Source organism: Vipera berus, assembly GCF_964194415.1.
Source record: "Vipera berus genome assembly, chromosome: 10".
NCBI lineage: Eukaryota > Metazoa > Chordata > Lepidosauria > Squamata > Viperidae > Vipera > Vipera berus.
In genome coordinates this window covers 1071857-1193752 of record NC_138213.1, presented here as the reverse complement: position 1 = coordinate 1193752, position 121896 = coordinate 1071857, and the positions used below count along the sequence as shown (strand labels likewise).

At 51.8% G+C, this 121896-nt stretch overlaps 6 protein-coding genes and 1 long non-coding RNA gene across 14 annotated transcripts; 3 read left to right on the top strand and 4 right to left on the bottom strand.

Moving 5' to 3' along the window:
• Positions 1-263: 263 nt before the first annotated feature.
• On the top strand, positions 264-5721 carry CDT1 (chromatin licensing and DNA replication factor 1). Its single transcript, XM_081335926.1, has 10 exons — positions 264-584; positions 1137-1286; positions 1604-1818; positions 1958-2152; positions 2473-2618; positions 2924-3009; positions 3114-3302; positions 3422-3553; positions 3986-4187; positions 5186-5721. The coding sequence occupies exons 1-10, from the start codon at positions 279-281 to the stop codon at positions 5347-5349; spliced, it is 1785 nt and encodes a 594-aa protein (XP_081192052.1). The 5' UTR covers positions 264-278; the 3' UTR covers positions 5350-5721.
• Positions 5722-5916: 195 nt separating this feature from the next.
• On the bottom strand, positions 5917-9596 carry APRT (adenine phosphoribosyltransferase). Its single transcript, XM_081336181.1, has 5 exons — positions 9454-9596; positions 8788-8891; positions 8148-8281; positions 7800-7878; positions 5917-6698 (listed from the first exon to the last, which is right to left on the bottom strand). Exons 1-5 carry the CDS (start codon positions 9540-9542, stop codon positions 6556-6558), a joined length of 549 nt encoding a protein of 182 aa, XP_081192307.1. The 5' UTR covers positions 9543-9596; the 3' UTR covers positions 5917-6555.
• Positions 9597-10125: 529 nt separating this feature from the next.
• GALNS (galactosamine (N-acetyl)-6-sulfatase) lies at positions 10126-36767 on the bottom strand. 4 transcript variants are annotated; one of them, XM_081336176.1, is made up of 14 exons: positions 36293-36699; positions 33049-33172; positions 31980-32054; positions 30593-30695; positions 28777-28920; positions 27729-27795; positions 27514-27641; positions 26464-26603; positions 26150-26253; positions 23725-23861; positions 21935-22037; positions 16452-16573; positions 13288-13405; positions 10126-10665 (listed from the first exon to the last, which is right to left on the bottom strand). In XM_081336176.1, exons 1-14 carry the CDS (start codon positions 36425-36427, stop codon positions 10579-10581), a joined length of 1587 nt encoding a protein of 528 aa, XP_081192302.1. In that variant the 5' UTR covers positions 36428-36699; the 3' UTR covers positions 10126-10578. The 4 variants fall into 4 exon arrangements, with proteins under 4 accessions (XP_081192302.1, XP_081192304.1, XP_081192305.1 ...); XM_081336178.1 differs by lacking the exon at positions 36293-36699 and adding an exon at positions 33703-33719; XM_081336179.1 differs by lacking the exon at positions 16452-16573 and having other exon boundaries at positions 36293-36767.
• Positions 36768-36776: 9 nt separating this feature from the next.
• TRAPPC2L (trafficking protein particle complex subunit 2L) lies at positions 36777-39164 on the top strand. Its single transcript, XM_081336182.1, has 5 exons — positions 36777-36930; positions 37048-37220; positions 37793-37880; positions 37967-38046; positions 39031-39164. Exons 1-5 carry the CDS (start codon positions 36898-36900, stop codon positions 39074-39076), a joined length of 420 nt encoding a protein of 139 aa, XP_081192308.1. The 5' UTR covers positions 36777-36897; the 3' UTR covers positions 39077-39164.
• A 566-nt stretch (positions 39165-39730) lies between these two features.
• Positions 39731-44443, bottom strand: PABPN1L (PABPN1 like, cytoplasmic). Its single transcript, XM_081335644.1, has 7 exons — positions 44310-44443; positions 43937-44042; positions 43646-43750; positions 43168-43270; positions 42816-42903; positions 41940-42085; positions 39731-41537 (listed from the first exon to the last, which is right to left on the bottom strand). Exons 1-7 carry the CDS (start codon positions 44376-44378, stop codon positions 41498-41500), a joined length of 657 nt encoding a protein of 218 aa, XP_081191770.1. The 5' UTR covers positions 44379-44443; the 3' UTR covers positions 39731-41497.
• Positions 44444-51885: 7442 nt separating this feature from the next.
• CBFA2T3 (CBFA2/RUNX1 partner transcriptional co-repressor 3) lies at positions 51886-88049 on the bottom strand. Of its 5 annotated transcripts, none has more exons than XM_081335800.1 (12): positions 87821-88049; positions 69597-69743; positions 65968-66045; positions 62425-62666; positions 61429-61518; positions 59374-59555; positions 58325-58575; positions 57489-57574; positions 55879-56074; positions 54651-54719; positions 53083-53273; positions 51886-52789 (listed from the first exon to the last, which is right to left on the bottom strand). In XM_081335800.1, the coding sequence occupies exons 2-12, from the start codon at positions 69715-69717 to the stop codon at positions 52460-52462; spliced, it is 1836 nt and encodes a 611-aa protein (XP_081191926.1). In that variant the 5' UTR covers positions 69718-69743; positions 87821-88049; the 3' UTR covers positions 51886-52459. The 5 variants fall into 5 exon arrangements, with proteins under 5 accessions (XP_081191926.1, XP_081191925.1, XP_081191923.1 ...); XM_081335799.1 differs by having other exon boundaries at positions 53083-53270; positions 87821-87944; XM_081335797.1 differs by lacking the exon at positions 87821-88049 and adding an exon at positions 73365-73377.
• A 12045-nt stretch (positions 88050-100094) lies between these two features.
• LOC308672651 lies at positions 100095-106815 on the top strand. The gene is made up of 4 exons (XR_014027464.1): positions 100095-101987; positions 103296-103965; positions 104072-104137; positions 106509-106815. It is a non-coding gene; the product is annotated as an uncharacterized lncRNA (long non-coding RNA).
• Positions 106816-121896: the final 15081 nt, after the last annotated feature.

Below are 121896 nucleotides of genomic sequence, written 5' to 3'. Positions count from 1 at the left end.
CCCCCGTTGCCCCGAGCCCGAATGTGAGCGGCGGTCCCCCGAGCTTTCCCCCTCCCCGCGGGGGCGCGGCCTAAGGCCGGCCGGGCGAGCGCGACCGTCCCCCGCGGCCTCCCCGAGAGGCGAGCAGCGCAGGGGGGGGTCTGGCGGGGGCGGGGCGGGGCGGCGAGGCGGCGGCGGCGCCTTTAAGAGCGCCGCGCGGGAAAAGGGGGGGCGGGGCTTAGCGGGCCCGGGAAAGGCTACATTGTAGCGCCGGGCGAGGGATCCGCGCGGGCGGCGAGATGGCGCAGCTCCGCCTGACCCGCTTCTTCCCGCTGAGCAAGGCCGGGCCGGGGGCAACGCGGGGCGCCAAGCGGCGGAAAGGGGGAGCCGGGGCGGCGGGGCAGCCGGGCGGCGACGGGGCCGGGCCTGAGCAGGAGCCGCGGTTGGCTCCGCCGGGGACCCCGCTCGGCTCCGGACCCCCGCCGGCCGGGCCGCGCAGCAGGAAGAGGCGCCGGTCGGAGCCCGAGCTGGAAGCGGAGCCGCGTCGCCGCCCGTCCGGAGGCGGCGCCAGGAAGAGGCTCCTGATGCCCGAGCGGGAGGGGGCGGTGAGTGCCCCCCGAGCCTCTTATTCCGGGGCTCCCTTGATCCGGATTAACGGCCTGCCGCCTTGCTGCGAATGCGGAACCGGCTGCCGGAATCCGAGCCGCGATCTGGGCGGGACGGTGCCCGGATGGGGCTGCCCCCGAGGTGCGCTGTGGACGCGGCCATTTTGAGCCCGGTCCGACGGGAGCGCGGGGGGGGGGTGTCGCCACATGTTGCTCCGCAGCTGCTTCAAACAAAGGCCTCTGCCCGGGCTAACGCTTGGTTGCGTGAACGGAAACAGCCCCCTCCCCATCTTGCCAATTTGCCCAACTTTTCCAGGCTGCCTGCTGCAAGCCCACGGAGAGAGCGGCATAATTTTTATTTATTAAATTTTTATGCCTCCCGTCTTCCCTACAAAGGGACTCTGGCGGCTGCCTCCACTTCTCTGCTTCGCCCCATCTCAGCTAATGGCATCGGCCAGATTTGCTTGACTGCCAGGACTCTGTGGCACATAGGGAGGGGCCGAACCCCGAGGGTTGACTGGTTGGGGGTCCAAATGTCTGCTTCTGTTTCAGGTCTCTGCTTGCCCCACCTGCCCTGCAGCTCTGGGGCCTCCCAGCCCCTCCGCCCTGGATAAGGAAGCAAAGGAGTTGGTGAATGAGATTCTCTCGCCTCGCTTGAAGTTGGGGGGAACCTCAGTGGCTGCAGCCAGTCCGGAGCAGAAGGTGAGTCTTAGATAGCAGGTCTGGCTGGGGAATTCTGGGAGTTGAAGTCCACAGTTCTTAAAGTTGCCAAAACTGGATACCGGCTTATAGGATAGAGCTGAGCTAAACGTCATCACTGCCAGTCCTGCTCACCATACCTTTCCCCATCTTTGTGTCCTGGCCAGCCTTCCTCCCCCCACCACCTAATGCAGCTTCACACCTCGCCTCCAGGCAGGGGGTTTGCAAGGGGGTGGGGGCACTGCTTCACTGCACAATCCCAGCCCAGCAAAAAGGGAGGAGGGGCAGCCACCTTGCTGAGATCTCCACCTTCTGGGCAGGATGCGTCCCCAAAGCAACTCCTGGAGCTGAGGGGCCGTCTGGGCAAGATCCATAGTCTGGCGCAGAAGATCAAGGGGGGAGCCGCCAACCTGGAATCTGTTGGCAACCTAAAGAGCCGACTGGAACGGGCCCGGTTGCTGGAATCCAAGATCCGCCAGGGGAAGCTCTCCGCGAAGGAGAAAAGAAAGGATCTAGAATCCACAGCCGAGACCAGGTGGGGAAATTGCTCTGTCCATCCTGAATCGGAGCTGGGGCTGGGTCACTGGCACGACTGGATCACCTGAGAGCAGGTCTGATTCAGTTGGCCAGATTGAGAAGCCCACCATGTGAAGCCTCTCTCCCCTCCTGACTAGTGAGAAGGTGCCGGCCTACCAGCGCTTCCACACCCTCGCGCAAGACGTGCCCCCTGGTCTACTCCTGCCGTACAAATACAAGGTGCTGGCTGAGATGTTCCGCAGCACGGACACCATCGTGGCGATGATATTCAACCGCTCGGAAGCGGTCACCTTTGCCAAGGTCAAGCAAGGCGTGCAGGACATGATGCGCAAGTGAGTTTCCTTTCAGGTGCTCGATTGGACGGACCTCGGCACCCGTGCAAGCATGGCTTTAGACCAAGGGTGTCCAACCTTGGCCATTCAAGAGTTGTGGACTTCAGCTCCCAGCAGGGCTGGCTGGGGAATTCTGGGAAGTAAAGTCCTCAAATCTTAAAGTGGTGACGGTTGGACACCCGTGCTTTGAACCCAAGACCGGAGCTTTCCGTGGGGCTTATGTGAGGACACAGCTTCCCATCCATGCAGGGCTCGCTCTGGGCTTGGTCGTGATCTTCCGAAAGCTGACATTGCCCACTCATCCGCTTCCTGTCTTGTAGGCGCTTTGAAGAACAGCACCTGGGACAGATAAAAACGGTGTACCCGGGTTCTTACGTTCTGCGCCAAGAGAGAAACATCCCTACCTTCGGTGGACCAGGCAAGCGAGGCACCTACCAGCTGACTGTCGAACCAGGGCTGGGAGCAGGTGGGTCTGGGCAGGAGGCCACCTGCATCATATGGAAGCCTCTGAAAACCAAGGGGACGTTGCCCTGCTTCACAAACCCAAGTGAAGCGTGTTGTGTGAACTCAGTCTTGCTATTTGTCTGCAGTGGTTTCTGGCCTTTTTCTTCCTGCAAGAAAGGCGGGGTTTTTTGCCCCAGCTCCTCTTAGCAAATGAGGACCTGCTGATGTCTGTCTGAATGCCACCACCTTCCTTGCTTTCCTAAAGCGTGCGGGACTGGGGCGGGGGCTAAGCGGAGGGATGGTCCTGATTCCTCCTCTTACTCCCAGGGGAGAAGCTGACTGCTTCTCGGCTGATGGAACGCCGGGGCATCTTCTGCAAGAACTTGACGGCCATGGTCAAGGAGCACCACAAGGCAAGCACTTCTGGGGGGCTGCTTGGCACCCCTTCCTCCCCTTCCTGCAGAGCAGGAATGTGGCATTCCCCGCATCTTGAGACTCGTGCTTGGCCTCCCGCTAGGCGTTCCTGGCTTCTCTGGACCCTCCGATGGTGATAGCGGAGGACGAGCTGACCCGCTGGCACCCTCGCTTCCGGGTAGACGAGGTGCCTGATGTTGTGCCCGCTGAGCTGCCCCAGCCTCCCCAGGTGGACAGGGTCACCACTGCGCAAGAAGTGCTGGCCAAGGCACAAGGCATGCTGACGCCTAAGGTACGGCCTGGGGGGGGGCAGGGGGGGGCGGCAATCTTGCCCCAGATTGATCTGCACACCACAAGCCTTTGCAAATAATTTGTAAAAAGAGCGCCTGCATTTTGGGCCTCCCCAAACAGATGGAAAAGGCGTTAACCAACCTGGCCCTAAGGACGGCAGACACCAGCCCCTCCACCCAGCAGCCTCCTTGCCCAGCTGTGCCCGGAACCCCCAACAGCCTGAAAGGCGTCTCACAGTCCTTAATAGAAAGGGTGAGTTTCCCCACTGGTCCAGCTGTGGCTGCTGCCGCGCAGGGCACTGCCAGCTTCCCAGGGTGCATCTTGACCTGTCCGAGGTCCGGCACCTTCAACTAAGCTTGTAACTTGTGCCTCTGGGGGTGAGAGGACAGGCCCTTTCTCAGCTCCCCCCAGCCCACCGGTAGAAGTTGTTGGCCGTGGCCACACCTATTCTATAGGACAGGTTTTCCCAACCATGGGCAACTTTTAAGACCGTGGTTGTCGGGGGGGGGAATTCTGGGAGTTGAAGTCCAGAGCTCTTCAAAGCTGCCAAGGTAGAGAAAACCCGCTACAGAAGAAAACCAAAGCTGGGTACCTCCAAGCAGGAGACTTGCCTGGAGCCAGATGCCCAAAGCTGGAATTGGAGCCGCTGTGCCAAAGCCTAAGGCTGCCCCCTCCCCCCCCCAGGTCAGGGCCAAGGAGGCTCAGAAGCTGCAGGCGCTGATGACCCGGAGCCCCCAGCAGGAGCAGCGGCTGGCGATGCTGACCCGTCTGCCCGAGATGGCACGCGTCCTGCGCAACGTCTTTGTGGCTGAAAAGAAGCAGGCTCTCTCCATGGAGGTGGCATGCCGGCGGATGATGGACAGCTACCCGGCTCCCATGCCCATGGGTAAGGCAGGCGGGTGGGCGGCCCTGGGGCGGGGGAAGGGAGGAGGCCACCTGCTGCCCTTTGGCACCTGGGCCTTTGTTGTTGTTAGTTGCGAAGTCGTGTCCGACCCATCGTGCCCCTATGGACAATGTTCCTCCAGGCCTTTCTGTCCTCTACCATCTTCTGGAGTCCATTTAAGCTCACGCCTACTGCTTCAGTGACTCCGTCCAGCCACCTCATTCTCTGTCGTCCCCTTCTTCTCTCGCCCTCAACCTTTCCCAGCATTAGGCTCTTCTCCAGTGAGTCCTTCCTTCTCATTAGGTGGCCAAAGTATTTGAGTTTTAGCTTCAGGATCTGGCCTTCTAAAGAGCAGTCAGGATTGATCTCCTCTAGGACTGACCGGTTTGATCGCCTTGCAGTCCAAGGGACTCGCAGGAGTCTTCTCCAGCACCACAGTTCAAAGGCCTCAATTCTTTGGCGCTCAGCCTTTTTTATGGTTCAACTTTCACTAGGCCTAATTACTCAGTAACCACAAAGCCCAGGTGACTCGGCAACCCCAACAGAAGAACCAGTTCAGGAGAGCCTGAGCTGTGAGGTCTGCCGAGCAACAAGTGCTCTCCCAAGTCTTAACAACCGGCCACGTCTTGACATCCACAAATCCCAGCCATGTCGGTCACAAGTCCTAAAAGTTGCCAACACTGGATATCCCTGTGATAAACCGTTCACAGTTTGAGCCGATCGGTCCATCTAGCGCAGCTCTGCATTGGCTTTAGTGCAGGGTGGTTTCCAAAGATTCGGCTGGAAGAAGCGAGCGCAGATTTGACGGGCAAAAGAGCTGCTGTCCTGTGAGCTGAGATTTCAGCCCTTCCCTGCTGCTTCTCCTGGAAGAGGGCCTAGAGCCCCCACCCTCCAGCAGTGGCTCCCCGGGGGTTTGGGAAGACCCCTGGGCACATGTGATGGCCCTCAAACCCGGCAGGCCTCTGAGGTTGACCCCCTTTCTCCTCTCCCCCCCCCCGCAGGAGAGATGGAAAAACACCTCCAGCTCTTCGCAGAGCTCCTGCCCGATTGGCTCCGCATCCTTCCCATTCGCCAAGAGAGCTACCTGAAGCTGGACAAGGCCATGGACCTCAGCGCTGTAGCCGAGAGGCTGACTGCAAGAAAGCGGGAAGAGGAGGCGCTCTGATTTTTTTTTTTGTTGGGGGGGAGGAAGACCCCCGAAAATGGACTTCCTGGGGGGAGCGCACCCTTTCTTCTTCTCTTTGTTCTGAACAGATTTTCTCTCCAACGGAAAACTCGCAAGCTTTTTGGCAGAGCCACAACAGGAGGGTGGGCATCACATGATTCAACGAGCCACTTTTTTAAGGCACAAAACATTCTTGTCTCGAGAAGTTTGGAAAAGATGTGGCTGCTTTTCCAGGAAGGGGGGGGGAAGGTTGGATCCCACCTCCTGTCCATGAGAGCAAAGAGGGACGATTTTTTTTCTTTTAAAGAAAGGCTTGTTCTGTCTTGAAATGCGATTTGTATATGAAACTTGGCATTAAACTCCTTACTTGAAGCTGGAGAAGCATTTCTCTACCCCCCTCCGCTCCCTGAGTGCCAGCAGAAGCCCAAGGCTGGCTCCAGAGCAGCCCCCCCCCCCAGCATCTCTAAATCACACACCTCCCCTTGAGCAGTTCTGCTTTAGCCCCAGAAGAGCAGACTTGTGAGCCCCATCAGGGCCAGGTACAAGAGCAGTGCCTTGAATAGCAAATAGTTTTACAGAAGTGTTTATTTGTTGCAGCAATTTCAAGGGTAGCGAGATAAGGAGCTTTCTAGTCACAACATAATTCTACCCTTGCAGGGGAGCAAGGAGGAAGACGCATGTCCTCACCTACCAAGTAATCCAAATTATGCGAACAGACATGTTTAGCCTCTACTCTAGCTGGCCTTATCCAAGTGCAATAGCCAGGAACATTCACAGGGCTGATGTGGGGTTCAGAGTGAAGTCAAGGTCAAATCGTTTTGTGGTTGGGTTGCTCAAGACCCAGCAAACGGGCTTTCTGGAGGCCGTGGATCGGTCCTATTTCCCTCTAGTTTCTGGAAGGGAACACACTAATGCACATGAGATGAACATGGGAATCCACATCATCATCCTCAGGAACAGATCCACACATGCCCCGGCTATAACCAGCGGGGCTCTGCTGCCAAAGATCTTTGGCTGCCCTTGTTCAGGTTTCAAATTGTATTTAAAATACTCAGTGTGCCATGTTAAGGAACTACACCCAGCACTTTCCGGATTGCTCAAGGTTTGGCCAACGTGCAAGGAAGTGGCAGGAACCCCACCCACCCCAGAAAGTTCAGGACTCGGAAATAGGACGGTGGAGCCAAGTTGCAGGGGGAACCAAATGCATCAGTGGTATTGCAACAGCGAGTAGAGGGGAAAGGGCTTCAGGGCCTCTACACCTTTGAGGAAGGACAGCTCAGTGAGTACCAGGCAGTCCAAGATGTCGGCCTGGAGCTTCGTCATCAGCTCGCAGGCGGCCCGCATGGTACCTGGGAGGGAGGGAGGGAAAGGAGCCATTAGGGGGACCAAGAGGACGGTGGAAAAATAATACGGTAAATTTAGGCCCTGCCTTTCCTTAGGAATCCAAGGTCTCCCTGTTCCCAGCTGAGTGCCTTTGCCACACCCCCCCCCTATGTGGCCGTATGGATTCGATGCCACCCTTCTCTACCAGTTGTGGGGGAGAGACTCGAAGGATCCTGCCCCACTTGTGGGCTTGCAATGGGGAACAGAAGGCTGGAAGTGTTAAACCTCTGATCCAGTACTTAAGCACTGGGAACAATACCTTGCTAAGAGCAACCTCTTCTTTTGCTATAAAAATGAACTTTAAAAAGGAGGCGGTAATTGCCATGCAAAACCACAGCCTGAATTCACCCCCCCACCCCCTCCTCCTGCACTCCTGGGAAATCCCCGTGTTTCCCCCTCCGGCCCGCCACAAGGCACAAAATGTTCTACAGCAGAAGTTGCCATTTGTCTTGAAACAGAATTCAAAAGTTGCAAGAGTTGTCCTGGTGTTGCAAGGAGCCCAGCTAACGTGCCAAAGACAGCTCACGTTTGGCACATAAGCGCATCGGTTTTTACAAAGGGGAGTTCTTATTAAGCGAGATGGTAAGACAGGATTTAAATAAAGGGAGGGTGGGTGGGAGAGAGGAGATGGGAGGAGGAGGCCACTCTTGAAGAAAACCCCACTGGACACCACCTGAGCTGCGTCAATAAAATAGAGTTAATTCTCAACTTGGGACCAGAATTTGTTGCCGAGCAAGGTGGGGATTAAGTGAATTGCACCCGATTTTATGATCTTTTTTGCCACAGTTATTGTGAATTGCACTGTGATCGTTGAGTGAATCCAGCTTCCCCCAATGACTTTGGTAATTCCTGAAATGAAGGGACTCTCGAAGTCGCCTGAAGGCCTGCGCCCAACCTTTCTCAACTTGCAGGCTGAAAGCCCTGGAGGCTGGGGGTGGTGGGAGATATGGTGCGCTTGTTTGTGGAATGCTGCCCAGCACTGAAAAAACCAAAGCCCCCCGCTCCCCAGCTTGGGATAAAAAAAGCCCACTGCTAACTCCTTCCCTGCTCGGACAGCCACCGCTTACCTCCTGTCGCAAGTAGATCGTCCACTATGATGACTTTCTGTCCTGGCTCCACCGCGTCCTTCTGGACTTCCAGTTCGGCCTGCAGGAAGGAGGAGAACGACTGGGCTTTCATCCTAATCCCACAGGTCGCCCTTGGCAGGCTGTGAGCAGGTGAGTCAAGCGTCACTAACAGAATAGCAGAGTTGGAAGGGACCTTGGAGGTCTTCTAGACCCAGCCCCCTGCTCAAGCCCATACCATTTCAGACATACGGTTGTCCAAACTCTTCTAAAAAACCTCGCGTTGGAACACCCACAACTTTGCTGCTTTTCATTCCCAGAAGCAACTTTGTCGGAGCAGCGCAAACTTACCTTGCCATATTCCAGTGCGTAGGACATGGATTCGGTGGGTCCCGGGAGCTTCCCTTTCTTGCGGATGAGCAGGAATCCAACCCCCAACCGCTGAGCCAAAACTGGCCCAAACAGGAAGCCGCGAGAATCGAGGCCTGGCAGAGCAGAGCAAAGAAGGGTGACCCCAGAGGGAAAGTCCATCAGGAGGTCTGGGGGGGAGGGGGTCTTTACAAGCAGCAGGTGAGGGAACACACCTGTGCCTGGGGGAAGATGGTCAAACAAGCTACTGCCTGCCTGTTCCATAGAAACTTGGCACAATGAGGAGAAAGCTAAGTTCAGACTTTCTTTGGAGCGGATGGGGAAGTTTTTGGGGAAAAGACTCACTTCTCTGTCCTTGGTGAGCTTCTCCAAGGAAGACGGAAACGGGACAATGCAGATCCGTAAAAAGAGCATTATGCCCCCAACGAAAGCTAAGACACTAACCTAAGTTTTTGAGAACTAGCCGTCATCAAATTGCAAGAAGAGGGGACCGTTTGTAGGCAGAGCCTCAGATGCTGGGCTCTTTCCAGAGGGGAGAAGGGGGCCTCAGTCTTTACCAAACATGTCCCACCCCAAAGCTCCACAACCGAGGGGGAGGCCTCTCTCTCTCTCTGTGACTCACCTGCAATGAAGTCGAACTCCTTGTGGGAGGCCCTAATATGGGATTCCAGCAGGTCGATGGCCGCTTTGAACGCCACGGGGTCCTTCAGCATGGGGCTGATGTCCCTGGGGAGGGGGAAGGAAAGGATGGGGAGGGGCGCCACAAGGCTGCACTTCTCTACCATTCAAGGTCTGGGTGGCAGGGGAGGGAAGGGCCTGCTTTACCTGGGGCTGCCCTGGGAGACTGGCCAGGAGCCTAGTTTGATTCTGCTTGGCTTCCAAGGTGATTCATCGTATCGGCGGGGGGAGGGGGGAGAAACTGCTCGGAGTCCCCCTTTCCGGGAATCCCTTCCTCCCCGGAGTTTGACCTTCCCGACAACGGGAAGCCACGTAGCCCCGCAAGGGCCAGCGGGGGCGCCAAGAGGCTTGACTCCCTAATCCCTCCCAAGAAGCGCACTCTTTCCTCGGGATTCCTCCTCCACCCGTCCTCGTTCCCGGCCCGGCCCGGCGCGTGGGAGAGCCCGGCGGACGGGGACGGGCCAGCTGAGCGAGCGCAGAGCCCGCAGCCGCCGCGCGGCAGTCCCGCTTTCGGAGTTGCAGGGCAGGCGCGATTGCCTCGCCCGGTTCCCCTCCGCTTGAGCCGGCCCGGGCAAAGGGCGTTCCAGGCGCTCCAGCCGCGGCCCCTTACCGGAAGATGATCCCGGGCGACGGAAAGTCCGGGAAATCCCGGATCCGTTCGCGGACCAGGCGCCGCTTCTGCTCGTCCTCGGAGCTCATGGCGAAAAGGGCTGAGCTTCCTCCGCGGGAGCAACGCGCATGCGCGGGGAGGAGCCGCAGCGCGGGAGCGGGGAGGGCCGGCCAGGGAAGAGGGGGAGGGGCTCTCCGCCGTGCCGGGAGCCCCCCCGGGCTGGGTCCAGGTGCCGAGGGGGGGCGCTCCCTCCCTCCCTCCCAGGCGGGCGCCGAACCGGCCGGCCAAAGGGTGGCGACGCGTCCCTCGCTGCCTCCCCGGGCATCGCCTCCCGGAGGCTCAGCCCCCGCCCAAGAGACGCTCGACCCGCCTCCGCTCGGCGTCCGGGCTTCAGAGGCAGCAGCTCTGCCCCGAAGGTTTTCTCCCTGGAGGAGGCTCTGCTTCTCGGTCAACTCCCGCAGGTCTTGGGTGAGAAGGGAAGCGCTTCCCAGCCTTTGGGAAAAGCCTTGGGAGGAGGAGGGAGCCTCTCCAGCCACGCCGCTCTGCCTCTCCTCCCAGCCCGGAGGGAGCCTTCGGGCTCTCAGTCGGAGTCGGAGTTTCAAAAGGCCTTCTAGCCTCCCTGGCTTTATTCTGGCAAAGAACTCCGGGAAAGACACAACCGAACCACTCAAATATATAAGCAGCCTTCATTTCTTACAAATGCTCAGCAGTATAAAACTTGGCCTCAACAGATACAAAACGAATTCGTTTAAAAAAATAAAAATCACAGTAGCAGAAGCTGCTTCGTGTAAGGATTTGGCGCTTCCCGAAAGGCGGGTGGTTCCAACCACGGAGTACCTGTCTCTTGAAAAGACTTTGCCTGGTCCGGAGATGCCCCCTCGGATCCAGGTGGACGAAAATCTCTCCTCTGCAGCCTCTGAAGGAGACCCTGCGGCTGGCAAGGTGTTTCCTTTCTGGAGAGGCTCCCTTCAGGGAGACCAAAGTCACCCCATTCAAGGACAGAAGACCCCTGTGCCAAAGCAACAACTCTTGCGGTGCTTTCTTCTGGACAAGCAGCAGCCCGAGGCACCTTCCCCGGGGTGGGTGGCAACAGTTGCTGAACAGCGGTTTGCCAAAGCCAGGCCCTCAGTGAGGCCAAAAGCATTTCTTTGGGTCGGGAGGGGGGGATTTCAAACACTTCCCCAGCTTCTCACAGCCCGGAGGAGCCCAGTTCTGGAAGAGAGAGACAGAGGGAGAGAGTTAGCCCTCATCACACATCACTGCAAAAAGCCAGGGCTCTTGGGCCTGCGTGAAGCCAGCCCCGGCTCTCTCGGCTTCCTCAGAAGTGGCACCGTTGCAAAGCCGGTGTGGGGCTTTTTCCTTTGACCGAGATGCAGTGGTTCCCCTTCTGCACTCTAAGGAACCCTCCCCCCCCCGGCTTCCGCTTCTGCATGGAAAATGCTCCAAGCATCTGTGCTGGCTGTGGCTGATGGATCATCCCATCTGATCAGAATAGCCACAGTGGGACTTGACACACGCCAACTGGAGAAGAGTGCCCGCTGCAGACCCCCCCAAGCTCCTCAGTGAGAGGCAGAACACCGACAGACCAAAACAAGGAGCCCTGCTAGCCATTCAGAATCCAAAAATAGACTGGACAGCTTGACCGGGATGGTATAAGGCAGGGGTAGGCAACCTTGGCTCTTTTATGATTCGTGGACTTCAACTCCCAGCTGGCTCAGGAATTCTGGGAGCTGAAGTCCACGAGTCATAAAAGAGCCAAGGTTGCCTACCCCTGGTATAAGGTCTCCAGCCTTGAGCAAGGGGTTGGACTAGACGACCTCTGAAATCCCTTCCAACCCTTTGATTCCAGGTTCTATTAGCAGGCGTCACTTGCATACGGGCCTTTTGGGCTTAAAGATACTGTTCTGTGCAACTTGTACAGCGTAGCGCTCGAGGCCCCTTGGCCGATGCTCCGCCATTATTTTGCACAGACATGTTTGTGGAGCTTCTCCCAGGAGCCCCGGAGAAGACGGCAGCCTCAGGAGGCCAGGGGTGAGGGCGGTCAGAACATTTGTGCTTTAATGAGCAGTTTGATGGATTAGTCTGGCAACTGATGGATTAGAAGGCATTTACATAGCGACACTGAAGGGGGGAACCAGCCTCGGCCCCTGCGGCTTGCCGGAATTGGCCCAAATTGTGCAGAGGAGAGGCAAAGTCAGGAAGGCGAGAAGGCTCTTCTGGCTTCCAAGGAGGGGGGGGAAGGGAGAGGGAGGATAACCAGCCCCCGGAGTGATGGGGGTGGGCTGTGTGTCCCTTTCTTGCCCGCTGCTGAAGGCTGCCCCACTCACTTCCATCTCCTGCACAGCACTTACAGCACCTCCCCAGCTCTCCTTTTCTGAAGCCCACCCACCCACCCACCCATGGACGAATCCGGCTGTCAGTTGCTAAAGGGTCGTCCTCCCTCCGTCCTGCTGGCCTTCCTTTCGTGGTTTCGCCCAGCCAGGGAGCGCAGGAAAGAGGGCCAAGCTCCTCCTGCAGCTCTGCACAGCTGACACCAGGGGGCAATGATGCCCGAGCAGGAGGCCCTGGAAAGCCTCTCCCTCTCCCTCTCCCTGGGGCTTTCAAAGCCCACTTTCCACCTCCAAAATGCTAGGGGCAGGGAGGGAAACGGTGGAGCAGAAGGCATTACCACGCCATTAGGCTCAGCCTCCTAAGAGTCGCTGGGGAGCCTCCTGGGCTGCAAAAGGTGTCTCCCGGTTGTCCTAAACCATCCGGTGGTTTGTGTGGTTTTGAACTCAGCAGGTTATGTAAAGCAAGCCATTGTGGGCTTGTAAGCCCAATGTAAACCCAGGGAATTGTGGTTTATTTATTAAGACATCAGTCCATAAACCTTGGCTTAGGGCTCTGGGTGAAGTAGAATTCCCTGGTTTCACTGCTGCAAAGGCCAGGTTTTTTTCCTTCTCCTAAATGGACGGTTTTACTGCAGGTTGCTTCCTCTCTGTCTTAGGATCTCACGCTAAGCAAAACCAATTAAAATAAAGTTGACAGGACTGAACGGTGACCTTTTGCAACTGACAGCTGCATTTTCTAAAGGGGTGGTGGTGCTTCAAAGAGGGAAGGTGCTGAAGGTGCAGTGCAGAAGGCCAGCTGGAGAAGGCTGCATCCAAGGATTTGCATTTCAGGTCAAAGTATAAATCCAGCCTGCAGCAAGTGCAGCTCCAGGCCAGCAGAGAGCTGTAGGGCTATTTCAACAGGGGCTTCTTCCGCCTGGAACACCCTCCACAGGAAACACACCTCGAAACCTGGATTCAAGCTACCGACAAGGCAGGAAACAGTCAGTCTCCTTAATGGGAGTTACTTTGCTCTCATGTGACTTCTGCTGAGTGACACTCCAACGCATCGTTTTACACTTCCCATTCGGTGAGGACAGGGCAGCACGATCCTCCCGCCACAGGAGAGGCCGAATGCCACCTGACCAAGGCTGCCCCCATCCAGGAAGCTTGTCTGGAGTGCCGGCCTGCTCCACCCGGCATCCAATTGGCTTTTCCGTGGGCCCACCTGGCCGGAGCAGACCGACAATGTCTTCGCAGGGGTTGGCATGCAAAGGGCAGCCCTTCCTTCATGCCAATTTTGCAAGGAAGACACTGGGCCTGGCAGTGGGAGACGGGAGTTTTGCCCTTGGGAAGCTCCTGACTCAATAGAAACACAGCCTTTCCCACACACACACACTAGACCTCCACCCAGCAGAGACGCCCGGTGGCTTCCTGTTTTCCAGCCTCAAAGCAGACCAGCCACTTCCACGAGGCAGGATAGGAGCCACGGAGCTGCGGGTTCCTGTGTGTTTCGAGGCCTTACCATCACCGCCTTGTCACAGACGTTCAGCTGAGGCTGCCCTGGCACCAGCGTGGCCTTGTGCTCCAGGACAATGGGAGAGACTCTTTCCAAGACAGACTGGTATTCGGCGCTGGAGAAGCTGAAATAGAAGCGCAGCCGTCACAGAACCCCGAAGGCAGGGAACCCCAATATACCTGGCCAGAAACACACCTTGCTGCGGTCCCAACTCTTTCCTAAGCCCTACGTTGGTTGAGGACAGACTGGCCAGTCATCCCAGCCCACTGAGGCTTTGTAGAATCCCAGATCTGGATTTTATTTTATTTTATTTATTTTTATTACATTTATATCCCGCCCTTCTCCGAAGACTCAGGGCGGCTTACAATGGATGGTCCATTTGAGGCCATCCAGTCTGAACCCGTTCGAGGCAAGAATCCAAAGGAAAGCAACCCCCACAGATGACTGTTTAGGATCATCCGGAACAGATCCACGGAAAGGGAACTTCCCTTCTCGCTGGGGGTCAGGGCATGTGGTGCAGGTTTAGAAGATCGCACTGTAAGAATCCAAAGTATTTCTCACCCATTGATTCCTGATCCTTTTCCGTTAAGGATTTCAGGGGCTGAAACGGAAGATTTCTGCCTCCAGAGCAGATCCCCTACCACTCCCTAACAGAAGAGTGGCTCCTGGGGCTGAACGGCGACCCCCACCTTTCCCCTGTAGGAGGAAGGTCCCCTGGCCTGAAGAAAACTCCCTGTGTGCTGAGTGCTCTGGGCTGAGGGCAAGAGGTTCGGTGGCTCAGGTTTTATCCTCTGCCTTAAGGAGCAGCTTCGCCCTCCTCCTGCCCCTTGTTTTCACCAGGATTATAAACATTGGCAGGTATTTGTTTAAGTGGATTAATGCTCCTTTTCACTCCGGTATTATTTCAAGCACATCTTAGGGCTTAGACTTAGCGATCTCATTCTGTCTATCATATTAAAAGTCCCTTAGGGAACAAACAACTGCAAATCGCATTCGGAGACAAAATGGAAACGATGGCCCACTCAGCCTTTTGCTTCCGGTCTGAGCTCACTGTGGTGCCCAGCTGTCAGGCTGTGGCCAGCCCACTTCCTGCTCCAAGATCAGCCGCAATCACAAGCCTGGGACGTGGCAGCACTTCCCACACACTCCTGTGGCTACCGTCCTCTTGAGCAATCCTCCAGCGCCCCGAAGGAAGTGTGTCGCTGCTTCCAATCCAGCTCCACGGCGGGGCTCAGCAAAGTGGAAGGAAGTTGCCCCGGCTGGTGATCTGATCTTGCTTTCTCAGCTAGGAAGTTAACTTTAAGGGATCCACTGCCCAGCAAAACAGGTCCTGGGCTATGAAGCAGCAGACCCGCTAGAATGGTATTTCACAATCTTGGCAACTTTCATAGGCCTGGCCTTCAATCCCCAGAATGCAATGAGTTCCCAGCAGGCTGGCTGGGGAATTCTGGGAGTTAGAGTCCAGACCTCTTAAAACCACCAAGGCTGAGAAACACCGCTGTACAGGGACAGGCAAAACTGCCCTAGATGGAGGCTGCTCACCCATCTTTGGCGGCCCAGAACGGCCTGCTTCACTCAAGGCAGAACCGAGCTGTGGTTCTTCTGCCAGCGGGCTCCCAACCTCCCCAAAGGGGAAGGCCGGCAGCACCCATCCATCCACTGGTGGCCGGCCCGTCCAGGTGCCCGCTCTGCTCCCAGGGAGATGTGCTTGGCAAGCGCCATCCAGTCTGAAAGGCCAGCAGCTCCACCCTTGGGAATCAGAGGCACCCTCGCCCGGCAGGCAAGACCAAACGACGACAAGGGAGCTGAGTTTGAATCCAGAATGTTGGTGGGAGCCACGGGGCTGTGCCTGCCCAGGTGTCTCGAATGTCTACACCAAGCGACAGGCCGCTTTACCCCCGGGATGCCCCAAATTTATATTCCATCTCTTCAAGCCTCCCCAAGAGCGGCTGGGAACTGCAGCGGAAGAATGAACGGGAAGAGCGAGCCAGTGCCGGGTGAGCAGCTGGTGTGGAGGAGGCTGCCTGCGAGATCCCCCACCCCCCCACTCGGGAGGAAGGCACAGAGTGGACAAAGTCCAGGGCCATTACACTAATTAACACTTTACCTCCGGGAGGGACCCCAGAGAGCCAATCAGGAATGGAAGGGAGGCCGGAGGTCCCAGGCACAGGTGTGATGTGTGTTTAGCTCATTTAGCGTAATTGTGCTCCCGCAATCTGCCCCCTCTCCTCCCGCTTGAAGCAGATCCGGAGGATGGAGCTCATTCCGTTGTTAACCCTGCTGTGGTCTGCAGCATCATCAGCTTGGAACTGAGAGGAACGGGGGTGGGGTGTTTGGGTCATTTGCAAAGGTGGGGCGGGGGTTTCCTTGGGGGTGGCTACCCGTTTATAGAATTGCTCCCCCTGGGAGGCTGAGGCTCCACCTGCAACACAGAAGCTTCTTTTCACGTCCCTTCATCCTTTGCCCCTTTGCATCGGAGGGCTGTTTGGCCTCTGGTCCAGGGTTACTCAACCTCAGCAACATTAAGCTGTGTGGATTTCAACTCGCAGCTGGCTGGGGAATTCTGGGAGTTGAAGTCCAGACATCTTAACGCTGCTGAGGATGATTAAACTTCACACCTCCGCTTGCATCTCTACAGAAGAAGCCTCCATCTCCTCAAGGGCAGTCTATGGGGAAAAAGAGCCAGGAGGCTGCTACTCCCAGTTGTAAAGCTTCCCCTTCCCTGTGGACAAAAATACTCTCGTTTTGCTGGCCTGCAGGCAACAGGGCCCTTGCTGGCACCTGCTCTAAGTCAAATTATCTTTGGGCAAGAAAGTGCTTGCCCCCCCCACCATTAACATAGGCACTCCTGACAGGCTGGCCGCCAAGGGGGATAATTAAGCTACTTACGTTAAGAAAGATACACAGAACATGCCCACTGCCCTAGAGCCCACCCCTGCAAAGGGAATTGACTGCACTGCAAGGAAGAAAACCTGGGATGTTTCTACCATGACTGGAGACAGCAAGGAGCCTAACACGGGCGCTTTCCACAACTGGAGTGGGGGAGAAAAGAGAGAATCACCAAAGGTCCACCTAGAGCGGAAGGGTCTTCCCTGCCCAGCAGGCCGAGGTAACCCCTTTTCCTTCACTGGACCGGAGGCTCCTCTCGCTCCGCTATCCTCCCCCCTCACCTGATCGGATACTTTTCTCCAGGGTCCTTTCCCAAGTGGAAGATCAGGGGGAGCTTCGAGTGCTCCTCTTGGTCACGGGTGGTGACTCCGGAAACATTCTGCCCTGGGCAGAAATCGATGCCCTAAAGCAGGAAAGGAGGAGGAAGTCAGTAGCGAAGGGCAAAGAGATGGAGCTGCAGAGGCCCAAATGATTTCTGTCTTCCTTCGTCAACATCTCTCCATCCAAGCAGAGGCCATATCTGGACCTTGGTGCATCAAGCTAAAACGCAAATGGTTCCTTTTGGGATCATCTGTCCCTCTCGGTTGCTTACTGCAGTAGACACTCCACACACCCATCCACCTGTCTATGGAGGCTCTCCGTCATCCAGGTCATGGTTGTCCCAAAGATGCTTTTCCAAAAGGCAACTGGACTTTCTTGGTTTCTTCCTTGAAAATGTTTCACTTCTCATCTAAGAAGCTTCTTCAGTTCTGTTTATTGAAGAAGCTTCTTGGGTGAGAAATGAAACATTTACAAGGAAAAAACCCAGAAAGTCCAGTTGCCTTTGGGAAAATCGCCTTTGGGACGCCCACCCAGAACGTTAGGAATTGCTCGGAAACCACCCTTTGGAGTCGTTCAGCAGCGCATAAGCACACAGGAGCGCAGGCTGGAACATCTCCAGGGCAGCCCAGACGTCCTAGGAACAGCACTGATTCGTGGCAACCTGCCTGGCTAAAAAAGACTTCATGACAGACGAAAACCTTCCCAGCCCTGACTATACCAGCTATCTCACCCTGAACAGTCTGCCCGGATCTACACAGGTGGCAAAAGGAGAACCAGCGTGGCAGAAAATAGGGCAAGTGGGTGAGGCCCAGTTCTCCCCTAGGTAGGTCCTTCCCACCCTGGGATTTATTTCTTAATTCTTCGTAGGAAAGTACTCGTGGATGGGAGTGCCACCCTCTGCCTCCAAGGCGATCTCCATCCTGGCACGCCTGGACTATATAATCTCGTTCGACTCTTGCAGGGCCAGGGAAGGAATGCATGTGCTTCTTGCAGGAACTTGTCCTCCTTGCCCATCTCTGATGGTCACAACAGCCCAGATCTCCCCCCCCCAAGGCCCTCTTTCCAGACTGCTGTGGCTTCCCAGAAGACCAAGGGTGCTATTAAGGGAGGGCGGAGGGGTGGCGCAGCTGCACTCCTGCTTGCACATAAAACAAGCATTCAGCCGATAGTTTCTCTGCAGACGTCGGAGGGGATGTGATTGGCCAACAATCTTCTAAAAATATCCCGTGTGTCTTTAATGGATAGGCTGGTCAGTGGAGCAGTTAATATTCTGCTTTTCAATAAAGTAAGAAAGGTTAGAAGCTCATGAAATCCCATTTACCTGCGCAGAGCTACAGATTCCATAGCAGGAAGGAAGGAAGGAAGGAAGGAAGGAAGGAAGGAAGGAAGGAAGGAAGGAAGGAAGGAAGGAAGGAAGGAAGGAAGGAAGGAAGGAAGGAAAGAAAGAAAGAAAGAAAGAAAGAAAGAAAGAAAGAAAGAAAGAAAGAAAGAAAGAAAGAAAGAAAGAAAGAAAGAAAGAAAAAAAAAGGCTGGGAGGGCTTTGATAAGCTGCAGCAGGCAACCCATGATGGATTTTAAATGGCTACGGAGGTGATCAACGTTTTCACCTTCGGTGCCCAGAGACCCAGCAAGCTTTGCTTTTCTGCCCAAATCTCTTCTTAGAGAGGAAAATAATACGATGACAACAGCAGCAGCTATTAAAAGCCAAAAACCTAATAAAAGCCAAAACCGGAACAATTGTAATTTGGATGCAAATCAAAAAGGCTATTTAATTAAGAGCATGCTAATTAGTATGGCGCTCCTATAGTGTAAATGTGGGGGTTTTGTAAGAATTTATTCTCTGGATATCTGCTGCCATGCTGTTCTGTTTACAGGGCGTGTTGCCTTCTCACGTTAACACAGGCTTGAAATTAGCCATTCAACTAATCACCAAGGGCGGGTTAAAATCTGCCTGCCAGTCATTAGATACAGATCTCCTCCCTCTGGGTTGCAACGTCACAGAGAGAACAGAGATTTCCAAGTAAGGACGTGCAGGGGAGCACTCTGGCCGTGCCACTGGTCCGCTCTCAAGGCCGGCCTTTGTTGAGCCAGCAGGCCACAATCTACTTCTCCCGAGAGCCTGCAGCTCTCCTCCTTCCTTGAGGAGAAACACCAGAGGACATTCTGCTCCCTCCACGTATCTTCGTACCTTTACACATCCTTACTTGAGGCCACTCACAAGTTTCTCCTCTGTACATCTTGTGCACCGCTTAGAACAGTATTTCTCCACCTTGGTGACTTGAAGATGTCTGGATTTCAACTTCCAGCTATGCTGGCTGAGGAGTCCAGACATCTCCAAGTCACCAAGGTTGAGACACACTGGCTTAGGTTGCTACAGCAATCTATTTCACATTGGCTACTGTGAAGCGGCAGAAGAAGCTGCTGGTCAAGGTTAGCAAATACCACAACTGTAAGGAACAACCGACCTTCGTCAAGGATCCACTGTGCCTGGTCTGCCTCTGGTGCTGAACCTCCACAGTGCCAATTCCACCCTCTAAAACATGCCAACCATCACGGTCAGCCTGCTCTGGGGTTGTTGTGCTCCTGCATCTGTTTCCCAGCCAACAGCCACAGATGCTCAAGGAATATAAACAAGAAGCTAAGCAGCAGGCAGGGGCCAGCTGGCTTTCCGCAAGTGCCCAGGTTGACATCCCCTGATCTGGCCACCCATCCCCCGGCTGCCCTCTCAATCCCCCTGTTGTGATGCCATCTGCTCAGCCAACCCTGCCTTCCTGAAAAAGGGAGCTAAAACATGCCTTTGGGATGCCAAACCTTTGCAAGGTGAACCGCTGCACTGCTGCATGAGGTTTAGGATAAGGTAGGATCGGAGGGGGGAGAGGGAGGAGGGGGGCCATCCTCTGCAAGAAGCAGAGGTTGGACACCAAAACGGTCCACTCCCCAAAACTCCCATCACATCTGGGCAAGGCTGCTTTGGACTTGAGAGACATGAATGGCAAAGAGTGGTGTCCTCATCTGCCCCACTCCAGGCCTGGGAAAGGGCAGCTGGCAAGCTCCCCTTATCCTGTAGTAGTGACCCCCCCGGACAGGCTGGGGGGGGGGGAGTCCTAACATCTCCAAGGCAACATGGCATCTGTACCAAAGACTCTACCTCCTTTCCAAACCTTTAAGCTCTCCAGCATCTCTAATTGATTCTCCAGTGCATCTGAGATGTTAATCTGTCTGCCCAGATTTAAAGAGTTATCTATTACTATGTTCAGAAAAAAATGTACCTCCAGAAGTGTAATTTTTCATACCTCAGTTATTTACACCCGTCTTCTAAGCTCTAAACTTCCCTTCTGCTCAACACAACCCATTAATCAAGGGATGACAACTTAAAACTGTGCAAACAAGAACCACTTGTAAATCACAACAGCCCTTTTACAGTTTCTGGATGGCAGCTAAGTAAGTATTCTTCCTCGGTCAGTTACAGCTGCAAAACAACTCTGCCAGCTTCTTCTTAGCCAGGTGGATTTCCTGCTGAGTTGGTTTGCATTTCTTCTTTTGGCATTTTGAGAAACACAGGTGCTTTTTGCAAGAATGGTGCCCTCTCCTGATAAGCTAAGATAAATAGAGTTGGGCAAATCTGGGACAAAGTTCCACATCCAGAGCAAAAGTCTAACCACAGTTGAAGAACCAGCTGCACCTGAGGAGATCCCTACTCCGATCACTTCACACAGCTGAGAGAACGACACCTTTGGGTCTCCAGTCTCTTTCGGGGAATGTCACCTGGTCTGGTCTACCAAAAGGAACACTCATTTCCTCCATTATCCCAGCCTTGAACTGAGGCACACCAGCCACTTCAGGACATGTGTTGGATCCCAAGACGCCTCTAGATAAATTCTGCATTATTCCCTTGGTTCCAGTAGAGCAAAACATCCAATTAAAAAGCTGATTCATATACCACTGAGGACGTCTCAGCCACTGGCTGGCTGTTACAATCCCTGTTCTCATGTTCAATATACGTGTTTAATATTCCCTTTTCATAAAGGAACCAACAACCTCAAGTGGCCGTTGTTTATGTATCTCCCAGCCTCACTATCAATAATATTGATAAGAAAACTGGAGACAACAAAAAGGAGATTAAATAGCAATTATTTGCCATTTAAGCAGGGGTTTGGACTAGAAGACCTCCAAGGTCCCTTCCAACTTTTATTGTTATTATTATTATACTTCAGGAGTGTTTCAAGCATCTGCAATCAAAAATGTAATGATATTCTGCATTCTATTTTTAAAAAACAGCTATTAGTGTTGCACCAGAAGAATAGGAGAAATTGTAGTCCTCGCACAATCTTCATGGTGGTTCTGTCCACTAATTAAGTGCTCCACTAGGATAGTTTGCCCACTATAGAAGAATGGGTGTTTAAAGTTTTGAATCTTGCAGAAATGTCTAAGATTTCTGCTTATTTGAAAGATCATTCACAGGAAAGATATATTTCAGTTTGGAGGAGATGGATAAATTATATTCAGAACAAATATGGGACTAAAAAGTTCAATTTAGCTTATGAGTAGATTTTAGTGGGATATTGTTATTGGTACTTTGTTTGTAGTTATGTTAAAGGGGAGTTAAAGCACATTATGAATTTGGTTAATTGTATATTATGCATAATTTTTATTTAGAATATGATTATTGTAACTATAATCCTGTATTTAGCTCTGGGAAGTGGGGGGGGAAGTGGGTGGGTTTGGGGTGGGAGGGATTTGGGGATATATTGTAAAATTCTGTTTTTGTAAAACTCTTTAATAATAAAAAAAAGTGCTCCACTTGTACCCACACCAACCGCAGACAACACAAGCAGCAGGAAAGCAATGGATTTTTAATCACCCTATGATGTACAGTATAATTGCTGACTTTTATCAACTAGCAGTTAAATACAGACTTAGAAAGGAATAAACATTCCATAATTGCCTGTCTGCCACCACTCACAGGGGGATAACCTTGGGACAGGTAGCTCCATTATAAAAGCTGTGCTCTTTCTCACAGACACACCAGGCAGACGTGCCTGCAGCAAGAGATCCAAGGCAAAGACAGGCCTGAGTTGCTTATCTTGACCAGAGGAACAAGGCACGTCCGAGTGCAACTGGGAAAGGCTCTCCTCCTCCTCCTCTCCCCAAGGGCTGTTACGGAGACCTTGTAGAACAGCAGCCGAAAGACTGGGGAGAGAAGCAGAAGCCGCCTCCAGGAAAAGATAAGCACATTGGGTGGGTTAGCCTGGTGTCTTTAAAAATTCTGGGAGATGTTTGAAAGCAGTCAGTCTAAATGTTTCTTTTTCATACAATATGGATCCTCGCAAAAAGCTTTTTAACACCTTTGTAACTCCCTTAAAACTATTCGAGGTAGATGTTTTGATGAGAGAAGCGTCACTTCTGAAAATAGGAAGGAAGGAAGGAAAGAATTTTCAATTACCTGGCTGAACTCCTCCCAGGAATTGCTCCAGGTCCAGTAATGGGCCTTATAAAGCCCAATCCGCACTGCCATCATCTCGTTGCCACGGTAATAAAATATGGGTCTGATGGAGAGAGGATGGGGAGGGACAAAGAGAGATGTACAGCCACATGAGAAATGTAACATGTCCAAACAAGTTGCTTCCTCCCCCCCCCCCCCCAGCTACAGAGATAAGGGAGACAAACTCTTCAGCAAAGCCTGGCTGGCGACTCCGCTATCAGCCGGCAGCAGGCGGCCTCCTAATAGCCCTTCTGCAAGGTTTTCAATTAGCATTTTTTAAAGCGTCCATCAAAGAGGAGAGCTTGCCTAGCAGAGCCAGAATGAAACCTCAGACCCATTGTCTTGCCAGTGATGGTTCATCCTTGAACTACCAGCTTATGTAACTTCACACGGAGGAGTCCGCTGACTTAAAATACTCAAGGGAGAAAGGCACCTGTCTGATGGAGATGCCAAAGATACAGGAGGCCAAATTGCCAGCTGATAGCCAGGAAAAGCCAAGCTTTGTCAATTTGCTTTGAACTTGAATAGAGCAACATACATACTGCTCAAAAAAATAAAGGGAACACAAGATAAGACATCCTACTATTAAACACAGTACATTGTGTTGTTTAAGTGTTCCCTTTATTTTTTTGAGCAGTGTATGTTTCCTTCAATTATTTTTCAAAAAAGAAAAGAAAGGAATGCACCACATTATTTGTACAAACTCAATGTTGTGGAATTGGGAGATGGGAAGTACGTCATTATTTCCTGGAATTATGTGACTTTTAATTGACCAAATTAATTAATCAGGCTGAGTGAACTTTAGACCAATCGTGCTGGTATCCTATATTGTATTGTGTCTGTAGCTTGACCTAAAACCTTAGCAACAGAACTTAGAAAAAGGCCACAGTCCCATAACCTAAGCAGAGCAATTGGGGTGAAGGACACTGAAGTAGAAGCATCATCTATTAAATCTGCATACTTTAATGCAAGGATGAACAAACGTGTGGTGCTCCTGTGTTGCTAAACTCCAACATCCGGTCATGGCTTATGACATGGAACGTGGAAAAAAGCCTCTCACTTCTGGCTCAACAGAGGGAAAACAAAACCTATTCTACTTGGTCCGTATACTGTATCTCTGTAGTAATTAGGGAGATCTATGGAACAGCAGAGTAACGCTAAGCTACATGGAATGACAAGGCAGTCACCAAGGTATGTTTTGCACTCCAGATACAACATCCGCAAAAGCTTCAGGAAGCAGGTGCTTCATCCTCACAGGAGTAACCCTTCTATAATAGGTAAAGGTAAAGGTTCCCCTGCACATGCATGCTAGTCGTTTCCAACTCTAGGGGCCGGTGCTCATCTCCATTTCAAAGCCGAAGAGCCAGCGCTTGTCCGAGGACGTCTCCGTGGTCATGTGGCCGGCATGACTAGATGCCAAAGGCGCACGGAACGCCGTTACCTTCCCACCATAGTGGTCCCGATTTTTCTACTTGCATTTTTTACGTGCTTTTGAACTGCTAGGTTGGCAGAAGCTGGGACGAGTAACAGGCGCTCACTCTGCTACGCGGCACTCGGGATTCGACCCGCCAAACTGCTGACCTTCTGATCGACAAGCTCAGCGTCCCAACCCACTGAGCCACCGCGTCCCTTCTATAATAAGAGGCTCCAAAAACAGCCAACTATTTCTGCTGCACCTCAGTAAGGCTGAGGGTGGGGAGTGGGGATCGGCAGAAAACTACAAGGGGTGTGTGTGTGTGCTCACAACTCACCTGTCAATTAGTTTGCCTTGCAGGAGGACAGGCAGGAGGTCGATGCCGTCGATCTGCCTGTCACTGGGAGGCTGCAGTCCTGCCAGGGAGAGGCAAGTGGTGAAGAGATCCATCACGTTGGCCAGCTGATAACTCACCTGCAAGCCGCAAGACGAGAGCGTGCGTGGAAACTTTTGCTTCAATGACACAAGGCTGAAAAATTTATCTCTGGACTTTCTACCCAGCCACAGGATTTGCAGAGACGTGTTTCAATCAGGGTCCTTATGCAGGAAAAGCGGGGTGCTCTGCTTCTTCTTCAAGGGGGTTGGCTTTGTTCTGCCCAAACTAAGTACCCAGATTCTTAAACATGCTTTTTCAAAAGGCAACTGGACTTTCTTTGTGTTGTTTTTTTGTTATGCTTTACTGAAACAAAATCCAGTTGCCTTTTGAAAAAGCACCTTTGGGATAACCAGGACTGGATGACGGAGAGTAGACATTTACCCAGATTCTTGATCTCCCAAGTGACTGAGAGAGATACTGAGGACCTTCAAAACAATTTGGGATGCTGTAGCCACAATCACCAGCAGGGTTCTCCAGAAGAGCACCATTTCCCACCTTGGCAACTTTAAGAGGTGTGGAATTCTGGGAGTTAAAAATCCACACTTCTTTAAGTTGCCATGGTTGAGAAATGTTGTTCTGGACTACTGAAGGATGTCGGAGACGCAGAAAAACCAGAATTTCAACCCGACATAAAAATTCCAGGGCTGAGATTCTGGGATGCAGCTACAGAGGAAACCCCGAGCAGCAGCAGCATTTTCCCACACCAGAGATGGGCGGTCAGATCCCTGTGAGTGGAAGGTTTGGGTAAAAGGATCTTTTTATTCCTGCCTTGCATAAAAAAGTCCAACAGCCCAGGATGGGTCTATGGTAATTCGCCCTGGCAGCTCGCCATGGCCAACTTGCCGTGGGACAAGAGCTACACCAATATCAAAGAAATGGTGGAACAGAATCATTTAAAAAAGGATGCAAATGGAGGGACAGAATGAAATGTGAATGACAAAAATTAAAATATTTTTTTTACTTATTTTAAATAATTAAATTGAATTGTCAAATTGTCCCACAGCGAGTTGGCTGAGGCAAGTTGTCCTGTTCCACCCAGGACTGCCGGCAACCACCTGGCTCTTCTTCTCCATTATTCCACCGAGCCTGGAGAGGATCAGCTCATTTTCAACAGCCCATTCTGTCACTAGTCTCCCACCCTGCTCCCTGCGTGAAGGACAGAAAACTTCTTAAAAGAAGCTAAATGCCAATGTTACAGCTACTTGGATTTATCTGCAGCACCATACTGGAGAGATAAAATCTGGGGTGGGGATGGAAACAGGAGGAGGCTGCTAGGGGCGGCGGGGGTGTGTGCCCTCTCCTATTTTCAGAGGGTGAATGGAGCACTTTCCTTCCTTTGCCATTCCCGTCACAAAATGGGGAAGAGAACATTTTGAAGCGTCGTGGGTCGGTAAAAAATAAATAAAGCCAGAGGAGCTAGATCAGATATTTTTCATATCAGCAAACAACAGCCCATATTATCATGCGCGAGAAGAGGGGGTCTTATATATGTTTTATAAACTCTCAGCACATACAGAGCGTCTTTAAGAAAATGAAATCCTTTTTGCCACGGGCCACATCGGGAGAAGAACTAGCCAACCCTGGCGTTATCAGCGCTTTCAAGCTCTAACTCTGAATCAAAGGCGACAATTAATAAAGTTGCCCCCACCAGGAATGGAAAGGAGGAAAGCTAAATATTTGAAACTGGGTGAACAAATGTCAGGGTGTTTTTAAATAAAATCCTTTTACATTTATCACAGCAAGCAGACCTGATATCCCTGTCTAATTCAATTTCAATTTGTGCCTTGTGGGAGATAGTGAAGAAAAGGTTGCAGTGCTGTCTTTGGCTTGATATGTTCTTTTCTCCTTCAGGGAGCAGAACTGGGGGGGCGGGGGGAGAAGACGGAAAGGGGGGGCTGGAGGAGGAGAAGGACTGAAAGGAGCACAAAAATGCAAACTCCTGCAGCTGCATCCTTCGAGAAAGCAGAGGCAGCAGGTGAACTCACCCAGAAAATCCTGTTTACAGGCAGTCCTTGAGGTACCATTCTAATGGAGCCTGCCAATTATGGTCCTAAGTGGCAATGGCCGTAAAATGGATCAGCCACGTGACTGACCTGATTTTACTACCCTTATTAGTAGGTAAACAAATCCAGTCTTCCCTATGGTGCAGGTCTGTCAAAAGCTGGAAATAAGTGACAGAACGTGAAAAGAATTCAAACCATCTGTTTTCTACAACCCATCAGGGAATGCCGTTATTATTCCTATAGATCTACAGGGTGCCATATAAAGCCAAAGTACTGTAAGTCCTACAGAGAAGATTTCCCCCTCCCCCGGCCCAGATTCCCACCTGTCCCACAGGTATGTGTCCTGGCCACCAGGCAATAGCAGGCGCTCTCATACCACCTTCAAACGTCGTTTCCTTGCCACATAGGAAAGGTCCATTGCTGCCTCCTGGAGAGAGAGAGAAAAAGATGCCAGAACAGAGACAGGTAGAATCTGAATTCAGGCTAACGGACTAATAAGTCATTCAAAAGGACACTGTCAACTTGACTCCCCCCCCCCCCGATATAAATATTTATTTCTAGATGCCTTTGGTAGAAAGCAAATCAGCTTCCAATATTCTGTCCCAACACTACCAAGGTCCAGTCCGAGCAAACTGACCTTGTTCTGGGGCTGAAATGAGGGCGGCCCCATTGTCAGACGTAAAAAACACAAGGGTGTTGTTGCTGATGCCCAGGTTTTGAAGGTGCCTAAGAATTTGCCCAATGCTGAAGTCAATTTCCCGCACAGCATCGCCATACCTAAGAGACAGGGAGAAGAAATTACAAAGCAATCGAGATGGAGATGAAGGTATCTGGGGATACTCCGTGTGTATGTGCGTGTGTGTACAGACATGCGTGTGTATGGTGCAAAGCATTTGCAAAGTCCCTTATATATATAAACAGTATCATTTATGAGTGAACATCCCACATATACTGCTCTCAGAGCAGCTAATAATACAAGAATACCACATTATAAAAACAACTATGTTTCAAAAAGGTCCAAATAAATAAAAAATTTAAAAGCCTTGCCTGTAATAATACTTCTTTTACAAAAGAAATGTTAATACAAATTGTTTCTAATCGTATTTGCATCTATAAAACTACACTTATATAGAATGCTCATTCTACCTAGCCAAGCAGGTAAAAGATGGGGGGGGGGAGTTTTCCCAGTAAAATAGCAGTGAAAAGAAGAGGGGTGAGACTAAGCAGAGGACACACCATCACAGTAAAAAGCAAGGAGCATAATAGTAAATTCTTGTGTTGTGTAAGGATTATTTCTCTGAAAGGAAGAAATAAGATTTTAGGGGGCCTCCAGAGCTGATTATTGCTGGCAGCCTTTGCATTTTTTTTTGCTTGGCTTCTCCTTGATTTTTTCCACTGTCTCTTTTTCCAGCTCGGAGCCGTGGTATATAGAATAATAACTACTGTTACTGCAGAAACTCCTTAGCTCAGAGCCCAAGAGGCACTATGCTGAAGTCAGAACTGGCTGGGGAATTCTGGAAGTTGAAGTCCACACATCCCTGTCCAGCCTCTGCAATTCTGTGGAACACAGAGAGTTTAAACCCTGCACGGGTACCTCCCCTAAGTCAGACTATAAAGACCGCTTGGGGATTCTCTCTTGGGACAACGTGGAAGGGAAAGGAGAATATGTTGCTCAAAACCAACTTACAATCCTCTTTGGCTTGTGCCTAGGAATTCCCTGGAGGCGTACACAGGAGCGTGGGTGGCATCGATGGCCCAATAGAGGAAAAATGGCTGATGGCTGGCTTTCTGGCTGCTTATGAAATCCAGGGCTTCCTGGAAGAGAGGAGCAACTTTCAATGGGATCGCCCAGGCTGCAGAAAGGACCTCTGGGTTTGAAACAGGTTCTCGGAACAAAATTACCTGTAAATACATTTGAGTTAGGTTTGCTTCTCCTGACTTACGATCAATTTTTACATCTTCGTAATACCTACAATAGAAAAGACAACCAGAAAAATATTTGTTGCATTTTTAGGAATGCAAAAATAAAGGAATATGGCTTTTCTCCCCGATACAAGCTGTTGCTGATATCAGCAACAATCAACCCAATAAGTCAAGCTATTTTGCACAATTTCTTGTTGTTCTTCATTCTGACTCATTTCCTCATCTCGCTACTTTAGAAGTCTCTGTGAAAATTGTGTGTACTCTTTTCCATACGCAATGTACATATGTTTTTGCCAGCTACCTTCCCTAGCGTGTTTGTGTGTGTGCTTTTTGATGCAGGTTTGAAAGGTGTGGACCCTGCTGCTTTACTCAGAAAAGCACTATCAGTTTATACGAGTCTTGGTTCAGATACTAATTCAGGAGCTGCAAGCTGGGAACTTCCCTGTTAAAATATGAACTGACTTTTTCTTACCTCTTAGCAGATAATAATGTGAAGGATAAACTGTATTTCATGTTTGAAGCTTTTAGTGTTTAACGTGAGCTACCAGGAATGAGTAGGATAGATGGGCTGTAAATGTATCAATAAAAAAAGTGAAATAAAGTCGGAGGGGCATGAAGTGGGAGGCTGGCCTTTCTTGAATTGCAATGATTAGAGTACAACCCTGTTCTGTTAATGGAGTCCACAAATAATTTACTACATGTAGTATTTTCTCAGTGAATGGGCTCAGATCTCTCAATGTACTTTCAAGGTGATGTTTTCATCATTTTCACTGCGAGTAGTTTTACTGTGGCAGAAATTCTGGGACGTGAGGACCTGCCCAGGTATGCGGTCTAGAAACCTGCAGCCTCACTCAGGGTCTCTTCAGGAAAGGAAAGCAACGCAACCACTACTCAAACTTGGCCAGAAGAAAAGCAAGAGAATACAGTCCAAAGCTGCCCACTCTAATGATGCCCAAACCCACTTGAGCGGAACTAGTGAAGGAACACAGAGAAGTGAGTGATATAAAAAAAAGAAAAGCAAGGCTACCTGCCGATCATGTCCATATCCCTATAAACGGGAATGTTGGGGATGGCTTTGTTATCGTACGGTCCAAAATGGCAATTGGGGGATCCAAACCAGCTGTCAAATCCATGCCGCAGGGGAAGGAACTGAGGTTGGTGGCCCAGGTGCCTAGAAAAGATGGATTAGCCAAAGAGGGGGGAATCTGCATCAGAGGGCAGCCAGCAGCTCCTACGCCCAATTTAAAAAAATAAATCACATTTCAGGGAACCGGAGGATGAAAATAACACCCACAGCCAAGTAGCCAGCACTGGAAGACTTCTTGGCTTTACCTCACGTCTTCAGTCTTTCCAGCTCATTCCGCCCACTTCTCAAAGCTTCTTTGCTTGGCTCCTTCCTCTCCGCCCTCACCGTCCTGCCCTGAGCCATGCTACCTATTCATTTTTAAAACTACTGTGCCATCTCTCAAAACCAGGATTTCCAGGGCAATTTATAACCCAAACCATTTTCTGTATTGCTCCTCACCATCTCAGGGAGCCGCTCAGCAGCCCCTCCGGTTCCTTGGTGGTCTTCAACGGGGCAGAGGATCAATTGCGAATAAGGGTGGGGGAAAAAATGAGCCGCTCACGGCACCACAAAGGGCTCGCCGGACCCGCACTTGCCTGCCAGGCTCAAAATTGCCCTCCAGCGAGGGAGGGGGGGAGGGATTGTTAAAGATAAAATGTATTGTAAAACTTTTCAATAAAAAAAAAAATTGCCCTCCAGCGGAGAAAAATGCAGGAAGAAGCATAGCCGGGTGCTTTTGCCTGGGCTTGCACAAGACCGTGTGACTCCCAGGAAACAGGCATTCACTACACCTCCTGCCCGTCACCTGAAAGGCCTATTTTCCTGGAGCCGGGTGGCCACTTCAGGGTCAAATGACTGCACAGCCCTCATCAGAGCTCTTGTTTCAGTCAAGTCTTCCTTTGAATTTGACTGGAGAGGAAAGCAAACTACCCAAGAGCTTGAGCAACTAAAACTGCCAGGAGAGCTGCAGATCTTTGGCCCTGGACTGAGCTGGCCTGGGCTGGTAATCAGCTGACTGGAAAGGATGCATTTATGGGAGCTTCCTCTTCCAGTTAAGGCGCCCTTGTGCTGCTTGAATGTGTTGCCCAACATGCCTGCAGCCTCTGTGGGGAGCGCCTGGATAGGAGGAACACTAACACTTCTCTCTCTCTCTCTCCTATTTTTCTGTGGATCAAAAAACACACTTTTTTGCAGCTGCTGCAAGCTTCTTTTTAACAACCGTGATTTATGTAGGCGAATCATTCCCAGCGGCCAGGCTGTTTCTGTTCTTAACACCTGCGCCAGCACTACCGAGGTGGCCCATCAATTTAAATGATCCAACTCTCTGCTCATTTAAAGATGCTTCCAGGATGCAGTGCAGGCAGATTGAGGTCAATAGTTGCTCACCAGCAATCCATTTACCCTCTGCCCATCTAGATTATGGCCCGACTCTTCAAAGGTGTGCTAACAACATCAATCCTTTTTCCTGTGGGAATGATACATCTAACTGGGATCAGAGAGAGGCACTTTCCCCTCTGGGAGGAAAGTGCCACATCTCCGTATTCCAAGGGGGGTCAAAACCAGAAGAATTGACAACCAGGTACAACCACTGCAGCATTGTCATTGGTGATGAAAAGAAATGCAAGATGCATGTGGATAGCTCAGAAATCAATCACAGCACGCGGTTATCCAGAGAGCCTGCCTAGATTTCTGAAGACTTTCAGACTGAAAAGAACTCTGATCAGTTCCCCTACAAAATAAAGCACAGAGATATAAAGTAGCCGGAAGAAAACTTTACCATTTGCCAACTATCTTATTGGCATAGCCTGCTTTCTTCAGCAATTCTGGAAGGAGCAGCTCAGAATCCAGGATGCCCCCAGTTACGTCCTGGGGCGTGTAGGCTGCATGAAGAGAAGAACACTTTAGATAAACAAGCCATGGGAATTGGTTTTGTGAGCTGGTGCTCTCTCTCCTGAACAAGTCTGAGGGTCGTTGAAGGATTAGAGGCATCTAAGCCAGGCTATGCCAAACATGCCAAGAATAGATTCCAAAAAACCGTCTCTTGGGTTCCATTCAAAGTATGCATAATTCTTTACATCTGGAAAAGCAAAAAGCCATACTTGGGTTTTTAAATACACAGGATATAAAAGGGAAGGGGTAAAACACTAACCCAGCAAATATAATTGTGTGTCATATACTGAGCAGCAAACCTGGCCCATCTTCCTTCACAAACAAGCAGAGAAGCAGGCTTTTGACAAGGCACAGAGAGCAGATCCCATTTCAGTCACCTACTTCTCTCCTGGCCCTAAATCCCCGATGCTAGTCTTTGGGTGAGGTGGGCTGGAGAAGACTTCTGTCTTCAAGAACTACTCAATGTCAATGCAAGCCCCTGAGGGTTAAACTGAGAGCCTTGTAACTCCCAGCATAGCCATTTAACAGAGGACTTTTCAATAACCCTAGATAGCACACCTCTATTACTTAAGCCATCGCCCAGAAAGGCAACACAGAGGCCCTTAGCCTATTTTAGATGCTGCACACATTCTTCCGTGACTCTCTTGCCCTTGTCGTTCTGTGAAAAGCCCTCCTCTTCCAGCAGAGAGAGAAACACCCACACTTGCCAGCATGCAGCATGCATCAATCTGGAGCTGTAAATGCATGCTTCAAAACATATGGTCTCCTCTAGCATCTGCCATTTTGGAACAAACAATTCTAATGCCAGCTAGATTGGCCTCCAATCAGCTCAAGCTGGCATCTCCCCATAAAAATCCTGGAGCAAAGTGCTCATTATGGGCAGCTTAGTGATGCCCTCCAGATGCCCTTGCTGAGTTTAGAGAAGAACATCTTTCTGTTAAAAGAGTAAATTTCAAACAGATTGTTGAACTACAATAACACGCAACTACTTTAGTTCCTCTTTTGTTGAATGTTCCTTAACCCATTCGGCAGCGGAAACAAGCACACTTAGCCCAAATTCTAGAATACAAGCTGCATTAAGACTGTTTGAAAACACTTTTTAAAAGACCTTGATGGAGATTCTCTCCTCGTGGTAGTTTAAACCATGCAAAATTCTGAGGTTGCCTCTTCCTCTCTCTTTGCAAGTTAGCCAAATGCACCCTGTGAGTCTCCCTTAACTTGGAACTGGGAAGCCAGATCCTGCCCTCAGCTTCTCTTGCAGGAAGAGGACCTACCATTTCTGGCATGGGCATTGGTGGTATAGAAGCCATTCCTTATAGGGAGACGGCCTGTCAGGAGAGCTGCCCTGGCTGAAGAGAGAAGAGAAACATGACAGCAGATCCATTAACCCTGACTTTATTTCATTGTACCCAATGGGATTTTTTGGCCACAAACCATAAATGCTGGTTTTCAGCAAAAAAATGTTGCAGATTGCAGTCTGCAAGGTGCTGCAAACTGCCATAAATGCAGGCCAGTTGCCAAGTGCCCAAAGTGCAATCATATGACTTGGGGGGAGGCAGCAGTCAGAACTTTGAAGGTGGATGATAAATAGCTTTGGGAAGCTCCGTCAGAACTTCGAACAGTTGCTAAACAGCATAAGTTGAGGACTATCCCTAATTGTCACAATTCCAATGTGTAGAACTTTATCCTAACAGCAGTTGGGGAGCCTGGATGAACTACTAGGCTATCAGATGAACTGAACTATTGTGGAGAACTGAACATTTTTTCAGGCACTTTGTAGATCCACTAACATAGGAGTCCCCAACTCCCAATCTGTGGACTGGTACTGGGCCACGGCATGCCAGCAACCGGTCCACACAAAGAAGCAAAGCCCCATCCATAGGATGCAGGCAGCACACAAAACTATGCACTCTCCGGTCCGTGGAAAAAGCTTTCTCCATAGAACCGGTCCCTGGTACCCAAAAGGTTGTGGACCTCTGGATTAACAGGAACATTTAATCTGTAACACAAAAGACCTGTGGCTGCACAGTAGTTTGGGTAATGCTACATCTTAGCACAGCACTAAATAATTAAACCATGGAGGGCATAGTTTCAATAAAGGAGAATATTTGTAGCTTAGGGTTGAATTGAAATGCTCTCTGAGCTGGTTGTTTTCTGGCAGATGTTACCTCACTTGGGCAATGAAACATCAGCCAGAAAACAACCAAGCTCAGAGAGCACCAAGGACCCCTCAGGGTGTAATTTTGCCTACCGTGAAGGAATGGTCCAGCTAAGGATTGGATCAAGCCCAGCTTTTTACCCACAGGCCTGTGACATTTCCCTGAGATTCTCAAGTCTACTTACATGGTGAACAGAGAGGATTGGCAGTGTAGAAGCTTGTGAAAAGCATGCCTTCTGCAGCCATCTGGTCTAAGTTAGGGGTTTCTTTGGATGGATTTCCAAACACACCTAAGTCTCCCCAACCCATCTGAAAAAACAGCAGCAGGCAAGAAAAAATGAAAGCTTTTAGAGCCAAAAAGTTAGCTTTTAACCTATATATATATATGTATATATATATATATATATATATATATATATATATATATATATATATATATATATATGTATATATATATATATATATATTAATCCCATTTATATCCCGCCCTTCTCCGAAGACTCAGGGTGGCTTACAATCTAAGAAGCACAAAGCAATGTGCTTAGCAGTAGCCTTCATTCTATGTATATGCCTGCTTATTAGGGCTTTCACACAAACCCCAAGCGGCATTATTACAAAGTCAGCTTATTGCCCCCAACAATCTGGGTCCTCATTTTACCTACCTGGGAAGGATGGAAGGCTGAGTCAACCTTGAGCCTGGTGGGACTCGAACCCGCACTAATTGCAGGCAGCTGGTGTTACTTAAGGAGGCATTAGCCCACTGCTCCACCAAGGCTCTTTTTCTCATTCAGGTAGTTAAAAGAATCGCTCGAGGATCCAGAATGGCAACATCCACTTACGAAGGGATCATTTCTTTCCACGGTGTTATGGAAAAGGGGAGAAAGCTTGCAACTTTGCAGAGTCCCATATTAACAAAGCCGCACACAGATTATCAACCAAGGGCGGATATTGGCTGTTTGCTCTGGGACAATAAGGAACCCAAGCAATCAAACTAAGAATGTGATAACTGACATCCTTCTGGGGGAACATTTATATCCGAAGTCTTTGGTCTCCATCCACAGTCCCCATGGGGCTCAGAACTGATCAAACTAGGATAATATTCCTGCTATTTTTTCTTATAGGAGAGGCTGCTTTTGAGCACAGTTTGGTTTTAAGCTAAAAGTGTGAAAGACTATTGACTTACTGGTGACCCTCACAACAACTCAAGGCAATTCTGCAAGCAAATTATCTACTCCATTTGGCGTAAGTCATTTTGTGGTCGTCGTGTGAATTTTCCATTCAGCTTTATAAAATTAAAGGAAAATCCAGGGAAATGGTGCCAGGCCTGACTTTTCTATACTGGCACCTGCAGCTCCACACTCTTAGCCAGACTTCATTTACAACTTTTTTTAATGACACATATATACTGAAAAATAATAAAGAGAGAAAAAAAGAGCTTTTTTGCTGTAGAGAAAAATAGGCAAAACAACAGGAACTTTCTTCTAAGGAATACACATGCTCATGTTCACACCAACGATTTCCAGCAACAAAAACAGAGCATTAAAAATAGCACACTAAATAAGGAGGCCCATTAGGAAATTCTTTGCTAATAGTTCAGTCAGCAGAAAATTGGAATAATTTCCTTAAAGTGCTTGATGAATCATAATCACAGAAACAGTTCAGGAGCCCAGAGTTGAATTCTAAAGCAGGTATACATTACTACTAGGCCTTTTCCTGAAATGGAGGGGCAGATTTCAGCATGTCTAGGCAAAGCCCATGACCCTTACTTACTGAGAGGACACAAGTCCTTCTTCAGACAGTCCAGGTGAGATGCTGAAAAAAGAGGTGCCCCAGTCTGTGAGGCCATTCCATCACCCTGTTCAAAACCAAAATACTACTTTCTGCTATGTATTCACGATGAACAGTAATTAATATTTATGTGTATTTATGTCTAAAGGGTCGCGGTGGCTCAGTGGGTTAGGACGCTGAGCTTGTCGATCAGAAGGTTGGCAGTTTGGCGGGTCGAATCCCGAGTGCCGCGTAACAGAGTGAGCGCCTGTTCTCGTCCCAGCTTCTGCCAACCTAGCAGTTCGAAAGCACGTAAAAAATGCAAGTAGAAAAATAGGGACCACTACGGTGGGAAGGTAACAGCATTCCATGCGCCTTTGGTGTCTAGTCATTCCAGCCACATGACCACGGAGATGTCCTCGGACAAGCACTGGCTCTTTGGCTTTGAAATGGAGATGAGCACCGGCCCCTAGAGTCGGAAACGACTAGCACGCATGTGCAGGGGAACCTTTACCTTATGTTTAAGGGTGTGGATATATTCATATATATGTACATAGCATGTCTATATGTGTTATGTACATGTACACTTTTGAGAGCAGGCAACAGAATTTCATTAATATGTGCCAGTGTGCCCACTGTAAAAAAATGACAATAAAGCTTATCTTATACTGCTCAGAATACAGGAAATGTGCAATAGGAGAAGGTCCCAATTCATAATATAACCATTTTTCTGCACAGAGTAACAACCTTTGGGATCCGGGTCTGCCAAAGTAGTGTAAGATTATAAGTAGTAGAGTCACTTTGGAATGAGATGGATGGCATACAAATTTAATAAACAAGGACTAGCCCTCAATATTTCTTCCAAAAATCTGGTAGTATCCATAGAGATTGACCGGTCCATAAAGATTTTCAAGCTAAATTTTTTAATTTTTTTAAATTTTAATCCCATTTATATCCCGCCCTTCTCTGAAGACTCAGGGCGGCTTACAATTTAAGCACAAACCAATGTGCTTAGCAATAGCCTTCATAAGCTACTTATCCCTGGCAGAAAGAGACAGGAAACTTCCAGAAACGTGGAGTGGAGGAATTTCAAGACTGCACATCAGACAAAAAAAGGCAAAAAGGCTCCCAGTGAAATTCAGGTCAGTTGGGGCCCTATAGCACAATTCACCACCCAGAGGTGGACAGGACCTGCTGCTTACGATTTCCAAGAGCTGCAAATTCAGTGGAACATAGTTGCTTTTTCCCCCTCCCCACAAAATGAGCTGCCAAGGGGCCCAGGGATGGTTTTCAGGCACTTCCCATGGATTTCCCATTTGTTCTAAGGGCTGAGAAGCCGGACTAAGGGTGGAAAGGCTCCTGCCAGGCTGGACTTTGAGATGGCAAATTTAAGCCCAGGAAGAAGGGCCGGAACTTGGATCTCTGAAAGTGACCTGGGGTTTTCTGAAAAGGAGACCACCAGGTGATCCCTAGGAAATCCGGTATAACTCTCCTGAGACTGTGCAGTGATAATAATAAAATAGCAAGAATAATAAAAGCCTTTCCGCCTGGGCGTTTATCTAGAGTCCAGCTGGACCGGGCGGGGGCTTTCCGTCTGCCCCCTCCAGCCAACTCCGCCCCTCCCCCCCAAAAGGCCCCCCGGAATGAGGCGCCCGCGCTCACGTCGTCCATCAGCAGCAGGACCAGGTTGGGCGCCGCCGGGGCCCAGGAGGGGTCGGCAGCCGCCGCCAGGCGCCACGCGAGGGCCAGGCCCCAAAGGGCCGGCATCCCCCGCCGCCGCCAGGGCTGCGTCTCCATGGCAACGCTCAGGTTGAGCGGCCCCGCCGAGGGACCGAAAAAGCCGAACGCAAAGGAGGCGAGCGGCCAGCAGAGGAGTCACTCCCTCTTCCGGCTCCTCATCGAAGGTGAGGGCTAAAACCGACCAGCGGGAGGAGGTCCTTCGCGCCTGAGGGGAAAGGCCCTTCCGTTCGGCACACTTCCTACTTTTATGCGCTGGGCCGCTGGCGGGCGCTTTAGAGCGGCCGTGGAATACAGAAATAAACCCTCGGCCCGCCCCAAGACCCGCACGGAGCCTTCGAAACGAAACCGGAAGTGTAAAACTACGAGGAAACGCTTCTTGCTCTTTCCCCTCGAGCAGGATTTAGGGGGAGGCGGCGACGAACGGGTCACGCGCTCCAAGCCCGGCGGCGCGGCGCGACGCGGCTGGTGGGTTGCCGGTCACATGGGCGGAAGTGAGGGCAGAGGAAGCTCGCCTGCCCGGAGCCGAGATGGCGGTGTGCGTTGCGGTGATCGCCAAGGAGGTGGGCGCGGGGGGGGGAGATCGGGGGGGGGAAGGACGTGGGATCCACGCGAGGGGCCCGGGGGTCGGCTCCCCATCCCCCCCTCTGACCGCCTCGCTCCCCGCCCTCCCTCCCCAGAACTACCCGCTCTACATCAAGAGCCTCCCCACCGAGAACGCGCTGAAGTTCCACTACACGGTGCACACCTCGCTGGACGTGGTGGACGAGAAGGTCTCGGCGCTGGGGAAGGCGCTGGTGGACCAGCGGGAGCTCTACCTCGGCCTCCTCTACCCCACCGAGGACTACAAGGTGTATCCTTGCCCGGGGGAGGGTGTGTGTGTGTGTGTGACCCTCCAGCGGGGAACATGGAAATGACACGCGCGTTTTTCAAACCGGGCAGCTATCGGGGCTGGGGCTGGGTGGGGCTTCAACTCTCAGAATTGATACGCCTGGCTGGGGAATTCTGGGAGCTGAAGTCCACCCATCTATTGCCAAGCTTGAAAGACAGGCTGGAAGACATTTGATAGGTTGTGCAAACAGGAGCCTCCTCTGGTCCTTGATCCTCCGTCTAGTTAGGATGGAGAGACTCTGGCGGTCTCAGCATACAAGATGGGAAGGCTTGGGTTGTCAGATCTGGGCTGCAAAAGGCCAAGGGAACCCCTGGACCACAGCCCAGAGTGAGGGTCTTCCCTGTCTTTTTTTCTGGTCTGTCTAGTAATGAGATTTTTGAGGACAGGATCCGCTAGGCCTGCTGATGTGTAGCTGAGTGGCAGATCCAACCTCAATCTGATCTCGGGCACCTCAGATAAATGACTAAGAGACACAGCGGTGGAAGATCAGCCTCCCGTTTCCAACAGTCTGTGTCCCTTAACCAGCCAAGCAGCTATGGCTACGTGACCAATTCCAAAGTCAAGTTTGTGATGGTGGTGGATTCTTCCAACACAGCACTCCGAGACAATGAAATCCGCAGTGTAAGTCTGAGGCACCTCCCAGAAGCCTGACTGGGGACATGTGAGCCCTTTTGTGATTAAATATAATGGAAGTGGTTTCTTTGCAGATGTTCAGGAAATTGCATAATTCTTATACAGATGTCATGTGTAACCCCTTTTACAATCCTGGAGACCAAATCCAATCCAGGTGAGTAAGAACTTGCCCTTCCTTAATTCTGCATGACCTGAAACCCAGATTCACATACTTTGTTTAACCAGATTCATCAAAGACCAAGTGCTCTGTGTTGACCTGACACTGGATGATTTTTAACCATGGCTACTTCATAGCTTCTGCTGTGGTGTAAATTCAACCTGTTTGATGACTTTATGGTTTGGTAGATGCAGAAATTGGGTTTATTTAGTTACCAGTTTAAACATGTTCTACAAAAGCAGTGTTTCTCAACCTCAGCAACTTGGAAGCAACTCCTAGAGTTCCCCAGCCAGCCAATTGAATAGGTAGCAGAGCAGAAGATTGGCTAGACATCCCTAAGGCAGCCGGAGGGTCCTGGGTGCCTGCAAAAGAATGCAGATGCTGACAGTAGGGGGAGCAGGGGAAGTGATAACTGCCTTTCACAAACCCAGGGATTCTTACGTTATACTAGCCCTAAGTTGCCTACTTTTGGCTTACTAAATTACCATGATGCCTGAAATGCAGCCCAATTGGTTTGTTATCCTAGAACTTACGGCATAGTGTGAGTGATACAATTCTGTGCTTGCTGTTTGCTAAATTGCAGAGACTGAATGGGGCAGAACAGGGGTATTAGGGAAATGTTTTGCGTACAGAGCTACTTGTTTTGATTAGTCTGCTTCCAAGCAGGTGTGTTTTGGATGTTCTGGGTCTATCAGCTGGGGCTGTCTGGCTTTGCATATGGACCAAAAGGGTTCTGGGCAGAGGAGTATGGAAAAAGCCAGGGACAGACGTCAGTGGGGAGGGTAAGGAAGCTGCTGGCTTCAGCAGGTGGGCTAGTGGGATGGCTGGTACTGGCAAAGCAGAACAATGACTAGTGGGCTCACGGAGCTGCACAAGGGGAGAACTGCCCTTCTTGTACTCCTGAATTAGCTCATCTATCAGTTTGGGCTGGGTGGGGTGATCTGGTTCCTGCTTTAAATCCTCCTCTCTCTGCATTTCAAGGGCCTTTGATAACACGGTGATGTCCATGATGGTTCAAGTTTGCTGAAAGTCCTGCCTCTTCTACCAGCTCCTTAGGCTGAAAAAACTTACACCCTGCACTGTTTGAGGTTCTTCTGTCCTTAAAATAAACTCCTTTACACAATCCGTCTGAAGTATTTGCAGAGCTACTCAAGGTGCATGATATCCAGAATAATAGAAGAGTTTTAAGGGACCTTGGAGGACTTGTAGTCCAACCCCCTGCTCAGTCCAGGAGAACCTGTACCAGTCCATATAAATGACTGTTTTAGAAGGGGTGGGGGGGCTTGGATCAAGAAATTCCCACCATAAGAGAAGCCTATCCTTAAACTTTGCATTAACTTTAACAAAGAAAAGGTCTTCTTTCTCCATTTGAGGGCCAGAATGGGATACTGTGTGCTTTCCCTTTAATGACTGTGGCCTCTGAATGCATTTATATCAGAATAACAGTTGAAAGGGACCTTGGAGGTCTTCTAGTCTAATCCCCTGCTCAGGCAGGAAACCTTATACTATTTCAGACAAATGTCCAATTTCTTCTTAAAAACCTCCAGTGCTGGAGCATCCACAACTTCTGGAGGCAGGTTGTTTCACTGATTAATTGATCTCACTGTCAGGAAATTCCTCCTTAAAATCCTTTTAAACGCCTTTCCACATGGTAAGTTTGGATGTCTGAATGCTATGCTAATTCTCCCTCCAGCTTGCTTTTTGCTAAGCCTTGCCTTTAATAACAGTAAAGCCACAGGGTAAATGGATGAAACAGCCATCCCCAACTTACACTGAGAAGTGAATATGCAAAGGCTGCTGTTTGCCCAGCTCAGCGATGAAGATGCCAGAGAGACATCTGCAGGCAGCCACTGTGGTTGTAAAGCTTAATTTTCACTAGCAGGATCATTTATTTTGTAAAAAAGATAAACGTCTTACAACATAGAACTTTAGCACAAACTACATATCTGTTCATCGATACATTCATTTTAATACAACCCTCCTTTTTCACTTTGCTTATTTCAACCTCTGCCAGTTTATTATTCATGTAGGGCCCAATCCCCAGGAAACTGCCCATCTGGGATGCCCAACCTTTTCTGCCCTGGCACCTCCCAGTCAGTTTCACAGGGCCTAACCAGGAGAACTTTTTCCCCCTTCCGTAAATGCTTTCAAGCAGATCAGTCCCATCTTTCCACTTGCAAAAATGAATACTTTTTTTTACATGGTAAAATTAGCTTCTGATGTCTCCAGCGCTCAAAGAGAGAACTTTGAGGCAGAATTTACAGCTCCAAGAACAAATATCTTTTTAAGACTTTTTTTTTGTCTGCTGGAAGAGGACTAAGTGGAAAGATCATTTCAATAAAACGTGAACTTCACTAGTCTATTTTGACAAAATTCACAAATTACTATGCTGGCTTTTCCTATAAACTCCACAATGGATTAAAGATAAAAGGTTTTGTTGGCACTGTCTCCTTTAAGGGCAATGAAAGCTGCATTGGCAGCAGTAATTGATGTACCTGGTTGTGCTGGGGTAAAAGGTATGCAAAACAAGATTGCAGCAGGTAAGCCCTATAGTAAAAATTCATTTATACTTATTTTGAAGAAACTTCTTAAATTAATTTAAATTAGTTTAAAATGAGGAGCAGGGCGTATCAGGATACAGTGACCTGCAATAAATTCCTGGAAACACAAGACACACTGCTTTCCTCCCAGCTGGCCTGCCTTTTGCAGAAAATCCTTTTTTCTAGTCTTTTTCAAGTTTTCACAGCCCTGTGTAGGGAGGAGCATTTAAAAATGCTCACCAAAACCCTCAGGATGATTGCAAAAAGGCAGGGCAGATGTGCTGTTCCATGCCGTATTGCTAGTCCCTTGTATACACACACACACACACACTTTCACAAATTGTAACAGGCTTCTTGTATGATTCTGTGCCTAATGGGATGCAGAGACCCCAAATTTGTAAAAGGAGAGAACTGGATGGTTTTGCATCCTCTCTCGCAAACCCAACCAACTTTACAAGAGGGTTTGAGAGGAGGAGGCAGAGGGGGCTGGATTCTTCATCAGGACACGCTGGTTAACTAGATTTTTGTTCAGGAGCAGCCCCCTCCCTTATTGACCTTCCCATAACGGGCCAAATTAAGGGCTTTAAGCATCCAGGCAAAAGAGAATGACAGCTTCTGCTTCCCTGAAATAATAGCATGTAGTTGCTGAAGAATGAAGAGGAATCCAGCACCCTCCCAAAGCCAGGCCAGCAAGATTTGGGTGCCCACTCCTGGTTTCTCCCCACCCCCACCCCCACGGCTTTGGTTTACCAGGAAGGAGGAGGATGGCTGCTCTGCAGACAAACGGGACAGTGGCTCCTCACAAATGGGCTGACAAGTAACAACAAATACAGATAGGCTTTGCTTTTCCTCCTCTCTCCCCTTCTGAATTCCTCCTGGCCTGTCGCTTGAGTTGTCTCCTTTGCCAGCTAGTAAGGTGTGTACCAAGCAGGTATCCTCCCACGGCCCCTGGAGAAGAAGTGGGTGGACAAAGCTCTAGTCATCACTTTTACCATCCTCCCTTTACTCCCCCTGCATCTTCGTCCCCACTTCAGAATGACAATTCAGGAGAAGATCTCCACCGTCTGCTGGCTGGTAGAGCTAATCACCCAGGGAGGTGGCACTCTTAACTCTCCCTGAGGATCGGAGGTGGCTTGACCACTGCCCCATATTGACAACAGAAGGGCAACTGTAAAACCAACAGGGTAGAGAAAAACAAGAGGAACAGAAGAAAAAATATTACCGATTTAAAACCTAGTGCTATGCTAGATGAAAAGCTTGGGCTTCCTTCAACACACAGTTAGCAGGATTCAGCCTCGTCCCCCTCCAGAAGGACAGTTTACCCGAGAGGGTGCCATCTTGCCCACTCACCTGACTATTCTGCCACGGGGCCTTGAACGTTGCCCCCCACAGAAGCTGGCATGGCGAGGTGGGGCTCCCCGCCCTCGAAAGTTCCCCCTGGAACCACCCCGGTCTGTGGAGCTGATGCCTGGAAAGTTGGTTCTTTTGGGCAGCACCTGGAGCCAAAACAACATGGATCCAAGGAACCAGAGATAAAAATGTGGAAATAAGAAGAGAGGCAGTGAAACACAGTTGCCCACCCCTCCTGTCCCCAGCTCATTGGAAGGGAAATTAAAAATTGGTCAGCATATCAGCATTACGTGCAAGCTGGCCTGCTCCTGATGTAACCATCAATGGCATGTCCAGAAGAATCTGGAGAATTGCAAGTGCTGAGTTGGTCAAATTTGCCCAAGACTCTCCTTTGGAGAAGGTTGGGTAGCAGATGGTGCAGCTGCATTGTGTTGTGGGAACAAGGGTATCCCTTTCAGACATAACAGTTTTTCTGCACAGGGCTCACAGCGTGAATCCTGCTGCCACTGTGTCTCGTCAATCTAAGCTTATGGATTAGTGTTACACTGCTTAAGGTTAGGCATCTTCTGAACTCAGCCAATTGAGTTATCAGTCTTAAGTTTATTTGCCCAGCTGGTCTTCCAAAATTTCCAGGAAGGGCATTAAGTATTTTAAACATATTCTGCAGAAATGTGTTTTAATGAGCCCAATCATGGGAAGAGAAACTACGATGGTGGCAGAAGTTCAATTCGGACGGCACTCAGCTTTTGAGAGAGAGCAACCAAGGTCTCCAGGGAATGTTCAGGCAGGAATTAGGGATCAGAGATATCCTTTATCCAGCAACAACTCCTGCTAATGGTAGGATCCTGCACTAGAACAGGCCCCCGCAGGGCTTACCTTGATAATACGGCCTCTGAACATCCCTTCGTCCAGTTCCATGGCTGCTTTGAGAGAACTTTGGTCAGCAAATTCTACGTAGGCATACCTGCAAGAAGAAAGGATGTTAAGTAAAAATAAATAAACAAAACCCTTATAATATTTTATCTTGTAAGCCGCCCAGAGTCGTTGGATATGAGATGGGTGGCAAATAAATTGGATGGACAGATGGGTGGATGGATGGATGGGTAGGTAGGTAGGTAGCCCGCCTGCCCTAGGGAAACAAAGGCCCTGGACTAACCTAGGTAGGCAGCCCCTTGCTTCCTAACCGATGCTCTCCCCATGCCTGTCCCTATAGCAATCGGTCACTTGCCCTTTTGGATGGCCTGAGAACTTGTCACAAAGGATAGTCACTCGGTTGATCTGTCCACAGCCGTTGAAGTAGGACTCCAGTTCTTCGGCAGTCCCTCCGTAATCTACCTGTGAAGATCATGCCCATGGACTCTGGTGTCCTTTGTTCAAGAGCCCTGGAGACTCAACACATCCAGGACTGTGGAATGATTTATAGACCCAAGGCAGTCAGGAGTAAATTCCCACAAATGCAGGATCTAAGATCTGCTTTCCATCATGGGGAGAAAGTAAAAGGTGAAAGATTTATAGGATCTGAAGCGAAAGCAGAGTACCAGAAGCCGCTACTTAACAAAGCTGGTAAACAGGCAGTCGACATGCTCTGCATTAGCGCTGTCGTCTCCTGGCTAATGTAACCACGCCAGACGCTAAATAAATAAATTATTGGGAGAAAGTCGGAAGGAAAAGGAGCACCTCTCAGATGTGAGCCCGCAATGCATTACAGATTCTGGCACATAAGATTTCACCCCTCTCTCTTACGTTTCCCACATAGATCGAGCGCTGGTCAGCCTCCACTTTCTTCTCGTTTATTCTCGATAGCAAGAGACCTGCACAAGAAAGACAACTCTAGAAGTCAGGGTGCCAGTCTTTGAATAAAGTGCCCAGCAATTTGGGAAGTTGTGCTGTTATTTCTTATAGTTTTATTTCTTAAAACCTCATATCAGAGCAGCCCCTACTTGAGGAAGGGCCCAGGGCAACCACCGTTGGGCAGCCCTGCTTGACACGAGCCGTACCTGGGTCCGAACTCACAAGGAGAGACTTGGCTTCATTCTGCAACTCCTGCAGCCATTCGTCATCCTTCTCCATTGCACGGACTTTGGCTTTGATGGCCTCCAGTTCCTTCACCCCAAGAGAAGCCAAAGCAGAGGTGGAACATGAGAAGCACCTCTCTTCCCCAAAGACAGAGTTGTCCCCAGAAATGGCCCTCCCCAGCCCTCCATTGGTGCTGGTTTTTCAAATTCCAGCAATTTCATCCTGGCAAGAAGTGTAGGCCTGCTCCCCCCCCCCCAATGTAGGCAGAGGAGCTCTAGAATTAGGGGAAGCCTTGAGGACCTTCCCATACAAAGGCTTCCTCTGAACTGACCCAAGTCTCAGAATAAGACTCACTGGGTCTTCTGCTTGCAGAACCTCTTGATTGGCTCCTTCCACAGGAGCCAAGGCCGAATCATCTTCCATGTTTTTCTGCCAAGTAGAAATTTCAGCTGCATCCCAGGAAGAATGGTCAGTGTCCGAAGCAGGAGGATCACACCACCAGGATCCAGAATCAAGGAAGGGATGGCTTGGGGAAAGTCACATCACCAAGGTTAGGTACTTTGACTGCCTAGGAGGCGTCATGGTGGATTCTTCTCCTTCCCTAGCCTTGACAGAGTAGCGTTCTTCCTCCCCATCCATGCTCCTTCCTTGGGCTTCTTCCCCCGCTCCCCCCACCTTCTCTAGGTCCCCCTCATCTCCTGTCCACTTGAGGGTCTGGCTTCAGTGACCAAGAACTGAAGGGAAGCATTTTGCCCCTTTTCTCAGACTGGGTTTAGTCCATATGAGGAGCAAGCCTTCCAAATACATGGGTTGTTTTTTTTTTGAGAAGGCTTAGTCAGATGCCACACTTCACAAAGTGTGTGGAATCTACAAGATCACAACAGCATCTATTATGCAGGGGCTAAATCAGAACTGCCTTTCAAGCTGGGCTTGCAGACGAGCCAAGAGACCGTGGGAGACTCTTTCCTTTCCATGTGACCACTCCTAACCTTGCCTCCAAAAATATCTTCATGGCTCCCTGCCTGCAAATTTCTGGGCAATGGTGTAAGACCCAACTTATAACATGAGAGGGCCAAGGAGAAAAGCTGGCCTTAAGGACTGTTTGTTTTTGAATGCATGACAACAATGGCTTTGTTGCTAGTTCAGATGTGGCTTTGGAAGTCTAATGGTGAGGGCCACACTTCATGTTCTCCAAGAAGGTCAGCTGGAGAGCCTTAGCATGATGCATTCCTGGAGGCATCCCATTCAGTTGAGCAAGACTTGCGCAGGCAAATACAGAGCTTCATTGTAGAAGCAAACTCAAAACATTTTGATATCTAAGCCTTACATACAAACACATTGACGCAAAATATTCAAGCATGCCTCCTCTTAAGCAGTTCTGTCTGTCTCCAACAGCAAAAGGAAAGTCCTTAACTGTGCAATCCATTGTTGTTACTCTTTCAGGACATTCCAAGTTGGTAGACTTTGGTGAAATTTATGATTATACTAAGCCATGGCTTGTGTGTATTGTTTGTAACCCCTAAACAATTACCAAAAGCAGCAAGCCACTCTGTTTTCAGAACCTTAAGTAATGTTCCTGCAAACAAGGAAGTCAAGTCTACTCATACCTTACCTTGCCCCAAGTCCAAACATGATTACTCACAGCTTTTTGGCAGCAAACCCTTGCCTGTTTTCCCCACCTATCAAGGCCAGGCAGATTTGGAGGAAGCAACAGCTGAGGCAGGACCGCTGGAGCTCCATTTGATCTCTTTAGCAGCCAATCAGGTGCAGCATTTCACCCACGGGGGGGGGGGGGGGGGTGCTGAGCTAGCAGGGGAGGAAGAGCAAACAAACGCCCTCCGTCCTCACCTGAACACAAGGGTTTTTATTCATATCAATTCATTGCTTTGATTCATGCCCCACCTGTCCATATGAGTCTGTGCAAACTGAGCAGAAGGGCAGGTGTCCTTTGGAAGGGGTGGGGGAAGAGAGCTGCTGTGGGTCAGTGAAGCCACTCCTGAAGTAAGGGAGCAGTGGTGGGACTCAAAGGCTGGGTCCACATCTGGCCAAAGTTCTATGAGAGGTTGGTCAAATGAGGCACAGCTGTGGTGTTCCTGCATCTCATTAAGCCAGACCCAAACAAACTCTTTATCTTGCACATCCAGGATCCCCTTATCTCCTGCTGGGGTTCAATGGCTGGACTTGTACGGCTAAGCCCTAAGATAGCTAGTTTGATTTTGGCTTAGCATGATAGGTGAAAGAAGCCTCCCCCTCTCCCATGCTGGTTATTTAAAGCCTGTCGGTGCCTTTCTCAACCTGAGGAGGCGGCCTGGGAATTTAACCAGACCACAAGGTCATTCTTTCATTTGTTCTGCAGTGGTGTGCAAATGGGCTTTTGTGCACACAGGAGAAATGGACACAGTTGCGTGATATTAAACCATCTTTATTACACAGATACAGAGTTAAGAACAGACATGACCTGAATCATAAAGTTTACATCTTCCACGGATCAAACATACAGTACATTTAGAGAAAGCAGGAAACCACGAGGGAAAGGGGGGAAGGAGAGCATGCCAACAGAAGGGCTCCCCAAACTCAACCCTTCTACCACTTAGTCATTTCTCTGGAATGGCCACAGAAACCCATAAACACTGGGTGGGGGAGGGGAGGAAGAGGGGACCTGGGTTCTCTTTTGCTTTTAATTGGATTCTCTTAGATTTCTACGATTTTTCTCTTTTGACACATCTTTGCAAGCATGCACATACGTGCTCCCATCTTGGTCGGTACAAGCGATGTCCCTCCTCGTCCCCACACCCTTTGATTCAAGTATTGCACAGTTCCGTGTGCGATTCGCTTGCTGGGCACCCTGAGAACAGTGCTTCTCCTCCACCCTGGGGAGAACGGGGGCTCGTTTCTGCCCTACAACTGGCAGCTTCTGAGTCTTTTGGCAGAGACGCTCGAGGCCTGGGATAAGGCCCAGGGATGTGCCACCTCTGACCCAAATCCAGCGTCCTTCCCTGCCAGGAAGAGAGCCAGCTTCGAGAGGGCAGCCGGCTTGAAACTCAAATGAAGGAGCACTTTGGTTCTCCAGAATTGCTGGGCTGAGCTCTCCGTCTACAAGACTGATGGGGAGATGAGTGAGAGCCACAGAGAAGGATTGGGACTGTGTTCTCCGGCCCTGATGCTGAACCAGAGTGCCGGGCTGGGGAGAGGGCGGAGGAGAACGTGAGGATGGGTGACGGATTGTTCCCAGCTGATGAGGTTCTGCAAAGTCTTTAAAGCTAGGTTGGTGCTGGGATGGTTTTCCCACCAGCCGCTCTCTGCTTCTTTCCTCCTTTCCTTGTGTTCCACCCTGAGAGACAGAATGACCCATCTGGGCACAATGACACAGCCGAGCCGGAAGAGCATCTGCTTCCAAGAAAAGGGGGACGTGACCTCAGTCGGCTCCCACAGTCCTCTGGAAAAGCACCTTCCTTCAGGACAAGCCAGCGTACTCTTCCCACGACTTGTTCTCTTTCCTTCCTATTGGCTCTGCAGGCAAAGGGAGCCAGCCACTGAGGGTCAGCAGGGGAGAAGTGTGCCTGTCTCACCTGATTGCTCCCTCCTACCACTGCGCCAGCCTGTAAATTAATTAAGCCCGCAAATAAGAGGGGCCCATGGTTTATCCTGTTGGATAACACCACTAGTGGCCCAGAGGGAAGAAAGCCCACCTTTTGAAGTCAGGCCAGCCTCTGCCCAGGAGAAAAGATAAATCTTCCTGTAGCAGAGGAGGATTAAGAGATGGACATTTGCAAAGAAGGGAATTCAAGGGGACCGTAAACCGAGTAAGCGTGGAAAGATGAGATCTCCGTCTCAAGACTTGGGAACTTCCATTTTGTGGAAGCATTCCTTACTGCAGAAGGAAGGAAACAAAGGAGACTCATCAACCATCTGAAGAAGCAATCGACGGGAGAACCATGAAATTATAGCCCAAGAAGACAAGATCAACCTATAGTTGCATCAGACTGTTTCACATGGCACATTCAGTACTGACTGCTTCCCGTGGATCCTCGCAAATAACAAAGATCTAAGTTGCAATGAGCAAAGGATTCCCTGTCCTGGTTTGGCTCATTTTTCAGAGATTCTCAGGAACCGCGCAGAGCACGGTTCAAGATGAAGTCAACAGCCTGTCAAAATCCCTGGGAAAAGCTAACTTGCAAATAGCTGCGTGAAGCTGATCTGAGCCAGCCTGAACGGATGTACAATTTCCCACATTTGCAAAGTGGTCTTTTCCTTTTAAAAAGGTCGCTCTGCTTTTAATTTTGCAACTGGCTTCATTCACAAGTAAGAGTTTGCAGATGGGATTAAAGCCATTCCCAGGCTGCCGCCCAAAAGACGCTCGCTCAGATTAGACCCCTCTGAATTCATCGACAGTTAATTCAACTGCCACTGCTACATCGGCGGCCAATTCAGGCCATCATGTCGTGCGGAATTTAGGCGATAACATTTTATTAAAGCTCTAAGAATTGGGAGACTTATTTGAAACTCTGGCAGAGACATTCCCTTCTCTTCCCCATTTGCTTCTGATCTGCGCAAAAACTTACTTATCTCTCGGTCTGTTGTAAATTCCTAAGGGTTCCTGCCTGCCTTTGAGTGAGTCAGAGGGAGAATGGGAGGCAACTGCACAGCCACTGCCCAGGAAAAAGACTGCCTGCATGCCAAACAAGAGACGGATCAGCCAGTCCGGGATGGCCATAATCCCCTCCTTTATCCATCGCCTCTTTTCATGACAAGAACATGAACATCACGATCTCAACCATCATGCTTTCTGCTAAGGGAGCGGGAAGACTTTGCCCACGTGCATTTTGTTTTTTTTTCACACAGCCTAAAGGTAAGCAGAGAGCGCACTGCAAGAATGGAGGAGGGAGTCGCAATCTTGTCCTCTCCCCCACCCTTGAAGGGGCGGGAACAGGGTGCAAGAGAAAAGGGCTTGCTCTAAACCAGGGGTGTTAAACTGCTGGCTCACGGGCCGGTTGCATCGTGCAGAGGCCGTAGCCACCCCAGCTCCAGCAATGCGAAAAAAAGTCATGATACGTTGCGACATGTCATGTGACATGGTGAAATTGACACCCGTGCTCTAAACTGAGGCCAACAAAGCCAGAAACAGCCAGTTCTGGCCATTGGAGAGAGCTTTGGCTGTATTTCGAGCAAGAGGTCCTTTCTGGTAGGTCCACTCAGAGGTCAGCCAGGTTGAGTTCAGTGGGAAGCCCCAAAGGATCGGAGCTTCAGTTCAGAGAGATGCAGCTGAACTTGATGGCCCACCCAACAGTCACCCACTGGGTCAAAAACCCATTCCCAGCAATTTGTTCCCAGCCAGCGGTTTGAAGCAAAGGCCAGTCCCTTCGGTGGATCTAGGCATCCCGCCTCCATTCCTTCCAGGGCAGGTTTCTCCACCAGACACAGCTTTAGCATGAAGCACCTAAGATCAAGACACCATCAGGCTGGTATAGCAGCAACATCCTCGTAGTGAAAACCAAGAAGAAAGAAAGATCCCAGTTTGCATTGTAGGAATACCAACTCCCCATTCCTTATTCAGAGGAGGAGGAGGAGGAAGAAGAAGAACTGGGCAGCCTGGTGAAACTGAGGAAGAACAAAAGAGCTGCTGGAAGAAGGAGCCGGAAGAATGGAGCTGGAGTTATGGCTCCAAAGGCTTTGAGCCACATCCTTAAAGAGGCTCGGGAGTGAGAAAGAAGACGGAGGCTCTGAAAAACAAGAGAGGATGGATGGCGCTCCACAGGTCCCCGACGAAGGAACACAGCAGATAAACAGGGCAGTGGGTCTCATGGGTCTCACGGGTGCTGCATGCACAGAAAGGCAGAAGAACAATGGGCAGTGGTCCGCTGACCGCCTACGCCAGAAGATACCTCCAGGGCCAGAGGACAACCCAGGTCTTTTGAGACAGAGAGACCCGTTTGCAACTCATGATGCTCTTTAGACGGCTTCTGGAGGACCCGAAAAGAGCAGCCACATACACAGGCTGCCGTTTCGGTTCTGGTGCCAGTAAACAGACTGGCTGGCCCAGGAGGAAGAGAGCCCATCTAATTTCCCCTTGAACACAGGATCGGAAGTGCAAGCCGAGGCAGTTCAAACGGACTCGTGATCCACATTATGCAACTCCCTCTAACTGCGAAAGATGAGCCCCTTGCGAGAATGACTGTTTGTTCCGGTGAAGGAAATGCCTCCATTTGTGGGCAGAAGAAGTGTTGCATTTGGAGAGAACAGAATGACCTCTGGAGGTATTGGACTACAACCCCAATGCTCCCCAGCCAGAAAAGCCTCCAACAGCCTTGCAGGCCAAGCAACTGGAAGGGGAGGGTGGGACAAGGCTGTTTAAGGGGGATTAAAAGGATTCCTTCAGAAAACTCCCAAGTTCTGCACTTTTAGAAAATTACATCTTTTCATGAGCACAGCTTTTTTGGAAAAGCACATTTCCCCAATTGTTACCTACTTTAATGGTTGTCCGTTTCCATTATTTGGCAAAAAGTCTCTTCTCCTCCTCCTCCTCCTCCTCACCATCACCACCATTCCAGTTATTAGCAATATTTTTGGAACCTTTTGCAAAGACTATTTACATTCACATTAAAAGTACAACATTTCTGCCCTGAAACCCTGGCTGGGCCATCTGTAAGGGTCCCCCCCTCCTCCCTGCAGCCATGCCATCTACCCCCCTGCCCCATATTGCACTCCCTTTGTACAGCGTTGCAAAGAATGTGACCATTGGATGCCGCTGTTTCCTTCCCGCCCTTCCCCCTCCTCCCCGTCAAACATCTGTTGGTTTCCCCAGGAAAAGTAGGATGAACCCAGAATGCACCGGAAGACCAAAGGCTGCAGGAGCTGCAGGAGCAGGAGGGAGGCAGGGGAAGGGACCCCCTGCCCTCCTGGGAGACCCAGTGGGAGATTGGGGAGAACAGCCAAGGAAGAGACACGGGGGCCAGGGTGACTCTTGGCTCTTCCAGGAGAGGAGAAAAGAAAGAGGCCACTCGGTCCTTTGGGAGTTGGGCAGAAGTCAAGGAGGAAACTGCAAAGATCCGCCTGGGAAGATGGGTGGATCGTGGAGAGCAGAGAGGGGTGGGGTGGGGGGGTAGAGGTGAAAAGATCCAGGTGAAAGACAGACTTTTTGCCTGGGTGCCGGAACCAAACTAGCCGAGGGCAGGCAGGCCGGCAGGCAGGGGTGAATCACACGTGTCTGTCTGGAACAGGTTGTGTGGTGGCCGTTTAATACAACAGGTTTTGATATATATAAAAAAGCACAACAGGTTTTCATAATCCACCAAGCGAGGGAGTTTATAGAGTCATTTCTGCCTCACACTTTCTCTCTTTTCTCTCTGTCACACATATACACACAAACACTCACGCTCACACGCACGAAAGTGGTGGATCCTTGGTTTTGTTTTTTGCTTTATTCTACGAAAATTTCTCCGAGTCCCACAGTTGCACGTCTGTCCTCCTGCAGGGTGACGCAGGAGCAGGCCAAGGCCCACGTGCCATGAGGTCTGAGCCCCCCTTCCCCTCCCCAATCCAGGAACACAAAGGAGCAGAAACACCCCCAGCCGTGGCACGGCAGCCACGGCAGCCGCAGCCACTGCCAAGCTGCGGGTGGACCGTTGCAGAAAGATGCGGCACTCCTCCGTTCAGAAAAACCTAATAAATAAAGCCTCTGTAATGAGGAAGAAGAGGAAGAAGTCAATCGAAGGAAGAAAAGGGGGGGGCGGAAGGAAGAAAGAAACTTTGGCAGAGGAAAAAAGTTTGGATTTTTTTTCCTGTTTTTGGATTTCCTTTGGAGCAGAGGTGAAAATGGTATTTCTTGGCTAACTAGCAAGGTAGTTTACAGGTAAGCTTCCTTTACTTGGTTTTCTGGGTACTTTTTGGATTTTGTTTCTTTCTGTTTCACTTAAAGCCAAAGAGTTTGATGTTTGTATTGTCTATTTTTATTTTATTTTTACAAAAAGGAAAAAAAAGGCTTGCTTTTTGTAACTGAAATCCATTTCTCCCTGCCTTCTTCTGCCCCTTCCTCTTTCACAGGAAGGAGCTTTCATTCTTTTTATTTCCATGAACGCACCTTCGGCAGGAGACGGAGGGAGCCTCTCCGGTTTTCCTTCCCTGTCCCCAAGTCAAGAGGTGGGGATACCTGCAAACGCCTCATCCGAGGAGGAGAGGAGGAGGAGGAGGAGGAGGAGGAAGAAAAAGGAAAGAAAAACAACCGCCATCTCCACCTTCATGGGTTGGAGGTTGAGTCTTCCACCACCACCACCATCATCTCCGAAGGACGGACGAGGCCCGGTGCTTGCCTTAACTCCATTTAAAGCCAGGTCTGAGGATTCATGAGGATTCTGTCGTAGAGTTAGAGGTTGCTCTGGAGGTCAAACACGTGTCAGGTAGCTGAGGATTTGCATTGAATGCAGTTTTCAGTTTGTTTGTCTTTAATTTGGAGAGCAGTGGTAGCAGCAGCAGCAGCAGTGATGGTTCCCTTCCCTTTTGTCTCTCGCCTAGCGGGACGTGGTGTCCAGCGGGGCTGGGGTTGCCGGCGTGCCAGAACGCGAGACGGTGGCAGAGCCTGGATCGCTCGAGCTGCCTCCCAGGGCCACGCCGGGGAGGGTACTGGTCACGGTCACCCCATCTGGCTGGGCAGGAGCCCCGGGCAGCCCAACCGGGCCAGAAGTGGCCGTCCCAACAGAAGCTTGGAGGCTCTGGAGAGTCTGTCCACAGACGTGGTGATGCTTCTCCCAATCTTTGTGCTGGCAGAAGGAGCCGCAGTAGCGCGCAGTGTTGCATCCGCTGCAGGTCTCGCTGGCCTTGCGCCCGCAGTTCCAGCAGCTCTGCAGGAGAAGGCGAAAGCACAGAGATCAGCGTGGAGCGAAAGACAAGCGTGGGGGACAAGAGGCGCTCTACTCTTCACCGGGCACCAGACACGCGGTCCGTCTCTCCCGTGGCGGATTCACAAAGGGCTGTGGCTGCGCTCCAGACTGTGCTCAACTTCTACATTTTAGGACAAGGCCAAACCACAGGGGGGGAGGCACGAGACCAACACACGCCTGGCTCCGAGTCATGGCTGCTTGCAGCCCGCTATTCTGGCACCCGGCTCCAGGTCAGGACTAGAGAGGGTCACTACCTCACTGGAGTCCTCCTGTTGGTTAATTACGGTCAAGGCGTCCTCGGAGGCTTGGCGCTTGGCTTCAGCCAGGGCCCGCTCCATCTTGGCCCGCTCCGTGGTGATCAGCTCGTGGGCCTTCCGCTCCGCATCCGAGACGGCCTTCTGCAGCTCCGACATGGCCTGGCGCTTCACCTCGTTCACGGCTTCTTCTGAAAGGCAGAGCGCAGGGCAAGGCAGAAATGATAGAGGAGGCTAGATCAGGGCAAGCAACACCTAAGAGAGCAACGTGGCACCACTGCTCTGAAGGAGGTCTGAGGTCTTCCAGAAAAAGGAGGGTCAATCTGTAGCCCCAGGGCCACCTGCATGGCCCAGGGCCCCCTTCTGTGGCCCTTTCAGGCCTCACTGGCCAGGATTGCTAATACCGGGAGCTAGTTTCAGGCGAGAAATATAAGAACTGTAGTTTAAACTCTAAAAGAAGCACCACGCTGTCAAAAAACGGATTCCTACACGGGTTTACCCTCTTCGTAATTCCCTGCAGCAGCCCCTCCCCGGGGAAGCCGTGACAAGCAAAGCCACCCAAATGGCACGCACACAACATCCCTCACCAGATGACTAATTAAGCCATTTTCAGTTTATCTAACACTGTATTGTAGCCTGGATTTGCCTAAGATGCTGGCCTACAAGAAAAATCTACCCGAGGCTAGTGCTTAACTAGTAAATGGGTTGTGTGAAAGGAGCCACTAGCTAGGCTTTTAACTAGCTTGGAGAAGCGGGCAAACTCGATGGCAGAATCCGTCAGGGGAAAGTGGCAACTTTAATCCCCCCGTCCCGAGGTGGCCAGCTATTCTCCATCAGGCTTAAGCAGAGTCTGCACTGCACCCTGAAGGGACCAAACCTCTCACCCCACTTTTGGTGGTCAGAAAGCAAGGCCGGCCACTAATTCCTCTGCCCCATTTTCTGGCTGGTGGGAGCCCACCAGAACACAATCAGCTATTTCAGATAGGTGCACCGGGGAGTGGAGATTCCCAGACAAAGGAGGTTCCTGGCTGAACCCAATAAAAGCAGCATCTGATGAGATGTTGCATATCCTTTGCAGATGTTTCCTCTCTCGTAAGGGCTACTTGCTTTAACCAGCAGAGCAAAACTCCTGCTGATGTCTGCAAAGCACAGTGGATCCTACGTACAACAGCTGCCCTGTCAATGCTTCAGAGTAGCGTTTCTCAACCCTCGCAACTGGAGGGTGTGTGGACAGCAAGCTGGCTGGGGAATTCTGGAAGTCCACACATCCCTAAGTTGCTAAGGTTGAGGAAGCAGCTTCAAACTCGGCCCAAGGGCAGCTCCATCTGAGGAAGTAGGACCAAACTGACCTGTGCAAGGGACGCTGCTGTGCTGTGCTTGGTAAGCAAAGGGAGGTCTGCAGCTGGACAACCCACCAGGCTGAGGGCCACGGTAGCTCTCCCAGTCCTTGATCAGGGTAATGGGCCAGGGTTCCCACAATCACTCATTCCAAGGGATTATTTTTGGCTTTTGCTTGGTGACAGCCAATTTTTTACAAGAAGCTTTTCCTCACTTCCCCTAAAACTCACCAGCTTTTCTCCAGATTTCTTCCGGCATGTAGCCAGACAGCGGCCTGGATACAAATTCACGATGGGCATCTGGGGAAATGGCAGAATGAGAAAAATCTGTTGAGGAGCGTTGAACGAACCGATTTGTTATATCTTGCCTTGGAAAAACCCAAGCGTGGTCAAGCTTGCGTCATCAGCGCCCCTGACTGCACCCTGGAGAGTCAGGGGCCAGACTATGACTTCATCAAGGGAAGTTTTATGACCACCAGCCAAGAGGGTGTTGGGCACCCACAGCCACCTGCAAAAAGGTGGGGGCAAAATCTTGGCAACAAGGATCAGTTCCTTGGGTCCAGCTCTGTTGAGCTCGAAGGCTCCAGTGCCCAGAAGCCAAGAGGATGCCAGGGAGGAAGGCCAGGGCACCCTGGTGAGCAGCAGAGTGGTGCCAAGAGGGGATCTCTCCTAAAAGCCATACAAAGACTCTTGCCCAGGGGGTGACTCACAGGTTTGTGCAACCCCCTTGAAACCCATCTCAGTTGGTGGAACACATCCAGGAATTGCGGCCAGGACTTCTAAGGATTCATTCTAGACCAGAAGTCCCCAACCTTTTGGGCACCAGGGACCGGTTCCGTGGAGAGAGGTTTTTCCATAGACTAGAGGGGGTATGGTTTTGTGTGCTGCCTGCATCCTGTGGATGGGGCTTTCCTTGTTTGTGTGGGCCAGTTGCTGGCATGCTGCGGCCCGGTACTGATCCACGGACTGGGGGTTGGGGACCCCTGTTCTAGAGTGACTAGGTTAGAGTTTGCATTAACCCATCCTGTGGCTTGCTTGGGTCTGCCTTAGCCCAGCCTTTCTGGCTGACAGAATGGGGAGGAAGGCTTGGCTTGTTCTACAAACCCAGCTGATGATGGCTTATTCCATAAACCACAATTCAGTCAACACAAAATGAGTTTTGTTTCATCAGATGCCCCAGCAGATGTTGGGGTTAGGAGACTGCATCGTCTCCGCTCATTCCCACTAGGGGGTGGTGGTAACCTAGTTGTCATCTGCCTCCCCATTCTCCCCCCACCCCAGGTTCTTCTGAGAGGCCCTGGCAGTGGGGGCTGTTGGAAAGGCCCAACTCCAGAGAGCCTATGACAGGTGGAAGGGGCCCCTCCACAGACAGAGGGGGAGGAAGGCCACTCTCTCTGTGCCTGGAGTCAAGCGCCTCCATCTGGGTGGCCTGAGCCCACCTCCTCCCTTGCTGGGCTACCTAGCAGCGGTGCCTCGATGTTGGCAGTACTGTTGAGGGGGCGGCTGGCAGGGCTCGCCCCCTTCTTCATGTCTTCGGCATCGCTGTAGCGGCGTATCCAATGGTTGAGCTCCTCACGGTCAGCTTCCTGGCAGCGGCGCAGCACGGTGAGGGACCGGCGTGTCTTCTCCACCATGTCCATGATGCAGTTCAGGAGCTGCTGGGAGGAAGGCCACATATGACAGTTGGGGCGGCAGCTCTTCTCTGCCCAGCCTGGCCTCCTCTTTTTCCAGCCCGTGGTGCAGATCGCAAAGGAAGTGGGGAGGTGAGCGTTGCTCTCCATCTTCCCCTCCCTCCCTCCTCCTTCAGCAGGTAGCTCTGAAGGAGATTCACACCCATCTAGCCAGCGTGGGGGTCAATTGGCCAAAGGCAGTCTTGGACATTTATATGATGTCCAAGAGCCTTGGTGGAGCAGTGGGCTAACGCCTCCTTAAGTAACACCAGCTGCCTGCAATTAGTGCAGGTTGGAGTCCCACCAGGCTCAAGGTTGACTCAGCCTTCCATCCTTCCGAGGTAGGTAAAATGAGGACCCAGATTGTTGGGGGCAATAAGCTGACTTTGTAATAATGCCGCTTGAGATGGGGCCGAAAGCCCTAATAAGCAGGCATATACATAGAATGAAGGCTATTGCTAAGCACATTTGATTTGTGCTTCTTAGATTGTAAGCCGCCCTGAGTCTTCGGAGAAGGGCGAGATATAAATGGGATTAAATTTTTTTTAAAAATGATACGGTCCCTCCTCTCCTTTTCTTCTGGCCCCTCCTAAACTTTGTGGCTTATTTTTCACACAGTGATTTACTGTGATTCCAATCTGCTGAATGAACCGGGACAGAAATGATTGAAAATAAGAAAAATACCCCTCTTGTTTGCTATCTTGAGAATGCTTCATTCAGAAAAGGGGGAGGCTAAGTAGACAGAATAAAGCCGGAGGGAGTCTTCCATGTATCAGGATCAGAGCAGGGGAGGGGAGGGGAGGGGCAGGCTTGGGATTTGCAAGGCACAAAAGGGAAGGACCCCAGCGGCTCCCACCCACCAACGGCCAACATTTTCTCCTGAGGTGCACACAATCCTCTGCCAGCAGAACCTGTGAATTTTCCCCAGTTGTTCTAACCCTTTTACAAGCCTCTGCCGGTTTGATCAGAAGGCAGACAAGAAGGTTTGACATTCCTAGAGTAACTTCTTACCCAGGTGCCAATGACTGCCAAGCTCACAGAGTTGATTTACACTGCCCACCCTTCGGGACATCGTTGCCAGGAACCAAGAGGGGTTCCTGCCCTCCTGGCCTTTAGGAAGTGCCCGAAGACTGGCCTGGGGCCCGGGGCCTGAAGCGGGCCTTGGCCAGGGGGGTCTTAAATGAAAGTGAGGTTTGGTACTCTAAGCTACTGACTGCAGTTTGGCTTTAGGTTTCCTTGAGTTTTTAATAGTGTGTTTTATATAGTCATTGTGTTTATTCATATTTTTATGGTTTCTGATGTTTTTAATTATCATGAGCCCCCCCCTGAGTCACATTTATGAGATGGGTGGCTGCATACAAGTTCAATAAATAATAAAATTTAAAACCGTTGTACGTACATTGTTGAGGTGTTTCCACTCTTCGGCCCATTCTCGCTCGGTCAGCCGGTGGTCAATCACCTCCTCTTGCCGGGAACCGTGGACGGCTGTGGGGATGAAGCACCATGAGTGTGGGTGGAAGGAAAGGACCCCCACCCATTATGGAAGCCTCCGGTCCCTGAGGAACCAGGGGATATTTACCCAAATTCCTGCCAGTGGGCACACCCCCAGAGGCACACCTGAAGGATGCCAGGGCTCTGCGGCTGGCAGGCTGCAGGTGGTCTCCCCAAACTAGGCAAGGCTGGGGCAATATTGAATTCCACTGGAATGCAATTTTAAATCAAATCATGTTCATTAAATAGAGCTAGGATGACTGCTCCCTGGGTATTTTGCAGTTCCTCTCTTCTGTCGTATTTAAAATTAGAATTTGGGAGGAAGGAAGGGAGAGGGGTCCTTTTGTTCTGAGGGCTTGCAGGGGGCTTCAGGACCCCTGCTGTGCAGGGACGTCAATGTGATCCTCAGAGGCGCCCTTTGCTTCTGCCGTCTCGTAAAGAGGGGAGCGTCTGTTGGCAGAAGTGGAAGCAAAGACCCCTTCATCTGCTTAGCAAGAGTTATTTGCCATCCCTACTTAAACCCGGGGAGGGACTGGTGAGCCTCAACTAAGCTCTTTTGCGCCATCCTTGTTGCTTCTTCCCAGTTCTTCCAAGGCTCCTCCCTCGCCTGGGTCCAATCCTGTAGTGCTCCAGCCAGCTCTTTTTGGGAGGACCTGCCCACCAAGCCCACTTTTCCCTGCCTGGACCCCTGCCCGCCTCCGCTAGCCTCCCCATCCCACATGCTGCCCCTGGGTGCTCCCTCACCAGCTGGCCGGGGGTGCTCCCGAAGGTCCCGGGGATCCGGAGGGCGGTAGGTGTCCCGGTAGCGGTGGGCCACAGCCATGTCCTCGAGGCGGTAGTGCTGGGGGGGAGGAGGGGCGGGGTGGGGCAGCCCATTAGGCTGATGGCTGAGCCCGTTGCTGGGGCTGTACCGCTGGGCAGGGCTCACGGTGCAAGGCCTTTTGCTGAGGTGCTCAGGATGCAAGGAGTCGCGGTCCAAGCCATTCTCTTTGGTCCTGGGCCACAAAGACACACACCACAGTCAGGGCACTATGGCAGATTCACCAGGCTGGCCAAACAGAGAGCCAGCAATGCCCAGGTCAGCCTGTTCCGGCTTCACAGAATGACCAGGTTCACACAGCCTGCGTGACAAGTGGCTGAATGGCAACCCTCCCTGGAAGTGACCGCAGCATCTCCAACTGGTTGGTCCTTTAGAAGAGGTCACTGGGCTCTTCTGCAGGAGGAATGTTTGCAGTTCAACCTTTTCTCTTTTGGCCACCTCCAAAATGGTGTTTCAGAGTGACCAGCTTTGGGTTACGGCTGACCTAAAAGCTTGGTGAATTTATCAATATATTTTTGGAGCTGTGTAGCGCCCTAACCTCTATCACTCCGCTAACGGGAGCCATGGGGAGATTGGTGCTCCCTGCTTCCCAGGAAGTACATCTTAGTTGGGGCGGGCGACCCCTAAGCTCCAGAAAGGAGCCGTCCTGGAGAGCTTGGATCCTCGCTGTCCGTCATTCAGCCTGAGGAGCAAAGATGTCAGGACATGGGTGCCTGCTGATGAGGGGAGCCCAAGGGCCCAGATTGGCTCTGCCTCTTTCTCAGTGGTGACCAGCCGCCTTGGAGATGCTCCTTTCTCCATCTATCAGCCCCCTTTTTGAGGCTGTGACCCTCCGGGATGAGGACCTGGCCTCTAGAAAGCGCCAGGCAGGTCAAAGGTCCTTCTTAAGAATAATGCCTGGCAAGGCTGTCCCCAGCCTAGGACTCCCACCCCTGCCCTCCCCCCTTCTCTCAGACGCTGGAGGCTGGCCTACCTGTCCGGCGTCCGCCTTTTGACCCCTTCGTTGACCTCCAGCAGCAGCTCCGAGGAGTCGATGGGTGAGGAGGCGTTGGCATCCAGCAGGAGCTGCTCGTGCTGCGCCAAGTACTGGGCGGGGCTCTGCTTGGCCATGCGGGCACAGTGGAGAAGCTCCCGCTGCAACAGGGGCAGGTTGGCCTAAGCGGGCAAGAGAAACCATGAAGAGAGATCAAGGGGGCAGCCTGGTCTGCTTGCACGCCTCTCCTGGTTCCAGAGGAGCAGGAAGCTCTTTGGAGCCTCATCTTATCATCTTTCCAGAGAAAGCCTTCTGGCCCTCCTCCAATGGTTCCCGGGATCTCCGGGCTCCCTGTTCCCATCTCCCAGGCTTTCAGCTGAAAGTGTTTGTAAATAAAGTAGGGCTCCCTGCTTTATTCCCCACCCGGTGAGGTTCTCACGGAGGAGCCTGCTTCCAGGAAAGAGCATCCACCGAAGTGGTTAAGCAGGCGACCAGAGTCCTGCCCCCACCAGCCAACCATGGTTTCCTACTTAAGCAGCCGATGGCCGGCCAAACCGCCATCTGTTGAACACATTAGAGCTGATAAAATGCCCCTCTGTGGATTCCAGGACAGCAAACCTCCTCCTCCTCCTCCACCACCGCCACCTTCTCCCTCTCTTGGCCTCGGCTCCACATTTCCAGAAAGAAAAATAATAAAAAGGAATAAATAACATCTCTGGGAAAGGCACACTGGAGGCCGCCTGCTTTGAGTTAGCATAATGAGAAACATCTGGAGCCCCGGGTGGAGGACAGCTGGGAGAGGGTGCTGGAGAGCAGAAGAGGCAGGGAGGAAGGTTCGGCTGCAAGGCTTGCAGGCGGCCCCAATCCTCTGCCAAGAGAGTCAGAGGAGTGGACCAGTTTTCCCCAAAGGCTGTAGAGTCATGTTGTTGGTCACCCGAGGGGGATCTCTGGAACAAACAACCCAAAGGAACCAGGGTTGAATTGGGATCACCAGTGGGGGGGGGGGGCTTTCACTCCCAAGGCTGTGATCTCAGGGCTGTCACCCTCTTTTTGATGCCTTCTTGGGCATCAAAATATTTCCAGAAATATTCAATAAATCTAGAAACCAAACTCTAAATTAAAGCTACGAGGCTTTTAGAAAACAAGATTTTCAAACAAAGCATTTCCTTGCTTTGGCAACCCTTCTGAAATCATCCAATTCTTCCAAGCAAAAAATATTTGAAAAGAACTGGGCTGGGGCGGAGGAATCAATGCAAGCTGGGGGGTGGGGGGGAGGAGGGAGCCTGGCAGACTGCTGCCCCTGTGAGTGTCAAGACTTTGCCCTTTGCTCAGCGAGGCTTCTACCGCCTCTTCTGATGGGCAGCAATTCGCTTCAGTAGGCGTCTGCAACCTTGGCAGCTTTACGACCTGTGGACTTCAGTTCCCAGAATTCCTCAGCCAGCCAGCTTGAAGTCCACAAGTGGTAAAGTTGCCAAGGTTGGAGAGCCGTGCTCTGCAGGGCAAGGGACAGATTTGTCCGGTCCAAGGATTTGTCCATTCAGCCAGAGTGGTCACTTTTAGATTGGCCACAGCTCCTCAGGCTTGGAGGTTGTCCTGGGAATTTCCACACGCAAAAGAGTTGCAACAGGCCCTCCTCCTCATCTGGGAGCCATTTCCTTTGTGATCTCGCAAGCGTCCTTGGGAACACCACCCACTTTCCGTGGGAGAAGACGGCTCCCCTCTGAGTCATCCTCTTTTCCCCCCTGGTGCTGCCATTAGGAAGCCAGCTGAGATCCGCAGGGGAGGATCACCTATTGGGTCGCTGTGCTGACCACCCAGGAGGGTTTTCCAAAATAAAAGTTTTCCGTGCATTTAATGCATGCTCCCAAAATGCATCAGAATGAATAAAACTGGGCGTTTTTGAGAGGGCTGGAACAATCAGCTCGCAGCGAACCATTTCAACAACAGCCTCCGTTTAAACAAAAAGGGGGCTGCTTGGGTAGCAAAGTTCCCCTCCTGAAATGAATCAGTGTTGCTTGAGTCACACATGGGGGTGGGGTGGGGTGGGAATCTTACCTTCAGGAACGGGATGACAAAAGGCCGCAGGGGGAAGTTTGTGGCCTCCTGGAGCTTGGAATGGAATTCTTCGATGGTCAGCGTGGAATTCTGCAAGGTGAGCATTCAAAAGTGGTCAACGGATGAACTCCCGCTGAAGCCACAAGGGCCTCTGTTCCGGCTCTCCTCTTCGAGGTCAGCTTTGCTGACCACTTAACATGTTTCAGTGCTTTTAGATAGTAACACATAGAATTCCCAAACCACTTGCTGGAAATTCTGGGCAGTACAATTTCATCACATCTGTAAGGCAGGTTAACAAGGCCCAGGCACGTTGCCTACCAGCAAGGGCCAAAATGGCAGCCGCATTAATCAGTTGCGACAAAAACAAGCACGTGTGCCGTCACCATCCGCCCCCCGCCCCTCTCCGGACCTCCCTGCGGCTGAACGCACGGCTAGCAAGCTGAGGGCCTCAGGTGTGCAGCGAATTAAACCTTAGCTTCCCCAACGGCGAGCTTGTTCGGTTGTTAGGTGTGTGAAGCTTCTGCACTGCATTGAGTGGGAGCAGCAGCCCCGGGGCTTTTACGGTAGCCTCTGACTCAGGAGGGTGGTTGCAAATGCAGGTAGTCCTCAACTTACAACTATTTGTTTAGTGACCATTCAAAGTTACGAAAAAAGTAACTTGTGACTGTTTTGCACCCTTACGCCCGGGGTCACGGGATCAAAATTCAGACGCCTGGCAATCGTATTTACGATGGTCGCAGCGTCCCAGGGTCATCTGATCCCCACTTTGCGACCTTCTGGCAAGCAAAGAAAATGGGGAAGCCAGCTTTACTTTACAACCGTGTTCCTAACTTAACAACTGCAATGATTCACTTAACAACTGTGGCAAGGAAGGTCGTAAAATGGGGCAGAACTCACTTAACAAATGTCTCACTGAGCAACTGTGGTCATAAGTCGAGGACAGCCTGTACTGCAGGGTCCTGGACCTCTCACCATCCAAAGTGGCCGGGAACTCACCACGAGGCCCAGCACCAGCGTTCGAACCCGCTCCCCTATCTCCGGGGAGATGTCGCTGCCGAACTGCTGCAGGGTGGTGAGGAAGCGCTTCAGCTTGCTGAGCTGGCGAGCACCGCAGGCCGGAGGCAGCTGGTGGTTGGAGAGGGCAGCTGTGGAGGACGTGGCCGGCCCGTTGCTAAAGCCGTTGGGCGTGGAGGGGGCTCCGTTGATGGCCGTTGGAGAATGACTGCTCCCGTTCATCACTGCGAGGGAAGGAGGAATCGTCGAGGGGGTCAGTCGGAGGACAAGAGGGAAAATCCAAAATTCTCCGGAAATAGAACTTCCAAGTACATTTCCATCTTTCCCTTCCTGTCCTTATTCCCAGGAGAGCAACCCAGATACAACTAATGGTTGCTGCTGGAGCCTGAAGCATCTCAGCTGGACACCTCATTTTTCCTTCCAAGTAGGTCTCCTCTTACTGTTCCATTAAACCCACCAACTGCCCCCAAAGTGCTCGGGGGGCTTCGACCAGGCCCAAGAAGGTTTTAAGGAACTGAGCGAGCATCACTTGGAGAAAAGAAGGAAGGTCAAATAAGATCTGGAAGGTGAACTCAGAGAGGTTAAGATGGACCATTTTATATATGCGTAGACTGAAGTCAGCGTATAGATGAAAACCAGCAGAGACTTTGACCTTTGATCAGGCAGGGAAGCTCTAAAGATTCTGGGCGAGGAATCCCAATGTGCCGGGTGAACAGCTATTCCAGAAGAAGTCGGTGGCTACACAATGGCTAAGGAAACGCCATCCTGCCTTTCAGTCTGGGGGGATACCTAGAATTCTAGATTCGTGCAGATCTACAACAAAGGAAGGCAAATAAGCCAGCAAACCGTCAAGCTGATAAAATGATCCTAAGCACTGAAATATTAAAAGTATGTCTTCGAAGAGAAGAACAACATATATTTCATGAGGGTTTTTCTTGCTTCGAAAAATCACACTGTGCCCCACCGCTTTCAGAAAAGAAGGAGCGAGATGGGAAGGGGGGAGGGATTCCGTTAAATAAACTTTAAGGAGGAGGGGCTGAGTGCTATCCGGTCCTCTCAAGAGTCTCCTGTGCAGCCTTGCAAGGAGGTGTCCTTGTGTTTCAAGAGATGCTCCTGGTCAACACACCTTGGCTGCCAATGCAAGAGGAGCAACCACAGAAGGGTAATGCAAAAGATGGAGAGTCCTGCGGGAAAGCAGGACCGGTTCTGCTAGGAGAGCCCAGACTGAGTGGGGATCTTTCCCCAAGGCACCTCCTAAAAGACTGCCCCGCTTCACTTCCATGTGAACACAGGCAGGCTGGCGCTGCCTTCTTACTCCATTTCCCCCCAGCAGTCAGCTTGTATTTCAAGCAACATCTCGAGATGGCTTCCCCTCTGCTCCTTCCATTCCTTGTCACACAAAATGTTTTTGTTCATTTCCCATCCAGGCAGGAATGCGGAGGGGGAGGGCCTGCCCACGGCCCCAACCATTTCCAGACCCGACAAGGACGTGTCCTTAGGCCAGAAAAATAAACCTGAGCCCAGCCCTCCTGCCTTGGCTCTTGCAAGCCTCCCTAGTCTGAAGACGGGGAGGGGGGGGGAGGAGGGGGGTGGTTCATCCAGGTGCAGCGCTTGCAGCCGCTTGCAGTCTTTTCAGCCCCCTGCTATTCCTGACCCGGCAGGTGTGGCATGCTTGCACAGCCACGTGGTTGGCCCTGAAAGAGCGACAGACCCCCGCAGCCCCTTGGCCTACATGCAAAGGAGAAGGGGCCATCGTCTCCACCTGCTTGGCAGAGGACAGAGACGAAAGGCCAGCCTCAGATGCCCCAACCTTTCAAAACCCTCCCAAGTAGGCCAGGGGAGAGGCCGCCTTCTCCCGCACTCATCGCGCACCACTAACCGTTGCCGTTGTTACCACACTGCCGTGGAAAGCTGCAGCCGTCCAGGCCGTTGCTGCTTTCCTCGGGCTCCGACTGCCTCTTCGGCAGGGCGAGAGCGGCCGCTTGCTAAAGAGGTGCCGAAAATAACCGCCCGGCCACAACGGCTTTTATTCCAGTGACAGGTGCGTTACTAAGTTAAACTTCACATATGTCACTGGAGCCGGGGCTTCGGGGGCGGAGGCGCCCAGGAGGGTCCCCTCAGCTAAAGGTGGGGGTTCTTTGGAAAAGTCTGGGGGTCCTTCACCAACCCCCTCTCTAGCATGCCTGGGGGTGGAATCTGGACAGCCAGGAGGCACATCCTGGGTTCTGCTCTGGGCTTCGGTTCCTGAAAAGCATCTGGAGGGGGGGCTGGAGGAGGACGGCCACGTCACTTGCAGAACCCGAGGGAGCTCTGGGTCCAAACGGGACACACGGAGTGACTCCTGCGTCCTTCCCCACCCCCCACCACCCGATGCCTATTTGTTCTATTTTCTTTTACTTAATGTCTAGACCATCCGACTCCCCAGGCAGTCTGGGCAGCTCACAACTCAATACCAACCAAGTTAACAAACAGAGGACCAGGGAGCGAAAGAACTCGAAAGCAAAACAATGTGGAACAAGAAAAGGGGGGGGTCACTTTATCCTCAAAGCTTGGAGAGCGGCCACCTCCTGAGTGACACTTGAATTTAGTCCAGAGATAACAGTTCTGGGGGCTTCCTCAGCAAGGGTGGCGTTCCTGGCTCCTTCCGTGTAATGCTGGGATTGGAACAGCCTCAGGGACTCTCTGGACTTGCATGTGGTGGGCTGGCATGCCCACAAACCTCCCAGCTGTCCCAGGAAACAACCCCATTAAAATGTTTGTGGTCCAGCTTCCTTGAAGACATCTTAATGCTTTGTGTAAGGCCAGGAAGAACAGACCAAAATTCCACAGGGTCACCCTATTGCATCTCACAGCAAATGCCAGAGGGAAGGAACATAACATTTCTTATATTTGTTCGTTCTCAGCAAATATCAACCAAAATAAACGTTGTGAAGGAAGTCCAAAGGGTTTTCCTATCCTGACTCAACCAACTGCGCCCTTTGAAGACCGGGAAGGGAGCAACACTGAAGCATGGCTGCATCAGGGTCTCTCCCGCAACGAATCACTGACCCTTTACAGACAGACATTAAAGGAAATGAAGGCAAATTTAAAATAGCCTGTTGCAGAGAAGAGCCAGAGGAAAACTGAAATCCTAAGTACAATCCTCTGGGTTAAACTCCTTGCTAGCCTGGTTCAGTGATCAGCAGTGGTGTTTGCAGGAGATCTCGAGAAAGTCAGTAGGGTGATGGCTGCCTCCAAGCTCCACCTCTTTTTGATGTGCTTTGCATTTTGCATGCAGGGCCCATGAAACACATAGAGCTTGGATCCCACCCTGGCAGTTGCCATTTCGACTCTGCTAACTGGAGACCTGCACGGAGCGATTGGGAAAGGGTCCCAGCCCAGGAGGGATCCGCCCCCTCCCCAGCCCCGGCATCTGAGTGCTGCTGCCTGGCATCCTCCCACCCACCCCCGGCTCTTCTAAGGGCAGGAGCGAAGCTGGGCTCAGCCTCTGGGTCTCTAGAGGAAGGTTTGCTTCATCTTACTTACAGAGGCACACCATGGACCATTTCAGGCAACCATGAAATCGGCCGCGTGGGAGAAACATCGGCGGCCCAGCGTCACGATCTGCAAGTAAAATAAAACATACGCTATCAGGAGAGACCAGAGGCCAGGAGAGGCCTTTTCATCGCTGGGGACGGTCGGGCTTTATGGTCTCCGTGGGGAGACCCAGTTGGACGTAGACGTTTTACTTCCAGGGGCAAAACCCTTAGGAATCCTCCCCGCCTTTCCCGAGAGGCTCAGAAGCAAAGCCGAAACAAGGACCCTCTCCCTAGCTTGTGGGACAGCTCTGATCCAGAAGCAGGCTGAGGGGAGCCTCCCTTGGCAAAAGTCCTGCTGAGGACCCCGTTATCCTGATGTTGTAGAGCTAGAGGGAAGCAACTGGCAGCCTTCCTGCCAAATCAGGCTTGGCTGCCCTTTGGCCCCCCGATGAAAAAGAAGTTTCTTCTCTTCTGTGCTACATCAGTCGTGCACTTATCAAGCGGTAGGTCACGAGGATATCGCTTCAATAGAAACCAAGTCACTTTGCAAAAAGGGAAGCCATGCAGAACTGCCCCTCAAAGGAATTAGCAACATGTGTAAGATTCTAACCCTCTCCACCCCCACCCCCCTGCTTCCCACATTCTCTCTGCAGAGAGCTACATCCAAGAGTATAGGCTCCTGAAGAATTACCTAAACCATAAGGCTTGGCTGAAAGCGTGGAGAGGGCAGGGCAGGCTGAGAAACAGGTAGACTTGCATTCTGAAAAGCACACTTTACTGTCATGTATTTAGGCTACTTTCAGTATCCTGAAGATCCAAAATACATCAGGAGATCCTAAAGTAGGTTGGCAACTGACAGCCAAGGTGGGGACGGATGGTCCACCCCTTGCTTGCAGGTGTCCCACCCCAGAACCAAAACAGGTTGTCTCCCCTTCCTGTAGACAAAGAAAATGAAGACTTGGGTGTGGTCCTGCCACGAAAGAGGGAAGGAAACTGCCACGTTTAGTGGGTGCTTTTTGAAGATAAGTTTCTGGTCAAGGCAGCCCCCAAAGCAAGTAGGGTTGATTTTGCTGCTTCAGCAACTCAGGACCAGGTTGAACTGAAGTTTCTTCACTTCCACTAGAGCTGGACTAAGGATGGTGCTCGAGAAAAGTCAGGCTACTCTTCAAGTCTGCAGGCAAGCCTGAGAAAGGGGCATTCAGGCTCCAGACTAAACGTGCTTTGAAGCTAGCATCAACATTTTACACATTGGGGTGTAAAGTATCCCTCCCCTTACTTGCGGAGGGTCCTCATGTGATGCTGTGCCCAGAAGACAGTCCTCAGCTGAGCTAGAGGCTGGCCTTCCCTGGGAAGAGTTGGCAGAAAGGCTGGGCTCAGCCGTTGGACCAGGCATGCAGCCTGCCAGCCCTCAGGAGAGCAGAGGAGGAGGAGTTCTCCCTCAGTTCCAAAGTTGCTAATTTTGAGCCGGGCGCTGCAGCTTGAAGCTGAACAGGGAAGCGATCTGGCACCTCAAGTGTTCTCGCAGCAACTATTTTGGGGCTTCGGCACGGAGCCCTGTGCCTGCGGAGACGGCAACCCATCTGCCGTTGGAGCGTTCACCTGCGAGCGGAGGAAAGCTGCCCATCTGCCATGCAGCCTCTGCCCACTGCCCTGCGACCTTGGCCACGTGGATGCCGCTCCCAATCCCCAGGACTGGGAGGTGGGGCGCCAGAAGGTGGGGGCACCGTGGTCAGCTGGGCTGCCAGATGGGGATCTGCTGGCCGAAGAGTGGCCAAGCTCAGCCAAGCCAGAGCTACCCAGCGTTCCCACCAGCCAAGTCAAAGGCCGAAATCCAAATATAGGCAACAATCAGACCCTGGTGGGTGAATCTTCACGGCACTGGGGGAGCGCCTGAAAACCACAAACCCGCTTAAGGATTGCAGGAAAATTCATCTCTGCCTTGTGCCCTGCCTGACTCTCCCCCAGGCTGGCTACCTTAAGCAAAGGGAACGTGACCTGAGAACATCTGAACAAGGATGACCAAGAATGGAATTGTCCCCTTCCGTGGCATGCAAAGAGCGTGTGATACTCTGGACCACGCAGGAAGCACCATCAGCCTCGCTCCAGGTCCATTTGAGGCTGCCAGGCAGAACAGGAGCAGCTGCTAGGAGTCCATGCAAGGCAGGGTGGATCCCACGCTGGGCAGGACTCTGTTTGAGCAAGGGGGGCTTCCACCTGCTCGAAGGGCACAAACACCAAAGGGCAGCCCCCACCGCCCACCCCCCACAGTGGAACAAGAGAAGTACAGGGATGCAGCAACTTTTGGAGAAAGTGAAGAAGTGCAGAATGGCTCCATGGCTTCCCAGCCACCCCTTCCCCTTTCTCCCACCGGTTCTTCCACACCCAAAGTTTCTGCCTTTGAAGGGGTGAAGTGGGCCTTGGCTGCAGACTGAGCTGTGTATCACCAGGGCCCAACTTTAAACAGCCAATTCATTCTAAAGACTGTTTGGGGCCAAGCAGCCTGGCATGAGCCACGTGAACAATGGCTCTCCGGCAAAGACCAGCCAGGTCTTTTATTTCTGGGACACAAAAAAGGCCAGCCTAAAAGGTGTTTGGTGCCATGCAAGTTCCACAGAGCACAGCCTGATTTTAAACCACCCTGCCAAGGTTCAAGCATCCACTCTATGAAGCATGTGCAGAGTAGTTTCCTATTACTGTCAAAGGCTTTGCAATGTTTGAGGCCAGGGATCAGGACCTCTCTCCTTCAGGACGCTGCTCCTGATCGTCCTTTGGTGGGCTGCCCGTTCAGCTCCAGTTGGGAGAGGGGGGGGCGCAGGAGCAAACCTGCTGCTCCTCTCTTTTTGCAAAGCCCATTTTGCTTTGAAGCTCCCTGAGCAGAACGAGCCGGCTGGCATCCGCCGAAGCCAGCGCTTCCCACGGGGTGGGGCGAGGGACCGTTTCCTTGGCACTCTGAATGCAGTGCCATATGGCAGCTTTTGAAAGAGAGAAGGTGGGGGTGGACAGCAGCCAAGCCCACCCGCCTGGCACCCGAAGCCGTTCTGGGTCCAAGGAGAACCCCGAACCCTTCTCCTAAAGGGCTGGGCTGCCGATTATCTGGCTGTGGGGTTGGTGCAGCAAGAGAACCACCTGCCTGCCTCTCTCCTGCCTTTGGGGGCTTCCTTCATCAGTTTCCCCCTCCCCCAAGAAAACATGAGCCCAGGACTTTGCAGGGAAGGGAGAGACCTTGCAGGGGGGGGGGAAGGAGGGAGAGGAAGCAATATTTCCATTTTGGTGTACTTTGCACTCCTGATTCCCGCATCAAAGGTGTTTTCCCGCATGAAGGTCAGGAACTGCATGCCCAAATCCAGAGACCTGGCCATGCCAGAACCTGTCAGCAGAGATCACCTCAAGGTGTCTTTTCCTTCCATCAAAGCAGTGCAGAACAATCAAGGGTGGGAGGAACCCCCCCCCCAGTCAAAGCATTCCATTTTACTTTAAGGATGTCCTGTTAATACTATCCAACTCAACCAACAAGCAGCTGAACCCCAGAAAACTTGGGGGCTGTAGCCCAGGATGGGAGGAAGGCAGCTTCCTTCAGCAAACCTCCCTCCCCCACCTTCCTGTTATTCAGCACCCAGGGATGAAGGGGGTACTCACTAGGGTTTGAGGTGAAGGTGGGGTGCCGCGTGGCTCCCTGGGAGACCGCTGGTGATGGTGGTGGCATGTTGGGGGGTGAGGAGCGGGACTGCGTCTTCACATCGGCTGGCGAGTCGGGCATTGTGGCTGCCTGATTCTCCACGCTGCCTGCAGGGGGAAGCAAGAAGGGGGGAGGGGAGAGGTGTGAGCAGCCAGGTCTGAAGGTGCAGCCAGAGACGGCAATGGACAGCTGGGCAGGGAGCCTGGGCTGGTGCCGCCTGCCGAGAGGCCCCAAGGAGGCCTGGGGTCAGAGCTGGGGCAGTTGCAGTTGTCGAGGCCACCATCCTGAGAGAGGCCAACTGGTACAGGCACCTGGGGCAGGCACAAGGGGCAGGATGGTTGCATGGCACCATCATGCAAAGAAGGTACTTTTTTTAATAGCCATAATGGCATTGTGACGCCCAGTTCAAGACTAGCCGGGCCAAAGCACAATTCCCCGGCTTTTGCAACTCCTGATTTGGACTCCTGCAGCTCAGAGGCTGAGTTCTCACAACCAGCGTAAAACATAGCTTGCCAGGATTGAATAAACCACAATGGCGCCTGCATTCCTGTCTACAGGAGATGGACCACCCCATTAGGAGTGGGGACTGGATACTGGAAGCATGTGATCCCAGTGTTGGGGTGGTGTTTGGCTCCCCAATCCAGCCTAAAGGTCGCATGTCGTACCCCCCACTCCATCCCATCCATCCCCCCACCCTGCAGAAAAATTCGGTCTTTGGTGGTAGCATCTGGTTGAACAACCACCTTGGTTCTCTGTGGATGCCGCTTCCGGGAGTCGCTTCTGGGCCTGGGCAACAAAAAAGTAGCTACCGGTTCTGCCGAAGTGGTGCAAACTGGCTGAATCCCACCACTGGCCGGACGTTGCAATTTTATGAACTCCAAATTAAATTTGTGTGGTGAGAAAGTCTGAAAACACACGGCATTTGGTGGCAGAAGTGACAAGTGCAGCCAGCCACACTGAAGCTAGATTGGGCCCCTGCTCACTTCCCCAGCCAGCTGTTTCCAGATGCTCCAAGAAAGGCTGCTCTTGCAAAAGGGGGTGTCATCTCTGCCCGTCGTGGCCCTTCCAGAGGATTGTTTGGGGGTGACCTGGCTAGGGCAGAGCAGGAGAAAGGTGGGGTGAGCAGCTGCCACATCTAAACAAAGGCACCTGCCTCCCGCCACCCGAGCTGCCAAGTTCATTTCTTCCCCTGCTCCATTGAAAAGGATGCACTTGAGGTTGATGGCTCCGCGCAAGTGTGCCAGCAGCTGCGGCAATCCATCACGGTGTCTCACGGCCGGCCAGCCCAGGGCTCGGAGGAGAACCAAAGAAGGAAAGTCTCCCCTTTGCCGCCCTGCCTGGGGTCAGCCAGAGGCTCTTGGAGGGGACGGAGCGGCCAGCTTTCAGGGGGCAACGGATCATCCCTAATCCGCAGCAACTGTGGGCCCGTTAAGTGAACTTCGCACAGGAGAGAGAGCGCGGGAAAGGACACGGCCTGTGCTAAATAAAGCCGGGAGCCGAGCCGAAGCAGATGTTCCTGGAGGGCGCGGAACAGCAACCTAAGCCCAGCCTAAGTCCTTGGGGGAACGGGCTGTCCGTGCAGGGAGCCGAGCTTTCTTAAGGCAGGGAAGCCTCTTCCCAGAGTGGGTGAGCATCGCTGAGTGGAGCTCAGTCCTGGGCAAGAGGCAGCTGGGCACCGTCTTGCGGAAGGCGTAGGGACCTTCCTCAGGGACACAACTAGCTTCAACACAACACCCCTCCCCTCTGGCTTAGTTGGGGCTGCTCTGAAAACGGGCAGCCCGCCCCTCCTTCCAGATCCTCCAGAGTTCCCAGGAGGGTCAGCGGGACCCCCATGGAGGGCGGTTTCCCCAGCCGTCCTTTCCCTGCAAAGATTGTCTCTTTGGGACAAAGTCTTCTGCAGGAGAGCCAAGGATGAAGCCACACAGCTGAGTCGGGGCCAGCAAACCAGGAGTTTGTAAATGGTTGTAAATCAGCTCGGCAGAGGCCAAGGAGAGGGAAAGCAGCTTCTCCCAGACTCCAAAGCCTCCCCCCCTCCCCCGGCCCTGCAATGCATTCCCACCCAGTCTGTCCATCTGTCTGTCTTCCTCCTCCACTGCTGGGAAAGTCTGAAAAGGGTGTTGGAGGCTCACCCGGAGCCAGATCATCATCATCATCATCATCATCATCACCACAGAGATGCTCCTTTCTATAGGCGGAATCTGGACTATTAGAGTCCCTGTTTCCAATTTGCTTCAGGAAAGTTAAGATGCAAACACGCCTGAACTCAAATCTTCTCGCCTCAGAGACTTTTTGTCCTAAGAGGAGAGCAGATGCTCTCTGCACATGCTCTCACCCATTCTAGGCTTACTGTTTAAAATATCCCAAAGAATTTATTTGGGGATGCTACACTGTCTTTTACAAGATCCTTTTCGTTTCCAGACAGGCTTCTTCTCTCTGTCTCTCTCTTTCTCCTTCTCCCTCCAATAAATTTTCCACTCCTCTCCACTCTCCCAGCCTGTTTTTGGAAGTGTTGAGGGGTAAGAAGCCTCATGTGAAATCTGTGCATCGATTCGACTGATGACAGCATTCCTGCAGTCCTGGATGCCTGCACACGGAGCCTGGCATGGTGTCGGACCGCCAACTCCCCCCCCATTTCAACTTCCTGCTGTATTTATAAATACGCCCCTGACTGACAGCCGAGAGCCAAACAGCAGCTGAGAACTTTCTGCAGCAGATGGAAGCCGGCAGAAGCCCTGGCATGTCCCAAGTTCTGTCATCCAGGAGACTGTGGAGCGGGAAGGTGGCACGGTGGGCGGACGCCTCTCTGAGCCTGCCCGGGAGGGATGCCACCCAGAGCGCAGGCTGGCCAAGTCCTGAGGGCATGGGAGGGCATCGCGGCGGCTCTGAATCACAGGGTTACGAAGCCACTTGGGTTATGGACAGTGATGGTCTTCCCTGGCACAGATACAATTGCATGCCAACCTGCTCACTAGAGCCATTTTGCATCCTCCTCCTTTCCTGGAGATCCAGAAGATCCCATTCTGGTGACCAAGGGGGGTTCCTTCAGGGGAGGGCATGTCTATGTCCATTGCCTTTGTGGCAGGGGGGCGGAGTGCCCCCAGACTGCAGCCCAAGTGAGGCCCCAAGAAGAAGGAGAGGCTCAGGGGAAGCACAGAGGTATGTGGTGGACCCCACCCAAATAACAAAAGAAGTAAGACGAAAGAGCCGCTGGCCTCTTCGGCTTCGAATCTCTTCAGGCAAGGGAGAGACCTGAACTGGCCATTCAGAGAACAGACACGTGTTCCAGTCAGTTGCCTCCCTTGGACTCGGCAGAACTGGGGATACAAGCCTTGCAAGAAATAAAAATACTGGTCACCAACCTGCAAATTAAGCTCACGCTTTTCTCTTGCATTCCCCCACCCCACCCCCAGTAGCTCAGAGTGGGAAGTGCCCCCACGTCTCGTTCTCACCAGAACCCTGCAAGGGAGAGTAGGCTGAGATGTGGAGCTGGCCCTCCGTCTCCTGGGGAAGGTCAAGGCTGAGGCCGGGAGGGAAAGGGGGCGTCCTTTGCATTCAGTCCCTTGGCATTAATGGGGCAGGGACTTGGCCCTCCGTGCTCCTGGGAGACGGGAGGGCGGAGGGTGGGCACAGCAGCCGTTTTAGCCTCCCATTTTCAGAGCTTCACTTCTCCAGCTTTTGTAGAGCAACAACTAATGGGAAGCAAATGTTGGAAAGCAGACAAAACTCACAGCAGTTGGGACACATTATTTCCTCCTCCCCAGCAATGTTCCTGCCTCCGAGGCATCCCCAGGATGAACCAGCAAGGGACAATTGCAGTTTTGCCTGGATGGAAGAGAGAGAAGCGACAGCTCGTCTCCCTCCTCTTGGGCTTCTTAATATGAGGAGGGCCCTCCTTTTCTTGCGGACCCCCCCTCCGCACCCTAGAGACAGATCCTCTTTTCAGAGCACCCTAAAGCTGCAGATCTGGGTTGAATTAAACTGGGATTTGATGCTGTTCCTCTAAATTGGCTCGATGCAGGTCGAGGAAGGCTTGGTTCACACAACATTTAGGTCAGTTAAAAGACAGCGTTTGCGTTCTGTGAGATTAATTCTGAATTTGGTTTGCATGTATGTGTGTCTTAGCGTACTGTGCAAATCTTGCCTGCCTGTCTACATTATAGCTCAGTGCAGAAAATGGGTCAGCTCAGGGTGGTCTGAACACAGCCAGCGAGAAGGAAGTTGGGCGGGATCCCCTAAAAATCTAAAGGAAAGCACCCCAATGCTCATCCTGGCAACTACATTGGAACTGCACACCAGCTTAACTCATGGCCGAAGGAGAAGCTGCTCCTCTGGGCTCCTAGTTCCAAAGGAGCATCCTGGGGAATGTTCTTCCCTGATCCTGCACATCTGGGCCACCCAGGGGAAAGGATTTGGGCTCTCTATAAAATGCTGGGATTTGAGCAGGGGATAAAAGAGGGCTACAGAGATGGTGGATCTGACAGAACCTCCCAACCATTTTCTCCTCCCTAGATGGGTACATCACTTACTGCGTGTCCAACTTTGGCCACTGAAACCTCCATCATGTTCCCCCAAAGCCCTCTGGAGCTTAGGCACATATTGGGTGTTAAGTAATTATTCAAATAAAAATGGCTTTGGAAATACAGTTATGGTTCCAGAGTTCTCACTCAAGACTCAAACCATCGTGTTTTGGACACATTTGTTCAAAGACCAGCCCCTTTGAGAAGTCCCTAGGACAACCAGCAGCAAAATGGATGGGCCTGGTTATGCTAGTGATGGGGCCATCTTGGGGAGTTCTGAAGGACCAGTATGGGGAAGATCAACCTGGAGAACGTCCAGGTGGTTGACACTGACTTGAGGATATCTCATCCATCCAGATGCCACCCTCTGCTCAGGAAGCCCCGTAAGAAATTCTTCCTGTCTTACCAAGTGTCATCAGCTGAGGTTTCCAACCAGGAATGGGATCATGTCACACCTACAATATGCAAATTTCCTGGGAACCCTAGAAAAATGTAAGGCAGGAAGCAACCTCACTCCTCATTTGTGTTAAGCTTTCCGCCAGAAGAGAACACGTTCTCCAGCAACCAAAGGGAAACTTTTCAAAAAACATCCGATAAAAGTCAAAGGGTCATTGATAAGGCGCCAGACATACCCAGTACTCTTTCCTCCTCCTATTTTCTCCACAACAACAACCCTGCGAGGTGGGTTGGGCTGAGGGAGTGTGGCTGGCTGAAAGCCACCCAGCTGGATTTCATGCCTGAGGCAGGACTAGAACTCACCGTCTCCTGGGGTCTAGCCTGGTAGACCAAACATCCCTACAGCCCTTTGGCTAGCCCCTTCCTCCTTCTGACCCGGGCAGGAGGGAGAGGAGGAAAGAGTTAAAGAGGTGATGGCATGGGATCTCAGCATCCTTTCCTGCTCTCCAAATGCAATCCAGATGCTGAGGATGGGGGGGGAGAGAACTCGGTGCCTCCTTCCAAGGAAGGCTCTGCATTCCAGCCGTTCAGCTGCAACTGCCAAGAACAACTCCCCAGAAACTCACCAGGGATGGAGCGGCTCCATCTGGATCATGTTAGGCCAGCCCTCAGCACTGGCAGCCAACTGGATATGAACTGCAGACCACTCGCATGTGGGAAAAGACGGGGCAGGGGGCAGGGAGGGGGTCAAGCTTGTCTCCCTGGTCTTTCCCAGACAAGGCCTTCCTCTCCAAAACAAGGGGGCAGGACCCCAATCTTTCTCCCGGCTCTCCTCCCAACATGCTGGGAAGGGTGTGTTGACGTCCTGCAACAACTTTGAGGAGGCTCCCCTGTGGATGCATCAGGCTTTGTGCAAAGACAAACGTTTCAGGGGCCATCAACAGTTTTCAGGGAGGAAACCTAAGAGACAGAGATGGAGAAGGGGATGCAAGAATGGGGGGAGGCATTTTCCTCTCCTCTGAATGTATCTTTCACTGGTGGCAAGTCTGTAATAGAATAAAAGGATTGGAAGGTAACCTTGGAGATCCTCTAGGGTTAGTGTTAAGTCACCATGAACTCATAGAGCAAAATGGACATTGCCAACAAACTTGAATAATTCGGTATGGTTAGGAGGACACAGACTTTTCTAGCCTGCCCTATCTATGTTTCGTGGTAAAATACACAGGAAAATCCCATTCGAGGAAAATTCCACTTAGGCCTAATCGAACTCCCTGCTGCAGCAGGAGACCTATACCAGGGGCATTCCAATCTTGGAACTTTAAGACTTGTGGACTTCAACTCCCATAATTCCCCAGCCAGTATTCCCCAGCCTGTACCTATACTAGGAAACCTGTAGGAGCACAATCAGATGCACAGTATCTGTCAAGGTTGGAGAATCTACTTTGTCATGGCTGAACTGGCCAATTGGAGGCTGGCTGGAGAATTCTGGGAGTTGAAGTCCAGAAGTCACAAAGTTCCTAAGGTTGGACATCCTTACCCTACACCAGAGGTCCGCAACCTTTTGGGCACCAGGGACTGGTTCTGTGGAGAAAGATTTTTCCGCGGACCAGAGCGGCTTTGCTCGTTTGTGCGGCCTGGTTGCTGGCATGCCGTGGCCCAGTACGGGTCCACGGACCGGGAGTTGGGGATCCCTGCCCTATAGCATTCGGGAAAAACAACTGTCCAGTCTCTTCTTAAAAACCTCCAGTATTGGAGCACCCAGAACTTCTAAAGCCACCTTTCTTCCAATCTGAATTTTATTCCTCCTTCGTGGCATCTCTGAAAAAGGGAATCGTGAGGTTTGGCATTTGGAAAACGTCCGTCTTTGAGAAGCAAAGTCCACAGGAGTCTTCTGTGGCTCCAAGACACAAGGCAGGAAAAGGGGGTTGAAGCACAGAGCCACGAAGGCTTCTGCCTTTTAATCCCATCCGTTCCTTGGAAAAGGTCCTCCCGACTTTTGGCTGCCAGAAAGCAACCGGGCTCTCCTCGCCAGTGTCCTGCAGTTGAAGGGCAGACACACACACAGGCCTGTTTCTTGTAGAAAGTGGGGGCTATTATTTCCAGGCAGTGGCCTCCTCCTCCTCCTCCCACACAGAGCTGCACTAAGCCAGCCGGGTGGGAGTAGCCAGAAGGAGCGTTGCATGGTGCCCTTATTCCTTGACGTTGCCGGAGGGAATGCAAAACTCAGAGGGCTATTAAGAAGTGTTCAGCATCCAAGGATTGGCACACAGCTTGACAGGAGTGATTCACTGCCTGCCGAGATGGAAAATCAGGGCGTTCAGGAGCAAAGGCTTGCATCTCGCCCCCTCCTCAATATTCATTAGTGCAGGATGCCGAGTCTTCCCAGGGCCCCTTCAAGGACTCACGTGGCACACCTGAGGCCAGCTAGCATTCCCCTCAGCTGGGCTGCCGGCCATCTGCTCCGTGCCGGCAACCTGCCAAGCTCGTCTTGCAGCTTCCATTGCTCCATCTTGCTTCTCCTCCAAGGCAGCCAGGAGGCCAAGAAAGCTGAAGGACCAGGATCGGTGCCCTTCTCCCCCTGAAAGAGAACCGGCACTTGCTGGCCAAAAAAGTTGCTGATGTCACCATGGTTGCTCCCCATCTGCACACATGCCCATCTCCGAGGGTTGGAGCAGGCAGGAAAAGGCAGAGGATGCTTTGCAAAATGTAGCATTTTCAGATTCTGGTAGGATAGGAGACCTGACGCCACCTTGACCAACCCCAGGCACTAGAGAGGGGCTCACTAGATTAATCTGGTAATGAGAAATTCTTTTTTTTTCCCTTGTGATTTCTCCAGTCTTGAAAACAGAACTCCATCTAACTTTAAGTGCTGTCTTGGCACCCAGCTTGCTTTTGAAGGTGCCCGTTTCCCTTCTCCAGGACCTCAACAAGGGAGGAAAGAAACCCACACCACCACAAGGCTGTTGCGGGATGTCCTCTGCATTGTTAAATCCTGCCACTACAGGGCAAAGATGTGTTTGCATGCCTGATTTCAGTTTGGCTTCCCTGCAACCTGCTCAGTTCATGCTGCCCACTAGCAAAGAAGATGACCTCAGGTTTAGACGACTTCATGAATGCCAGGAGGTAAAAGGAGTCTAGGTGGCTGCACTGTTAGGGAATCTAAAGCAAGTGATTAAAGTGAATTACACTACAGAAATCCCAATCTTCCTTCCAGATAAATTACTCATTTCTCCACCTATCCATCTACCAGAAAACATCTTCTGGGCAACCAAGGATGATTGTTACCACACCACGCTACTAAACCAAGCAACAACGGATGGAAACTAATCAAGGAGAGAAGCAACATAGAACTAAGGAGAAATTTCTTGACAGCGAGAACAATCAACCAGTGGGATGAAGTTGTGGGTGCTCCATCAATGGAGGTTTTCAGGAAGAGACTGGACAACCATTTGTCTGAAATAGAATAGAGTAGTTCAACTCATCAGTCTGCACAAACTTTGAAGGATCCACTTCAACAAAATTTCAAGGTAGGGTTTTCCCACAAAGGGCAATGTTGTGAGTGGCTCCTCTAACTTCATGGGTATGTCTCTACTCAGCCTCCCCACCCCATCCTGTTTTGTACAGAAGTTCTCAGAAAAAGTGTATTTGTGACTGATGGCAAACTTGTATCCCCATCTCCATCTTCTCTCTCTCTCTCTCTTTCTCTTCTAGTCAGTGGGGTTAAAGTGGGGTTAAGAAGCCGGCTGTCTTGCAAGGCTCTCTCTAGAAAATGTGCTTGTCTTGCTGCAAATGGCGAATTCCCCAAGTTACAAGAAGAATCTCAGGGCTGCCCTCGAGACCTCTTCACACAGTAGAAAAAGACACGAGACAATTTGGAAACAGAGCAGATTGTGGGAAGGGTTCCAAGGCGTTTCTGACTAGGCTTGAAACGCCAGCTGTGTTCACACACACTCAGTACCCTGACCTCTCCTGGGTTCATAGCAGATACTGAACCAGAAATCATCAAACAGGAGAGGTTCAGACAACACCCATTGCTGAAGGAACCTAGCTAAACATTAACCAACTCTCATATCTGGTGCAAAAGCAGCTGATTGATAAGCCTTCAAATAACCTAGTTAAGATTGGGGAGTCCTTGATGCTCCCTCAGCTTGCTGGTTGACTTGCAGATGATTCGTTACCCAACTAGGGAACATCATCAGAGCCACTTGAGTTAAGATATTCCCTAGCTGGGTAATGAAATGTCTGTAAGCAAACAAACAACCCAGCTCAGAGAGCACCAAGGGCTACACAATTCCACCTGGAGCTACAGGTATGCTCAGATGCCTTCCTAGCAAATCTTCTCCATCCCGGCTGTGCCAGCATACCCCTGGCCTAAGGGACCCCCACAAGCTTCTACCTTTTGCCCAGGTGTGGAAAGCAGTCCGGCAGAGGCAAAGGAACTGAGAGAATAGCTGGGAGACGAGGAACCGGCTGAGGGCCCAGCCTGGGCCCCATGACCCCCAGGGACTTCTCCTTGAATCCCCTTCAGAGAGGGAGGGGGGAGCTGGGAATGCATGCTGATTCTGCTGGACTTGGAAGGTGGGGGGAGAGAAACCCCTCTGTTTTACAAGCCTTCGTTCACTATTGTTTATATAAACAGGTAAATTGTTTCGTATCTCAATTAAAAACATCTGCCACATAAATGAATACCAATTAACTCATCCTGTTTTTAATTACTCTGTTAATTACATACAGGCAGCAGCAAGGATGGCATGGGAATAAGGGAAGTAGGCACGCAAAAGAAGCCTGCCCCCTCCCCACTTCCTAGCATGCCCAGAGAAGCGAGGTTGCTGTTGGCTCTGGTCTAGAATGTGCCCAGCCCCAATGATGGATGGAGGGGTGGGGGGCTCCCTGCCCTCCTCAGGCCTTGCAGGGAGAGCACTTTGCAGATGCTCAGATAACTCGGCTTAAGCTGAACAGGCGGGGTTTTGCTTGCGGTCCCTGTGGGCGGTTCATGCTTGCAACCTCAAATGACCCAAAATCCTGATTGTGATACAGGAAGTCCTCAACTTACACACCATTCATTTAGCAACCGTTCAAAGTTACAACGGCACTAAAAAAAGTGGCTTATGAGCAGTCCTCACATTTACAACCATTGCACATCCTCTTGGTCAGAATTTGGGCACTTGGTAACCAGCACATATTTTATGACTGCTGCAGCCCCCTGAGGTCTTCTGGGACCTTCTCAGTCATCTTCCCACAAGCAAAGTCAGTGGAAAGCCAGATTTGCTTAACAACACAATTCACTTAATAACTGCCATGATTCGCTTAACAACCAAGGCAAAATTGAGTGTAGACTCAGGTGCAACTCGCTTAGCTTTGCCGAGCAATGGAAGTTCTGGTCCCAACTACCATCCTAAGCCGAGGACTGTCTGCATTATCTGAGGGCTGCGCACGTGGGAGGAGGGCCAACCAGGAAGCAGCACCCAGGAGGGACCTTCAGAGGCCACCTGGATGCCCAGAAGCTGCTGCATCTCCTCCAGCTGAACTGGACACGTGGGCACCTCACACACACAGGGCATCGTGGACATGGCGTCCCAGGCGGGGATTTCCTAGAGTCCCCCATCCACAGAATATCCAGGGCCAACGACCGACTTCCAGGCATTTTCCTGCACGGCTGATCTGTCCGCCTACATATGGGAGGTGCTGGGAGGTAGATGCCCAGCGATTGGCAATGCCAGGCAGTGGCACTCAGTTACTCCCAAAACACAAGGTCCTCATCGCCTGCCCAAAGCCCTTGGCAGCTCTCCCATCTTTGCCTCCCAAGGAATGCCTGCCTGCTCACCTAAGGCACATCACCCATCATCCAGAGCCCCATAATCCACCAGCCACAGCCAGAATGCCTTCATGCAGACTGCCATTAAACCCTCCCCCCTTCACCCTACTCCTGTTTCCCATATCTGGGCAATGCAGCTCCTGGGACTTTTCCAGACCTGTTAACCATGCTGTGTGGATGCAGCCCCTGTGCTTATTTACAGAAAGGAAATGGGGAATAGCAAGAAGAGAAAATGGATTCAGATTCCCCTGTTTATGTGTATCTTTGGATGCTTGCTTGTTTCATCAAGTATTGGTCTGCCAGGTTGGCAGTGGCAACCTTGAGTGACCCATAAAAAGAGAAAACAGGGGAAGAAATAATGTTTTTTTCTCTTTTTTGCAAGAGCTTGGAGGCCAACTGAGGAAGAGGAGGGAAAAGAGAATCTATAAAGCATCAAGAGATCCTGCAGACTCCAAGGCAGTCTACCTTTAAGGATCATCCAGCTGCTTGTGTGTGGGGGGGATTCACCAGGCCTGCTCAAAGGAGGCCATCCTGGCCCTCGTCAAGCACATACACACCTCGTGTTTAGCTCTGGGGGACTGGATTCCCCCTCTTCTCTTTCCGCCTGCTTCCCGGTGGCGGGAACGGTTCCAAGCGAGCAGATGGAGCAAGCTGGGCTGAGTGTAAGAAGCAGAGCTGGGGGAGGCAGAGAAAGCGAGACTAGGACATTGCCATAGCAATTCCCAGCTGGGGTAAAAAGGACCTTCGTGCTGCCTGCCTGGAAAGTCAAGCTTGGCCAACTTCCTTGTACTTTCCTGCACCTAAAAAATCTGCTTCAGGGGTCACCAAGAGCATCACAAAGAACAGGCCTTCTTTGGATGGATCCAAGAGGTGCCTCTGTGCATGCAAACACGGAGAGACTCATTTCCCTGCATGTAAAACAGGGGTGTCCAACCTCAGCCACTTTAAGACCTGTGGACTCCAACTCCCAGAATTCCCCAGCCAGCATTGCTATCTGGGGAATTCTGGGAGTTGAAGGCCACAAGCCTTAAAAGTTGCCAAGGTTGCATAGGACATACATAGGAACTCAGTCTGTCCCCACTTCCCAGCTGTACCCCCCTCCCCCCAGAGAAACAAACTTCCAAAAGTTCCTGGTGATTTTGACTCCTGCAAGCAGCTCCATCCAGAAGGCACCGCTTGGACCCTGGGTGGCTTTTACTCATTCCCCCCCCCGCCCTCTGTCACCTCAAAAGAGACCGCAAATCAGCAAAGGGCTAAAATGGGCAGTCGGGAAGAAAACCCACAGTAAGTGGCTCTGAGTGGAGAAGGCTCAGAGGGGGACCGGGGAGAGGGGGGCTTCTTGGTCCTGGCCCCTCCCACTGCCCTTGCATCCCGGAACAACCAGTGGGAGGGGAGACGTCCGAGTACGCTGCCTTCAGCTGCTCACCCAGCCCTGATCTAAGCAGGAGGGGCTGCATCAGCACCAGGATCCCAACACATTCTCTCTCTCTCTCTCTCTCTCTCCCTCCCTCCCTCCCTCCCCCCCTCAACTGGCTGTGACAGCTAACAAAGCCAGGGCCTCGTTCTGTGTGCCACTTGCTCTCCAGCCCACTAAGAGGTGCTCATGTTGCGCAAATCGTGCATCTCGGTTTTCGGCAGCTGAGAGCATGGCTGGACGGACTGAGGATGGACCTTTGTATCTCCAGGAGAGGCAGCTGACTCCACCCTCTTGTGGGTCGTGCCCAGGCAATGGGAGACCGGGAGCTGGGCAGCCTCCTTCGGGAACTGATGGGTAGCCATGGGCGCCTTGCTGACTTTTGCCCTGGTGAGGATACAGCTTCAAGCCCACCTCTTTAAGGCTGCTGGGCTCTTGGGCCCCCAACCTCCTCCTCCTTGGCCGCCAAGACTGATGTCCTGCCTGGCCTCGGAGGAGCTGCAGGTCTCCAAATAGGCCCCACCAATAGCTCTGAGCCACCAAGGAGGCTGTTGGGGGGGGAAACTCCTGGGGCAGACCATCTCCCCAATGAAACAGCAAAATCCCCTGGAAGGGAGCACAGGACCTTGGGTTCCATCTATGCCAGACACTAGTCCTCATGGAGCCAGAGACCCGAAGAAGAACATAAAGTTGGTGCCCAAGCCAGGCTGGTCCGTGGAGGATGCCACCCTTGAAAGGGTTTGCAAAACTCCATCACACAGCAGGTGTTGCAAAGTGGCAGGACAGAGTTCTCCGAACACACACAGCCCAAATGAAGCATGGTACAAATTCAGAGTGGCTCCATTCACACAACCAAGAAAAGCCTTTCCCTGAGCGAGAGCCACGGTGAGTCCTTCTTTGGGAACTGATTAGCGGATCACTTTCTACACGAGGTTGCTGACGATGAAACAAAGAAAAGGAAGGATGTACACAACCCCCAACTCAGGCAGCCCCCCACCCCAAGGCCTGAGAGAGGCAGGCCAAGTTCTGAAAGACCTTTTCAACCTGGACGTCAGAGGAGTCTGGAGAAGGCGGAAGGCCCTTGGCCCCAAGCCAAGCAGGGCTCTGCCTCTCGGGGTGTCTCCAAAATGCCACCCACCGCACCCTCCACACACACACTCCTGGCTGCAGCTGGGTGTTCTGCCCCAAGTGCAGCCAGGTCAACAAGCCAAAGCAAAGCTCTCCTTTCAAAATCCGACTCTGAGCAACAGGCCAGCTTGACCGTTTCTCCTGCAACTCTGTCTTTGCTTTGCCACGGCCCAAACCTCCCGGTCCCCAGCAAGGCCAGGCTTTGTCCAGCAGGTGTGGGGTGTGGGGGGGGGATGAGACTGAAGGCAGGACCAGAGACGTGGCTTCTCAGGTGCAAACAAGTTTGTCCTTAGTTTCCTCACAATCCAGATAAGCTTAGCTAGTTTCTCAACCCCCTGACTTCACACACATCCAAAGCAGTAAAGTGAATTTTGACTTAGCACGTTCTGCATTTGCATTGTGGTTTATTCAACAATTCATTCATAAACAAGGCACAGTTCGGGGTGATGTTTGAACACAGTTCTGCCCTTTACTGCCCACTGTGGAGAATTTGAGAGCACTTTTCCAGGGAGAATCCACTTACTGTTTGCAGTACAGGTGATCCTAGACTCAATGAGACAGAATGAAGAGAGTCACGCAATTTCACAACCCCTTTTGCTGTTAAGCAAATCGCTGCAATTGTTAAGCGAATCAGGAGATCATTAAGCGAGTCTTCTTCCCCCACGGACTTTGCTCATCAGAAGCTAGCTGGGAAGCTCCCCAGCGGCGGTCCCAGGGCCCCAGACCGCTCAGCTGTCGTGAATGCACGCATCCAGATCTATCACTGCATCTCCCATAGTTCCCAGTCAAGGCAAAGCCTAGGAATTTGGGGAGCGGTAGTCCTAACATGTAGGAAAATACCTGATTGGGCAGAAAACTATAAACGACCATAAAGGATAAAGTCTTTGCCCAGGAATTCTATCCAAAGCTTTAAGCAAAATTTTCCCCTGTCCTTCCTCTCTTACTCTTACTTCTTAACTTCTGCTCACATGAGTAAATGTCCTCTTTGAAGCTCTCTCGTTTGCAAATGGTTGCTATTAACAAAACTATCTCCAGGGCTAACTAACCAAGTTTTAAAGCTTAAACAGGGTGTCCAACCAACCTTGGCAACTTTAAGACTTGTGGACTTCAACTCTGGCTGTGGAGTTCTGGGAGCTGAAGTCCACAGGTCTTAGTTGCCAAGGTCGGACATCCCTGCTTTCATCCTTGCACTGAAAAGCCATCCATGCTGCTATTAGAGCAGCTGCACATGACGGGAGGGCACAGATTCCCAGGCAAATCCTCTTTCACACACAAGGGCCTGCGTCTCTTGCTTCCTCCCCCGGCAAAAAGCGCTCCCCTCCGCTAGATTGCAGCCCCAGCTTCTCCATCTGCTTGGAGAGTCAAGATGCTGTCAAAATGCCAGGATGAGTCTCAGCGCCCTACGAGAGACCAAGCCCTGGCGAGGAACAAGAGCCCTGGGTGTCCACAGTCCTTCTGGGACCACCCTCGCCTCCACGGGCCAAGAGAAACCAGGGAGACGAGACGCCCTGGAGAAGCACCACTGGCTGAAAAGCTGCCTAGACTTAAGAACATCCAGCACCTAATTCGAGAAAAGCAAACTGCGTTTAAAAGAGTCGGTTTGGTCTTAGTGGTGGGGAAGGCACCAGGCAAGAAACTGGGAGACGGTGAGTTCTAGTCTCCCCTTGGCCATGAAAGCCAGTTAGGTGACTTTGGGCCAGTCCCTCTCTCTCTCAAGCCAACTCGCCTCACAGGGTTGTTGTTGTGATAAAAAATAGGAGGAGGAATTTGTGATGGATATGTTCGCTGCCTTGAGTTATTTGTAAAAATCATAAAGGCAGGATACAGATAAATAAATAAACCAATTAATTAATTAATTATTTTTCTGCACTGAAACCAGTGGGCACCCTCATCCCACTGATCAGCGGGACATCAGCCTCACTATCTTGATCCGGACGGAAAGCTGCAAATATTTAATTAGGGACAGGCGAAGAAAGGGTGCAAATAGTGCTATTAAATTCCAACAAAAGATTTGTGGTGATCCTGAATTGCAATTCTCGGGCTTTTATGGGATGCTGTGCTGTGTTGATCCTAGAATTTCCAACTACATTTGCAAAACATTTGGCTTAGTTGGGAGGGACCACGTGGCCCCCGAGACTATGTTGACAGTCCCACTGTTGATGGGCGGGCAGATCCCAAAGTGGCAGGAATGGACAGTGGTTCCTTCCCTGCTCAGAAGGGATTCAGCCTAAACGTGGGGGTCCTGGGTAGCCCCCAGGCTGGGAATTCGGTCCTCCAAGGGAAGGAAGGGGGGAGGGGTTGGTTTTGCAAGTCTTGGGGAGGGAGGAGGAGGAGGTTGCATTGCATGACAGGTCCAGTGCAACAATCCAGTTTCCTAACTGCACAACACAATGAGTCATCAATTAACCCTAGAGCCAGGTACATAGTAGACCATGCCCTGGGTCTTTGCATCAGATGTGAGAATGGCCTTGCTTTTTATTTATCTAAAACTCCTTCCTTCTCCTCTTTTCCCCACAACAACAACCCTGTGAGGTAGGCTGAACTGAGAAGGAGTGACTGGCCCAAAGTCACCCAGTTGGCTTTCATACCTAAGGCGACACTAGAACTCACTGCCTCCTGGTTTCTAGCCTGGTGTCAAACTGGCTCTAAGGGTGTCTGAGGTTGAAGACAGGTGCCCTCCGCAGATCCACAACCATTCCCTCACAAACACACTGATGAGCAGCTTTTCGCTTCACTGGCTCATTCCCCCGTCGGCACAATTTTTCAGCCAAAGCTCTTTTGTGGGTCTCCTGGCTGCTTTACCATCAGAAAGACTCAGCTGAGTTGCGCCCAAGGTAAGAAGAATAAAGAAAAAGGCCCATCTGAGCATGGGCAAAGGGATTTTCTCTGCCCCCCCCCCCCGCCGCCCCAAGCCCATCTGCTCCTGCTAGGAGCCCCAGCCAATCTGTCCACCTGGGATTTGGGGGTCGGAGAGCAGCCATTCCACCAGGCAGGAGCCCCAGAGCTGCCCCCTTTGGGAAGGAAAGACAAGGAAGTGCAGGGACCAAAGGTCTATCTTGCTCCTCACGCTGAATAGAGTTTCTTTCATTGATGCTGCTCTCAGCTCGTGCCTGCTTTCTGAAATGAGTGGTGGTCCAGGGCTTTAGAGGAAGACCATGAGAAGTCCCATGAGAAGGCAAGACCCTTCCTCCCTTGCACTCAGATATCATCCCCAGGTGAATCTAGGCGCTGGCACATCAAACCAGCCATTGCAAGTCCCATCAGAGCCCGGCTTGGCCCGGTAAAGGCATGGTGAAAACCCGGTTCTTGGCACCCTTTGGCCTCTCTGCAACAACCGCTCCTTCTCCTGAAAATTACACTCCGGACTTGACTGGGATCAGCAGCTCCCAAAAGAGCAGGACGCCAGCCAAATTAAGCGGCACCCTTGGAAAGTTGCTGGCAGAACGACCATAGATGTGAATGGGAGACATAACAGAGCTTCCCCTTTCAGAGGAGAAGAGCGGCCGGCTATTAATAAGGGGCTGTTCAAGGTTTTGGTCAAGGGCTGAGTTCACACACCACACAAAGTCAGTATTTGATCTGTTAGTTGGGACTTCACCTGTTTTAGAAGTCCCGCATTTCTAGCTTGGTAAACATGGTCTGTCGTTGCATGCCTGCACAAATATATCCTAAAATAACCAGAGTTGGAGCAGGAACCCAAGGCAACCCAGTGACTCAGTGGGAGAAGCACCAGTCTGTCTGTAGGGGGAGCAAAGCTGTGGGGCAGGAACCGGTGGCTGCTTAACTTGTCAGCTAAAACCAAGAGAATAACCAAGGACACCCCCCCCCCCGGGGTGTGTGGAGGGGTCGAAATATCCCAGAATTTAAACCCAGCTGCACCAACCTCTATCAATGCTCTGATTTCTGGGTGCCCCGGGGCTTCCTTCCCTTCTGCAAAAAGCCACTGTTCTCTCCACCTCCTAGTGGGACCCCTGCTCAGAGAAAGCGGAGTTCAGAAGAGGCTCAGCTGAAGAAGGAAGCAGTTTTGCTCCGGAGTTAAGCGGGCTGCTGGGACGCTCTTACAGCCGAGTCTCCCTCCGAGCCTGGCCCGGGAGGACTTGCGCAGGGGAGAAGCAGAAGAGCCTCAAGAGCCGCGGAGCGGAAGCTCCAGCCCAACTTCTCTCTGTCTCATCCCCCAGGCGTACCCCGGAAGGTCCTCAGAAAACCTCCCCGGATCTCCCTGGGCTGGGGGGGGAGGGCGGAGGACCGCGAAACGTCCTTCTGTCCGGCCTCGCCGGGTGGGAGGCGGCGTTGCAAAGGGGCAGACAAAGGCGAGGCGTCGGAGGCGGGAGACAGACGAGTCTTTCCCGGACCGGTGGGATCCCTCCAAGTTCCTGGCTACTCTTCGCTCGCAGCTAGCCCCTAGCAGCGCTCCCCGCGGTCCGCTCAGCATGCGCGCTTGGAGACAGCTTTGCGCCCGGGCGGCTCTCCCGCGCTGGACTGCGCCGCCTTGCCGGGAGCCGGAGACCGCAAAGGAAGGGCGGGCGGGCGGGGGGCGGGCAGGCACGGTCTTCTTCCACGCCACAAGCACCGAGACAGGCACTTGGGAAGCAAAGCGAGCAGCCCGTCAAGGCTCCGATCTTGCTCGGGACAACGGCCGTCCGGGAGCGGGAGGGGGAGGAGAACCCGCCGCCAGCTGCGGTGGGCTCTGTCTGCCTCGCCCCGGGGCTCCTCCCTTGTCTGAAGCCCTCCACGAGGAGGGCGCGCGGGGCTCCCGCTTTTGTTCGGAAGTGGGACTCGCCCGCCCGGGGATGCTTCGGGGAGGGGGCGACCCTCGGGCGGCTGCTGGGGGCGGCGAAGGGGCGCCGGAGCTCTCAAGCCCAGACGGACGGAGCGGGGCAGGGAGGGAGGGAGGGAGGCGACCGGAACACTTACCGTCCGGGGACCGCTGGCGAGGCGAGGTAATTATCCAAGAAGCGGCGGCGGGTAATCCACAAGCGGCGGGCGAGCGGAGCCGTCCAAGTCCAGGCGGCAGCCGAGCGCCGCAGCGGGCGGCCGGTCCGGTTTCACGGCTCGCTGCCTCGGCGGCTCCCGGGACCGGCAGCCTTCCTTCCTTCCTGGCGCGACACCGGAGCGCAGCAGCCGCGAAGCGCCGCGGGTCTCGCCGCACTTCGGCTTGTGGCGCTGCCCGGCGCGCGGTCGCCCTTCACCTGCCGCCGCCCGCGCCCCCGCCGCCCGCCTGCCCGGGCAGGAGCCCCGCTGCGGCGGGACGGGGCATCTGCGCGGCCGCTTCAGGCGCCCGCCTCCCAGCCGCGGCGCTGGCGGCGGCGACCTTCCTCGACGGCCGCGGCCGCGCTGGCTGCTGGGCTCCCCGGGCGCTCGCTGCTACTGCGGTCGCCGCCGCCGCTCGGCCCTCCGGCGGGCCATCTGGCGAGGGCAGCCCCGCCGCCCCGCCCCGCTCGCCCAGGCGCTCGGCCCAGCAAGGCTCCGGGCAGGCGGGCTCGGACGCGCCGCGGCTCCGAACAGGGGTCCCGCGCCGGACCGGCCCCGCCGCTCTCGGCTGCCTCCCGGCCGCAGCCTGGTTGGCTCTGGCCGGCGGCGCTGCCTCCGGGGATAGGGCGGCTGCTCGGAGAGGCGGCGGCGGCGGCCCCCAGCTCCCCCGCCCGCCCGCCCGGCTCGGTTGGCGGCTGCCGGCGCTGTGGCGGAGCGGAGCCCGCCCGGATGCAGCCCTGGCGGCGGCGGCGGCGGCACCGACAGCTGGCTTGGCGGGGCGGGAGGAGCGCGGCGGTGGGCGCTCCCGGCAGGGGGCGCTCCACCCCCGTCGCAACGCCGCCCCGCCCGCCGCGCGCGCCCCCGCCCGCCCCGCCCCCTCCCCCGGTGGCGGCTCCGCGCCGCTCGGCCCCTTCGCTGGCGGCGGGCCGGGGTCTCCGGCGAAGGCTGCGGCGCCGCTCTTCCTCCTCTGCCCGCTTTCCCGCTCGGACTCTCTCGGTTCCCCGGAGGCTGCGAGGTCGAATCCAGCCCTACGCCCGCCTGTGCTGGCTCGGGCTCCCTTTAGCCCCCGTTCGCCAAGGGAGCTTCAGGTTGGCTGCATTTACTCCCAGGCCACTGAAAAGCACTCGGCACAGGCTCAGGAACCCGCCGTGCCAGGCAGGCGCCCGTGGGCGTCTCCGATGGAGAGAAGCATTTTCCAGTCGCTCCTGTCGGGGACCGATGGGCCGGCTGAGGGGGGGTCCTCTCGGGGACGGCCCTTTGCTGTCGAATCTAGCTCAGGGTGTGTCCCGGCTAGGGAAGGGGGTGATGGGGCTTAAGGCAGGAAGACGTTGCGGCCCCCCCCCCGTGAAAGCCGGTGGAGGAATGAGAAGATTTGCTCCGTCTCTCAGAACCAGGACCACGGATGGACGGATCAATGGACGGATGAAGGACTTGGATGCCTTCCTTAAACAATTCAGAGCTAACTAGTCAATTTTATGTGGCTTGGATGCCTTTAAGGGACTGAGCAAACTTGAAGAAAATCAGACACCCCCGCCCCCCAGCCTGTAGCCTTGAAGGCCACCTGCTTCTTCCCAAGTCCCAGCTAGCAGATCCCCGGGAGGACACCCTCCCCCCCCTTCCCGCCATGGGGGTGAGCCTCCAGATGTCTCTGAATGGCCACAGAATGCTGGCTGAGCCTCCCTTGGCCCAGATAACGACAGAGCACCAATGACCTCTTGGCCCCATGGACGGTGACCTCTGGTGCAGGATGGATGGGTAGCTCCATGAGCCTGATGGGCAGTTAAGAAGTCGGCTATATAACTCAACCTTTCTCCTAGCTCTCCTCCTTAGGTTCTTGGCTGCAGTCTTGGCTGTCGGGATCACTCTGCTGGGGTTCTCATCCTAACAGCCCTTCTTGTACCCTGTGCAAAGGTGGAATTTCTGCAGGCCCACAGGACCTGTCAATCAAACTGCTTCCCAACTGAAATGGACCACTAAGTCCATTTCTAGGTAGCCATAAGGAAGAATCGGATAATAATCACACACTATAGTTTCACACAAGCTCCCTCCCTCCTCCCTCCATATTAAGTATCCCCCCAGCATTGGTGGGGTATAGCAAGGTGTCAAATGCTGCCTCGGTTTCCCTTTAAGACCTGCCCAACAGCAGATCAAGCAGCAGCCGGTGGGCAAGGCTGTCCTGCCAGAGGTCTCCGTGCATTGCTCCCCCTTGGGCCCAGGGAGGGCTGTGGCAGATGAGGTCCAGGGCTCAAACAACAACAAGGAAGGCATTCTATGGCTGGCCGGCTGCTGCCGGTCATTGGAAAGGGGTTGCAATGCTGCTCAGCAGCGGATAAAACCGGGCAGACCTGTCCATTTCCCCAAGCGCTGGAACTGCCTGGGAAGCAGCGGCTGGGCCACCCCCCCTCGGCGGCTTGCATAGCGCCGATAGGTATGCGTCTGATGGCACCAAGGAGAGAGAGAGAGAGAGAGAGAGAAGAAGGACACCCCGTATTGTCGTGCGAGGGAGCAAGTGGCTTTGCTCGCAATCGATATCTCCGGATACAGAGGTCTCCCGCCATGCTGTCAGCTGCATCGACCGGGCAGAGGATGACAAAAGAGCTTTGTCAAGTGCAGAAAAGCCGCACCTCCCGATGCTATGTGAGCCAGAGAGATTCGGGTCTGTCTTTGCCAGGCTCCCCAACATCACCTGCCCCTCCACACAGCGTCACCTGGGGTGGAAGTCCCTGGCTGTGTCCCAGATAAGCCTCCACACTACTGGCATTCTCCCACAGTCCTGGCTAAGGATGAGTTTACAGGCTTCCTTTCTCTCCCCCCGCCCCTCGGTGCCCCCAGAATGTCAGTGTGGATTGCCCAGGTCTTTCTTCCCCCTGATTTCTGCACGCAGGGTGTAATTTCAGCCTATTGAAGTCATAATTTACCACTGGGAGAAATAAGGGTCTGTTGTCGCTGGTTTTGTTCATCGAGCTGCATTGGAATGTTAAATGCAAGACACACCACTTCAGCGCAATTGCAATCTAACCACAGTTTTTAGCCGAGGGGGGCTAACGGGCTTTTTTGCTTGCCAAGCAGTTACATTGTGCAAGAGGACGACAAGCGTTCTTCCCAGGAGGCCCTGCAGCGGAGCTCACGAGGGGAGGGGGGAGCTGGGCGGGACGGGTCCCTGGGATGATTTGCAGCTGTGCTTCAGCCGAGAGCCTTCCCAGCTTCCCTTTGAGCAGGCGTTCTCTACCTTGGCCACTTGAAGGAGGATTTCAACTCCCAGAATTCCCCAGCCAGCCAAGTCCACCCATCTCCAAGTAGCCATGGTAGAGAAACCTGGGCTTAGACCCTACCAGCAACCTGCTCTTACTGGTGGGGTGGGCTTCAGGTCTCCACAGACCAGCAAAAGCATCCAGGTGGTCTTTGACTTACGATCATAGTTAAGCCCAAAATTTCTGTTGCTAAGCAAGACAGTTGTTAAATGAATTTTGCCCTGTTTTATGGCTTTTCTTGCCACAGTTGTTAAGTGAATCATTGTAGTAGTTAAATTAATAACCCGGTTGTTAAGTGAATCTGGCTTCCCCATTGACTTTGCTTGTCAGAAAGTCACAAAAGCGGATCACGTGACCGGTGGACATTGCAACTGTCATAAATATGAACCGGTTGCCAAGCACACAAATTTTGATCACGTGACCCTGAGGACGCCGCAACAGTTGTGTGAAAAACAGCCATAAGTCACTTTTTTCAGTGCTGTTGTAACTTCGAACGGCCACTAAACCAACTGTTGTAAGTCAAGGACTGCCTGTCTTTCTTTGTGCTCTTCCTACAAACCAAACGTGCTTCAGGGCCATTCAGGGCAAATAAATGCTCCGAGGCAAAGCTGCAAAGCTAGCAGAACGAGATGTTTTCCTCCACCCCATGGCCTCTTCCCAGCACCAGGGTGGAGAAAAAGCTTTTAGTGACAACACTTTCCCTGCATCCTCCCCGAACCCTCGGAGGCATTCCTGGCAGCGGCCCCCAGCTGGGAAATGCTGCCTCTCACTTGGGATGAGGCAGGACCCACTAAGAACATCCAGGCTGGGGTTGCTGCTTTGGCCCCTAAAGAGCTGGGGAGCACAAGGTTTTAAGGGTCCCAGATGTCATGAGCTGCTGTTTTCTGCAGATCCAAGCTGGTGAGATTGGAAAAGCTTTTTAAAAACAGGAACTCGGCACCCTTCTCCCAGCCAGCCAGCCAGCGTGAGCCTTTCTCAGCCTTCATGGAACCGTCGGTTCCCAGAGGGATAGAAAGGAGTTGATCCGCCCGCGGGAGAAATGTTCTTTGTGGGGCCCTAATGCATTCTTGGACGCTCTGCCGTTGCTCTGGAAAGAAAATAAGAAGAATCGCAAGCATGCGGGCAGTCTCCTGTGTTGGGTCTCACGGCCGGCAACGGTGGTGGTGGAGAAAGCTGGAGACTTTGCAGTCCCCATTGCCTGCACTAAGATCATCTCCTATTTGGGGCAGGACCAGACCCCCAAAGAAAAGCTCCTGGGAGCTGAGTTGGGAGGTCCAGGCAAGCAACGTTTTATCCCTAACCTGCTTAAAAATGTTTTATGCAAGAAGTGACTGGACAAGCACAGCAGGACAGAGCAAAATCTGGAGTTCAGGCAGTTGGAACCAGCCGCTTATCCTTCCTACAGCCAAGCTAAGGTGATGCCGAGGGCCTTTCCAAAGTGACGGGATCTCAGTTCTGAGGCAAGAGGGTCGGTGGGGCTAAGTAGGTCACCTGTCCAAGGGGGCAGGTCTGCGTAGCTCTCCTCGAAAGGGTTGGCAGTCCACACAGTTCACAGGCAACCCTAAAGACTTATTCATTTTATCTTCTTATTTAATCTCTTTGGCTACCCACCTCAACCCAGGATCTCTGGGGCAGTGAACAAGACACAGAGAGCAATACGCAGTTGGTGCTATTGGCTTCTACCTGCTTCCCGCCATCCGTCCTTGCTCCCACCAGCTAAGCTTTTGAGGGGGCTGAGTTCATATTGTGTGAGGAACTTGAGAGCTGCCCCGGCTGCCCTTCTCATAGATCAGGGGTCTCTAAAACTGGCAACTAAAGACTTGTGGACTTCAACTCCCAGAATCCTTCAACCAGCACGGACCGACTCCCAGAATGGTGGATTTTGGGACTTCAACTCCCAGAATTGTTGAGTTGGTGCCCGAAGACACCGGCTGTAAGGAAACATCTGCAGATGCTTCTAGGGTAGACCTGGAAGAGACCAGGGAAGGCATCCTCCAGGACTGGGAGTCCTTGGCACCAATCACCAGCATCACAGTCACATTCTTCGGTCCCAGTATGGAAAAGCTGTTTGGGGCAGGGTGCAAGGAAGCCCTCCAGCTGCTCCCTCGGCTGGGTCCAAACGTGCGTGTGGAGTGCAACCCACCTGCCAGACTCAGCTGGCGCGAAGGCAGCCAACTCACCAGCCTTCTCTTCCCCCACTACACACATGCTGCTCCACTGCCCTAGGTGAGCAATTGGTATTCAGGCGGCGACGCGCTTCCCCCATTGAGGCCTAAATGTGTTTGTCTTAATCTCGGCGTCTAAATCCCAGCTAATCCCAGGAGCCGAGCTGCAGAGGGCATGTTGCAGCCTTTTAATTTCATTTGAGACAGAAGCGCTCTCCCTTCCCAATGCTTTTAATTCAGGCTGGAATGTGCGGAGGAGATAAGGGCTTCGGAGACAGCCAGTGGTCTAAGGAAGGAGGCAGCTCCCTTCTGCTCAGAGTTATCGCCACTTGCAGCTGCATCCGGCCGGGTGACATCTGCAAGCGGGCAGGAAGTCTCTGCGTCGCTGGTTCTTGAGAACAGTCTGCTGGAGGGAGGGGGAGGGGGAGAAAAGGCAGCCTTGCTTTGGGGGCGTCTTGGCTCCCCCAGTTGCTCTTAGGGCTACAGAAAAAGGGCAGAGGTCATGCTGAACCTTCAGGTGGTTTCTTTCTTTGCGGCTTCAGAGATTCAGCAAAGTGTTCGGTTGTGTTTTCTTCCATAAACCATGGTTAAATCAACTCTGCTATAGTTTGCTGTGTGAACACCATCCCAAAATCGGTGGGGTTGAGTGCTTCCTGAATTTCTTTACCCCACTCCTCACTTTCTCCCTAGAGGTTGGGGATTCTCCCGAGTGGAGAGGAGATAAGTAGGTTCAACAGGGGGACCAAGCTCACGTTTGGGATTCTGCAGAGTCTGAAGGAGAGGGTGGCCTGGTCTAGGTGCTGGAGGAGCTGAGAGGAGATCTTCTGCAGAGACAGCCAACACCTTGATTGATCCTTAACAACACCCGGTTTGGTCGAACAGGCTCGGCCACCACGTGCTGGCTTGGCTGTGCCTTGATGCGCTGCACGAGCTGAACCAGGGAGGCTGGAAAAGGACAGTGCAGTACTTCAAAAGCAGCCCTTGGAGAGGAGAAGACACTTCAGCCATCTGAAGGAGCCTCAAGCAGAGCAAGGTCAAGGCTGGCCTCTCTTGTCTGGAGCACAGAGCCCAAAGGAACCGCCTTTACTTACAAGGAAACAGATTCTGTCTCCATCCGAAGAAGACCTTCCAAACGATAAGGGCCATGTGCTGCAGAAGCAGTGTACGGAGGTGGGGGGTTCCCTCGACTGGGGACGTTCAGGCAGAGAGTAGACTGCTACCTATCTGGGGAGCTTCCAGAACTAAGCAGGGGCTGAATCCATGGCCTCCCGATGGCCTAGGATTCAATAGTATCTTAGTCAACAAACCATGATTAAAGCAAATCAGGGTTTAGAATCCATTCACTGTGGTTTGCAAACTATTCTTTACACCCTAACCCTAATGTCTGAACCAAAGCAGAATTTGCTTGGCACATGAAGGAGAATCAGGCATCAGCCCCCTGCTTTGAGACAACTAGTTGTGATATGGGAGTAGAAGCCTCTTTAGGCCAATGTTGTGAATGTATGTTGACAAATCTCAAACATTAGTCAGTCTTTTTGAGGGGGGAGGGACTGTTCTTGAAATGCTAATCCAAAGTCAGAGGTCCACCCGGACTGCCCGGGCCATTGTCCGTCCCAACTCTCCCCTTTTGTGAATGGATCAGAAGAGGCGCCTTGTGGGCCGGCTGCCAACAGCTTGGCCTGGCCTTGGCCACCTGCCTCCTTTCCAAGTTCCCAAGCTAAAAACAGGGCTTTGTTATCGGAGGCACGGGGCCTGCCCTGCCCTGCCAGAATCCGCTTCCTTTTCCCAGTCCCACCCTGCCTGCACCGGTGCACAGGCAGATAACAGGCTCTCTGCCCCACAGCAAAGGGAGGGGGCAAGAAGGTAGAATGACACTCCGCTGAGGGCCCCTCCAGACTTCTTCAGCAAATTACGCCATTGGTGAATTCCACCTTTTCCCCGCCAAGTCTCTCTTGCTCTGCTTAGGGTCTTCAGGGCATCCAGATATTCCTGCCTTTGTGCTGCTTGCTCTAGTTCACACATCACGTCGATCTGTTTAACAATGACTTAACCGTGCTTGGGCTTCGTTCCAAGTCTAAATGGCAGGACAAGTCCTGGTCTGGTGCAGAGGGGATGGGCATTCTCTTAAATTGGGGTCGCCAGCCTGAGTTTCCGAAGGAAGTGGGGGCCTCCCAGGGCCAGCCTCCTTCCAGCCCTCATCTGCCAAGGCCCTGAAGGATGCCAGCTTGCAGAGAGACGGTGACCCTTTCCCAGGTCTTTTACTATGCGCAGCCCTGAAGCATTGGCTATTCAGCTCACGTCCCTCCTGGATGTCATTTAGCAATGCAAGAAGGGGCTGACTTCACCCTGTCATCCTGGGACACTTGGTCTGGGCACGGCTTTGTGCTTGGCACAGCTGCTTCTGCCCATAGAGCAACAGTGGTGCTGAGGGAGGGGGCCAGCCGGGTGCTGCTCTTCCCCCCACAGGAACCATCTGTGTCTGTGGCCAAGCTCAGCCCTGCCCGGGGCCCAGTTGCCCTTCCTGGCCAATTTCCTTTGTACTTCCCCAAACGTGGAAGCCAGGCCTGCACCTGGCCAGGTCCCCCAAAGGGTGGCGGCCTCTTCTGCTCTCAGACTGAGCTGGTAGAACGTGAGCATGGGAGCTGCCCTACTTTCTTCGGAGGAGTTGGTAGAAGGGCAGGGCAGGGCAGCAAAGCCCCTACCTGGCCATGCTTCTGACCCTCGGAAGCCAAGACAAAGGGTGCCCTGAGCATATGAGGTACTCTGACTGGAATGGCTTCCTGGCAGCTCCGAATGGATGCCCCCCGTCCTTTCAGCTTCCCATGGAAAGCGGCAGCCAGGTTGCAGGGCCTCTTTTGCCATCCTCACCCTGGTAACACCCAGGCTAATCCAACCCCCCCCCCACTGCTCAATATTTGCCAAGGGTGGGCAGGTGGGCAGGATCCTCAGGAGGAGCAGGAGGAAATCAAGGCCAGGCAGCTGGAAGCCCCATAGCAGAACTGCTCCTCCCCACACCTGCAGCCTTGATCTGCATGCCCAGGGGGAGGCCCGACAGCTGCTTGGGCCTCCTACCTTCGGGGGGGGGGCTCTTCTCGCACACCCCAGTGAGCCCACTGCAAGGGAAAGATCATCACAGGGCATCCTTAGAGTATGGCCAGCCTGTTATTTTGGGTTGGGGATTTCCCCCCCTCCACCACCCCTTCTAGTTTCACTGTGAACGTGAAAGGTGCCCCTTCGGTCGCACAAAGAACAACGGAAAACCCCAATGTGGGTTCAGAGAAACTGCCCCGGTTCTCACATCCTCTTCTGCCAGACCTCAGGCCAGTCGGGGAGGTGGCTCTTCTCCTGCCTTCCGAAGCAGGCTGAGCCTTTCAGCCCGTTTACCATCTTTCCGAGGGGGTCTAACTTGGAGGGGAAGCTAATCAAGGAAAGATCCAGCCTAGAACGAAGGATAAAATTTCCTGACAGAACAGTTGACGTGGAACAGCCTCCAGAAGTTGTGGGTGCTCCAGCACTGGAGGTTGTCAAGAGGAGATTGGACAGCCATTTGTCTGAATGGTATAGGGGTTGGACTAGAAGACCTCCAAAGTCCCGTCTAACTCTGTTATTTTGTTGTCCAAACAGGCAACGAGGGTCTCTATGGATCTCCAGAGATTTCTCTCCAGGAATACTCCTCGCTTTCCACCAAGAATCATTTTTTTTCTGGCTACTTTAAGCTACTCAATTTGGAAACTTTTGTCAGATCTAGGACATCTGATGCCTTTTTGGTATCCTTTAGACTCTACTGGGGAAAATCCTGCTTTGCATTAACTGCAGGGAAAGGAGTTAGGTTCCCAGCACATGCTAAGCAACATAGTGTGGTTTAAAAGCCACAAGAGCAGAATTAACACAAAACCTTAAGCTGAAGCCTAGCAAATTCCTTTGGCACCGAAGAGGCTCTGCCCACGGGAGGCCACCTTGGCACAGTTGGGTCCCGCTTCGCGCATACCCATACCCAGCCTTGACCATAACATGGGCAGAGATGCCCTAAATCGAACCCTTCTCTGCTTGTGTGTAGAAAGGACCTCTTTGGCACTCGGCTGCCCTCTCTGTTTTTCTGGCAGCCACCCCTGAAATCTCGAGGGATAGTTCCCTGCCATACTTTGCTTACTTGAAGTGCTGCAGGTGGCCCAGATTGGCACCATTGGCACACAAAGCACAGGTGTTCTTGGGCAATCCCCACCTGCCCTGCTGAAACAGCTGCCAACTTGGTGAACAAGGGTGGGGCCAAGAGAAAGCCCACAGGGAACCGTGCACACCCCAACATCCATCTCGAGGCAACAGCCGTGATTTTTCTGTAATTCTCCTCACTGCTGAATTCAGAAGGAGAACCAGTTGCTTCCAAGCTCTCCAGATGTTTCAACAGAGAGACATTCCAAGGACATGGGAAAGAGAGCGAGGGTCTCTTGGGGTCTGCAAGCAAGCTTCAAGGTGCACAGCTCCTTGCCAGAGCCTCTTCTCGTCCTGGGAATGTTCTTCTCCAGAGCTGTTCAGCTGACTCTGGTTGGTCCCAGCCTGGCATCCAAAACAGCCCCCCAGCGGGCAGTTGCATAAAGGCAAGTGTGAATGTGACATTTCTCATCCTTCCTGCTTGGTGCGTTTATGCAACACTATTTACTGGACGGAGCCTTCTGGCTCCCCCAGATAAAACTGTTTCGCCACTCCTTCAATCACTGCTCCAGCCAGAGACCTGCTTGAAACCTCAGCCAGGCTGGGTCATGGCGATAAGGACGGCCTGCCTGCAATTCTTGGCCAGAGCAGCATTCCTGAGCTCCAGCTGCTTTCTGGAGGGGGCAGAGTGGCATCTGAGTCCCTTCACATGGGCAAGTAGGTAGCCCTGCACAACTGAACCTGCTCACCAAGGACGAGTTGGTCAGTGCTGTCCCTTTCCCAGAAAACTGCACAACTGCATCAGGACAGCAACTTACTAATATTTTTTCCCCTCTGGGGAAATTCAAGAAAAAAGCAGACATACAGTACATGAGGGGCATTTTGGAAATGAGGGGAAACATGCAGACTTTCACCCCAGGCCCGCATGCCACAAGGCCACCCCGCTGGATTTTTCCCCCCAATGGGCAGTCTATTGCCTCGATCTGCTTAGCCATGAGTTTGTTGACTGAGACACAGTTGGGCGGTTCATGCAGCAAGCAAACTTTGGCTGGCTTCACACAGCTCCCTAAGCTGAAGCCTAAGAAACCACCTTCTGGCTTACAGTGATGTGTGGATTTAAACCCCTTTTTTTTGGCTTTCCAGGTAGGTGGGGGATCATGTGCGGAAACAGGGCCCATCTCTGCAAAAGGGCCCGGGGGAGTCTGAAAAATGCCATCAGCCTATCGTGCCAAGGACAGACAAACATCCCCTTGAAAATGGGGGGGGGGAAGAGAGCCAAAAAGCAGCTGACAGAAAAGAGAGGCGTTCAAATGAATTATTCCTTCTGGAGGAGGGAAAGCAATCAAAGGAAGGCTTGGAGTAGGAGATAAGGCAGGAGACAGAGCAGCAAGTGCGGGAGAGGAGATAGGAGAGGGAGGGAAGGAAATAAAAGCTGGAGAAGTGAGCAAGCAACATGGAGGTGCAGAGAAGACCCCCCCATCATTCCTCCCCCCCTATCGCCCTCACCATCACCAGAGCCCAACCTCAAGTAGTTTTTCACCAGGATGGGAGTCATCTGCAGCTGCTCTGCCAGTGAATAAGCACCTGCTTATCTCCCCCAACGGCTGTGAACAGCTCCAGATTGCCCGGGCGATGCAATTTCCATATCAGCCCCTGCAGCCGCTCCAACGAATCGACACAAGAGGCACGTGCCAAGGGGCCAAGGTGGAGGATCATTGGCAGGGTGGGGAGGGGCTGCGAAAGGGAGGCGGGGAGGCCCAGGCTGGTGGGAGACGGGGGGGGGGCGGTCTCCATTCCAGTGGTATGGTGGGCACTGCCCTGTGGCAGACCAGCCGGGCAGTCTTGGCACAGAGGCAGAAAGTTAGGGATGCCAGTTGGGAGAAAGGAGGAGGAGACTCAGGGGCATCTGGACAGCCTCAGAATACCGGCAGGGTATGGTCAAAAAAGTCAAGATGGCAGCCATGACAATGGCAAGGACTCAATCTCATTGTGGTGGCCACATGACTTGACTTTCCGACCTTCTCCTGTGGATTTAAAGGCGGGGGGGGGGAATGCTCTTTGGTTCAAGAGCCCTTGCATTTCCAGATACCCCAGGCGGGGTTTGGAGTAGGGCAGGAGAGGGGGCCATGCAGGGACCCTCCTTGGCAGGAGGAGCAGGGAGGCCCGGAGCAGAGAAGGACCAGTGGGGAGGGGAGGGTCTCCGCCTGCTCTCCTCTCCCTCCGCCGCCAGGGTTGCCCAGATGGTCCTCCCGCTGCTGCTGCTGGATTTATGCTGGGGGGGGGGGCTAGGCGGAGGCAAGGCTTAACTGAGCGGCAGGGGGACTGGCGGGGAGGAAGCGGGCAGGCGCGGCCGCCAAAGCTCCCGCAGCCCTGCGAGGTAGCGGGGAAGTTTTGCTGCCGGAGCTTAGAGCGCTCCGAGGGCGCCGCTTGGCCCGTCCTTAATCCGGCGGGTCGAGAAGCCCAAAGCCGCGTCTGCACCAGGAGGAGGAGGGGGGAGGCTCGGCGGGGCTGGGGGTCCAGCTGGCCGCGGCGCCGCCAGCAGACTTGGGCGGGGGGCTCGAGGGACCCCCTTGCACTCGACGGGCTGCTCCCCGACAAGCCGCCTGGGTGGCGAGCGAGGGGCAGGGGGAGCGAGGCGCAACCAGGACCGCGACGCTGTGGAAAGGGGGGCGCGGGGCGGCGGGGTTTGTTCGCAGGAGTGGGGCCGACACGTTGACTTTTCTGACCAGCCAGATTACCCCTTCAGCCGCATCTCTTTCGTCCGCAGCCCTTGGGACGACCCTTCTTTCCCCCGCCCCCGGAAAGCCCCTTGCAAAACACTCTCCCTCCGCTCTTCCCTTTAACCCCAACTCTCTCACAATCCCCTCCTCCTCTCGCAGCTGGAGCTCTGGCATTTTTGCCAGGAGCTACCACGCTCGGCCCCCCCCCCCAGTCCCTGGCTGTAGAGCAGACGCTCCAAGAACTAACTAAAAATAATCCGAAACCCGAGTCGCGTGTGAAAAAGCCTGGAGCCGCTGGTTTCCTCTCGCCTGCCCTCCCCCTCCCCCATTTCCCAGGGGCGAACAAGGGGTCCTCGCCCAGCCCTGCCAAGGCCTGACCCACACTTCCTGCCTGCAGAGCAGCTTGTGTTTTCCACACCTGCGCTCGGCAATCAGTTCACATCAGCTCCTAAATCTAACCGAATCCAAAAATATTAAAAGCAGGGCCCATCTGTCGTCCGACCGACGAGAGCAGATGTGTGGAGGATTTCAGAGGGCTGGCTGGCAACTACTCAAAACCGTCAGAAGCTGCACCTGTCCAGACACCACAGTTCCCCTTTCTGGATTAATCCCCTCCCCCACTGTTTTTGCAAGGGAAGGGGGAGAAATCCCCACTCGCCCAGTTCGCTTGAGGAGCTGTGTGTGTCTTAAACAGATCCAGACACAAACACAAACACACACACACACACACACACAGAGAGAGAGAGAGGGGGGGGGCAGAGCCATGGAAGCTCTTGGCAAGCCTTTGCACAAACACAAATGCACTGGCATTAAAGCCACCCTGGGGTGATGGGAGTTGGAGAAGCAGAAAAAAGACCGGCCATCTCCTGCGCCTCACCCAAGTCTGCCAGCTACCGGGAAGGAGAATTGGGGTCTCCAGCCTGGGCTAGGATGGCATCTCCTGGGTGAAGCTGGTCCTCAGCCATTTGGCTGGGTTGCAAATCCCCACACTGCTCTTTCCAAGGCAGCCACAAAGCTGCTGTTGGTCAAAACAGCAGCCTCAAAGGAGCAGGATTGTGCGTGGCCCAGGACCCCTTTTTTCCAGCCTCCCAGCGGGGCCTTTGACCCACAGGGCTCCCTTTCATTCTGCACTGGGCAAGCTGTAACCAGGGCAGCTAAGTGGCAAGTCCTCATGTCAGGCTAGCCCCGGGTTTATATATTTATCTCTGGCCTCCAAGCCTCTGTCTGGCTCTAGGCAGCACGAAGGGTCCTTGATGCTCTCTGAGCTCCGTTATTTTCTTGCAGACATTTCATTACCTAAATTAGGTAACATCATCAGCACTGACAGTGTAACCTAGTTTGCGTAATGAAAATCTGCAAGAAAAAAAACCAAGTTCAGAAAGCACCAAGAAGCCTTCATTTGAACTCTGGACATCATGCTAAGCCATGGTTTACAGAAACAATGCCTGGGTTATTACAAGGCAAGAACCTCTTCAACCCCCCCCCCTGATGCTTTACACAACAAACATACTTCCCTGTCCAAAGAGACCCCGGCTGGCACAGCCCTGCTGGTCCTCCTGCTGCCCGCTTGTGCCCATGAGCAGTTTCCCTCAGGAAGCCAGCTGCAAAGCCAGGCCTGGTGGCCACCTTGTTGAGGAAGCAGATGGACACCCAGGAGCCCGGCTGTGCCTCTCCGCAGCTCCCACCCAGCTGCTCTTCCGAGCAGGCAGCTCTGCCATGCTGGGGAACAGCCACCCTTTTTGGCCTGCTGGTGAGCGAGACCAGGCAGGGCGCAGTGCCAAGGCAGCGGGCCAAATTCTCCGCCTGTGAACAATGGGCTGGAAAGGTAAGTGTGTGTGTGTGGGGGGGGGTGAGGCAGAAGGGGAAGGGCTGGCTTCTTTCCACCGGAGAAGGATGTCACTTGACCTTCCCTTGGGTCACAGCCTGGGAAAGGGCTGCCCTGGCAGGTCAAGGAGAGAGGCCAGGGCTGCCCAGAGGAAGGCTCCCACGGAGATCCTGTTTCCAGGCAGGGTCAGGCCACACTGCCAGCCTCACCCAGCCAGGCTGCCACCCAGGCCTCGCCTGGGGACAGAGGAAGAGAGAGAGGCCAACTTAAGAAGCCTCTTAAAGCAGCTCATAGCTCGCTATTTGCTCTGTGCCCGTTTTCCCCTGGCATGGCATTTGCAGCCTCTGCTCCAGCAGGTAGTATTGCCACCTGGGCAGCAGCAGGTCAAAAGCACACAGCAGCAGTTTCTTTTTATTTTTCTTGCATGCATGCATGGGTGATGCAACCTTTCTTATGCTTTGGATAATTTCACAATTTCTCAAGAGGAGCGGTGCCTGTTTTAGAATTGGAATATAGCAAACGTGCTGATTTCAGCTCGGTACTTGGCCCACTTTCCCCTGACTACCTGCAGAGATCGAGGATACCGTAAGTCCAATTGACACTTAATGAGCGTGGAGCAAGGGCTCCCACCAGTCCAGAGAGACCAGGGAACTCCTGGATGGATTAAACATCTTAGAACAGGGATGTCCAGAATTCCAATCCCAGAATTCTGGAAGTTGAAGTCCACAAGTCTTAAAGTGGCCAAGGTAGGACATCTCTGTCTTGGAGGAAAAGGTAGACCATCATACATTGAATAATAATAATAAAAAAACCCATGTTCCAACTTCTTTCAACTGAGTAGTATGACTGTAGTCCACATAAGGACCAGCCAGCACGATGCCCTCGAGATAAGAGATCCCAGAATTTTCTATCAGTTATTTATTATAAAACAAAAGACCCGTTTTCAGCAGCCTTATGCCTTTCTGACTCAAGAGGAAAGCCTTGTGAAACAGAGGACCAGCTCAGAAGAAGGAGGGAAAAGACACGCGCGCCTTTTGCTAAGGCTGTAAATAAACTCTCCAGAGGTTAATGTATTTCACTGGTACTACAGAAGTCAATTTCAGCCAACTCTAGCAGGAAAGGAAATAGGTCCCAGAGTGGATCTTAACTCCTAGTGATTAGGTAGCCGCCTCAGATACCATCCTCGTACGACTGTTGAGCTGGTCAACAACTGCCTCCTTCTGAGATTTCCCCCCCCCCCAGATGCAGTATTTATCCTGTAGCTCTCTCCAGTTCCTAACCAGTATAACCTCACTTTGCTTTTTCGAGGTGAACCAAGAGCCACCGCTTGGCTGTGAGCACACAATACATATGACAAACAAACAACAGACAAAGACACAACCAAGAGAACTAGAAGCTGGCATGGCAAACTAGCCTGCTCTGCAGAGCAGTCATGGACCCCGGTCTCGCTCCAAGAACGTAACAATCACACCATTAATGGAGATAAGTAAAAGCTCTTCACTAAACCACATTTGGGTTCTGAATTAACCAGTTTTCAGAGTTTCCCCAATGCATTGTCACAAAGTAGCCCAAAGGGCTGGATTCATACAGCACGTGAAGAAGGAGAAGCCAAGATTAAAACTAACCTACTTTTAGATTAGTTGTGTGAATGCAGCTGGTCATTCACTGACCTGGTTAAGTCTTTCCTACAAACCCAATCATCATCTCCAGGGTTGCCTATAGGTTTGTGGGTAACAGTGTAGGGTTCCTTGGAGGAATTGGTGGAGGAAGTGGCTTTTGAAACTGTTTTTTAAAAAAAAATGTTTAGAAACTTAGAGCAATCACTAATCGTTGAAAGTAAGACTTGAATTAACACCTTGAGAGAGGCTCATCTCTTACCTTTGCAGTGGAAGCCCTGAGCCCTGAATGGTCTTCCAGAAACCGCTCTCTCTTCTTCCCAGGACAGGTCACCATCACCTGGTGCTTCCTCAGAGCGCAGGTAAGGGACTGTTCAGCCTGTTCAGCCTCTCCCTCCTTGGCCAAAGCAGGAGCAGCCCTGGCTGGCCAGAGGAGCCCAGAAAGGACCACATTGTTTTGTCTTCCAGGCGGAAGAGTTAGACCTGGGCGGGCGCTCCGTTCTCAAGGCAAGAAAGCAGAGCGGGAATAACCAGGTTTGTATTCCTAGGATCCCTTTCCTCCACTTTCTGAGCTGATGCAGTCTATCTGAGCAGCAAAAAGCCACAGCAGCAACCTCCTGAAGAGGCTGCAACCCTCTAACTCAGCCAGCTGAGCGAAGACCTTCACGAGGGAGGAACAACAGGAAGGAGAGGAACTGGCCTTGGACTCGGAAAGGCTCCTGCAGAAACTTGGAGGCAGCTGAAGCAGCAGGCCCTTCCAGATATATGTATTTAAATTCCACTTGGGGGGGTGGGAGGGTGAGATTTATTTATTTATTTATTTATTTGTTGAATTTATATACCGCCCTATTCCCGAAGGACTCAGGGCGGTTCACAGGGCAATTAAAACAGTACAAAAAGAATAAAATAGAATTAAATTAGTAAAGCCCACAATTCCTAATAACAATAAAATTGAAAGGGAAAATACAGATTTTGCTCCTAAGGCAAGAGTGCAGAAATATTTCAGTGAAGGAAAGTTTAAAAAACTCCTAGAGGAGCAAAATCTTCCACCTCCACCTTGCCAGGCTCCATGTGAGTTCAGGCAGTTGATCTGGGAATGAGAGGAACAGCCCGGACAGACTGCCTTCCTCTGGCTTCCTCAAGGCCACCTGGCCGAGACAAGGTGGCTCCGACCACCCAAGGCTCTCGCTTCTTTGCCAGGCCTGTTAAGGAGAGCCCTGTTTAATTTTCTCAAGGCTCAGTCTGGTGCCCATCATGCCAGGGCGGATTGGAATTGCTCCAGTGCCCTACAAGGAAGCTGTCGCTAGTGTGGTATTTTTCAACTTTGGCAATTTTACGATGTTTGGACTTCAACTCCCAAAATTCCTTAACCAGGCTGGGGAATTCTGGGAATTGAAGTCCATGCATCTTAAAATCTTAAAGTCCAGGGAATTCTGGAAGTTGAGATCCACACATCTTAAAGTTGGCAAGGCTTTAACCCAGGGGTAGGCAACCTTGGCTCTTTTATGACTCGTGGACTTCAACTCCCAGAATTCCTGAGTCAGCTATGCTGCCTACTCCTACTTTAACCAACTGACTGGTAAAAGGGAAAGTGTTTTCTTTACTGGTGCTTCAACAGCAGAACTCCCCACTGGTTGAAACATGAACCCCTTTCATTAATGCCGTTCATGGTTTCATTTGATTCTCACGCAGCTGCTTTACGATGGAAAATTATAGCCATTTTTACTCAATCTGTAATACAACAACCTGTTTTCTGTCGCTTGTCACAGTTTTTGTTTAATGTTTTTTAACAGCATTCATGTACACGTAAAATAACCACATTTGTTCAAGGAGAAGTGAAGTGCTTAAGAGTAGGTTTCAAGGGAAATGTGCTCCACATTGAGGCTTAATTTCACTCCATATCCTTGCCAAAAACCACGCTAGGAACAATGCGCAGCAGAATTGGGGCTGTGTGTTTTTGATCAGGGCTCCCCAGCCCCCAGTCCGTGGACCGGTACCGGGCCACAGCATGCCAGCAACTGGTCCGCATGAACAAGCAAAGCCCCATCTGTGGGATGCAGGCAGCACACAAAACCATGCACTCTCCGGTCCATGGAAAAACCTCTCTCCACGGAACCGGTCCCTGGTGCCCAAAAGATTGGGGACCTCTGTTCTAGAAGTCTCCATTCCCTATTTTGGAATCTGAGAATGGCTGAGGGGGTCCACGTTCCCCATCCAAGAAAGGCAGGCCCCTTTGTGCTCAATGTAGGGCAGTCAGAGTCGCTGATGGAAGTCAGGATACCCTCTGCAAGATGGCAGCCCCCCCCACCCAGGACAAACGGGAGCAGCCTGAAGCTATTGGAGATCCACTCCTGGGAAAGAACTGCAGCCTCAAAAGGCATCTAAGTTAACCTTCTTTTGAGGCAGGGCGTAGGTTGCATTGCTTGGTAAAGGCAAGGAAAGAGCAGCTCTGGATCTCACGATGGGGACTTGGACAATGGCAAGGGTTGCTCAAAGAAGGTGGCAAGGTCCACCCAACCAGGTTGGATGGCTTGAATGTACGAGATAAGGCTACCACTAGCAACTGTCCATGGTGGACTTCCATTGGCTCAGAATCATAGGCCTTCGACCTCTCCATACCAGTTGTGGGGGACACCCAGGGTGGGAGGGAACAACCGGCTACGAGAGACAGGTCCAATCTTGCTTAGCTAGAAGTTGCTACCTTCTTCGACCACCTTTAACCCTTGCTCCCTAGGGAATTCTGGGAGTTGAAGTCCACTCATCTTAAAGTGGCCGAAGTTGGGAAACACTGGGCTAAGAAGATGAAAACAGAGGGGGAAATTAAACGGAGTTTTATACAGGAGAATATGTTTAAGGAAACATATCCATCCAAACTTAAAACTATTCTTTTTGTTTTGTTTTCAAGAATGTAATGCTGGATATTTCATCTTCAAAAATGGCAACCAGAAAGGTCAATGGTCACTCACTCTGTCCGTGTCTCAGTGTCTCACGTTGCAATCAATTCTGATCCCGTTCCTTTTCAGCCCTGGTCTGTCCCTGGCTTGCACCCGTTCCTTCAGAATAAGAGACCCGGAACTGTGCCTCTCCCGAGTCAGCCAGGTGGCTCACATCTACTCCACTTCTACAACCACTGGAACATCCCTGGAGTTGCACAGCCAGGGCTTTAATTCTTGTGATGTAACTGAATAGATGACTATTTCTAAACCAATCGACTTTTGCTTCAACGTTCTTTATTGTGCTAACCATAAAAGTAAACGTGATCCATTTCCCCCTTTCTCTGCAGTCACTACTTTTCAGGGAGAGGCAGCGAGGTCCAATGGGTGCCCCTGAGAGCGTGGGACAGGGCTTGGGGGGCTTTGCAGAGCAATCGGGAAGGGGACCGGATCTGGATAGTCCTGTCAAGTGTTTCTCTCCTCCCATTTCCTGAAGGAGACTCCAATCGTCAAATGTTGTGCACCACGTACACGTTTATCGTTTGCGAGAGAATCAGGCTGTCAGGGCTCTGCTGGGCTCCCGTCAAGCCAGCGGGAGGAATGATGGGCACCTTGTTGGTGAAAGCGTGGAGCGGATGGAGTTTGCAAAAGCTTTAATTGAAGTGCTGGCTGCTGTTAATTATATTAAGGAAAGCAAGAGTGAGCAATGGGCTTTTTATTAGCTAATGAGGATTTCCATTTTGTGCCCTTTGTTGTTTGAAAAGCTAATGGCTGCTAAATTAAACCCGTTTGGTTTCTCTTCTCCTCCCCGTCCTTGCTCTCTTGGTTAAGAATGGGGAAGGCAGCGGTGATACTTTGACTTATGGGGAAGGGGAGGCTGAAGTGTGGGGAGGGGTAAAGAAGGAAGCTGGTCAAAGAATCAGTTGGGATAATGAAGCAATTTTGCCCTCCCTGGCATGCACAGCTACTCCGTTCCCCCTCCCACCAAGAGTTTGCTGGCCACCGTATTGTGCATTAAGGACATGTACAGTAACTGCAGCATTAAACGCCTTATCCTGCTGAAAAGTCCTCTTCCCAGGACAGAGGGCTGGTCATTAGGCAAGGGATTAGGGCGGGAGACCCGGCCAAGGGCCTTGACCCAGAGAATTTTGTCAGCCTTGCCAAGTCCTGGAAGAGACCCACATTGAACTCTGAGGCTTTTTCTTGAAACACAAGGCGGTCAAAGGCAAATGAAGAGGGTGGGGGTGGGGATGGGGTCCACACACACAATTTTGCAATATGAAGACAGTTTGGAAAAGGTGGGTGGAGAAAACCCATCAGGGAAAGTCCTCCAACCACGCTGCTGCAGCGCCCCCCCCCCCGCTTCCAGCTGCAGCATAACACGCATTTCCCAGGGGTCCCTCTGAGCTGCCCCGTAGAAGTGGGAAAGGGGGCAGCCCCAGAAGCCCCTAGCCCAGAAAGAGCCCCTTGGCTGCCTTGCAAGGCTGCCCAGCATCTCTCTCGCCAGCCGCCTCCCCAACAGATGACCTGCTGTGAGGGCAGAATAGAGCCCACAGTTTCCACTCTGCCTGAAGAGAAACTGAGCTGGGCAAAATGGGGGCTGGCAGGATCGCCCCCCTCCTCTGCCCCCTTCCCTGCTCCTCCTTTCCTCCCCCTCCGCAAAGGCGAACGTGGCGAAACTTCAGCTATCGGGGCCCTGCCTTGATGGGAATAAAATATGCACTGAAAGACATTAAAACAGAGTAAATAAAAGAGATAAAAATGGAACAATCAAGCTGGGAACTTCTCCTCCTCTGATTAAAAAGAGCGGGGAGGGGGCCCTGAGGAGGGGGCGCTCCCGCCCTTGAAGAGGCAGCTGTGCAGGAGCCGAAGACTGATAAAGTCGCTGCAACTGCCTGCTTGCCAGAGATAAAGCCGCTCAGGCTCTGCTGTCCTCAATCCGAGCCTAAACATCAGTGTTAATGCAGCCTGACAAACTGGCATTTAAGATAGAATAAATATGGGCTGGCGGTGCTACTATTACCTAGACCTTATTAATCTGCTTGCAGGCATTTAAATGGCGTTAAAAATATGGAGTTTACTACTCAGGGCTTCAATAGCCGTGCAATTCATCACGTTTCCCCCCCTCCCCCCCAACAATTGTCTCCAAGTCCAAAATGACCTGCCACTCACTTGAAAGGGGCTTTCCAAGGAGCTGGGGGGAGGAGCACAGCCACGGCCCTTTGGGCTGATGGGGGCCAGGCTGCCCAGGAGGAGATGGTGCCTCCCCAAAGGGCTCTGGATGGGAGGGAGGTGCTGCCAGCCCTTCTAGGTAGGCCAGTCCAGAACCTAAGAAGACTAGAAGTTTCCTTCCCTGAGGTGGGCTCTGACATCAAGATCTTGCCAGTCGGGTGGGCTGTGTCTCCCACTGCTGCTTTGGCCGCAGGGCACCAGAGAGCCACCCCCTTAAGCCCCCTCCGAAGGTCACCTTGCTTCCTAGGACTTAACCAATGCTTCAGCTCACTTTGCCCGAGGAAGGGCCTTGCCAAGGTCTTTCCCTTGTGCCCTGCAGGCGTCTGGCACTGAACTACACCTTGCAGTCAGGCTGGATATTAGCAGTCAGTGCTGGCAGGGGCGGTTCGGCACCTCTGGAGGGCCACAGCTTCACCCCTTCCTGCTGGCATGTTGAAGGTGGAGGTGGGAAGCTGGAGGTCTTGCGCCCCAGTGAGTCTTGCGCCCCTCCCAGGCCCAAGAGGCTTCTTTGTGATGGTCCTCCAGGCTTCCTCTAGACAGGAGGACGGGGCGATGGTGGGCGGCTGCCTGGGACAAGCATCTCTTCCCTTAGGTCCACCTGGTTAGTGGACTTCCTCTGAGAGATCCACTCCCCAGGAGCCTTGGGAGTGGCAGAGCCTTCTGCCCTCAGCCGTGAATGGGCTTTGTGGAAGGCAGGCAGGCAGGCAGGCAGGCAGGCAGGCAGGCAGGCAGGAAGGCAGGAAGGAAGGAAGGAAGGAAGGAAGGAAGGAAGGCAGGAAGGAAGGAAGGAAGGAAGGGGAACCCCTTTAAAATGGGGTGGCTGGCTGGAGTGAGCAAAGAAGGGAAAAAAGGGGGAGATGGCACCCAGATGAGCAGGTGGGCCTCTGCATCCCAGAGACCCTCCAAACACACCTTCTGCCTCCAGCCTGCAAACCTCTCTACTGAAACAATGGAGCCTTTTCCGGACCCTCCGGCCAGTTGCCTCCTTACGCTGCCGTTTCTCCTGGGGCCATTAACCACCCTAATGATTTTCCTCCCCGAACCGAGCGGCTTAAATAGCGCCTTTAATTGGCCCCATTGATGTATCTCTCCCATCCAGGCTCTACTTTATAAGAAAGACACGCAGTCATTAAGGGAAGCTCTTAGCAGAATCAACTATTAATGACACAACCAGGCCAAGGTCTGACAACAAGGACAATTCTCAGGTTCCTTCACTTGCTGGAAGAACAGAGGCTCCCCAAGGAGCCAGTCTGGCCCAGCCAAGGGGGAGCAGGATGGGCCAAGTGGGGGGTGCCCTTCGGGGACCCTGCTGAGGTCAGATTGGCAAGATTTGCATAGGGCACAAATGCCTGCTTGGGTGAACCAGGGTAGATAAAATCATTCTCAGTTGTTGGATTCAGACAACAAAGCTCCTTTCCTTGAGACTTAGTGCAGTGTTTCTCAATTTTGGCGACTTTCAGATGGATGGACTTCAATGCCCAGAATATGGTGGCTGGGAAATTCTGGCTGTTGAAGTCCATCCATCTGAAAGTCGCCAAAGTTGAGAAACACTGGCTTAGTGTGGTGCTGCAATGCCATCAGCAGAGTTGTGGGCATGAGTGATACTGCCCCACAGTATCAGCAGAGACTGAAGGCTGCATCTGTTGTGATTTCAGAGTGAAATGTCGGCTGCTGCTGGAACAAATCAAGGTCAATCTATCTAAAGCAGCATCTGCTTCCTTGCCAAGGCTTGCCAACAGCTTCTGAGAAACAGAGGTAGGGTATGAAGTCAAATTTGAAAGATAGCAGCTGGAATCCAGAGGTTTCTGGAGGCTACTTAACTTGGAGGTTCTGGCTGTCCTCTTTTAGCTGACAGTGGTCTCACCTTAATTAAACACAGAACTGGAAACATTCCTTTGGGCAGAAAATATCATTTATTTATGTTGTATGTCCACGTATGCCCATGGGGTAAATCACAGATGCGTTCCTCAAAAGATCTTGAGAGCAACGGGGTTTTAGACCTTACAAAGACAAGGTCCTGGGCGTGTTGGCTGATCTCTGAAAGCAGAGCCGGGGGTTTCATCCCTCTGGGAATCTCACCTCTGGCCAGAAGGCTTCACTTCAGATAAGGGCACCTGCTGGACAAGGAACAATCTCCCCAAACCTGTCCGGTTTGCACGGTCCATGCAGTGCACCAAAACCATTATTGGTTTTCCCCTGCAAAACTTGCAGGAGCCAGATTTTTGGGTGGGAGAGGGAGAAGGAAGACTGCACAGCGCCGAAACGTTCTCAGAATGAGCAAAGAAAGAGGAAGGACACCCCAGCACAGCCAGTCAGATTTTTATTTCTGGGAACCAAGGGGTTTGGGATGGATCCCCCTTCGGCATCTTCCTTACTCCCAGGTGCAGCATAGAGAACAGGCAGGAGGCCAGCCTGCCCGTTGGTCCTCAGGGATCGCTGGTGAGGGCAGCAGAACACCAGTCTGGTCCTGGACGAAGGTGGCAATTTGGGCAGGGGAGAAGCTGAGGCAGAGGCAGAGCTGGGTTCCTGTTGGGCATCAGGTGAGTGCAAGGCAAAGTGAGGGGCCACATGCCAAGGAGAGGAGAAACCCTCCTGGACACCAGATCGGGAACACCAGGATGGCGAAGGGGAAGAGTGGAGGACGAGGGAGCAGGCAGATGAGCTGCTGTGAGGAGATGTGGGGAGATGAGCTGCTCCCATTAGTGGTGGATTATTTATTGTGGGCTTCTGTCACCTGCCCTCTGCTGCTCCACTTCGCAAAGTCAGGAGGGCGGCAACTCTCGCTGGCTGCCGGAAGAGCAGGAGGGCTGAGGAGGTCGGGAGAGGGTCCAGGAAGAGGGGAGAGAGCCACTGCGCCCCCCGCCTTGTGGAGCCTTCCCAGGGAGACTATTCAGGAACCATGAGGCCGTATCTGGTGTGACTGTCATCTGCCCCAACCCGCCGCTATGCTTCTCCAGGGCGCCTTCTAATAGCAGACTCAGGCGCCGAGTGCAAAGGAAACGGTGCCAGAACAGAGTTATTAACAAGTGTAGGAAAAGCAGATGTTTGCCCAGACATTAAAACCTATTTAAAAGTGACCCCAAGAAGCCATTTCTCCCCTCCGCGCTTCACTGCTGACTATGGAGACTCAGGAGCAACGGAACGTTAAGGGCCAGCCGTCGAGCAAAAACGGACAAGTGAAGAAGGGCGGAAGGGCTGGCTTGAAATCCCGAGGCTCATCTTGGCTTTACCACACTTTCCCAACCAGCTTGGGAATTTTGCAGGAGCCAGCCCTGGCCTCAGCCCTGGCAGAATGAGGCTCCTTCTCTTTCCCCAAAGGGGGTCTCCTCAGCTGGAGAGGGAGAGCTCCTCCTTGAGTACGTAATTATATAATAATAATAATAAGTTGGAAGGGACCTTGGAGGTCATCTAGTCCAACCCCCTGCTCAGGCAGGAAACCCTATACCATTTCAGGCAAATGGCTGTCCAGTCTCTTCTTTAAAACCTCCAGTGTTGGAGCATTCACAGCTTCTGGAGGCAGGTTGTTCCACTGGTTAATTGTTCTCACTGTCAGGAAGTTTCTCCTTAGTTCCAAGTTGCTTCTCTCCTTGACTAGTTTCCATCCGTTGCTTCTTGTCCTGCTTTCAGGTGCTTTGGAGAATAGTTCGACTCCCTCTTCTTTGGGGCAGCCCCTGAGATATTGGAACACTACTATCATGTCCCCCCTCACTCTTCTCTTCGTTAAACTACACATACCCAATTCCAGCAACCGTTCCCTATATGTTTTAGCCTCCAGCCCCCTAATCATCTTTGTTGCTCTTCTCTGTACCCTTTCTAGAGTCTCGACATCTTTTTTACATTGTGGTGACCAAAACTGGATGCAGTATTCCAGGTGTGGCCTTACCAAGGCATTGTAAAGTGGTATTAGTACTTCACTTGATCTTGATTCTATCCCTCTGTTAATGCAGCCTAGCACTGTGTTGGCTTTTTGGTAGCTGCAGCACACTGCTGGCTCATATTGAAGTGATTGTCTACTAGGACTCCGAGATCCCTCTCACAGTTACTACTATTGAGCAAGGTACCACCTATACTATACCTGTGCATTTGATTTTTCCTGCCTAAATGTAGAACCTTACTTTTTTCATAATTGAATTTCATTATGTTAGATAGTGCCCAGTGTTCAAGTCTGTCCAGATCCTCCTGTATTTTAAGCCTATCTTCTAGAGCAGTGTTTTTCAACCTTTTTTGGGCAAAGGCACACTTGTTTCATGAAAAAAATCACGAGGCACTCCACCATTAGAAAATGTTAAAAAAATTTAACTCTGTGCCTATATTGACTATATATAAAGTAATTCTCTTGAATAGGAATCAAATAAACACAAAGAAAGTATTTTATAATTACTTTTCAATTTTTCCCACGGCACACCAGGCAACATCTCGCGGCACACTAGTGTGCCGCGAAACAGTGGTTGAAAAACACTGTTCTAGAGTATTGGCTATTCCTGCCAGCTTGGTGTCGTCTGCAAATTTGATGAGTTTCCCATCTATCCCCTCATCCAAATCATTGATGAAGATGTTGAAGAGCACTGGGCCCAGAACAGAGCCCTGGGGCACCCCATTACACACTTCCTTCCATGTAGATGCGGTTCCATTGAGGACCACACGCTGAGTACGGCCTGTCAGCCAGCTACAAATCCATCTGGTGGTGATGCTATCTAAACCACATTTTTCTATCTTATCAAGTAGTAGGTTGTGATCTACTTTATCAAATGCCTTACTGAAGTCCAAGTAAATTATATCTACAGCATTCCTCTGGTCCACTAATTTTGTCACTTGGTCAAAGAATGTAATAAGATTTGTCTGGCATGATCTGTTTTGACAAACCCATGTTGACTTTTAGTGATGACTTTGTTTGCATCAAGGTGTTCGCTGATTTGTTGTTTGATTATCTTTTCCAGAATCTTCCCAGGTATTGAGGTCAGGCTAATAGGTCTGTAGTTTCCTGGATCTATTTTTTCCCCTTTTTTGAAGATGGGAACTACATCAGCTCTCTTCCAGTCCTCTGGTAGTTCCCCAGTGCTCCAGGATCTATGAAAAATATAGTTCAGTGGTTCTGAGATCACGTCTGCCAGTTCCTTGAGAACTTTGGGGTGTAATCCATCTGGTCCTGGTGATTTGAACTCGTCTAGGCTGGACAGGTGTTCACTTATCATTTTTTTGCCTATCTTAACTTGCGTTTCTATTCTGTTTTTTATGGCACTGGTTTTGGTAGGTTGGACTGTTTTTTTCCCTTTGTGTAAAGACAGATGCAAAAAACGAGTTAAATAGTTCTGCTTTCTCCCTATTGCTTGTCACCTTCTTGCCACTTTCCCCCACTAATGGACCAATCATTTCCTTAACTTTTTTCTTGTTTTTTATATGTTGAAAGAAGCATTTTTTTGTTATTTTTGACTTTGGTCGCAAGCCTTAGTTCATTTTGAGCCTTAGCTTTCCTCACTTCATCTTTGCAGGCACGGGCTATTTGCTGATATTCTGACTTAGTTATGTGCCCCTCTTTCCAATTCTTATACTTGTCCTTTTCATCTTTTTTTTTATATTTTTCCTTTGGATGGTGAGCTTTTATTGAAAACCTTTTCTCCTTGCAAAGGGGGTTTTCTGGAAAGAAGAATAGTATACAAATGAAATTAAATTAACCAGTGGAATAGCTCGCCCCCAGAAATTATGGGCGCTCCATCACTGGAGATTTTTAAAAAGAGGCTAGACAGTCACTTGTCTGTGATGGTATAGGTTCTCCTGCTTGAGCGGAGGGCTGGACTAGAAGACCTCCAAGGTCCCTTCCAGATTCTATTCTATTCTATTCTATTCTATCCTATCCTATCCTATCCTATCCTATCCTATCCTATCCTATCCTATCCTATCCTATCCTATCCTATCCTATCCTATCCTATCCTATTCTATTCTATTCTATTCTATTCTATTCTATTCTATTCTATTCTATTCTATTCTATTCTATTCTATTCTATATCATGCCCAGAGATGGCCTGCCACCACAAACCAGGATTCACATTGGGAAGACTTGAGTTCAAGTCCACCCTCGATCATGGGAATTGAATAGGATTTTGGCCAAGTATTTGCCTTAGCCCAGCCTACCTACCAGGATTGTTGCTGTAGAGAGAAAATGAAGGGCCATTTCCAGATCCTAAGCAAGGCTCTGATAGTCAAAAGGACCAGTCAGAACTGCCTGGTGAGCAACGCGTCAATCGCCAGCATAATAACAGCATCCAGCCAGTGCTGGGAAAAGAGGGGTTTCCTTCCCACCGTGCCAGGGGCTTCCTTTCCCCTACAGCCCCTCATCCAAATGGAAAATCCCACCTGTTGAGGCTTCAGAGACCCAGGAAATGGAAAAGAACTGCCCTTCTGCCAGGAAGTGTGAATACGTATTTGAACATCGATACTTGAAAAGAACCGTTCTGTGAGGCTCTCAGCAAACAGACGGAAATCCGCACCCGAGCCTTCCCCCTTTTGAAGTTGCGGCCAGAGCCCCTTCCCTCCATCCTGGAGACGGCTGTTTGCGGCACCGAAAGGCATCCCTTGGCACGAAGGGCAGATTTGATGGTCTCAGTCTAGTCCCTAGTGGAGATTTAGCCAAATGACAGACGGGCACATTTTGCAGCCTGGCAGGGCGGAGGCCACGGAGAAGGGAGGAGATGCCGGGGTGGGGCAGAGGCTGTAATTCTGTGGCCAGTTTGGGCCGAGAGGGGGCTTTGCCCAGCTCCCCATTTATGAATTCATTTGAAAAGGGGCTTTCAACAGTCGAGAACAGCAAAGTTTTCAGAGTTAGTTTGAGTTTTCAGGGCATGCTCAGGTTTTGTCCAACCGCACAGACTGACTTAGCCCCAGTGGGTTGGACCCAGACCATTTTCCAAGCCCAGCCAAACAACCATAGCAGCGACTGACGGAACTTGCTAAAGATGGTTAAATAACCCAAGAGTGACTAGAGGACCAAATTGCCTGGGGTCACAAAACACCCTGGATCCTGACTCCAAAGTGGCCTTACAGAACACCCAGGAATGGCTTTTTCAGAAGATGCAAAGCTTAATTACTGTCAGCCCTGATTAGACTATTTGTGGTGTGAAGTTGTGTGAAATCAGGGCATTGGGCTCAGTGTGTGAAGCCAAAAAAAATGGGTTAATAGTTATGGAGCCAATCCCATTTCAGCTTGCGGACAAGTGACCATGTGAAGCACAGCCAGCACAGCCAGACTGAGCTTAGGCAACCAAGCGGTCACAGACCCCTTTCCGCCTTGGGCAAGGAAGCAGGGGGGAGCTCTTTGCCACCACTCCGGTGTGCACCCACCTCCTCAGCCAGACAATTCTATAAATGATAGCTTAAATAAACTGGGGCTTAGCTGTTGTGTGAATCCAGCTGTTCCTCCCTCCTTTATCTACGGGCAGAGTCAGCTTTAGTCCTTTGGGCGTTCCTGTCTCTCTCTCTCTCTCTCTCTCTCTCTCTCTCTCTCTCTCTCTCTCTCTTGTTCTTTGCCTCTGAAAAAGAAAGCTCTTCTCCTGGTGATAATTATTGGAAAGTTCAGAGCAGAGGCAGAGCGAGAGAGAACCCTGGGAAAGCAAGCTATTAAAATCCATGCGCACAGCTTGCCTTTGCAGCAGATGTTGGCATAATTAGAGAGGAAAAAATTATGAAATTAATTTGTGGTTCAATGTAAATTTCAGCAATGGGGGGGGAGAAGCATGGCTCCAATCACCCCTTGCGCATACATAGCAGCATGTGCCCGTACTCACACGCGCACACACCAAACAGCACACGCCAGCTGCTGGGGAAGTGGTAATTGTCAGAAGGTATCCGAGGGGAGAGACTGGCATGAAAAACAAGGAGAGCAGAGGAAACGGGAGGCATAATTCACCCTCTTAAAGGAACAGCCTCTTTCTCTTCGGGAGAGGGATGGGGGGGACTGAATTTTCAAGCATCTTCCAGAAAAAGGGGAGGAAAAACAATAAAACAGAGGCCTTGGAGACTCCCACCCTCCATCATGCTTGCTGCAGGAGGGGGCCACTGCAGGCCCACAACTGGAGAAGCTTCTGGACTTAAAAGGAGCATGGAAGGGCTCTGCAAAGGTATCCCGGAGGCCAAATTGCATCCCGATGCTCCTCATTAAATAATAGCATGTCTCTGTCATTGGTTCCCTTGTGGTTCCCTCCGCTACTTATTAAATAAATTTCATTTTTCAGCCAGGGAATGTTTTAAAATTGCATAAAGTAGCAGCAGGCTAACTGTGACTTCAAAATTCTCCTAAGGCTTGAGGTGACCTTCAGATGTTTGCTTGAGACAAAGTCCATGCCTTTAGCACGTTGGCCGCCTCCACTGGTGTCCCGCCCCTCCTTCCTTCACGCTCCCTCACCCAGATTTCACCTAGCAAATGTGAATCGGGTAATGACTGCCGCTGCCGCGATAAAAGGCGCAGCCTCTTAAAGACACACACGGCTGCTTTAACATGCAAATGTGCGACTGGCACGGAGGGCTCCTGCAAAGCGCAGCCTGGGAGAAAGCCACGGCTTCACAGAGGGAGAAGCAGCCCTGTGGAACATGTGGCTGGAAAAGGGTTCAGACTTGCTGCTTCCCCCTTAGGAAGACTGACCTTCAAGCTGAAGGGTTCCTGGTGCTGCTTGAATGATGAGATCCATCCACCACCACCAGATCCTTATGGTGTCTGGATGTTATTAAGTCACATCTTAAATAACTAGAACTTAGAAGTCTGTGGGTCAGCGCCTGGGGCTGCAACTCTCCAAGATACAAAGACTTCAGGACAACCCAGATATTCCATTAGGATCATTCTGACTTTCCTTGCTTTTAAAAATGAGGAGGCTTCTGCAGTGGAGGGTTTTGGCAGGACTTGTGCAATCTGGAAGTGTGGTTGTTCTGGAGCAGGGATGGGCAACTATGGCCCCATTACGACCTGTGCACTTCAACTCCCAGAATTCCTGAGATAGCATGGCTGCGTTTTCAGGACCGGGGCTGGGAGAAGAGTCTGGCTGCTAAGTTCAGACAGAGAGAAGATCCCCCTGGGGTCCTGGGGAGGAGGAAGGGTCAGCCAGACAGAGAAGAGAGGATAAACAGCAGGGCTTCTAAATAGGATAGCAAAGGTCTACAGGCAAGTTGTGCGGCTTCAGGTGTGTCACACGGCCCTTCTGAAGGACCAGCCCATCGGCCTTCCTGGTGCCCTGGGAATCGCCTCCAGACTGCAGGCTTGAAATTCCCCGAGGAGACTCTCCACGTGCCTGAAAACTCTCTGCAGCAATTTTCACTTCTTGATTAATAAAGGGGAGGATATATACAGTTTTATTGCTTGATGGCAGAGCCTTGTCAGTGTTTAACAGTGTTGCACTGTGGATAATTAAGGCCAAGTGCTTCACTGCCCTGAAGGCCCCACACAACCCCTGCGAGCTCCTTTGGGGAGCAGCCCTGGGAGGAGGGGGGGCTCCCTATTCCCTTTAACCATCGCAAGACAGCCTTGGGTGAAGTTTCACAAAATGGCAGTGAGGCTCTTGCAGCAGCAGCTCCGGAGTTCGTCTTGTATTCTTCAGCTTTATGCTCATTGTGAATCTGTTTGGGCTTAATTCCTTCTTTTCCCCATTGGAAGGAATTGCTCCCTCTTGCCCCTCCACCCCATAAATGTGGGCCAGAAGGATTGCGGATGTCCTGGATTGTGATCCGGGTTCATCTGCCACACCAGAGCTCCTCCTTGGCCTCTGAATGGCCCCCTTCTCTGCAGGGCGGGATTATCCGGCTGCTCCTGGAGGCGGCTCAAAGGCCATCATTGCTTGGAAAGGTTCCCTTCCAGGCGATTAGGGAAAATGCATCTGGAGTGCCATTTGCTCATCTTGCTTGGAGATTGATCTGGAAATCAAATTCCAGTAATCTGTTCTGCCATCTGGTGTCCTGTCTACGAAGCCTGGGCTGTGATGGGAAATGTAAAGGCTGTGGGAAAACTGGTGATTCCTGGGAACAACTTTAAAATAGGAGTCAGTTCATGGATGACCGAGGAGTTTTGGACAAAGAGGTTGCTCAGCTTCACACATGCACATCTTGTTTATTGTGCTTTTTCTCCTGAGAGCTCAAGAGAATTCAATTCCCCAGGGATAAAGCATTCCCACAACAAAGCTTGAGGAAGGGAGATACCGCTCAGAGGCAGAAACAGTGACCTTGTTTGAAAAGGGGCCTGAATTTGGGCTCTCCCAGTTTAAGGCCTTTATCACTCTGGCTGCCATTACACACAGCCATCAATCATTCATCAAAAATACCTTCTGGGTGCTGATCTAGATTGTGGTTTGCAAAGCAGAGTGGTGAGGTTCAGATGGCATGTGACGCTAAAACTCTACCATCCCATTATTCCTTCATGGGTTATTCAACCCGAGCCAGATGTGGATTCTAAAAGTCACATAGTGCCAATGTGCACTTCCTTCCTTCCTTCCTTCCTTCCTTCCTTCCTTCCTTCCTTCCTTCCTTCCTCCCTTCCTCCCTCCCTCCCTCCCTCCCTCCCCTCCTTCTTTCCCTCTTCTCCCTCCCTCTGTCCCAGGAGTCTTTTCTGTGAGCGAGCAGAGAGAAATGCACTCACATTAGGATTCGTGGATGAATTCCTACAGGAGGCGGCACATCTGTTCCTCTAGCGATACTTTTCCCCTTCCACTGCCCTGTAGAGTCTTCGGATCGGATCCGGCCCCTACCAAATGCAAGCCATTCTCTCCCCTCAGCTGGTTTCAGCTCCTGGCACTCAGCTGTTCCTACCTTCGGATCCCCAATTTTACACAGCGGGATTTACTTCAAGGGGGAGGTGAGAATCCCCCTCCCCACGAAGCAGCCTGTGTCTCTGTTTCGTTCTGCTTCCCAAGCTCATCAAGGCACTGCCGTTATTCTGACATTTGTGTACATCACGTACCGGGAAGAAGTAATTTACTTAGAAGAAATTAAAAGTTCATTTTAATTGAGCGCACACTGCAGTATGCAAATGAGCAGTGCATTATGTACACTGATGCAGAAACAAAGGCAGTAATCACAGTTTAACCCTTGGCGGGCTGAGTCCCTCTGAGCAGGCAGCTCTCCCTCGCTGGCTGGCTGGTGGGGAAGCAGAGATTGAGGGCGAGGCTCTGCAGGGGGGCAGTGGGAGAGGGCAAAGCTGGGGGTGGGGAGCTGAGGTGGGCTTGGCATAGCCCAGCAGGGCTGCTCTCTGTAAGCCGCCATAGTGAGCCATGTGCCACTGATCGCAAGCCAGAAGGATTTACAGAGGGAATTCTGGTTGATGTGCCTCCCTACCCTTCTGAGTCTGGGAGAAAAGCAGAACTCGCTGAAATGTTCTTGGCTGCCAGAGAAGACCAGAGGCTGCCTCCAATGGCGCCATCTTCCTAGACGCTGAACCAAAGGGGCTGTTTGCAAGAGACTCTAGCTTGGGTTTAGCTTCAGACCATTTTTCCTCTTGCCTCTCGGATTGTTTTTTCATTTAATTGCAGCTTTGCAGGGACTGAAGGAGAAACCAGAGAATTCTTGTGGTGTCACCTGCCAGGAGTCTTAGGAGAGGCGTGTCAAAAATAAGGCCAGTCTCTACAGGCCAAACTTGCTAGTGAGCCTCCATGGGAGACAGCCGCTCTCTGAGTGGTGTGCCCATCTCCTCCAGGGAGGGCGAGAGACTCTGTCTTCACCCTCTGCTCTTCAAGAGTCCCACATCCATCTGGGATCAGCAGAATCCTCCAGGCTGGACACTCCAAAAGCAGTGCAGGAATGGCCGGTTTGTGGCCTCTTGTAGCATCTACAGCTTATGAAGAAATGTGAGTGGTGGGAGATTCGTGAGAGGGGAGGGGTGCCGAGGCTTATCTTTCAGACTACCTGTCAAACCTGCCTTTTTTTTAATGACGGTGCAGAGGAAACCGGTTCGCAGATGTGAAGTGACAGCCAGCTGCAGGAGACAAGCAAATGATTGCCAAGACTGGTTTGAGATGCCCACAGCTCCTAAACAAAGGGAGCCTTCCCAGCTCACTTGGATGAGCAAGAGACAGCAGGGAGCCAGGGAAACAGGCTGTGGCACTCACCCCTGGCTTGCGGTTCCCCTGAACTGGCATCACCCCAAGCAACCCCTTTGGCGTGCCCATCCCACCCAACCCTCTTCTGCACGTTGGGCTCGAAACGGCCCTACACGGCCAGTTTATCCTTCTGCAGTGCGCAACAAATGCTGGTCATTTCTATGTTCTGTGCCTCATGGCCAGAAGCTAAGACAAAGGTTGGGCTCAGAACATATCAAGCACTAAGTGGTCGTGCTAGAGGTGTGTATCTATCACAAGACAGTTCCTTGCACCTGGTTTGGTTCCCTTACAGAAGACAACCCAGCAGTGCCCCAATCTCATGGCTTAGATTACACCATCCATAGATGGGTGGGTGTCAGGCTGGCAAGGGCCAAGCTCTTTATTTATCAAGCCCTGTGTTCAGAGTAGGGTGCAGTGATGTAACATAGTACGATGAAAGTTGATGAGGAGTAAAGCATCTCTTTTAACAATACTAAAATCTGTGTTCATCCAAAAAGCTGAATGGTTGGAAACTGATCCACGAAATGCTTCTCCAGTGAAATAGAATCTATTTCCCTAGATTCACTGCCAAGATGCGGAGGGGGTTATTAGGTGCTTCTATGTTTTCTTTAATCCTATGGTTATCCAACAAATCTGTTGAGAAACCTGCATGATTTGAGTTAGCTATACTGTGTATAATCTCAACAGCTTTGTATCGCTTGCCAACATTTAAATCAAGGGAGATACAACAGCTTTCCCAGAGATGTCAGCACTTGGCATCATTGTTAAGCACCTGCACTTACTGTGACTTCATATGTTATCCACACAAGAGTTGTTCCTTCCTAAAACAGGCTCGATTCCCTCGTGTTCTATTGATTTCCAACTCCACAAAGTCCTAATGGGTCGTGTCCATTTGAACCCAAAGTAGCCAGGGTTAGAACAGGGACAGGGTTGGAAGTCTGCGTGGTTGAGAGTCATGCCTTCAGTCTGTCTCCTTCTTGCTTACGCCATCCTTAACTCTCGCAAACTTTGTGGCTGCTCAAGGTCTCTATAATTGCAGTGAAAATAATTCCTCTTTTCTTCA

Coding starts and splice junctions, on each gene's coding strand:
- CDT1 (XM_081335926.1), top strand. CDS start 279: ATGGCGCAGCTCCGCCTGACCCGCTTCTTCCCGCTGAGCAAGGCCGGG. Junction 2,153..2,472: donor GTGCAGGACATGATGCGCAA/GTGAGTTTCCTT, acceptor CCTGTCTTGTAG/GCGCTTTGAAGAACAGCACC. Junction 4,188..5,185: donor CCCGGCTCCCATGCCCATGG/GTAAGGCAGGCG, acceptor CCCCCCCCGCAG/GAGAGATGGAAAAACACCTC.
- APRT (XM_081336181.1), bottom strand. CDS start 9,542: ATGAGCTCCGAGGACGAGCAGAAGCGGCGCCTGGTCCGCGAACGGATC. Junction 8,282..8,787: donor GGAGTTCGACTTCATTGCAG/GTGAGTCACAGA, acceptor CTGCTCTGCCAG/GCCTCGATTCTCGCGGCTTC. Junction 7,879..8,147: donor ACGCACTGGAATATGGCAAG/GTAAGTTTGCGC, acceptor TCCTTCCTGCAG/GCCGAACTGGAAGTCCAGAA.
- GALNS (XM_081336176.1), bottom strand. CDS start 36,427: ATGGAGACGCAGCCCTGGCGGCGGCGGGGGATGCCGGCCCTTTGGGGC. Junction 30,696..31,979: donor CAATGCCCATGCCAGAAATG/GTAGGTCCTCTT, acceptor CTCTTCATGCAG/CCTACACGCCCCAGGACGTA. Junction 13,406..16,451: donor GGAGAAAAGTATCCGATCAG/GTGAGGGGGGAG, acceptor CTTCTATTTCAG/CTTCTCCAGCGCCGAATACC.
- TRAPPC2L (XM_081336182.1), top strand. CDS start 36,898: ATGGCGGTGTGCGTTGCGGTGATCGCCAAGGAG. Junction 36,931..37,047: donor TTGCGGTGATCGCCAAGGAG/GTGGGCGCGGGG, acceptor CTCCCTCCCCAG/AACTACCCGCTCTACATCAA. Junction 38,047..39,030: donor GGAGACCAAATCCAATCCAG/GTGAGTAAGAAC, acceptor CTGCATTTCAAG/GGCCTTTGATAACACGGTGA.
- PABPN1L (XM_081335644.1), bottom strand. CDS start 44,378: ATGGAAGATGATTCGGCCTTGGCTCCTGTGGAAGGAGCCAATCAAGAG. Junction 44,043..44,309: donor TTCTGCAAGCAGAAGACCCA/GTGAGTCTTATT, acceptor CTTGGGGTGAAG/GAACTGGAGGCCATCAAAGC. Junction 42,086..42,815: donor TCAGAGGCCGTATTATCAAG/GTAAGCCCTGCG, acceptor TTTTGGCTCCAG/GTGCTGCCCAAAAGAACCAA.
- CBFA2T3 (XM_081335800.1), bottom strand. CDS start 69,717: ATGCCCGACTCGCCAGCCGATGTGAAGACGCAGTCCCGCTCCTCACCC. Junction 59,556..61,428: donor TTGTCATCCCGTTCCTGAAG/GTAAGATTCCCA, acceptor TTGCCCGCTTAG/GCCAACCTGCCCCTGTTGCA. Junction 53,274..54,650: donor AGAAATCTGGAGAAAAGCTG/GTGAGTTTTAGG, acceptor TCTGCCTTTCAG/AAGAAGCCGTGAACGAGGTG.